Consider the following 144,179-nt stretch of genomic DNA (forward strand, 5'->3'; position numbering starts at 1 on the left):
GGTTTTCCCTACAGTAGCCCGTCAAAAAATGTAACTATATGGCTTCTTCTCTTTCTTGGATCTTCAATACAAAGTTCTCCATGATCTTCATGGAGATCTATCTAATATAATCTTCTTTTGCAGTGTGTTTGTCGACATCCGATGAATTGTGGATTTATGATCAGATTATCTATGAATCTTATTTGAGTTTCTTCTGATCTTTCTTATGCATGATTTCATATCCTTGTAATTCTCTTTGAGTTGTGGGTTTTGTTAGGCCAACTAGATCTATGATTCTTGCAATGGGAGAAGTGCTTGGTTTTGGGTTCATACCGTGCGGTGATCTCACCCAGTGATAGAAGGGGTAGCGAGGCACGCATCGTGTTGTTGCCATCAAGGGTAAAAAGATGGGGTTTACATCATTGGTTTGAGATTATCCCTCTACGTCATGCCATCTTGCTTAAGGCGTTACTCTGTTCGTCATGAACTCAATACACTACATGCATGCTGGATAACAGTCGATGTGTGGAGTAATAGTAGTAGAAGCAGAAAGTATCGGTCTACTTGTCTCGTACGTGATGCCTATATGTATGATCATTGCCTTAGATATCGTCATGACTTTGCGCAGTTCTATCAGTTGCTCGATAGTAATTTGTTCACCCACTGTGATATTTACTATTTTGAGAGAAGCCTCTAGTGAACACTATGGCCCCCGGGTCTACTCCACACCATATTTTCAGCCTTACACTTTTTACTTCGTTTCACTTTCCGCCTTTAGATCTCACTTTGCAAACAATCTTGAAGGGATTGACAACCCCTTTATAGCGTTGGGTGCAAGCTCGTTTGTGTTTGCGTAGGTACTCTGGACTTGACAAGACTCTTCTACTAGATTGATACCTTGGTTCTCAAACTGAGGGAAATACTTACTGCTCCTTTGTTGCATCACCCTTTCTTCTTCAAGGAAAAAACCAACGCAAGCAAGTCTCCATCAACATGTCAATTTCTGGCGTTGTTGTTTGAGAAGTAGCAAGAAGAATTTCTGGCGCCGTTGTTGGGGAGGAAGATCAAGTCAAGAATTCATCCAAGTGTCGCAAACTCATCTCTTGCATTTTCTTTGTTTGCCAGTTGCCTCTCATTTTCCTCTCCCCCACTTCACAATTTGCCTTTTTCGTTTGCCTTTTCTGTTTGCCTTTTCACTCGCCCTTTTTCTTGCGTGCTCTTTGCTCGCTTGCGTGCTTGCTTGCTTGCCGAAGTCACCATGAATGAAAACACCAAACTTTGTGACTCATCGAATACTAATAATAATGATTTTATTAGTACTCCGATTACTCCCTCTAGTAGTGCGGAGTCATACGAAATCAATGCCGCTTTGCTGAATCTTGTCATGAAAGAGCAATTCTCCGGCCTTCCTAGTGAAGATGCCGCATCCCATCTCAATACCTTCATTCAGCTTTGCGATATGCAAAAGAAGAAAGATGTGGATAATGATGTGATTAAATTTAAGCTTTTTTCCTTTCTCGTTGCGAGATCGCGGAAAAACTTGGTTTTCTTCTTTGCCCAAAAAAAGGATCGATTCTTGGGATAAGTGTAAAGATCCTTATATATCCAAGTATTTTCCGCCGTCTAAGTTCATCTCTCTTCGTAATGATATCATGAATTTCAAGGAACTTGATCATGAACATGTTGCACAATCTTGGGAGAGAATGAAACTGATGATTTGAAATTGTCCCGCTCATGGCTTGAGTCTTTGGATGATTATTCAAATCTTTTATGCTGGCTTGAATTTCGCTTCTAGAAATATCTTGGACTCCGTCTCAGGTGGAACGTTCATGGAAATCACATTAGGTGAAGACACAAAGCTCCTAGACAATATCATGACGAATTACTCTCAGTGGCACACTGAAAGGTCACCTACTAGTAAGAAGGTACATGTTATAGAAGAAATTAACTCGTTGAGTGCTAAGATGGATGAGTTAATGAATTTGGTTGCTAGTAGAAGTGCTCCTTTAGATCCTAATGATATGCCCTTGTCTTCTTGTAACATCCCAAATTTTGGAATGTTAAAATAATTATTAGAATGATTGTTTGTTTGATTGAGTGATTGAAAGTTGAGTGAAAATTTGAAACTTTTCAAAACTTTTGAATGAGAGGGAATAAAATGACTTTCCCCTTCTTTGGTGAATTCAAATTCAATCATTTAAAAGCAAAGAGAGAAGATGACATGACTTCTTCAACTATAAAGAATTTGAACGGAGATATTTGCATTTGAATTCTTTTACATTTCTATTTGTTTTCTTCGTGCAAGAAATGCCGGGAAATACATTCTGTCAAAGAGAAAAGAGAGGAGGAACATGACCCTCAAACACACGGGCATTTTGAAAGTTATTTGAACCCTAAAACTTAGAGGGTCATTTGAATTTTTTTTGCAAAAGAAAATAAATGTTTTAGGTAATTTTGTGAAAATATTTTTTTTCTAAAGTTTTTATTTTTGCCGTGGAAAAATGCCCATCATTTAGATTTTATTTTTGTGATAATTTTAGTATATAGAAACTCTATTTTCGGAATTGATTTGATTTCCTAAATCTTCCTTTTACCTTCCTGTTTTTAATTAAAAGGAAAATCTTCCTATATTAGGAAAATTGCCACAGGCCCAATAGGAAGGTTTGGGCCCGATTCCCTTTCTTCTTCCCCTGATCATCTCCTTCCTTCTCTGGCTCCAGGAACTTCCATCCATGGTAGGAAGCACCGGATCCGCCGCGATGTTCCTCCCCTTGCCTCTTGGTGCACATCCGAGGCCGCCTATAAATCCCCACCGTCCTCCTCTCTCCGTTTTTACCTTTCCCATCCCCATCTCCCCTGCCGCGTCGCCCCACCCAAACCTCGCCGGAGCCCCTGCCCAGGACGAGCCAGCAGCTCTCTACACGAGGTCTCCATCGCCCCCTCGCCATGAGCACGTCGCCCCTCCCAGGAGCCGAACCCCCCCCCTCTCCTCCACCACCCCACCTCGTCGCCCCCCCTGCTTCCCTCCCCACCCCCACGCCACCCAGCCGTCCAGCCAGGATCGCCCGAACAGGAGCCCTCCAGGGAGCCGCCAACGCCCCTGGTAACCGCCCGTCGCCTTGGAAAAAACGACCCAGCCAAGGCCCTCCGCCGGTTCCACCTCTCCCCGCCAGTTCTCCCTCGCCGGAGCACCTCCCACCTCGCCGCCCCATCTCCTGCCGTCACGGGAGTTCCCTGTAGCGCAGGTAAGCTCTCCCTCCTTTTTCTTTTTTTTTCTTTTCTTTCTTTCATCCTTAGATCAAAGGCCTACGGTGCAGATTAGAAGGGCATACCCCTTCGGTTCTTTGACAAGAACCGGTCTCTTATTTTTATTAACCGAAGCGTTTTCTTATACTTTGGCCATTCGCTGGTTAGCCTACGCAGCGCACACCCCCTAGCCAACCAGAGATCGCCACGTGGCCCGTTCATTAGTTAGCTTTTATTCTTTTTTCTGTTTAGTTCCAAAAACAGAAAAGTTCCAATTTTGTTTAGCCCATAACTTTTGATCCATAAGTCCAATGGAGTTGATTCTTTTTCCAGTAGATCACAAATTTTCTGTTGTTTTTAAAAACATATTATTTGTCTATGTTTGAAATTTTCAAATTTGAATTAGATCAGATTTAGTTTAAACCTTGTTTTGCTTATTCCAGGAGTTTAAAAATAGATTGTAATTTGATTCATTTTGCTACTGATCACTAGTGATATTATTTATCAGTGGTAAAAATTTCAGATTTGTTTGAGTATTTTAGCTTATGGTTTCTTGTGAAACAATTTCTGTTTCACCTCTTTTTTAGGATTATGGCTATTACTTTTCTATAATCATTTTTAAATTATTTTCTTTATTATTTCAGAAAGATTATTCTTTTGTCTATGTTAGTTAAACAGTAGTTTTGCAACAAGTTATTATCTTATTTTTATTTGTTTTCATGAAATCAATTCTAGTTCCTTAGTAACTTGCAATTGGTTTCTCCATTGTTTCAAATCCCGTTTGGAAATACTTTCAAATAGTTTTGTGAAAAATATTTTATTCTATCTTAGTTAAATTTGTATCTTAGTTCCTTGTAATTACTTTCAGTTAGACAAAAACTATTTAGTGTTTGACGTAGTAGAAGACTCCCTAGTCTTATTTGAAGTTTCCTTGGGATTCCTATTCGCTCTCTCTTTTGTTTTGATTGCTAGAATGATTGCTAGTATGAGTGCTTATGTGAATGATATGTTTGTTATATAGATTTCATCGGAGAGTGACGAGTAGCCTATCCAATTATTTCTCGAGAAATTCTTCTTCGTCAACATCACCAGGAAAGTCACTTTGATCATACTGTCACGTATGTTTTATGCATCGTAGTTCTACCAGCCTATGCCCAATTGCATGCTGCTTAGGTACTTGGAAATTTTAGTATAGATTGTAGTATCATGTGGTAGGCACACAACAACCCCGATACTTGGCCTCGGGACGACAAATTTCATATTGCGACGCTTGAGTAGACGGGACTTCGGTTGAGTGCATAACACGAGTGTTGCAAGGTTGATTAAATAACCAAGACCGGTTAAGACAAGATTTTCAAGACCTCGGACGAAATGCAACTCTGGGTGAAGGACGGTTGATCGGCTCCCTGGAGAACCCAGTGGATGACCCGGGATGCTGGAGAGGCCATGACATCCTGCGGAAAGCTTCACCCAGGCTCAAAGTGACGGACGGATATTTTCAAGACCCAAGGCTTACCTGCACAGCCACAAGTTATTATGGGCTCTGGCTTGGTTGGACAACGTGGCGACTCTGGACAGGCGGTGCTAGCAGGTGTAGACGAACGGTAGGAATGGATGGGCACCGACAGGGATTCAGAGGGACCCGTTGAAAGACCATGTTTTGATCATCCGGTCTTCAAACACCCTGAAGTGCGAGGACATACACGGAGGCGATCAAATCTTGTGGGGAACGTCTGCAAATCTCTGCAGAGTACTCAAACCTAATCGATTAGCCGTGTCCATGGTCATGGACAACTTGAGCCAAAGGAACTGAAGTTATCTGGATTTCTCAACACCATTATATATATTTGATGAGGGTAATTATTGACAACTCGGGTACGAGGATTGGTTGGCGGAACCATCTCGTTAACAACCAACAATGTAGTAATATTTTGCTTTTAGCCCTCTCTTGATGTAGGAGAAAACTTGCTTTTCGCTGAAAACTTATAGCCCCACCTGCCATATATGCATATAATATAGATGATTACTTTTCACCCCTCTCTTATGTGACTTGCCGCCATATTCAATATGCTGACCTACACGGCTGCAACGTCTTATGTTGCAGATATTTTTCTTCGACGAGTAAGTGTACGATTCAGGGTTACGGTCTACACTCAACTTGCCGTTGGTGTTTACTGGGACTCCACTCCCTTGACTGCTTCCGCTGAAATATTTAAGGTATATATCAGTTTTACGCTATTTACATGTGATTGCACTTTGATATATGCATTGATGTACTGTGTGTGCCAGCATACTGATCCAGGGATGGCACAGAAACACAGAGGCTTGACTCGTCTTGAGTCGGGTCGCTACACTTGTTTGATTGAGAGCAGCAACGCTAGCTTGGATGTTAATTTTGTTGGTAGGAATAAGTTTGGCAACAACAATGCTTTTAGAGGAAACTATGTTCCTAGGCCTTTTCCTAGTAACTCCTCTAATAACTTTGGCAACTCCTACAACAATATGCCTGGAAATTACAATAGATTACCCTCTGATCTAGAGAGTAATATCAAAGAGTTCATCAACTCTCAAAAGATTTTCAATGCATCCATAGAGGAAAAGCTACTCAAAATTGATGATTTGGCTAAGAGCGTTGATAGGATGTCTAGTGATGTTGATGCTTTGAAATTTAGATGTGCTCCTCCTAAGATCAATATGGATGAAACTTTGAAAGCTATGCGTGTTTCCATGATTGAGAGCCAAGAAAGAACCGCCCAAATTCGTGCTAGACCTGAATGGCTTAAAAAGGCATGTTCTCATGATAAGAATCACGAAGATCTTAAAGTGCTTTTTGCGACTCCAATTGAATCTTTGTTTTCTTGTGTCAAACCTAATGATTATGGGGCTGGATATGAATCCACTTTGGTTGAAAAGTGCCCCAATGATTCGGAGGCCATCTATCTTGATGCTAAAAGCATTGAAAGTGGAGTAGAAGAGGTTAATACTTTGAGTAGTAATGAAATTGCTACCATGGATTTCAAGGAATTCAATTATGATAGTTTCTCCTTGATTGAATGCATTTCCTTGATGCAATCCATGTTAAACTCTCCACACGCTTATAGCCAAAACAAGGCCTTTACCGATCATATCGTAGAAGCTATGATAAAGTCTCCTGAAGAGAAACTTGAATTGGAAGTCTCTATCCCTATAAAGCTTCATGATGAGTGGGAACCTACCATCAAAATCAAAATACAAAAACTATAAATGCAATGCTTTGTGTGATTTGGGTACTAGTGTTTCCGCGATTCCAAAGTCTTTATGTGATGTTCTGGGTTTTAATGAGTTGAAGAGTGTTCTCTTCATTTTCATCTTGCTGATTCTACTGTCAAGAAACCCATGGGAAGGATCAATGATGTTCTTATTATTGCAAATAGGAACTATGTACCCGTGGATTTCATTGTCCTTGACCTTGATTGCAATCCTACATGCCCTATTATTCTTGGTAGACCTTTCCTAAGGACTATCGGTGCTATCATCGATATGAAGGAAGGGAATATTAGATTTCAATTTCCTTTAAGGAAGGGCATGGAACACTTTCCTAGAAAGAAAATAAGATTTCCTTATGAATCCATGATGAGGGCCACTTATGGTTTGAGCACCAAAGACAACGATACGTGATTCTGTCACCTTTATGCCTAGCTAAGGGCATTAAACAATAGCGCTTGTTGGGAGGCAACCCAATGAATTTATCTTTTTATTTCTGTTTTGTTGCATCCACACCATCATAATTCTGTTGTGATTGTGTTTTTTGTGTTTGATCCAAGCAAAACTTTTATGACTAGTCTTGGTGATGGTTGTTTGATCCTGCTGGAAAAAGACAGAAACTTTTCGCTCACGAGATGATTTTTCATTTTTATTCAGAAATAGATTTTGAGTTGATTCTTTTTTCTTCTGATTTATATGAATTTTTCCCAGGCATTCGTAATTGTTCAGATTTTTTGAGGTACCATAAGTATACGAAGTATACAGATTGCTACAGACTGGTCTGTTTTTGACAGATTCTGTTTTTGTTGAGTTGGTTGATTGTTTTGATGAAACTATGGTTAGTATTGAGGGGGTACTTGCCATGGAAATGTGAGAATACAGTAGCCCAACACCAATATAGATAGAATTCAAGTTTGCTGCATTACCAAAAGAAGTGGTAGTTTGTTTTCTTGTGCTAATGTTATCACGAGTTTCTGTTTAAGTTTTGTGTTGTGAAGTTTTTAAATTTTGGGTGATGTTCTTATGTACAAAGAGATAAGGAGTGGAAAGCGCTAAAATTTGGGGATGCCCAAGGCACCCCAAGACATATTCAAGGACACCAAAAACCCTAAGCTTGGGGATGCCCCGGGAAGGCATCCCCTCTTTCGTCTTCAATCCATCGGTAAGATTACTTGGAGCTATATTTTTATTCACCACATGATATGTGTTTTGATTGGAGCGTCTTGTATCGTAGGAGTCTTTTCTTTTTGTTGTGTAACAATCATCCTTGCTGCACACCTTTTGAGAGAGAGAAACATGCACTCATCCTGATTTTGCTAGAATGCTCATAGTGCTTCACTTATATCTTTTGAGCTAGATACTTTTGCTCTATGTGCTTCACTTATATCTTTTAGAGCACGGCGATGCGCGACTTGGTAGTTGGCTTATGCTATGAAAGTAGTCCCAAAGGTGATAGGTACTCAAAGAGGATACAAAAACCTCCACCATCATGTGCATTGAGTAGAAAGAGAAGTCTTGATTCCTCTCAATTAGTTTTGAGACGTGGATTTGGTAATATTAAGAGCTATGTTAGTAGGGTGTTGTGAATCTAGAAATACTTGTGTGGAAATTAGTGATTCCCGTAGCATGCACGTATGGTGAACCGCTATGTTAGGAAATCGGAGCATAATTGATCTATTGATTGTCATGCTTTGTGTTGAGGTCGGGATCGCGCGATGGTTAACACCTACCAACCCTTCCCCTCGGAGTACGTGTTTAGCACTTTGTTTCGATTACTAATAAAAACTTTCGCAACAAGTATGTGAGTTCTTCATGACTAATGTGAGTCCATGGTATAGATGCACTTTCACCTGTCACCATTGCTAGCCTCTCTAGTGCCGCGCAATTCTCGCCGGTGCACAAACCCACCATATGCCATCCTCAAAACATCCACCATACCTACATACTATGGCATTTTCATAGCCATTCGGAGATATATTGCCATGCAACTCCCACCGTTCCGTATCTTGACATGTGCAGTCACTCTCATATTGCCATTGCATGATTGTAAGACAGCTAGCGAGATGTTTTCAACGCCATACGTCATCATCGTTCTAAGCTTTGAGCTATGAGTAAATAAAGAGGCCAAGAGCCCAAAAAATAGAAAAGAAAAAAGAGGCCAAAGAGCCCAAAAAAAGAGAAAAGAAAAAAAAGGCCAAGAGCCCAAACAAAAAAAGAGAGAAAAAGAGAGAAGGGACAATGCTACTATCTTTTTCCACACTTGTGCTTCATAATAGCACCATGTTCTTCATGATTGATAGCTTCTTGCTTTGTCACTACCATATGCTAGTGGGAATCTTCATTGTATAACTTGGCTTGTATATTCCAATGATGGGCTTCCAAAAATTGCCCTAGGTCTTCGTGAGCAAGCAAGTTGGATGCACCCCCACTAGTTCTCTTTTCGAGGTTTTACATACTTACAGCTCTAGTGCATCTCTTGTATGGCAATCCCTACTCATTCACATTGATATCTATTAATGGGCATCTCCATAGCCCTTTGATACACTGAGTCAATGTGATCATCTCCTCCTTTTTGTCTCACAACCACCACCACACTCTATTCCAGCGATAGTGCTATATCCATGGCTCACACTCATGTATTGCGTGATAGTTATAAAAAGTTTGAGAAAATAAGAGTGCAAAAAAAATTACTTGGCCAATACCGGGGTTGTGCACGATTTACATTAGTTGTGTGAGGATGATGGAGCATAGCCAGACTATATGATTTTGTAGGGATAACTTTCTTTGGCCTTGTTATTTTGAAAGTTCATGATTACTTTGCTAGTTTGCTTGAAGTATTATTGTTTTCATGTAAATAGCAAACTATTGTTTTGAATCTTACGAATCTGAACATTCATGTCATGTGAAAGAAGTTGCAAAGGACAACTATGCTAGGTAGCATTCGACATCAAAAATTAATTCTTTATCACTTCCCTACTTGAGGACGAGCAGGAGTTAAGCTTGGGGATGCTTGATACGTCTCCAACGTATCTATAATTTTTGATGGTTTCATGCTATTATCTTTTCAAACTTTGGATGTTTTGCATGCCTTTTATATATTTTTTGGGACTAACTTATTAACTCAGTGCCAAGTGCGAGTTCCTGTTTTTTCCATGTTTTTGACCCCTTTCAGAGGAGAATTTGAAACGGAGTCCTGATACGTCCATTTTGAATCATGCTTTCATGTTGATATTTATTGCTTTTGGGGCTGTTATATTACTTGTGGTACCATATTTATGCCTTTTCTCTCTTATTTTGCAAGGATTATTTGAAGAGGGAGAATTCAGGCGGTTGGAATTTTGGACTGGAAAAGGAGCAAATCCTAGTCCACTATTAAGCATTGGTATGGGCAATCCCCTTGGCTTCTGCCAAGCTTGGGGAGTTGCCCTGGTATCTTATCACCTTTATATCTTTTACTTTTACCTTTGTTTTAGTTCTTTCCTTTTCAGTTTTTATTTCTTCTTTTAGAGGAATAAGTCTTTAGTTTTCAGTTTGAGTCTTTTGCTTTTGTCTCTCCCCCGATGTATTTGAGCTTACGAGCTATATAATAAAGAGTCTCTTAGTCAAGGGCTTTGCATTGTACCATGATCAAAAGTATGAAAAGAACGATAGCATGAAAGATCATGAGACGATCTTATGGAAAGTGATAACTTCACTTATGACAAGTATGATGATTGAAACTTGTTGAGAATAAATTAACATAGACCTCAGTCATTGTTGCAATTAATAAGAAGTAATAAGGAAAGAGAGGTTCACATATAAATATATCATCTTAGACACTTTGTACAATTGTGAGCACTCACCAAACTATTACATGCCTAGGTGTAGATGTTGGACAAGGAAGACAACATAATGAATTGTGTTTGCTTGGTTCCAAACAATGTTATATGATTAGAGATCCCTTAGCATGTGACGATTGCTTCGACCTCATATTAGCCAAAACTCCCGCACCAAGTAGAGATACTACTTGTGCATCCATAAACCTCCAACCAGTTTTGCCATGAGAGTCCAGCATACCTACCTATGGATTGAATAAGATCCTTCAAGTAAGTTTTCATCGGTGCAAGCAATAAAAATTTCTCTCTAATATGTATGATCTATTTGTGTGTGGAAAATAAGCTTTGTACGAACCTGTAATGAGGAAGACATAAAAGTGACAGACTGCATAATAAAGTTCTTTATCATAGGAGGAAATATAAAGTGACGTTCCTCCGCACTACGAGGACACACATTCAAACCTCAAAAGCGCATGACAACCTCTGCTTCCCTCTGTGAAGGGCCTATCTTGTACCTTTACTTTTTACCCTTGTAAGAGTCATGGTGATCATCGCCAATTCCCCTTTTGCCTTTGTCTTGGCTACCGTCACATGCTTGGGAAAGATCTATATTCATATATCAACTTGGAGTTGAGTACTCATGCTTTATTATTGTTGACTTTACCCTTGAGGTAAACCGTTGGGAGGCAAAACTATAAGCCCCTATCTTCGTCTGTGTCCAGCTGAAGCTTTGACACCATGAGTACCACGTGAGTTATAACAATTGTGGAAAACAAAAGAGATGATTGAGTATGAGGGTTTGCCTTACAAGCTCTTATTTGACTCTTTCTGATGTTGTGATAAATTGCAATTGCTTCAATGACTATTGACTATTGTTGGTTACTTCTCGGTAAGGTTTTTGCTTCATGCTTTTCTTTGTGAAGGAATTGTTACTTTCCCATTAGAATCTTTATGATATATTCCTGTTCTATGTGTGATCATGATGCCCTCATATCCGTATTATGTTTTATCGACACCTTCGTCCCCAAACATGTGGACATGTTTATGGAACTTGGTTTTCGCTTGAGAACAAGCGAGGTCTAAGCTTGGGGGAGTTGATACGTCCATTTTGCATCATGATTTCATGTTGATATTTATTTATTTTTGGGCTGTCATATTACTTGTGGTACCATATTTATGCCTTTTCTCTCTTATTTTGCAAGGATTATTTGAAGAGGGAGAATTCAGGAAGCTGGAATTCTCGACTGGAAAAGGAGAAAATCCTAGTCCACTATTCTACACATCTCCAAATGTCTTGAAAATTTACGTGGATTTTTTCTGGAATATATTAAAAATACTAGGCGAAAGAACTACCGGAGGGGGGCCACCAGGGCCCCACAAGCCCCCACTCCGCCACCACCCCCTGGTGGCGGTGGCAAGCTTGTGGGCTTCCCGAAGGCCCACTAGCCCCCCTCTTTTGCTATATGATGCTTCCTGACCTGAAACAAATCATACAAGAGCTTTTTCGTGGTTTCGCCGCCGCCACGGGGTGGAACTTGAGCAGATCGAATCTAGAGCTCCAGCAGGACGATCCTGCCGGGGAAATCTCCCTCCCGGAGGGGGGGATCGTTGCCATCGTCATCACCAACACTCCTCTCGTCGGAGGGGAGGCATCTTCATCAACATCTTCATCAGCACCATCTCCTCTCCAATCCCTAGTTCATCTCTTGTAACCAATCTCTGTCTCGCAACTCCGATTGGTACTTGTAAGGTTGCTAGTAGTGTTGATTACTCTTTGTAGTTGATGCTTGTTGGATTATTTGCTGGAAGAGTTTATGTTCAGATACTTGATGCTATTCATTACACCTCTTGTCATGAGTATGATTATGTCTTGTGAGTAGTTACTTTTGTTCCTGAGGACATGGGATAAGTCCTGCTGATAATAGTCATGTGAATTTGATATTCGTTCGGTATTTTCATATGATGTATGTTGTTTTTCCTCTAGTGGTGTTATGTGAATGTCGACTACATAACACTTCACCATATTTGGGCCTAGAGGAAGGCATTGGGAAGTAGTAAGCAGATGATGGGTTGCTGGAGTGACAGAAGCTTAAACCCCAGTTTATGCGCTGCTTCGTGAGGGGCTGATTTGGATCCACTAGTTTAATGATATGGTTAGACTTTGTCTTAATTCTTATTTTGTAGTTGCGGATGCTTGCGAGAGAGGTTAATAAAAGTGTGATGCTTGTCCAAGTAAGGGCAGTACCCAAGCGCCGGTCCACCCACATACCAAACTATCAAAGTAACGAACGCGAATCATATGAACATGATGAAACTAGCATGACAGAAATTCCCGTGTGTCCTCGGGAGCGTTTTTCCTCCTACAAGACTTTGTTCAGGATTGTCCCTTGCTACAAAAGGGATTGGGCCACTTGTTGCACCGTTGCTACTACTTGTTACTTGTTACTCTTTGCTTGCTACATTTCACCTCGCTACACAATCACTTGTTACCGCTACTTTCTGTGCTTGCAGTTATTACCTTGCTGAAATCCATCTATCAGAGCCTTCTGCTCCTCGTTAGGTTCGACACTCTTAATTATCGAAAGGACTACGATTGATCGCCTATACTTGTGGGTCATCAAGTCCAAACGGAATAAAGTCCCTGAAAAGATTTTTTTTCCGTGACAGAAGAAGATCGGGAGACTTGAGAGCCAAGCCAGGGGGCCCCAGGGGACCCACAAGCCCCCTCACCATGGCCAGGGGGAGGCCGCGGCCACCAGGCTTATGGGCCCCCTGGACCTCCTTTGCCCTAGGTTTTGTGCCTATATATCCCCAAAAATTCCACAAAAAATCAAGAGATCATTGAAAGTACTTTTCCGCCGACGCAAGCTTCTGTCTCCGCAAGATCCCATCCAAGGCACGTTCTGGTGCCCTGCTGGAGGGGGGATTCGGATACGGAGGGCTTCTTCATCAACACCATGACCTCTCCGATGATGCGTGAGTAGTTCACCATAGACCTACGGGTCCATAGCTAGTAACTAGATGGCTTCTTCTCTCTCTTGGATCTTCAATAGAAAGTTCTCCATGATCTTCATGGAGATCTATCTGATATAATCTTCTTTTGCTGTGTGTTTGTCTAGATCCGACGAATTGTGGATTTATGATCAGATTATCTATGAATCTTATTTGAGTTTCTTCTGATCTCTCTTATGCATGATTTCATATCCTTGTAATTCTCTTCGAGTTGTGGGTTTTGTTTGGACAACTAGATCTATGATTCTTGCAATGGGAGAAGTGCTTGGTTTTGGGTTCATACCGTGTGGTGACCTCACCCAGTGACAGAAGGGGTAGCAAGGCACGCATCGTGTTGTTGCCATCAAGGGTAAAAAGATGGGGTTTTCATCATTGGTTTGAGATTATCCCTCTACATCATGTTATCTTGCTTAAGGCGTTACTCTGTTCATCATGAACTCAATACACTAGATGCATGCTTGATAGAGGTCGATGTGTGGAGTAATAGTAGTAGATGCAGAAAGTATCGGTCTACTTGTCTCGGATGTGATGCCTATATATATGATCATTGCCTTAGATATTGTCATGACTTTGCGCGGTTCTATCAATTGCTCGACAATAATTTGTTCACCCACCGTGATATTTTCTATTTTGAGAGAAGCCTCTAGTGAACACTATGGCCCCCGGGTCTACTCCATACCGTATTTTCAGCCTTACACTTTTTACTTCGTTTCACTTTCCGCCTTCAGAACTCACTTTGCAAACAATCTTGATGGGATTGACAACCCCTTTATAGAGTTGGGTGCAAACTCGTTTGTGTTTGCGCAGGTATTCTGGACTTGACGAGACTCTCCTACTGGATCGATACCTTGGTTCTCAAACTGAGGGAAATACTTACTACTCCTTTGCTGCATCACCCTTTCCTATTCAAGGGAAAAACCAACGCAAGCAAGTCTCCATCAACGTGTCAATTTCTGGCACTGTTGCTTGAGAAGTAGCACTACTGCGTGAGCCATTGATCTACAATATAAAATATTGCAAAGTGTACTTACACTATGTTCAAGACAATTAGAGTGCAGCTAATCATATTACTAATAAACTCCCACTCAAATAGACATCCCTCTAGTTATTTGAGTGTGTCATGATCCAAATTCACTAACTCAAGTCCGATCATCACTTGAGTTGAGCGTAGTTTCAGTGGCAAACATCTGTATGTTAATCATATCAACCTTACGATTCATGCTCGACCTTTCGGTCTCTTGTGTTCCGAGGCCATGTATGTACATGCTAGGCTCGTCAAGTTTAACCCGAGTGTTCTGCGTGCGCAACTGTTTTGCACCCGTTCTATGTGAATGTTGAGTCTATCACACCCGATCATCATGTGGTGTCTCGAAACAACGAACTGTCGCAACGGTGCACAGTCGGGGAGAACACAATTTTATCTTGAAATTTAGTGAGGGATCACCTTATAATGCTACTGTTATTCTAACCAAGATAAGGTGCATAAAAGGATTAACATCACATGGAATTCATAAGTGACATGATATGGCCATGATCTTGTGCTTCTTGATCTCCATCACCAAAGCACCGGCATGATCTTCATCGTCACCGGCACCACATAATGATCTCCATCATCGTGCCGCCATCGAGGTTGTCATGCTATCTATGCTATTACTACTAAAGCTACAACCTAGCAATATAGTAAACGCATCTGCAATCACAAACGTTAGTTTAAAGACAACCCTATGGCTCCTGCCGGTTGCCGTAGCATGGGCGTGCAAGTCGATATTTAACTATTACAACATGATCATCTCATACATCCAATATATCACTTCATGTCTTTGGTCATATCACATCACATTCATAACCTGCAAAAACATGTTAGGCATCCTCTAATTTGTTGTTGCTTGTTTTACGTGGCTGCTATGGGTATCTAGTATGATCGCATCTTACATACGCAAAACCACAATCGTGATGTGCAAATTTCTATTTAAACTCTCTCTAAGGACCGCCTCGGTCAAATCCACTTCAACTAAAGTTGAAGAAACAGACACCCGCCAGTAATCTTTATGCAACAAGTTGCATGTTAGTCGATGAAACCGGTCTCTCGTAAGCGTACGAGTAAGGTTGGTCCGAGCCTCTTCAATCCAACAATACCGCCGAATCGAGAAAAGACTAAGGAGGGCAAAAAATTGAACATCAACACCCACAAACACTTTTCTGTTCTACTCGAGATTACATCTACGCATGAACCTAGCTCATGATGCCATTGTTGGGGAACGTTGCATGGGAAACAAAAAACTTTCCTATGCACACGAAGACCTATCATGGTGATGTTCATCCATGAGAGGGATATCAGATCCGCATACCCTTGTGGATTGATAAGTGGGAAGCGGTAAGAAACACGGTTGATGTAGTGGAACAGCTTCGTGATTCAAATCACCGTCGTCCCACGATCCATCTTGATCTAGCACCGAACGGACGGCACCTCCGCGTTCAGCACACGTACAACTCGATGACGATCTCCACCTTCTTGACCCAAAAAGAGAGACGCGGAAGTAGATGAGTTCTCCGGCAGCATGACGGTGTGCCGGTGATGGTGATGATCTACTCCTGCAAGGCTCCGCCCGAGCTCCGCAGAAAACCGATCTAGAGGAAGAACTACGAAGTAGAGGTTTAGAGTTGCACGTGGCAAAGTTGTGTCTCAGAAAACCCTAAACCTCAAGTATATATAGGAGGAGCCAAGGGGTGGGGCTTGCCTCTAGGGTGCCGGCCGAAGGGAGGAGGGATCCTCCTCCAAGTCGGTTTGGAGGGAGGAGTCCATTCCTTTATCCGACCTCCTCTTTTTTTTCTCCTTTGCTTTTTTCCTCTTGGCCGAAATAGCCCTATTGGGCTGGCCTCACCAGCCCACCAAGGGCTGGTGCGCTACCCATGGGCTATTAGGTTCTCTCCCGGGTGGGTGGCCCCCTCCCGGTAAAAACCCAGAACCCATTCGTCACTACCGGTGCACTGCTGGCAATCCTGGAAATCTTTCGGGAGGCCAAATTAAACAACCCTATATATCAATCTTTGTTTCCGGACCATTCCGGAAACCCTCGTGAGATCCGTGATCTCATACGGGACTCTGAACAAACCTTCAGTCACCAACACCTATAACTCAACTATACCGAAACATCACCGAACCTTAAGTGTGCTGACCCTGCGGGTTCGAGAACTATGCAGACACGATCAGAGACACTCCCCTGGTCAATATCCAACAGCGGGACCTGGATGTCCATATTGGATCCTACATATTCTACGAAGATCTTATCAGTTGAACCTTTGTGTGAAGGATTCATGTAATCATATATACCATTCCCTTTGTCCTTCGGTATGTTACTTGCTCGAGATTTGATTGTTGATATCTCTATACTTATTTCAATCTCGTTACTGGCAAGTCTCTTTACTCGTTCCATAATACAAGATCTCGTGACTAACACGTTAGCCACATTGCTTTCAAGGCTTATATGTGATGTTGTATTACCGAGTGGGCCCCGAGATACCTCTCCATCACACGGAGTGACAAATCCCAGTCTTTATCTATGCTAACTCAACGAACACTTTTGGAGATACCTGTAGAGCACCTTTATAGTCGCCCAGCAACGTTGCGAAGTTTGATACACACAAGGTATTCCACCGGTGTCAGTGAGTTCCATGATCTCATGGTCATAGGAATGAATACTTGACACGCAGAAAACAATAGCAACAAAATGACACGATCACATGCTAGATTTATAGTTTGGGTCTTGTCCATCACATCATTCTCCCAATGATGTGATCCAGTCATCAAGTGACAACACTTGCATATGGTCAGAAAACCTTAACCATCCTTGATTATCTGGCCAGTCAACTAGAGGCTTATTGAGACATAGTATTGTCTATATATCCACACATGCATTTATGTTTTCATTCAATACAATTATAGCATGGATAATAAACGATTATCTTGAAATAGGAAATATAATAACAATTGTTTTATCATTGCCTCTATGGCATATTTCCAACATTGCGGGCATCTGATAAGGTCTCTTGGATATTGGGGTTGTCCCTGGCAATAACTCGATCAACAATTCAATCTCTCTATCCGGTGGCATGCCTGGTAATTCCTTCGGGAATACAGCTGGAAAGTCTTGTACGATGAACACTTCCTCCTGAACAACTCTCGTGAGAGAATTTACCCGTTTACTCTGTGGTGTTCGTTGGGAAATGTACTTAATCCGCTTTCACTCTGGGGTGGTGAGAAAAATAGACTTAAGGGCACAATCAAGGTTTCCTTCATACTTGGTAAAATAATCCATGCCTAGGATTACATCCAATCCCTTTGACTCTAATACGATGAGGTGAGTGGGAAAGTTATGGTTTCCAATGTTGAGGTTGAATGCATGGCATCCTATCCCGGCTGTCATCATGCCCCCTCGGGAACTGACCTTAATGGGCTGACTGAGGGTTCTATTCGTAAACTATACTTTTCCACAACTACCCTTGATATGAATGAATGTGTTGCACTAGAATCAAAAAGTACTAGTACTGGACGTGATTTTAGCAAAAACATACCAACCACCGTATCGAGGTGATCATAGACCTTTTCAACATCAATATGGTTCACCTGAGCTCGGGGAAAAGGATTGGGCTTCTTTGCTGCTGAGTTGCCATTTCCTTTTCCATTTCCCAGCTTGTTCTGGGGACATTCAGTGGCATAGTGTCCCGTCTTCTGGCACTTGAAGTAGGTGATATGGTTCAGATCCTTCTGAGCTAGAGCAGGATGGTGCTCAGTGCCATTACCTCCATTGCCATTCTTGAAGTTGCTGCCGTTGCGGTTGTTCACATTTCCGCCATGGTTGTGGCCTCCATGGTTATGCACTGGGTGGTTATGGTGGGTGTGTCCTCCAAACTTACCGGATCTTGTTCCGGTATTCCCTGAATAGGGAGAGTAACATGGCTTCTGCTGAGCTCCAGAGTTGAACTTTCCATGTCCATACTTCCTTTTGCAGTTCTAAATCTGTTGTTGTTTTCCCTCCAAGATGAGAGCCTTGTCTACCAGCTCCTGGTAGTTGTTGAAGTTGGCCATAGTCAGCTGATGCTCAACTCATTGTTAAGTCCTTCCATGAACTTCTCCTACTTGGCCGCATCATCGGACACATCTCCAGGTGCATATCGGCAAACATGCTGAATTCATCAACATACTTGGCCACACATCGATTTCCCTGACGTAAGTTGCAAAACTCACACTTCTTCAGACTCATTGCTCCAGCTGAGACATGAGCGGTACGAAAGGCCTGCTTGAACTGCTCCGAAGTCACACCAGCAATGGGGTATGCGGTGGTGTAGTTCTCCCACCATCTAGCTGCGGGTCCTTCAAGTTGATGTGCGGCAAAGCGCAACTTCTCAGCTTCAGTACATCCAACAGTGATTAGTTCCCTCCATCCTATGGAGCCAATCATCTGCCATAATGGGCTAAACGTTGTTAGAGTAAGTCGGAGGATTCAACCTCAGAAAAATGGTGAGATTGTCAGTCTGGGGTGGATGATGGTTGTTGTTGTTGGTCTGGTTCTGAATGATCAACTGCATTAGGGTATTCTGCTGTTGGATCAACTGAGTGGGTTCCGGCGGGAAGCTGGAGGAAGGATCATGTCTCGGAGGCATGTCGGGTTTTAGAGGGATGGGAATTAGCATAGGACTAGGGTCTAAAGAGAAAATGCACTACCCAGATGAAATGCAAGAAACAATTATCACGCCACACTTTATTCATTAATCATCTCAAAAGGTTCAAACATGGGGATACAAGTTGCGATAACCAAAACATTAGCTTAAATGTTTAACGATAAGATAAATTGGTGGACTTGTCTATGTGTCCTCCTCCGAAATGCATGGTGGTGGGTCCGTCGGTAGAGCTTGCTTTATAGTCCTCCTCGTTGCTGATTAATGGGGCTACGTCTCCTTCAGGGTGAAGATTTTCGCCCATCTCCAATTCTTCCTCCAGATATGCGATGCGAGCCTTCATCTACTCGATCCTCTCCAGGAAGTCCTTCATCTCTAGTTCGCGCTTGTAGTGGGCTTCTCGGGCTTCTTCTTCGAGGTCGAGTTCGCGGAGTGTCGGTTGCTTGATCTTCTTTGTGTCCTTGCTTATGTGGAGCTCCAGAGTCTTGATGTGGGTCTCCAATGTCTGGGCATAGGACAGGACAACGTCTTTAGTCTTGGTCTTGATGATTCCTCCATCTTCTCCTCTCCGGGAGACCGTGAATAAGTCCGGTGAAATGGGACAACCTCTATACACCTCCATGATACGTCCAAGTGCACAGTGAAGCGCCATGTCCCTTCCGAGAATCTAGCTGGGTGCGATGAACTTGAAGTCCACAGGCTCTGTGCGAGGCTCGAAGGTCCTTCTAGGGTTGTGCACCTCAATCGTGTAACGTGCATCTGCCGGGTAAGACATGGTAGGTTTCCCGGTGATGGTTGGCACAACAATCCTTAGGTCCTTGGCGATCTGCATCAGCTCCTTTCCGAAGGGCATTGTCGCGTCAGGCTGGCAAAACTCCGTGACCTTAACGGGGATGAAGGTGGCCATGTAGAAAATATTGGAAAATCGGAGAGAAGTCAGAATTGAGCAGAAGAGAAATATAGAAGGTTTAAAGACATAGGAAATTTGTTTTCTTCCTAAGGCTTTTCCAATCCTAGAGGTTACGTCGTATGGTCAGCGTGTGCTCTCATACCATATCTGTAGCGACCCGACCTAAAACGGCCAAGTCTCTGGTGTTTCTGTACCATCCCAAGATCATGCTGGTACACACACATTACATCAATGTATATATCGAGAGATTCAATCACGCAGCTTTATTAATGGATCTCATATCGAGTACTTTATTACAATAAAGGTTTCAATAAAGAGGCTCAAGGCCAACTCTTGAGATAAACTAAACGAAGACTAGCAGAAGCTTCAAAGGTAGTAGGGTCCATCTGACTCTAGGGCATAACACCGAGCGTAGATCGTGTCCTCACTCCTGGTCGGAAAAATACTCTGCAACATGACACGTTGCAGCCGTGTAGGTCAGCATATTGAATATGCCGGCAAGTCACAAAAGATAGAGGTGAAAATGAATCATCTATGCTATATGCATATATGGCAGGTGGGGCTATAAATTTTTAGCGGAAAGCAAATTTTTCTCCTACAACAAGAGAGGGGCTAAAAACAAAATTTACTACATTGTTGGTTTTTAATGAGATGGTTGCACCAACCATATCTCATACCCAAGTTATTAATAATACCCACATCATTAATATTATTTGTGTTGCAAATTCCAAATAGTTTCAGTTCCTTTGGCTCAAGTTGTCCATGACCGTGGACACGGCTAATCGATTAGGTTTGAGTACTCTGCAGAGTTCTAGGATGTTCCCCACAAGATTTGATCACCTCCGTTGGAGTCCTCGCACTGCATGGTGTTTGACAACCGGATGATCAAAACATGGTCTTCCAAAGGGTTCCTCTGAACCACTGTCGGAGCCCATCCAATCCTACCGTTCTTCTACATCTCCTAGCACTTCCCGTCCAGATTCACCATGATGTCTAACCAAGCCAGAGTCCATAATGACTTGTGGCTGTGCAGGTATGCCTCCGGTCTTGAAGCATCCATCCATCTCTTTGTGCCTGGGTGAAGCTTTCCACAAGATGTCATGGCACTTCCCCATGCATCCCGGGTCATGCACTGGTTACTCTAGGGTGCCCATGTAAACCATCCTTCACCCACAAGTGTGTTGCATCAAGAGGTCTTGACGAGTCTTGAAATCTTCTGGTCTTGATTATTAAATTCTCACAACACTCGTGATAAAGACTCAACCAAAACCCCGTCTACTTAAAGCATAACAAAACAAAATTATCATCCCGGGCCAAGTAACAAGGGTGATGGGTGCCTACCACATGATGCTACATCAAGAACCAAATTTCCAAGTACCTACTTTGCATATAAAGCCATAGGTAAAACATTATCAACGTGACTTGCCGGGTTGACGACTTTCGAACTCAAGCGCCTCTAGATAACAAGCTTCACACTCCGGATGATCTAAGGAGACAACAATTTCACACAATAAGAAACACAACAGCAAGTAAATAAAATAAAGCAATAATCTAAAAGTAGCTAGATCATACTAGAGCAAAAATAACCTACAAACACTAAAACAGAAATTGTTTTATTGAAAACCCTAAGATAAAATATCCTAATTTTTTTGGAATTAAACCGAGTGATAAATAAGATCACTAGTGATCAGTAGCAAAATGAATCAACTCAAAACCTATTTTTAAACTCCAGATAATCACAAATCAAGGTTTTAATCAAATCTGTTTAAAATCAAGATTGAAATATTCAAACCTGGTCAAATTTTATATCTACAGAAACTACATAATTATTTTGATCCAAATCAAAAAGAATCATCTAATGTGGAGTTATAGAATAAAAGTTAAAGCCAAAACGAATAAGCAACTTTCTGGTTTTTTTAAATAGGAGCAGAAAAATAAAATCTAATGTAGCGAACAAGGGTGCTACGTGGCGATTTCCTACTCGTTAGAAAGTGTGGCTGAGGAGGCTAACTAACGAATGGCTTCATACTAAAACAAAACGTTTCGGTTAAAAATTTACTAACAGAAAACCGTGGTTTTCTTTAACTAACCGAAAGGGTAACTAGAGATCTAATCTACGACGTTGATAGATGATCTAACGGATGAAACGAAATAGAGCATGGCTCACCGTGGCTGGGGTCTCCGGCGAGCTAGATGTGGCAGCCGAAGGTAGTTGCGTATGGGGTGCTGGCTCCAGTGGCCGGCCGAGGCGGTGGAGGGGTCTGATACGTCTCCAACGTATCTCTAATTTTTGATGGTTTCATGCTATTATCTTGTCAAGCTTTGGATGTTTTGTATGCCTTTTATATCTTTTTTGGGACTAACTTATTAACTCAATGCCAAGTGCCAGTTCCTGTTTTTTCCGTGTTTTTGAGCCTTTTCAGAGGAAGATTTGAAACGGAGTCCAAACGGAATAAAATCCTCGAAAATATTTTTTCCGAAACAGAAGAAGATCGGGAGACTTGAGAACCAAGGTAAGGGGTCCCGAGGGACCCCACAAGCCCCTTATCCCCGACCAGGGGGGGATGCCGGGCCTCACGGGCTTGTGGGCCCCCTGGACCTCCTCTGCCCTAGGTTTTGCACCTATATATTCCCTAAAATCCCGGAAAAAATAAGGAGATCATCGAAAGTACTTTTTCGCCACCGCAAGCTTCTGTCTCCGCAAGATCCCATCTGGGGCACATTCTGGTGCCCTGCCGGAGGGTGGATTCGGACACGGAGGGTTTCTTCATCAACACCATGACCTCTCCGATGATGCGTGAGTACTTCACCATAGACCTACGGGTCCATAGCTAGTAGCTAGATGGCTTCTTCTCTCTCTTGGATCTTCAATACAAAGTTCTCCATGATCTTCAAGGAGATCTATCCGATGTAATCTTCTTTTGCAGTGTGTTCGTCGAGATCCGATGAATTGTGGATTTATGATGAGATTATCTATGAATCTTATTTGAGTTTCTTCTGATCTCTCTTATGCATGATTTCATATCCTTGTAATTCTCTTCGAGTTGTGGGTTTTGTTTGGCCAACTAGATCCATGATTCTTGCAATCGGAGAAGTGCTTTGTTTTGGGTTCATACCGTGCGGTGACCTCACCCAGTGACAGAAGGGTAGCGAGGCATGCATCGTGTTGTTGCTATCAAGGGTAAAAAGATGGGGTTTTCATCATTGGTTTGAGATTATCCCTCTACATCATGTCATCTTGCTTAAGGCGTTGCTCTGTTCATCATGAACTCAATACACTGGATGCATGCTGGATAGCGGTTGATGTGTGGAGTAATAGTAGTAGATGCAGAAAGTATCGGTCTACTTGTCTCGGACGTGATTCCTATATGTATGATCAATGTCGTAGATATCGTCATGACTTTGCGAGCTTCTATCAATTGCTCGACAGTAATTTGTTCACCCACCGTAATATTTGCTATTTTGAGAGAAGCCTCTAGTGAACACTATGGCCCCGGGGTCTACTCTACACCATATTTTCAGCCTTACACTTTTTCTTCGTTGCACTTTCCGCCTTCAGATCTCACTTTGCAATCAATCTTGAAGGGATTGACAACCCTTTATAGCGTTGGGTGCAAGCTCGTTTGTGTTTGCGCAGGTACTCTGGAGTTGACGAGATTCTCCTACTGGATTGATACCTTGGTTCTTAAACTGAGGGAAATACTTACTGCTCCTGTGCTGCATCACCCTTTCCTTTTATAGGTAAAAACCAACGCAAGAAAGTCTCCGTAACGTGTCAATTTCTGGCGCTGTTGTTTGAGAAGTAGCAGAAGGATTTCTGGCGCCGTTGCCGGGGTAGAACTTTTGTTGCCGTAGCAGAAGAATTTCTGGCACCGTTGCCGGGGAGGATCAAGTCAAGAACTCATCCAAGTAAGTGTCGCAAAATCATCTCTTGCATTTACTTCGTTTTCTAGTTGCGTCTCGTTTTCCTCTCCCCCACTTCACAAATTTTCCTTTTTCGTTCGCCTTTTCATTTTCCCTTCTCTCTCGCTTGCTTTCTGTTCGTCTGTCTGGGATAGTCTACCTATCCTCATGGCTATATCCACCACTTCGAACGATACTCCCGAGAGCGAAGTTCTCAATTTCAAACAAATTGAGGAAGAAAACTTAAAGGACGCTTGGTACAGGATTTGCAATGCTCAGAGTAGATCTACTCATGAGAAATCCACTACCATCCTGCTTCGCGGTTTTTATGTGGGTGTTCCTCCTTGGAATAGGTGGAAATTTCTTGGGTAGCCATACCGTTGATTCCTACGGAGCTGCAATAAATTTGATAGGCTCACCCCCACTCATGGTTAATGGACCTACCTTAACTCTGGAACATGTGATGCGTAGGCTGGATGTCATTGAAAATAAAGTTGCTAGAATAGAACTTAATGAGAATTTGGATAAAAATATCCAAAATCAAATCACCCAGTACGGATCCAAGGTGGGAATGGTTTTGAAAAATTTAAAGCAAAAGGAACCCACAGTTAACGAAAAACTAGGTCTTGATTCCGCTAGGATTGGCAAACTAGAGGATGTTATAACCAACTTGGGTTCCGCTTTTGTGTAACATCCCAAATTTTGGAATGTTAAAAATAATTATTAGTTTGTTTGTTTGATTGATTGAGTGATTGAAACTTGAGTGGAGTTTGAAACTTTTCAAAAACTTTTGAATGAGAGGGAATAAAATGACTTTCCCCTTCTCCGGTGAATTCAAAAGCAATGAGAGAAGATGAGATGACCTCTTCAACTATAAAGAATTTGAACGGAGTTTTGCATTTGAATTCTTTCAAATATTTGCCCTTGCTTCTATATTTTTCTTCCCCGAGAAATACCCCGAAAATAATCCTTGCCAAGCAAGAAAGAGAGGAGCGCTATGACACTACAAACCAGGGGCTATTTGAAATTTTATTTGAACATATGAAACTCACAAGACTGTTTTGAAAAATGTTTTATATTACGGTTCAAAAACAATTTTGAAGTGGTTTTAAATTTATTTTTTTCTCCCAAAATAAAATGCATGTAAAATAGGGTAAAATGGTTCCCTTCAATATAAAAATGGAGAGAAATTAATTTGAATCCATTTTAGTATTTTCAAAATGTTTTCTTTGCCTTTTATTTAAAACAGTAGCACTGTTTGAATTTTCTGATTTTGTGAGATTTTTATTTGGCCTTGAAAATATGTTCATCTCGTAGGACATCTTTTTCTGCAAATTTTGATATATAATATGTCTATATAAAAGTATTATAGATTTTATTTTATTTAGTTTTCTTTCCGATTTCTGTATAATAAGAAATGAATCGCTTTTATTAGGAAAAACTGGCATGGGCCCATACCGAATCTGGCCCAAATCCTTTTTTTCAACCTCCAGATCATCTCCTTCCTTCGTGTACGTGCTCTTCGTGCCTTCCATGGAGTATTCGAATCCGGAGGCCGATCTCCTCATTCCTTCCTTTCGAGAGCACCCCGAGCCCCTATAAATATTCCCCTCCTCCCCCTCTCTCTGTTCCGCCCAAGAACCGCCCCCTCCCCTCGCTGTCGTTACCGCAGGAGCTCGCCGGAGTTCCGCCCCAGCCGAGCTCAACCGGAGCTCCTACTGCTCCTTACATCGCCCCCGAGCCCCTGCCGACGCCACCATTCGCCGCTGGAGCTCCCCCTCCTCCACCTGGACCCCTCCACCGCCTCGGCCAGCCACCGGAGCCACCTTCCCTTCTTCTTCTCCAACTCCGGCGACTAACTCCGGTGAGTTTCACGAAATCCCATATTGCAGTTTTTTCAGAAAATTGCAATCTTAGAAAATTCATAGCTATTAGTCTATATCTCCGAATTAGGTGATTCTTTTTGAGTTGGATCACAAATTTTATGTAGTTTCTGCAGATATATAATTTGTCTATGTTTGGTTTTATGAAATTTGAATTAGATCAGATTTGATTTAAAGCTTGTTTTTCTTATACCGGGAGTTTAAAAATAGGTTTTAAATTAATTATTTTTGCTACTGTTTCCTATTGATCATATATTTCAGTAGTTTAAGTTTCAATTTTTTTAAAATATTTTTACTTAGGGTTTTAAACAAAACAGATTCTGTTTTATCCTTTTTTTGTTTTCTTGCTATTTCTTTTGTATTAATTGTTCTTAATTTGTTTTTTTTTGTAATTGTGACAAGTTATATTTTGTTTTCTGATATATACCAGTAACGTTTCAACAACAAAAAATTTTTATTTTATTTATTCTTATTTCTTTGCATGGAATCAATTCTAGTTCTATACTAACTTGCGAATTGATTGCATTGCTAGTTTGATTTCCTATTTTGAAAATACTTATGAAATAATATTGATTTGTAAATTTTACTTCTGTTATATTAGTTATTTTATATTTTTTTTTCTGTTATTTGTTCTATTTTTGTGTTTTATTTTGTTGTTAAGTTTCATTAGACAAAAACTATTTAGTGTTCGATGTAGTAGAAGACTCCCTAGTCTTATTTGAAGTTTCCTTCAGATTCTTATTCTCTCTCTCCTTTGTTTTGATTGCTAGAATGATCGCTAGTATGAGTGCTTACGTGAATGATATGGTTGTTATATAGATTTCATCAGAGAGTGACGAGTAGTCTATCATGTTATTCCTCGAGAACGAAAATTCTTCTTCGTCAACATCACCAGGCATGTCATTTGATTATGTATCACCTATGTTTTATGCATCGTGGTTCTACCATCCTATGCCCAATTGCATGCTGAGTAGGTACTTGGAAATTATGGTTACATATTGTAGTATCATGTGGTAGGCACCCAACAACCCCGTTACTTGGCCCGGGACGACAAATTTCATATTGCTATGCTTGAGTAGACGGGATTCTAGTTGAGAGTTTATCACGAGTGATGCGAGAATAATTTAATAACCAAGACCGGTTAAGTCAAGACTTTTCAAGACCTCGTGATGCAATGCAACTCTGGGTGAAGGACGGTTGATCGTCTCCCTGGAGAAACCAGTGGATGACCCGGTATGCTAGAGACGTGCCATGACATCTTCCGGAAAGCTTCACCGAGGCTCAAAGAGACGGACGGATATTTTCAAGACCCAAGGCTTACCTGCACAGCCACAAGTCATTATGGGCTCTGGCTTGGTTGGACAACGCGGCGACTCTGGACAGGCGGTGCTAGCAGATGTAGAAGAACGGTAGCAATGGATGGGCACCGACAGGGATTCAGAGAGACCCGTTGAAAGACCATGTTTTGATCATCCGGTCTTCAAACACCCTGAAGTGCGAGGACATACTCGGAGGCGATCAAATCTTGTGGGGAACGTGTGCAAAACTCTGCAGAGTACTCAAACCTAATCGATTAGCCGTGTCCACGGTCATGGACAACTTGAGCCAAAGGAACTGAAGTTATCTGAAATTCTCAACACAAATAATAATATTGATGTGGGTAATATTGATAACTTGGGTATGAGAACTGGTTGGCGGAACCATCTCACTAACAACCAACAACATAGTAATATTTTGCTTTTAGCCCCTCTTGTTGTAGGAGAAAATTTGCTTTACGCTAAAACTTACAACACCACCTGCCATATATGCATATAGTATAGATGATATTTTACCCCCTCTCATATGTGACTTGCCGGCATATTCAATATGCTGACCTACACGGATGCAACGTCTTATGTTGCAGATATTTTTCTTCGACGAGTAAGAGTACGATTCAGGGTTATGGTCTACACTCAACTTGCCGTTGGCGTTTATTGGGATTCCACTCCCTTCACTGTTTCCGTTGAGATATTTAAGGTATATATCAGTTTTACGCTATTTACATGTGATTGCACTTTGATATATACATTGATGTACTGTTTGTGCCAGCATACTGATCCAGGGATGGCACAGATACACAGAGGCTTAACTCGTTTTGAGTCGGGTCGCTACAGAAATGGTATCAGAGCACATGTTGACTGTAGGACGTGACCCTAGAAACTGGAAATTTCTGAGGAAAGGATCTCTCAAAATTTCTATTTTTCAGGAACACCTTTTACTTCTCATCTCTTCCGATTTCATCAAACTTTCTCTCTCACCTCAAATAGTTAGACAATGCCCTTTCCCCTTTGACCACGTGAAGGATCAACCGACTCCACTTCAAAGTAAAGAGGATTTCACCATGCACTTGAAACTACACCAATTGAAGACTCTCAAGACCCGAAGAATTCGAAGACCCTGAAGCGTTCGAATATTTATATGAGCATTAGAAGTCCAAACCCCAATTATATACCCACGTTAATTACGATGATTTGTGAGCCGTCATTGGTGTGTGTTTTCCGACGGCGACAACTAAAACCTATTCTCCAAAATATTGTTTGTATTGTGTGTATCTCCCTCTCTCTTAGCCGTCTCATCCCCAAAACCTCAACCCTACCAGATGGAGTATGAAGCTGGACTTGTAGTCTCTGGACCAATGACCCAGCTGGAGGATGATATATGGATTCAAAACATGGAGAACCACTTCGGGAGCAACTTGATCTCAAGGAAGTATGAAGTGGAAAACGCTCTTCAGTACTTTACACAAAGTGCTGCAATCTGGTGGAAAATGCATCATGCCATACAAGGATTTAGTGGAGCAGAAAACTGGGACGAATTCAAGAAGGCTTTGTTAAGATCCCTTCTTATTCAAAGGTGCTATGATAATCCGAAGGAGAAGACTTGTGCATGCAAGATCTGTGGAGAAATAGAACACACCCAGGAAGAACACAAGGATGGCTGCACTCATTGTGAAGAAAATCACCCAGCTAAGGAGTGCCCAAGTAGTCAGGTGACTTGTTTCCTTTGTGAAGGAACCACCCACTACCCAGCTCAATGTCACATGTACCCCAAGGTGCAACAAGTTGTCCAGCAGCAGAAAGAAGCAATGAAGGAAACACTCAAGAAGAAGATTCTAGAAGAGCCGGTGATGAACGAAAATATTGAAGACCCTGATGGACAAGGTCTGACCAGATTTTTCTTCAATGCATGCTAATCATGTGGAGAAGAAGGACATTATTCACAGGATTGCACGAAGGGAAGCCAAGAGTATCTGGGAAAATTCCCGACGGAAAAAGTGGAGTTTGATCCACTTGAAATAGAAGAACTGGCCAAAATAAAGGAGTCCAGAAATAAAAAAAGGTACCCTCGGAAGGGCCAAATCTCTCCAGATATAGACCTGAGTCATGTCAGATGTTACAAGTGTATGGAATTTGGCCACCACAAATACATGTTCTCGGAAGGAATCCGGTAACCCAAGGAGCAAAAGCAAACACTAATACGCCTCGAGACTTGTCAGAAATCATTTGCTTTCGTTGCAAGGAAGCAGGACATTTCGCTAACGATTGTCCACAAAGGAAGAAAGCTAAAAAGGAGTAGTTAACTTTTGACCGCGGCAATTAGTGTTATCTGAAGAACTCTTGTTTTTCATGAGATCATGGAGTGAAACTTTTTGTAACAGAAGACCCTGAGATTGTAATAATATCATGAATAAATGGAATTTATTGTCTCATGATTGCCTATGTTGAAACTGTATGCGTTGTTTCTCTTCGAACAAAGATCTCTGAACAATTATGAGGATATGAGAAAATATGGTCTATGCAGGCATGAGTATAATTCATTTTAAGTATGGTAATAATCGGTAAACCCACAGGATCCACTGAGTAGGAATGTACCATAACTACCAAGGAGACATATACATTCCTGTGAGTACCTATTTACTGACACCTGCAGATGACAACTCTCTATGAGTCATTCCTCAAGGTCCCAGAAACGATCATGACCCTGACCAGTGATGATGATTACCCGAAAATCTTGAAGGACATGATGAAGCACATTCATGTTGAAGGAGATGCAGTTTACAAAGGTTACCCATTCATGGAGAATGGAGTGGAACTTTGGTATGTGGAAGTACATCTCCACCGTGTGAAAGGAGTTTGTCCAAAGACTATGGGGCAATACTTTCTCATTTCACGTGTACCACGAGCAACCTTCTTTGATGTTGTTCGTGAAGCTGCCATGGAAGCCATACGCCAAATTGGAGAAAAACTTGAAGCAAGACTTCGTCATACCCAGGAATACCTGAGTGAGGTACGTGCGAAGATGATGGAGAGGAAGCTCATGGCCACCATGATGAAGCAAAAGATGGATGATTTCAAGGAGCACATCGGAAAGTTCCAGTGGAACTAGAGTACCTCCAAGAGAGACAGATGAATAAAGTTGGCAGAAATACTTGACCATACCGAACAATGTGGATGGCAGCATTTGTAATAAATTACTTTTGAGTTAGAATTTTGAAGAAAGTAAGGATGTAATAAAAGATTGATTATGAAATGAATATGATTTACGGATGAAGCATTACCTTTTATGGTAAACACACCAATGGAAAGTATCCCACAGAATGGAGTGTGTACCAAAAATAAGTCCGAGGATTATTATTATATGATGGTTACCCCAAGAATATGATGGACTGAAACACTATGGAAATTTAAAGGCGGAGTAATTCCAAGTATGCCTGAAAACCCACAGACCCCGGGACTAATAAGGATCAAGTACTACCTTTTTGGAGAAGGAAACTTGTTTCAGCAAACGTTTTCTTAGGAGCATACGAAAACTTGAGAGTTGTGAAGAAACGATAGATGTTTGTTCAGCTTGCAGAATCATTGGATTTATCCGAACTTCGTTCGTGGACAAGGGAAACTCTACAACACTTGTGAGGATCCCCAAGTGTTAGAATACAAGATTCACTAAACCTTATACAAGGTAATGATTTCAGTGCGACATGGTTTGGCCACCATGACGACTTACTATTATCATTCTCTTGCTATTAGGAATGGTAAATCTGAGAGACTTACCCATAGTAAGAGACGATGTTCTTTTAAGCTTTTGTTTAAGCCTTATAATGGTATGATGAAAGCCCCATGTACATGGCATTTGTCGTCACGCGTAGGAAATTTTATGGTGAGGATGAAGACAAGACCCCTCTCTCTGCAGGATAACCACAAATGGTAGACCACCATGAGAATCATAGATAGGTTATTTAGTATTAATCACGAGTCTGTCAGTTAAGATGACCCAGTAACGGAAGAAGCTTGTATCAACAAAAGAACCCTCGATTTTGATGAGAACGTTCTGAGTATAATGGAAGAGCATCACCAGAGGAGTTAGTAAGAAGACTGTGAGGAGTCAGATGCCAAAACCCGAGAGGATTTCTAAAATTCTGAGGGACCAGTAGCTCTCATTTTAAGTGTGGTAGCATCCCACTTTGCAGGAGATTGGCTTTGTTAGAAGACCCCCAAACCCTAACCTTTCTTTCTAGCCTCTTCGAATCTCGAGGACGAGATTCACTTTAAGTGTGGTAGGTTTGTAACATCCCAAATTTGGGAATGTTAAAAATAATTATTAGATTGTTTTATTTGTTTGATTGAGTGATTGAAACTTGAGTGGAGTTTGAAACTTTTCAAAAACTTTTCAATGAGAGGGAATAAAATGACTTTCCCCTTCTACGGTAAATTCAAATTCATCCAATTAAAAGCAATGAGAGAATATGTCATGACCTCTTCAACTATAAAGAATTTGAACGGAGTTTTGCATTTGAATTCTTTCAAATATTTGCCCTTGCTTCTATATTTTTCTTCCCCGAGAAATACCCCGAAAATAATCCTTGCCAAGCAAGAAAGAGAGGAGCGATATGACACTCCAAACCAGGGGCTATTTGAAATTTTATTTGAACATATGAAACTCACAAGACTGTTTTGAAAAATGTTTTATATTAGGGTTCAAAAACAATATTGAAGTGGTTTTAAATTTATTTTTTTCGCCAAGAATAAAATGCATGTAAAATAGGGTAAAATGGTTCCCTTCAATATAAAAATGGAGAGAAATTAATTTGAATCCATTTTAGTACTTTCAAAATGTTTTCTTTGCCTTTTATATAAAATAGTAACAATGTTTGAATTTTCTGATTTTGTGAGATTTTCATTTGGCCTTGAAAATATGTTCATCTCGTAGGACATCTTTTTCTGCAAATTTTTATATATAATATGTCTATATAAAAGTATTATAGATTTTCTTTATTTAGTTTTCTTTTTGATTTTTGTATAATAGGAAATAAATCGCTTTTATTAGGAAAAACTGGCATGTGCCCATACCGAATCTGGCCCAAATCCTTTTCTTCAACCTCGAGATCATCTCCTTCCTTCCTGTACGTGCTCTTCCTGCCTTCCATAGAGGATTCGAATCCGGAGGCCGATCTCCTCGTTCCTTCCTTTCTCGGGCACTCCGATGAGATTCACGAAATCCCGTAATGCAGTTTTTTCATAAAATTGCAATCTTAGAAAATTCATATCTATTAGTCTATAACTCCGAATTAGGTGATTCTTTTTGCGTTGGATCAAAAATTTTATGTACTTTCTGTAGATATATAATTTGTCTATGTTTGGATTTATAAAATTTGAATTAATTCTTGTTTTGCTTATACCGGGAGTTTAAAAACAGATTTTAAATTAATTCCTTTTGCTACTCTTTCCTATTGATCATATCTTTTAGTAGTTTAAGTTTCACTTTTTTAAAAATATTTTTACATAGGGTTTTAAGCAAAACAGATTCTGTTTTAGCCTTTTTTTGTTTTCTTGCTATTTCTTTTGTATTAATTGTTCTTAATTTGTTTTTTTTTAATTATGACAAGTCATATTTTGTTTTCTGATATTTACGAGTTACTTTTCAACAACAACAAAATTTTATTTTGTTTATTCTTATTTGTTTCCGTGGAATCAATTCTAGTTCTATACTAACTTGCGAATTGATTGCATTGCTAGTTTGATTTCCTATTTTGAAAATACTTATAAAATAATATTATTTTGTAAATTTTACTTCTGTTATATTAGTTTTTTTATATTTTGTTTTCTGTTATTTTTTCTATTTTAGTGTTTTATTTTGTTGTTAAGTTTCATTACACAAAAACTATTTAGTGTTTGATGTAGTAGAAGACTCCCTAGTCTTATTTGATGTTTCCTTCGGATTCTTATTCGCTCTCTCCTTTGTTTTGATTGCTAGAATGATTGCTAGTATGAGTGCTTACATGAATAATATGGTTGTTATATAGATTTCATTGGAGAGTGACGAGTAGTCTATAAAGTTATTCCTCAAGAACGAAAATTCTTCTTCGTCAACATCACCAGGCAAGTCATTTGATCATGTATCACCTATGTTTTATGCATCGTAGTTCTACCATCCTATGCCCAATTGCATGCTGAGTAGGTACTTGGAAATTATGGTTACATATTGTAGTATCATGTGGTCAGCACCCAACAACCCCGTTACTTGGCCCGGGACGACAAATTTCATATTGCTATGCTTGAGTAGACGGGATTCTGGTTGAGAGTTTATCACGAGTGATGCGAGAATAATTTAATAACCAAGACCGGTTAAGTCAAGACTTTTCAAGACCTAGTGATGCAATGCAACTCTGGGTGAAGGACGGTTGATCAGCTCCCTGGAGAAACCAGTGGATGACCAGGGATGCTGGAGACGTGCCATGACATATTGTGGAAAGCTTCACCCAGGCTCAAAGAGATGGACAGATATTTTCAAGACCCAAGTCTTACCTACACAGCCACAAGTCATTATGGGCTCTGGCTTGGTTGGACAATGCGGCGACTCTGGGCAGGCGGTGCTAGCAGATGTAGAAGAACGGTAGGAATGGATGGGCACCGATAGGGATTCAGAGGGACCCGTTGAAAGACCATGTTTTGATCATCCGGTCTTCAAACACCATGAAGTGCGAGGACATACTCGGAGGCGATCAAATCTTGTGGGGAACGTGTGCAAAACTCTACAGAGTACTCAAACCTAATCGATTAGCCGTGTCCACGGTCATGGACAACTTGAGCCAAAGGAACTGAAGTTATCTGAAATTCTCAACACAAATAATAATATTGATGTGGGTAATATTGATAACTTGGGTATGAGAACTGGTTGGCGGAACTATCTCATTAACAACCAACAACATAGTAATATTTTGCTTTTAGCCCCTCTTGTTGTAGGAGAAAATTTGCTTTACGCTAAAACTTACAACACCACTTGCCATATATGCATATAGTATAGATGATATTTTACCCCCTCTCATATGTGACTTGCCGGCATATTCAATATGCTGACCTACACGGCTGCAATGTCTTATGTTGCAGATATTTTTCTTCGACGAGTAAGAGTATGATTCAGGGTTACGGTGTACACTCAACTTGCCATTGGTGTTTATTGGGACTCCACTCCCTTGACTGTTTCCGCTGAGATATTTAAGGTATATATCAGTTTTACGCTATTTACATGTGATTGCACTTTGATATATACATTGATGTACTTTGTGTGCGAGCATACTGATCTAGGGATGGCACAGATACACAGAGGCTTAACTCGTTTTGAGTCGGGTCGCTACATTTTGCCGCTGTGCAGAATACTCCAAACTTTGCCCACAGTAAGGCCACCAAGTCTATTTTTGTGCCTAAAAATAGTGGTGAATCATCTAGTAAGAAAGATGAAGACCTTAAGATGACGAGTGATCATGCTACTTATGGTTTGAGCACCAAAGACGACGATACGTGATTCTATCGCCTTATGCCTAGCTAAGGGCGTTAAACAATAGCGCTTGTTGGGAGGCAACCCAATGAATTTATCTTTTTCTTTCTGTTTTGTTGCATCTACACCATCATAATTCTGTTGTGATTGTGTTTTTTGTGTTTATTTTTGTGTTTGAGCCAAGCAAAACCTTAATGACTAGTCTTGGTGATGGTTGTTTGATCCTACTGGAAAAAGACATAAACTTTTCGCTGACGAGATGATTTTTCATTTTTATTCATAAAGAGCTTTTGAGTTTATTCTTTTTCTGCTGGTTGATATGACTTTTTCCCAGGCATTCTTAAATTTTCAGAATTTTTGAGGTACCAGAAGGATGCGAAGTATACAGATTGCTACAGACTTGTCTGTTTTGGACCGATTCTATTTTTGTTGAGTTGGTTGCTTGTTTTGATAAAACTATGGATAGTATCGGGGGTACTATCCATGGAAAAGTGAGAATATAGTAGCCCAAAACCAATTTGGATCGAATTCAAGTTTGCTACAGTACCAGAAGTGGTGTTAGTTTGTTTTCTTGTAATAATATTGTCACGAGTTTCTGTTTAAGTTTTGTGTTTTGAAGTTTTCAAGTTTTGGGTAATGTTCTCATGGACATAGAGATAAGGAGTGGAAAGAGCTCAAGCTTGGGGATGCCCAAGGCATCCCCAGCCAAATTCAAGGACACCGAAAAGCCTAAGCCCGGGGCATCCCCTCTTTCGTCTTCAATCCATCTGTAACATTACTTGGAGCTGTATTTTTATTCACCACATGATATGTGTTTTCCTTGGAGCGTCTTGTATCGTAGGAGTCTTTTCTTTTTGTTGTGTCACAATCATCCTTGCTGCACACCTTTAGAGAGAGACACGCGCTCATCGTGATTTTGCTAGAATTCTCATTGTGCTTCACTTATATATTTTGAGCTAGATAATTTTGCTCTATGTGCTTCACTTCGATCTTTTAGAGCACGGCGGTGCGTGACTTGGTAGTTGGCTTATGCTATGAAAGTAGTCCCAAAGGTGATAGGTACCCAAAGAGGATACAAAAACCTCCATCTTCATGTGCATTGAGTAGAAAGAGAAGTCTTGATTCCTCTCATTCAGTTTTGAGACGTGGATTTGGTAATATTAAGAGTTATGTTAGTAGGGTGTTGTGAATCTAGAAATACTTGTGTTGAAGTTAGTGATTCCCATAGCATGCACGTATGGTGAACCGCTATGTTAGGAATTCGGAGCATAATTGATCTATTGATTGTCATCCTTTGTGTTGAGGTCGGGATCACGTGATGGTTAACACCTACCAACCCTTCCCCTAGGAGTATGCGTTTAGCACTTTGTTTCGATTACTAATAAAAACATTCGCAACAAGTATGTGAGTTCTTCATGACTAATGTGAGTCCATGGTATAGATGCACTTTCACCTTCCACAATTGCTAGCCTCTCTAGTGCTGCGCAATTCTCGCCGCTACACAAACCCACCATATGCCTTCCTCAAAAGAGCCACCATACCTACCTACTATGGCATTTTCATAGCCATTCCGAGATATATTTCCATACAACTCCCACCGTTCCGTCTCATGACTTGTGACGTCACTCCCATATTGCCATTACATGACCGCAAGATAGCTAGCGAGATGTTCCAACGTCATACGCCAAGCTAGATCGTTGCACATCCCGGTACACTGCCGGAGGCATTTCCTATAGAGTCATCATCATTTTGAGCTTTGAAATGTGAGTAAATAGAAGTGTGATGATCATCATTATTAGAGCATTGTCCCGTGTGGAGAAAAAAGAGAGGCCAAAGAGCCCAAATAAAAAAAAGAGGCCAAGAGCCCAAACAAAAAAAAGAGAAGAGAAGAGAGAAAAAGAGAGAAGGGACAATGCTACTATCTTTTTCCACACTTGTGCTTCATAATAGCACCATGTTCTTCCTGATTGAGAGCTTCTTGCTTTGTCACTACCATATGCTAGTGGGAATCTTCATTATATAACTTGGCTTGTATATTCCAATGATGGGCTTCCTCAAATTTCCCAAGGTCTTCATGAGCAAGCAAGTTGGATGCACACCCACTAGTTCTCCTTTTGAGCTTTCACATACTTATTTCTCTAGTGCATCATTTGTACGGCAATCCCAACTCATTCACATGGATATCTATTAATGGGCATCTCCATATCCCTTTCATACGCCGAGTCAATGTGACCATCTCCTCCCTTTTTGTCTCACAACCACCACCACACTTTATTCCACCTATAGTGCTATATCCATGGCTCACGCTCATGTATTGCGTGATAGTTATAAAAGGTTTGAGAAAGTAAGAGTGCGAACATAATTACTTGGCCAATATCGGGGTTGTGCATGATTTATATTAGTTGTGTGAGGATGATGGAGCATGGCCATACTATATGATTTTGTAGGGATAACTTTCTTTGGCCTTGTTATTTTGAAAGTTCATGATTACCTTGCTAGTTTGCTTGAAGTATTATTGTTATCATGTCAATAGAAAACTATTGTCTTGAATCTTACGGATCTGAACATTCATGTCACATGAAAGAAGTTGCAAAGGAAAACTATGCTAGGTAGCATTCCACATCAAAAATTCAGTTTTTATCACTTCCCTACCTAGGGAGGAGCAAGAGTTAAGCTTGGGGATGCTTGATACGTCTCCAAGGTATCTATAATTTTTGATGGTTTCATGCTATTATCTTGTCAAACTTTGGATATTTTGTATGCCTTTTATATCTTTTTTGGGACTAACTTATTAACTCAGTGCCAAATGCCAGTTCTTGTTTTTTCTATGTTTTTGACCCTTTTCAGAGGAAGATTTGAAACAGAGTCCAAATGGAATAAAATCCCTGAAAAGATTGTTTTCGAAACATAAGAAGATCGGGAGACTTGAGAACCAAGGCAGGGGGTCCCTAGGGACCCCACAAGCCCCCTAGCCCTGGCCAGGGGGGAGGACGGGCCTCATGGGCTTGTGGGCCCCCTGGAACTCCTCTGCCCTAGGTTTTGCGCCTATATATTCCCAAAAATCTCAGAAAAAATCAGGAGATCATCGAAAGTACTTTTCCACCGCCGCAAGCTTCTGTCTCCGCAAGATCCCATCTAGGGCACGTTATGGTGCCCTGTCGGAGGGGGGGATTCGGACGCGGAGGGCTTCTTCATCAACACCATGACCTCTCCGATGATGCGTGAGTAGTTCACCATAGACCTACGGGTCCATAGCTAGTAGCTAGATGGCTTATTTTCTCTCTTGGATCTTCAATACAAAGTTCTCCATGATCTTCATGGAGATCTATCCGATATAATCTTCTTTTGCGGTGTGTTTGTCAAGATCAGATGAATTGTGGATTTATGATCAGATTATCTACGAATCTTATTTGAGTTTCTTCTGATCTCTCTTATGCATGATTTCATATCCTTGTAATTATCTTCAAGTTGTGGGTTTTGTTTGGCCAACTAGATCTATGATTCTTGCAATGGGAGAAGTGCTTGGTTTTGGGTTCATACCGTGTGGTGAATTCACACAGTGATAGAAGGGGTAGCGAGGCACGCATCGTGTTGTTGCCATCAAGGGTAAAAAGATGGGGTTTTCATCATTGGTTTGAGATTATCCCTTTACATCATGTCATCTTACTTAAGGCATTACTCTGTTCATGATGAACTCAATACACTAGATGCATGCTGGATAGCGATCGATGTGTGGAGTAATAGTAGTAGATGCAGAAAGTATCGGTCTACTTGTCTCGGACGTGACGCCTATATGTATGATCATTGCCTTAGATATCGTCATGACTTTGCACGGTTCTATCAATTGCTCGACAGTAATTTGTTCACCCACCGTAATATTTTCTATTTTGAGAGAAGCCTCTAGTGAACACTATGGCCCCCGGGTCTACTCCACACCATATTTTCAGCCGTACACTTTTTCTTCGTTGCACTTTCCACCTTCAGATCTCACTTTGCAATCATTCTTGAAGGGATTGACAACCCTTTTATAGCGTTGGGTGCAAGCTCGTTTGTGTTTGCGCAGGTACCCTGGACTTGACGAGGTTCTCCTACTGGATTGATACCTTGGTTCTCAAACTCAGGGAAATACTTACTGCTCCGATGCTGCATCACCCTTTCCTCTTCAAGGGAAAAACCAACGCAAGCAAGTCTCCGTCAACGTGTCAATTTCTTTCGCTGTTGTTTGAGAAGTAGCACGGTCCAAGCGGCGGCGGGGGAGCTCCGGCGGGTCTTGGTGGCATCGGCGGGGCTTGGGTGCAACGAGAGGGAGCAGCACCAGAAGGTTTCTGAGTTTCGGCTAGGGCAGACTTCGGCGAGGCGGCAGGGACGTTCTGGCGAGGGGTGGCGGCGGTTCTCACGGGGAACGGAGAGAGGGGGAGGAGGGGAGTTTATATAGGGGCTCGCGGCGTTGACAAATGGAAGGAATCCCCTCGGATCCGAGTGCTCCAACGATGGTAGGTACTAAAACGGCAGAAGGAAGGAGATGCTCATGAGGAAGAAGAAAGAAGATTCGGGCCAAATTTCCTACGGGCCCAATTCGGTTTCCAAAAAAAACGAAGTTTTCCTTTTATTTGAAAGTAGGAAAGAAAACCATCGAAAGGAAATAAATCCTACTCCCAGAATATTAGTATTATACACCAAAATGATCAAAAAAATATTTCCCGCAACATGGACATTTTCTTCTTCACAAAAGAAAAACGTTATAAAAAATTATTTTTTTTAAATACAATAAAAACCAAATTTTGTCTTCTAAAACTTTTGGCACTATTTTCTTCTAACTTTTTGGGGTGTCATGTTACCTCCTCTCCTACTTGCTAGGCAAGATATTTATCAGAAAAGTTTGTGAGTGAAAATCTTGTGCCAAAATATATTCGCATCAAATACCGAAAGATATTCAAATGCCACCATCATTCAAATAAAATGCATAGATGCTTAGCTACAATTGTAAAACATTCCAAATTAAAAATTTGGGATGTTACAATGTTTGACCTGGACCCAGTGCCGTTGACCTGCTAATGCGAGTGTGACGCAATGATGATAGAATAAGCTATTTCTGTATTTATTTAATTCAAGAAAATGTTATAAACTTTGAAAAATCATAGAAATTTCACCTTACCACCAATGAAAAGAAATTATATGTGTAAAATTATCAGAAAAATGCAAGGAATCTGTTTATGCCATGTTCGTGGATGTTTGCGAAAGTTAAAATCACCAACTAGGAGAAAAGATGATTAGGGCAAAATAGTGTGGAGTTGGAATTTGATGTCTAATTGGATTCCACTTCAATTAATAATACTAAATATTGTACTAGGTGAATTCAGTACCTTAACATGTCATACCATAGATCATGTTATTGCATTGTATTGAATGTGTTCTTTCTTGTTGGCTGGTGTTGTTCCCTCTCGGTAGACGATGGTTTCGATGTTGTGATCGTTGACACTAACGAAGAGAAGTGTTTTCTTCAGAACTTTCACAGAAGCAACCCCCTTGAGCATACTGATATAAACCATCCCTCTCACTCCTGTTTACTTTTATTTCATTAGGACAATCACAATTCAACTATTACATGTTCTCGGTAGTTAAACCTATTCCTCCGAATGACATGTCTTTGTCATAGTAAATAGTTGAAATCACTTAGCATGACTAGCAACTACTTGAGCATTGTTGTGCTTACTCATCCATTCTTGCTTACTATGCCTACCATGCTTAGATTCGTGTTGGGTCTGATCCATTTGGGTGATGAATCAGAATGGATGTGTCATGTCCTACTGTGTGGGAGTAAAGTGTGTGAATTCGATTTCATAAAGGTGGTGATGAGAGGCCATGTAGGAGTACATTGTGGGTTGTCTCATTGGGACCGTCCTTAAGAACTGAGTTGTGTGTATGTTATCCAAGACAAGATACTACCACACATTGGGCTCCGGGTACTCCAAACTTTGTCGGCTTATTAATCGCCTTGATCTTTGTCCAGGAGTTGTGGCTATTTTCTGGTGTTTGTGGGAAACGTGTTGGCGGTCGTGTTTAGCTCTACCCCATGGGGTAGGCTTCAGTGCGATAGATACACACTGGCATGGCGTACCAAGTGGCACCCAGATAGTGGGCTTGTGGAAACCTGCGCACATCGTTTGAGGGTGTAGAGAAAACTTCGACCGGACTTCCTTGCGGGTTCAGTCTCAAATAAGCGGTAAACCTAGACGAGGGTCTTGTGTGGTTAACGTCGTGGCCGACGCCCACGCCAGTGCTTCCTCTTGAAGGTTGTCAAGATGGATGACGTGCATATGGTGATAAGTGGTGAGAGCGTGTGTGAAGAAGTATACCCCTGCAGGGTTTAACGATCTGTTCGAATAGTCGCGTCCTTGGATATGGACTACTTGGAAACGTTATTTGGGACATAGACAATTTAAATGGATACTCTAAAATGTGCAAGATAAGTGTGAGTGCTATGGATGGCCATCTCATATGGTGATGGGTGTGGATCCATAGTGATGTATTGATTTGGTAAATATGTGGACTCGTGTGTGATATCCCACTTCAAAGAAAGTACTCGTAGTCGTAGTACAGGTTAGCCAAGAGTCAAAGTTGGCTTACTGCAATAAACTCCACAACCCCTTCATTCATACTGTTGCATACATATATAGTTCTGATGTAAGTCTTGCTGAGTACCTTTGTACTCACGGTTTCTTAATTTATGTTTTTGTAGAGGAGAAATTAGTCTCACTATTGGTTCTACATGATGTGTTCGATGTTGACTGGAGTAGCTTGGGAATCCCAGATAGAGGTGTAGCTCCTTTGGTAGGATAGTTGTAGATTTTTAGGCTCTTCCAACCATTTTTAGTAGATGTCTATATACAGGCTTGTAACTTCCGGTTGTTGCTTGTATGACTTCAGTGTTGGGTCATGTGACCCCTGTTTGTAATATCACACTATGTTGACTCTTATGAGTCTTTAATAAATGCTTGAGTCATAGAGTTGTGTTGTGATGCCTTTAGTAGCCTTCTTTACGGCGAAATGCCTCTTTGTGATTCCACCGAGCCTTGGTTGCTTTCTACTTATCCATCCACATTAATTGACCGGCATGTATCCTTATTTGTTGTCGTGTGTGTCCCCACAGGGAAATGTCATGCGGTGTAATGGAGTCCATGTAGCTTGCCACGACTCGTCTACACACGTTGTTGACCGACACCTGCATTGCTGGCTGATATGTCCATTTTGCATCATACTTTCATGTTGATATTTATTGCTTTATGGGCTGTTATATTACTTTGTGGTACCATATTTATGCCTTTTCTCTCTTATTTTGCAAGGTTTATTTGAAGAGGGAGAATTCAGGCAGCTGGAATTCTGGACTGGAAAAGGAGCAAATCTTAGTCCACTATTCTTCACAACTCCAAATGCCCTGAATATTTACGTGGAATTTTTTGGGATTATATAAAAAATACTTAGCGAAGGAAGTACCGGAGGGGAGCTACCAGGGCGCCACAAGCCCTGCCACCGCCACCCCCCTGGTGGCGGCTAGCAAGCTTGTGGGCTCCCTGACGGCAAACTAGCCCCCCTCTTTTGCTATATGAAGGGTTTCGTTCCAGAAAAAATGAATCGGGAGCTTTTTCGTGGTTTTGCCGCCGCCACGAGGCGGAACTTGAGCAGATCCAATCTAGAGCACCGGGAGGACGCTCCTGCCGGGGAAACTTCCCTCCCGGAGGGGGAAATCGTCGCCATCGTCATCACCAACACTCCTCTCGTCAGAGGGGAGGGATCTTCATCAACATCTTCATCAGCAGTATCTCCTCTCCAATCCCTAGTTCATCTCTTGTAACCAATCTCCATCTCACGACTCCGATTGGTACTTGTAAGGTTACTAGTAGTATTGATTACTCTTTGTACTTGATGCTAGTTGGACTACTTGTTGGAAGAGTTTATGTTCAGATCCTTGATGCTATTCATTACACCTCTGATCATGATTATGGTTATGCTTTGTGAGTAGTTACTTTAGTTCCTGAGGACATGGGATAAGTCATGCTGATAATAATCATGTGAATTTGATATTCGTTCGGTATTTTGATATGCTGGATGTTGTCTTTTCCTCTAGTGGTGTTATGTGAACGTCGACTACATAACACTTCACCATATTTGGGCCTAGAGGAAGGCATTAGGGAGTAGTAAGTAGATGATGGGTTGCTGGAGTGACAGAAGCTTAAACCCCAGTCTATGCGTTGATTCGTAAAGGGCTGATTTGGATCCACTAGTTTAATGTTGTGGTTAGACTTTGTCTTAATTATTCTTTTGTAGTTGAGGATGCTTGCGAGAGAGGTTAATCATAAGTGGGATGCTTGTCCAAGTAAGGGTAGTACCCAAGCGCCGGTCCACCCACATATCAAACTTTCAAAGTAACGAACGCGAATCATATGAACATGATGAAACTGGCATGACATAAATTCCCGTGTGTCCTCGGGAGCGTTTTTCCATGATGAAACTTTCAAAGTAAGACTTTGTTCAGGCTTGTCCCTTGATACAAAAGGGATTGGGCCACTTGCTGCACCATTGCTACTACTTGTTACTTGTTACTCTTTGCCTTCTACGTTTCACCTTGCTACACAATCACTCGTTACCGCTACTTTCAGTGCTTGCAGTTATTACCTTGCTGAAATCCGTTTATCAGAGCCTTCTGCTCCTCGTTGGGTTCTACACTCTTACTTATCGAAAGGACTATGATTCATCCCCTATACTTGTGGATCATCAAGACTCTTTTCTGGCGCCGTTGCCGGGGACTGAAGCACCTTTGGTAAGTGAAAATTGGTAAGGAAACATTTATATACTGTGCTGAAATTTATTGTCACTTGTCACTATGGAAACTCTTCCTTTGAGGAGTTTGTTCGGGGTATCTTCAACACGAACGGTAGCACGAGGAGTTGCTCCTCAACCTGAGGTATGTACTGAAAATATCTTTTATGAAATTCCTTCGGGTATGCTTGAGAAACTGTTGGCTAATCCTTTTACACGACATGGATCTTCACATCCAGAATTTCATCTAATCTATGTAGATGAAGTTTGTGGTTTATTTAAGCTAGCAGGTTTTCCCGAGGATGAGGTAAATAAGAAAGTCTTTCTTTTATCTTGAAGGATAAGGCGTTGACATGGTATAGGCTATGTGATGATGCTGGATCATGGGGCTACAATCGGTTGAAATTGGAAATTCATCAAAAGTTCTATCCTATGCATTTAGTACATCGTGATCGGAACTTTATTTATAACTTTTGGCCTCGTGATAGGGAAAGCATAGCTCAAGCTTGGGGAGGCTTAAATCAATGCTATATTCATGCCCCAATCATGAGCTCTCGAGAGAAATCATCACTCAAAACTTTTATGCTCGGCTTTCTCATGAAGATCGTACCATGCTTGACACTTCTTGTGCTGGTTCTTTTATGAAGAAGGATATTGATCACAAGTAGAATTTATTGGAGAGAATCAAACACAACTCTGAAGATTGGGAGCTAGAGGAAGGTAAGGAGTCAGGTATGAATTTCCAGTTTGATTGCATTAAATCTTTTGTTGAGGCAAACACTTCTAGAGATTGTAGCGCTAAGTATGGACTTGACTCTCAGATAGTAGCTTCTCTATGTGAATCTTTTGCTGCTCATGTTGATCTTCCCAAAGAGAAGTGGTTTAAATATCATCCTCCAGTAGAAAGCAACATAGCCAAAACCAATCTAGTTGAGGAGAAAATCATAGCTTTTAGTGATCCTGTTGTTCCTTGTGCTTACACTAAGAAACCACCATACCCTGCTAGAATAAAGGATTATTCTAAATCTCCAACTGTGATACGTAGGGGTTACATTAGACCACTTGCACCCCCTGAGGAGATTAGAGTTGAACCTAGTGTTGCTATTATCAAAGATCTCTTAGCCGAAGACATAGACGGGCATGTTATTAAATTTTGTGAGGACTCCGCTAGAATTACTAAACCTCATGCGACAGACAAGCACGGACCTGTAGTTGGCCTGCCCGTTGTTTCTGTAAGATAGGAGATCACTGCTACCATGGTTTATGTGATTGCACCTGCTGAGATAGAACCCATTGATGTCACTATCACGCTAGCTGATAGAGACACCATCTACCCTTTGGGAATTGTGAGAGACGTAGAAGTCCTGTGTGGTAAGACGAAGTATCCTACTGATTTCCTCGTCCTTGGTACAGCACAAGATAGCTTTTGTCCCATCATATTTGGTGGACCCTTTCTCAACACTGTCAATGCTCACATTGATTGCATTAAGCAGACTGTCAGAGTAAGTTTCGAGGGTGTGTCTCATGAATTTAACTTCTCCAAGTTTGGAAGAGAACCCCATGAAAGAGAGTAGTCTGGTAGAGATGAAATCATTGCTCTTGCCTCTATTGCCGTACCTCCTACGGATCCTTTAGAGCAATATGTGCTTGAGCATGAAAATGATATGCATATGGAGGAGAGAGATTAGATAGATAGATTTGTCTTAGAACAACATCCTATTCTCAAGAATAATCTGCCTATTGAACTGCTTTGGGATCCTCCCCCACCAAAGGGCGATCCTGTGTTCGAGCTTAAACAGTTGCCTGATACTCTCAAGTATGACTATCTTGATGAGAAGGAGATATATCATGTGATTATTAGTGCTCTCCTCTCAGAGCGCGAAGAGAAGAAGTTACTAGAAACTTTGAGGAAGCACCGCGCGACTATTGGATATACTCTTGATGATCTTAAGGATATTAGTCCTACTCTATGTAAGCACAAGATTAAAACCGATCCTGACTTTAAACCAGTTGCTGATCATAAAAGGAGATTAAATCCTAAGATGAAAGAGGTCGTTAGAAAAGAAATATTAAAGATTCTGGAAGCAGGAATCATTTATCCTGTTGCTCATAGTGATTGGGTAAGTCCAGTACATTGCATACCTAAGAAGGGAGGTATCACCGTCGTTCCTAAAGATAAGGATGAACTAATCCCACAAAGGATTATTACCGGCGATAGAATGGTGATAGACTTCCAGAAACTGAACAAGGCAACCATGAAAGATCATTATCCTTTGCCGTTCATCGACCAAATGCTAGAAAGGCTATCAAAACACACACACTTTTGCTTGCTAGACGGTTATTCAGGTTTCTTGCAAATACCTGTTGCACAATCTAATCAAGAGAAAACCACTTTCACCTGCCCTTTCGGTACCTTTGCCTATAGACGTATGCCTTTTGTCTTATGCAATGCACCTGCCACCTTCCAAAGATGTATGGTGGCTATATTCTCTGACTTTTGTGAAAAGATTGTCGAGGTTTTCATGGATGACTTCTCAATTTACGGGTCCTACTTTGATGATTGCCTCAGCAACCTTGATCGAGTCTTACAGAGAAGCGAAGAAACCAACCTCGTCTTGAATTGGGAAAAGTGCCACTTTATGGTTAATGAAGGTATCTTCTTAGGACACAAAATCTCTGAAAGAGGAATTGAAGTTGATAAAGCTAAGGTTGATGCAATTGAGAAAATGCCTTGCCCCACAGATATCAGAGGTATACGAAGTTTCCTAGGTCATGCTGGTTTCTATAGAAGGTTCATTAAATACTTCTCTAAGATCTCTAGGCCACTTACCAACCTCTTGCAGAAGGATGTTCCTTTTGTTTTTGATGAGGATTGTGAGGAAGCCTTTGAAATACTTAAGAAGGCTTTGATAACCGCACCTATTGTTCAACCACCTGACTGGAACTTGCCCTTTGAAATCATGTGTGTCGCTAGTGATTACGCTGTTGGCACTACGGGAGTCAGGTAATTTGCCGTCTTTGAAGATCTTTGCCGTCAGCTTTTTGTCGTGGATGACAGCAAAGACCATTTTTGCCGTCTATAATATAAAACTATTGACGACAAAGAATGACTGATGGCAAAGACATATTTTGCCGTCTATAGTAAAAATTGGTGATGGCAAAAAAATATTTTGCCGAGTGTAATAGAAACAGATGACGACAAAAATATTTTGCCGTCTGTGATAAAAACAGATGACGGCAAAGACAGATTTTGCCGTCTGTAATAGAAACAGATGACGGCAAAGTCAAATTTTGCCGTCTGTAATAGAAACAGATGACGGCAAAGGAAAATTTTGCCGTCTGTACTAAAAAATGACGACGGCAAAGAAGAAGCACACCACGCGGATTCCTCTCATGGATCGGTGGCATGGCATCATCCACACCGCACACACATTCCCACAACACCACCATATGGATCCCCACCCCACCAGCCCACCCACGCACATCCCCACCCCACCCCACGTCTCCATCAACCACCCCACCGGCCCACCCCACCTGACGTCTTCCCTCATGCACGAATGATGTGGATCTGGATCGATCTCTTGCCCCCCACCCCACCACGCTCCCTCCACCTCACGTCTCCGACGACCTGGACTCTCGCCACCGCCACCCCCGCGCCGACCACCCACCACCCGTACCTCCGACACCCACCGCCCCTCCCTCCGGTGCCCGACCACCCACCCCTACCTCCGACGCACCACCACCCATGCTCCCGATCAGGTCGCTGGTGGCGGCGCCCCCACCCCTCACGCCCACCACCCTGGGGGTGGCAAGCGAGGCCGACGGATGGTGCGGGAGGCCGGCGTTGACAGGCCCGTTGCTGGTGCGCGGGCTGGTGACTGGCGCACACAAGGAGACATGGCTGGGGGCGATGGCATGCGGGCCGCCTCGCGCCTCCCACCTCCAGCCTGCTCGTCACATCGCCCGCCTCGACGCGTCGCCGGCATCCGGCTCCTTTGGTCTCCTCTTCCTCACTATCTCCCTTCTCTCAATCTGCAGGACTCCTCCTTGGCTGCTCTCCTCTGCAAGCGGCGGACATGGGTTGACGGAGTGAGCAAGGTCCAATAGATCCGGGGCTCCGCGACCAGATCCAACGCCCGGATGAGGGTGGCGACCTCCGACACGGCGGTGGATAACTTGAGATCCACAGGCGTCCATGGTGGCCTCGTTGTGCTTCTATCGATGGAGAAAGGAAGGATAAGGGGCACAACTGCTGGTTGCTGCTGCTTTCGCGAGCACACGCACAAAGAGGCGCGTCACTCATATCCAACTCCTGTAGTGTACTGCAGTGTAAACTGCTCGTTTGTAATCCGTTCAACTTGTGAAATAGACTTGTTTTGTTTTGGATCTGGTGATGTATACGATGAAATCCATTCGTTCATTGTTGATTATTGAACAACTAGTTTGACGGATATTGTAGGGTTCATTGTCGCTTCGTTTCTGGTCGCCTTTGCATTTGGACTATTATATAATCGATATATATATATATAGGCTTGTAGGTGTTATTGGATTTGTTGTTTCGAAGCAAAAAATTTGACATATTTTGCCGTCATGTACAGGTTAGGCAGACGGCAAAAAATGCCATATTTTGCTGTCATGTACGGGTGAGGAAGACAGCAAAAGTGCTAACGTCGTCCGTTAGCTAGGCTGTTCCGTCTTCCGACCATTTTTTTGCCGTCTACCACACAAGCTGACGGCAACGTAATTTCACTAACGGCAAACATTTTCCCGTCTGCTCTACCAGGCGCTGACGGCAAAGATACGCTTTGCGGGCACATGGGCTGACGACATTGTTTGCCGTCATGGGCTGACGGCAAAAAATTTGCCGTCTGTAATTCTCTCTTTGCCGTCTGTAGTGTCCTGACGGCATAATGCCCGATTCCTGTAGTGTGGTGCTGTTCTTGGACAAAGAGTTGACAAGAAGTTGAATGTCATTCACTACGCTAGTAAAACTCTAGACACTGCCCAAAGAAACAATGCCACTACGGAGAAGGAATTTTTAGCACTCGTGTTTGCATGTGAAAAGTTCAGATCTTATATAGTTGACTCCAAAGTCACTATTCACTCTGATCATGCTGCTATTAAGTACGTTATGCAGAAGAAGGACGCTAAGCCTAGGCTGATCATATGGGTTTTCCTACTACAGGAATTTGATTTGCACATCGTTGACCGAAAGGGTGCTGATAACCCTGTAGCAGATAACTTGTCTAGGCTAGAGAATGTCCTTGATGACCAACTACCAATTGATGAGAGCTTTACTGATGAGCAACTAAATGTCATCCGCACTTCACTTAGTGCATCGTGGTATGCCGATTATGCAAACTATATCGTAGCCAAATACATACCACCCAGTTTCACCTATCAACAAAAGAGGAAATTCTTCATTGATTTGAGACACTACTTTTGGGATGATCCTCACCTTTATAAGGAAGGAGTAGATGGTGTTATTAGACGTTGTGTGCCTGAACATGAACATGGACAGATCCTGTAGAAGTGTAATTCCGAAGCCTACGGAGGACACAATGCAGGAGATTGAACTGCCCATCAGGTATTGCAATCAGGTTTCTATTGGCCCACTCTCTTCAAGGATGCTCGTAAGTTTGTCTTGTCTTGTGACGAATGCCAAAGGATAGGGAACATCAGTAAGCGTCAAGAGATGCCTATGAACTATTCACTTGTCATTGAACCATTTGATGTCTGGGGCTTTGATTATATGGGACCCTTCCTGAGTTCCAATGGGTACACTCACATCTTAGTTGCTGTGGATTACGTTACTAAGTGGGTAGAAGCTATCCCCACTAAAAATGTTGATCACCACACGTCTATTAAGATGCTTAAAGAAGTCATATTCCCAAGATTTGGATTCCCTATATACTTGATGACTAATGGCGGTTCACACTTCATTGATGGTGTTTTCTGCAAGATGCTAGCTAATTATGATGTCAACCATAGAGTTGCATCTCCTTATCATCCTCAGTCTAGTGGTCAAGTGGAGTTGAGTAATAGGGAGATCAAGTTGATCCTACAAAAGACCGTCAATAGATCTCGAAAGAACTGGTCTAGCAAACTTGACGATGCACTATGGGCTTATAGGACTGCTTATAAGAATCCCATGGGCATGTCACCGTATAAAATGGTTTACGGTAAGGCCTGTCATTTACCTCTTGAGCTGGAACACAAAGCTTATTGGGCAATCAAAGAGCTCAACTTTGATTTCAAACTTGTCGGTGAGAAGCAGTTGTTTGATATCAGCTCGTTAGATGAATGGAGAGCTCAGGCATATGAGAATGCCAGGTTGTTCAAGGAAATGGTTAAGAGATGGCACGACAAACGGATACAGAAACGAGATTTCAATGTAGGTGATTATGTCTTGCTATAGAATTCTCGTTTGAGATTCTTTGCAGGCAAGGTTCTCTCTAAATGGGAAGGTCCCTATGTTGTCGAGGAAGTATATCGTTTCGGTGCCATCAAAATCAATAACACGGAAGGAAATTTTCCTAGAGTGGTAAATGGGCAAAGAATCAAGCATTACATCTCTGGTACTCCCATAAATGTTGAGACCAATATCATCAATGTCATAACTCCCGAGGAGTACATAAGGGATGTATATCAGCCTGTTTTAGACCTTGAAAACGAAGATGTATCTGTTTCGGCAAGAAATTGGAATCCGGTAGTTTTCCAATAGGAAATTTCCTCAGTTTGGGAATTTTTGGAAAATTAGGAAAATAAAAAGCAGTCCAGAGAGCAAACGAGGAAGCCACAAGGTCCCACTCAGCCATGACCCCCCTGGTGGTGGTGGGCAAGCTTGTGGGCACCTCGTGTGCCTCCCGGACTCCGTTTTCTTGCGGAGGACTCCTTCTAGCCCAGAAAAAATCAATATATAGTCGCCCAAAGGTTTTGATCTCTGTATCGCGCAGTTTTCCTTTGTTTTCGTTTCGAGCTTGTTGTGTGCCGTAGATTTAGAGCAAAGATGTCTCAGGAATCTGTTGGGGAGAATGATCTTCACCAAGTTCATGAGGAAGTAGATGCTGATCTGAAAAGAGTAGAAGTTACGGAAGCCAGGGACGAAGCTAAGGAGAAAACCCAAGCTAAGGAGGAAGTTCAACCAATGTTCAATGTTGAAGACGTTGAAGGAATAGACTTTCTCCAACCCTTTCTGCACATGCTGTCTCCATCCTTGATTGAAGTCTTGAGGTTTTGCGAAACTACTCGTGCTCGCAATATTTCTATTTCTCGTGAAGTTGTTTTGCTGGAAAACCATGTCACAGATCACAGAGGTATAAATCAAATGTTGATAGCTCTCTTGGAATCAAAGGCGACAACAACACCACCATCACCGCCAAAGGAAGACAACTAAGCATTGGTATGGGCAATCCCCTTGGCTTCTACCAAGCTTGGGAGAGTTTCCCTGGTACCGTATCACCTTTATATCTTTTTCTTTTACCTTTGTTTTAGTTCTTTCCTTTTCAGTTTTTATTTCCTCTTTTAGAGGAATAAGTCTTTAGTTTTTAGTTTGAGTCTTTTGCTTTGGTCTCTCCCCCGATGTATTCGAGCTTACGAGCTATATAATAAAGAGTGTCTTAGTCAAGGTCTTTGCATTGTGCCATGATCAAAAGTATGAAAAGAACGATAGCATGAAAGATCATAAGACGATCTTATGGAAAGTGATAGCTTCACTTATGACACGTATGATGATTGAAACTTGTTGAGAATAAATTAACATAGACCTAAGTCATTGTTGCAATTAATAAGAAGTAATAAGGAAAGAGAGGTTCACATATAAATATATCATCTTAGACATTTTTTACAATTGTGAGCACTCACCAAACTATTACATGCCTAGGAGTAGATGTTGGACAAGGAAGACAACATAATGAATTGTGTTTGCTTGGTTCCAAACAATGTTATATGATTAGAGATCCCTTAGCATGTGACGATTGCTTCCACCTCATATTAGTCAAAACTCCCGCACCAAGTAGAGATACTACTTGTGCATCCATAAACCTCCAAACCAGTTTTGCCATGAGAGTCCACCATACCTACCTATGGATTGAACAAGATCCTTCAAGTAAGTTGTCATCGATGCAAGCAATAAAAATTTCTCGCTAATTTGTATGATCTATTGGTGTAGCGACCCGACTCAATACGAGTCAATCCTCTGGTGTTTTCGTACCATCCCAAGATCATGCTGGTACACACTCAGTACATCAATGTATATATCAAGAGTTCAATCACACAGCTTTATTAATCGATATCTCATATCGAGTACCTTATTACAATAGTGAATTACAATAAAGTGGCTGAAAGCCATCTCATGAGATATCTAACGAAGACTAGCGGAAGCATCAGGTAGACGAGTCCATCCGACTCCACGGCATGTCGTTGAGCGTAGATCATAGCCTCACTCCTGGTCGGAAAAGTTCTCTACAACATGATACGTTAAAGCCATGTAGGTCAGCATATGGAATATGCCGGCAAGTCATCAAAGAGAGGGGAAAAATAACAACCAACTATCTCTACATGCATATTTGGCAGGTGGGGCTATAAGTTTTAGCATAAACCCAATTTTCTCCTACAACAAGAGAGGGCTGAAAGCAAAAGTATTACTACATTGTTTGTTGTTAATGAGATGGTTCCGCCAACCAATTCTCGTACCCGAGTTGTTGATAATTCCCACATCATTGTTAAGTTGTGTCGAGAGTTCAGGGAAATTTCAATGCCTTCAGCTCAAGTTGTCCATGACCGTGGACACGGCTAATCGATTAGGTTTGGGCACTCTGTAGAGTTTTGCACACGTTCCCCACCAGATTTGATCGCCTCCGGGTATGTCCTCGCACTTCAGGGTGTTTGAAGACCGGATGATCAAAACATGGTCTTTCAACGGGTCCCTCTGAATCCCTGTCGGTGCCCATCCATTCCTACCGTTCTTCTACATCTGCTAGCACCGCTTGTCCAGAGTCGCCGCGTTGTGCAACCAAGCCAGATCCCATAATGACTTGTGGCTGCGCAGGTAAGCCTTGGTTCTTGAAGTCTACGTCCGTCCCTTCGAGCCTGGGTGAAGCTTTCCGCAAGATGTCATGGCACGTCTCCAGCATCCTGGGGTCGTCCACTGGTTTCTCCAGGGAGCCCGTCAAACCGTCCTTCACCCAGAGTTGCATTGCTTCACGAGGTCTTGAAAATCTTGACTTAACCGGTCTTGGTTATTTAATTATCCTCGCATCACTCGTGTTATGCACTCAACCAGAATCCCGTCTACTCAAGTATAGCAATATGAAATTTGTCGTCCCGGGCCAAGTATCGGGGTTGTTGTGTGCCTACCACATGATACTACAACCTATAACTATAATTTCCAAGTACCTACTCAGCATGCAATTGGGGAAAGAAAGGGGAAACTACCATGCATAGAAAACATAGGCGAATAGTATGATCAAAATGACTTCCTTGATGATAGTTGTCTTGATCGAGCGCTTCTAAGTAACAAGCTTCGCACTCCGGGTGATCTACCGATACAATCAAAAACACACCATAAGCACTACAATCATCAACAAGTAGAATAACATCACAAGCATAAACTCCTGGAATAAGCAAAACAATTTTAAACTAAATCTAATCTAATTCAAATTTGAGAATTTCAAACATAGACAAATTATATGTTTTGACAAACTACGGAAAAATTGTGAACTACTGGAACAAGTTTCAACTCCATTGGAACTGTGGATCAAACGTTATGATCAAAACAATTTTGAAACTTTCTCTGTTTTGGAATTAAACAGAAAAGAAGAAACTGATTCTAACGGGCAGGGGGTACACGTGGCGCACCCTGAGTGGCTGGGAGTGTGTCTGCTGCGAGACTAATAGGCAAATGAAAACGTTTCGGCTCAGTTTAACTGGATAGAAAACCGGGCGGTTTTTCTTAACTAAACCGAAAGGGTACCCTAATCTAATCTACACCGCACGCTTTAGATCCGATGGTAGGAGTAAAAGGGGGCGGCTCACAGTGGAGATGGCCGGCGAGGAGCTTGCTCCGGCGAGGCCGAGGCGAGGGAGGCGATGGCGAGGTGGCTTCCTTCGTCGGGGGCGGCAGTGGAGGGGCCCGGTCGACGGCGGCAGCTCTCCGTCGACCTTTGGCGGCGGCGGCCACTCGTGGGGAGGGCTCGGGCGAGCACGGGAGAGGCAGGGAGCTTCGGCTCCAGCTCCCTCCGGCGAGCTTGCGAGGGGGCGGCGTGGGGCGAGGGCAGGGGCGGCGAGGTGGGGAACGCGGCGAGGGGGGGCTCGGGGGTCGGCTCTTATAGGGGAGGGGAGGTGGCGCAGAGGGGAAGGAGATCGGGGCAAGTCCGGCGAAGGGGGGCTCGGCTGGCTGAGAGAAGGAAAGGGAGGGAGAGAAGAAAGGAAGGAGGAAGAAAAAGGGGGTGCGCGCGGGGGTGGGGCGCGCTGCGGGTGGGGTCGGCGCGGGTCGGGGCCGAGGGTCAGTCAGGGGGGGTAGGGGGCGGGTGGGTGTGGTCGCCCAATAGAAAAGGGCAGGGGGATCCCGGGCCAGGCGGGGCGGTGGGTCGATTATAAAGCGCCCGGGGCGCGTTTCCTTTTAAAAAAATCCCGTTTTAGATTTTTAATAAAACAAAAACTAAAAGGAATAAAAAGGAAACAAAATAAAATAATTAATATAGGGTATTATATACCAAATTGATCATAAAAGTATTTCCTAATTGTTTATCATTTTTCCAAAACCAAAATAAAAACTTCTAAAAAATGTTTTTCAGAAAAACTCCTTATGCTATATATTCTTTTGGAAAAAATATTTTCCCCATAAACATGGGTTTTCTTGGCTCAAATAATTTCAAAAACACCCCTGGCTTGGGAGGGTCATCTTCCTCCGCTCTTTCTTGCGTGCAAGAGATTTCTTTGGGGTATTTTCTCGGGGAGGAAATATAGAATGATAGAAGCAAATATTCGAAAGAAACCAAGTGCAAAACTTTATTGCAAACAAAATGCATAGATGGTTAGCTACATTTGTAGAACATTCCCAATTAGGAAAATTGGGATGTTACAATTGGTGTGTGGAAAATAAGCTTCGTACGAACCTGCGATGAGGAAGACATAAAAGCGACAGATTGCATAATAAAGTTCTTTATCACCGGAGGCAATATAAAGTGACGTTCCTCCGCACTAAGAGGACACGCATTCAAACCTCAAAAGCGCATGACAACCTCTGCTTCCCTCTGCGAAGGGCCTATCTTGTACCTTTACTTTTTACCCTTGTAAGAGTCATGGTGATCATCACCAATTCCCTTTTTGCCTTTGTCTTGGCTACCGTCGCATGCTTGGGAAAGATCTATATTCATATATCAACTTGGAGTTGAGTACTCATGTTTTATTATTGTTGAATTTACCCTTGAGGTAAACCGTTGGGAGGCAAAACTATAAGCCCCTATCTTCCTCTGTGTCCAGCTGAAGCTTTGAAACCATGAGTACCACGTGAGTTATAACAATTGTGGAAAACAAAAGAGATGATTGAGTATGTGGGTTTGCCTTACAAGCTCTTATTTGACTCTTTCTGATGTTGTGATAAATTGCAATTGCTTCAATGACTATGGACTATTGTTGGTTACTTCTTGGTAAGGTTTTTGCTTCATGCTTTACTTTGTGAAGGAATTGTTACTTTCCCGTAAGAATCCTTATGATATAATGCTTTCCTATGTGTGATCATGATACCCTCATGTCCATATTATGTTTTATCGACACCTTCGTCCCCAAACATGTGGACATGTTTATGGAACTTGGTTTTCGCTTGAGGACAAGCGAGGTCTAAGCTTGGGGGAGTTGATACGTCCATTTTGCATCATGCTTTCATGTTGATATTTATTGCTTTTTGGGCTGTTATATTACTTGTGGTACCATATTTATGCCTTTTCTCTCTTATTTTGCAAGGATTATTTGAAGAGGGAGAATTCAGGCACGTGGAATTCTGGACTGGAAAAGGAGCAAATCCTAGTCCACTATTCTACACATCTCCAAATGCCCTGAAAATTTACGTGGATTGTTTCTGGAATATATTAAAAATACTGGGCGAAAGAACTATCGGAGGGTGGCCACCAGGGCTTCACAAGCCCCCACTCCACCACCCCCCCCCCTCGTGGCGGTGGGCAAGCTTGTGGGCTGCCTGAAGGCCCACTAGCCCCCCTCTTTTGCTATACGATGCGTCCTGACCTGGAAAAAATCATAGGATGATCCTGCCGTGGAAATTTCCCTCCCGGAGGGGGAAATCGTCGCCATCGTGATCACCAACACTCCTCTCATCGGAGGGGAGGCATCTTAATCAACATCTTCATCAGCTCCATCTCCTCTCCAATCCCTACTTTATCTCTTGTAACCAATCTCCGTCTCGCAACTCCGATTGGTACTTGTAAGGTTGCTAGTAGTGTTGATTACTCTTTGTAGTTGATGCTTGTTGGATTATTTGGTGGAAGAGTTTATGTTCAGATCCTTGATGCTATTCATTACACCTCTGGTCATGATTATGATTATGTCTTCTGAGTAGTTACTTTTGTTACTAAGGACATGGGATAAGTCATGCTGATAATAGTCATGTGAATTGGATATTCGTTCGATATTTTGATATGACGTATGTTGTTTTTCCTCTAGTGGTGTTATGTGAACGTAGACTACATAACACTTCACCATATTTGGGCCTAGAGGAGGGCATTGGAAGTAGTAAGTAGATGATGGGTTGCTGGAGTGACAGAAGCTTAAACCCCAGTTTATGCGCTGCTTCGTGAGGGGCTGATTTGGATCCACTAGTTTAATGCTATGGTTAGACTTTGTCTTAATTCTTCTTTTGTAGTTGTGGATGCTTGCGAGAGAGGTTAATCATAAGTGGGATGCTTGTCCAAGTAAGGGCAGTACCCAACCGCCGGTCCACCCACATATCAAACTATCAAAGTAACGAACGCGAATCATATGAACATGATGAAACTAGCATGACAGAAATTCCCGTGTGTCCTCGAGAGCGTTTTTCCTCCTATAAGACTTTGTTCAGGCTTGTCCCTTGCTACAAAAGGGCATGAGGCACTTGCTCCACCGTTTCTACTAGTGGTTACTTGTTACTCTTTGCTTGCTACGTTTCACCTCGCTACACAATCACTCGTTACCTCTACTTTCAGTGCTTGCAGTTATTACCTTGCTGAAATCCGTTTATCAGAGCCTTCTGCTCCTCATTGGGTTCGACACTCTTACTTATCGAAAGGACTACGATTGATCCCCTATACTTGTGGGTCATCAGTCATCACTGGCTTACTTATGCATGTCCCTGTACGTTTGCAGCACTTGGGTCTATAACAAGTCATGTCGACCCAAGTTCTTTGACATATGGATGCTAGCGACACAATCATATACGTGAGCCAAAAGGCGCAAACAGTCTGACCAAGGTAAGGTGGCAGCCATTGTGTACCGCGTGTGAGGCCGCAAAGCTATATGATGTGTTACCTGCTACGTCTGTGTGGATTAGGATCGGGGTCCCGACACAACAAGTTTGACAACCCACTATCTTTGGTATGTTGTGCCAGGCGCGTGAATTTTGGCATTTTGGGCGGTAAAAGGATAAGAATGAAAAACGTTTAACTTCTTGGTTGGATTTGTCTTCGGTTGACAAGGATGACGCAAAGACAATCACCACGTGTCAATTAGAATGCATATGACTGGAATTGAACAATTTTAGGAGAGATAAGCATAGATGTGATGTAAGGGTCTGATCACATTTTCCTAGATAAAAACTAGAAGATATATCTATAGGCAAAATGTTGTAGAGTACACACCTCCATTGTGTCTCATATGAAATATTAAAATGACAAGTGTTCAAGTTCGAAGACAATGATAATGTTCAAAGATGAACTCAAATCTTTGAAGACATAGATGAAAATACAAAGATAAAAGTAATGCCTTCGTGAGGGGCTGGTGGCGTTGCCATCGTATTAAAATGTTTGACCACGACAGGACGCACAATTATTGTGGTGCTCTGAAGTCATATTCTTTGTTAATTTATTCACACTTAGAGTGTATATCTTCATTAGTTAAAGACAAATATTACTTCGTCTGTTGTGCATCAAAGTCATCAATAGTGCATATGGGTTAGGATGCGTGTCCATTCACTAGACATTGAAGGATTCTAAGATATTTAGCTCACACCGCAACTTGCAAAACTGCTTCTCATCCAAAGGCTTCATGATGATATCAGCCAACTGCTCTACTGACTTCATAGACTCGATGTCAATGTTTCCCTTCAGCACATGATCACAAAGAAAATGATGTTGTATCTGAATGTTCTTTGTCTTCAAATGTTGTACTAGGTTGTAGGCGATCTTGATAGCACTCCCATTGTCGCAGTACAGAAGTTCTTGAGAAGTGCGTGATGTTGTATCTGAATGTTCTTTCTTCTTGTTTATGTTGTAGTCCTTGAGAGTTTGATTCATCTAGAGAAGTTGAGTACAATAAGCTCCACCAACAACGTATTCGTCTTTAGAAGTGGAGAGTGAGACACGGTTCTGCTTGTTCGAAGAACAACATACCAGTGATCGACCAAGAAAGTGACAGGTGCGTGATGTAGACTTGCGATCAACTCTGTCACCAGCAAAATCCGAGTCTAAATAGACAATGAGATCAAACATAAATCCCTTTGGATACCATAATCCTAGCATTGGGGTGTGAGCCAAATATCGAAGTATCCGCTTCACCGCGAGGTGATGCGACTCCTTTGGTGCCGCTTGGAATCGGACTCACATGCAAACGCTAAGCATTATATCTGACGTAGATGCACATATGGAGTGATATACCTTCCAATAGAAATCTTTACCATTTTCATCAGTGTAGAGGTGGCGATTTGTTGGCACTGGCGTATTGCAGCTCTTACAATCTTGCATGCAAAACTTCTTGAGGTAGTCTGTGAGATACTTCTCCTATGATATAAAGATCCCATTCAGTTTGTTGTAGAATCTGAAACCATAGGAAGAACTTCATCTCTCCCTTCATAGACATCCGGTATTGTTCTTGCATCATGAAGCTAAACTCATCACTTTATCGATTGTAAGTACATCCAAAGATTATGTCATCAACATAGATTTGAATTACAAACAGTTCACCATCATTTGATTTATTGATAAGAGTAGGATCGAGTGATCGAGGTTTGAAGCCTTTTTCCTTGAGAAATTCCTTGAGTGTGTCATACCGGGCCCCTAGTGCTTATTTAAGGCCATACAACGCCTTGTTGCACCTGTAGACAATGTGAGGGTTTTTTGGATCTTCAAACCCATGTTCTTGAGAAACATATAATTCTTACTCAATCTTACCATTGAGGAATGCAATTTTGACATCCATTTTGTAAAAGCATATTTCATGATGGTTATTATAAGCAAGCAATATGCATATGGCTTCAAGTCTAGCAACAGTTGCAAATGTTTCATCGAAATCAATACCCTCAACCTATGTGTAGCCTTGAGGGACAAGCCGAGCCTTGTTCTGAAAACCGGGCGAGATTCATCTTGCTTGTCGTGGTAGATCCACTCTGTGTCGATGACGTTGTGCTTGCATGGATCGGGACGCTTGACTAGCTCCCATATGTTGTTGAGGTAGAATTGATGAAGCTCTTCTTGCATGGCTTGAATCCATTCCAATTCCATGAAAGCTTCATCTACTTTGCTGGGCTCTAAGATAGACAAAAAAGGAAAGTGCCCACCAAAGTTGGCCAATTGGTTAGCTCTTGAGAGAGTGAGTGGACATGGTACATTTATGATATCGTGCTTCTTCTCGATTTGAAATTCATTTGCAATTTGCAGATGAGAAGGTCGAAGACTTTGGTCCTGCTTGTGAGCACTGTCTTCGTCAGCAGCAGTGTCTTCAGGAGCAACATTGTCTTTGTTATGCATTGATAGAGGAATGATGACTTCCTCAATATCTGGTTCCTCATGCATGATCTCACCAGTTACCATCATCCTGATAGATTCATCAGAAGGAAGTTTATCTAGCACAAGTGCCAGGTGCTCTCTCTGCGAGCCATTAGTTTCATCGAACTACACATCTATAGTTTCAACAATTTTATTGTGAAAAATGTTGAAGACTGTGTAAGTGTGTGAATTCGTTCCATAACAAGCCATGAAACCCTCATGTGCTTCTGGTGCAAATTTTGACGCATAGTGTGGAACTCTAATCCAATATCTTGCACCGAAGACTTTGAAATAGCTTACATTGGGTTTCTTACCAGCAAGTAGCTCGTGTCAAGTTTTCTTAAGGAATTTATGAAGATATACCCTGTTAATGATGTGGCATGCAGTGTCAATAGCTTCAGGCCAGAACTTTCTTCGCTTCTTGTATTCGTCAATCATAGTGCGAGCCATCTCAGTAAGGGTCTTGTTGTTGTTTTCCATGATGCCATTCTGTTGTGGTCTATATGGAGCACAAAACTCATGAGTGATATTAAGGGAGTTAAGAAAGGTATCCAGACCCGTGTTCTTGAACTCAGTCATGTTATCACTCCTGATATACTTGACATTGACACTGTAGTTGGTCATGCATCTATTCGCAAAGCGCCTCAAGAGTTCTTGCACTTCACTCTTATAAAGTAAGATGTTCCCGAGGTGTATCTAGAGTAATCATCAACAATTACGAAGCCATATATATTCTAAGTGGTATAAAATGTGGTGTAGTGAGTTCCATGTGAAGAAGGTCGAAGGGACTGGATGTCATCATGATAGTTTTCTAGGGATGTTTGGCCTGAGTATCTTCCCGGCTTCGCACGCACCACACAGGTGATCCTTCTTGAACTTCACACCCTCAACCCCAATGATGTGATTCTTCTAGGCAAGTGTATGCAAGTTCCTCATACCAGCATGTCCTAGCCTTCGATGCCATAGCCAGCATTCTGAAGCCTTTGCTAGAAGACATGTGGCAACCTGTGCTCCTGTAGAGAAGTCTACCATGTATAGATCTCCTCTTGAAAAAATGTCAGAGGTCATTATAAAACGCATCGGATTTGCCAAAGAAGACAAGAATGTAAAGATCACAAAGCATCGAGACATAAATTAAGTTGTAACCAAGGGATTCGACAAGCATCACATTTTCCATCAGCCTATCCCTTGAGATAGCAACTCTACCTAGTCCTAGTACTTTGCTACTGCTTTTGTCAATAAAGATGATGTGATCTTTGGTTGGAGGTCGGAGAGTTTACTACATCAATCGACTTCGATCACCAGTCATGTGAGTGGTGCATCCACTATCCAAAATCCATTCAGCCCGACTGGATTTTCTTTCCTGCATTGAGAATGTCGAGACCCCAATCCTAAGTCATAAGAACCCAACATGTAACACATAACATCACTTTGCGGCCTCACGCACGGTAAACTCCACGGCTGCCACGTTACCTTGGTCGGGGCTGTTTGCATCTTTTAGCTCACGCATATGAATTTGTTGCTAGCATTCGAACGACAAAGAACTCGGGTCGACATGAATAGTTATAAACCCAAGTGGTACATCCGTATGGGGACATGCATACATAACCCAGCAAAGCAGGTGTCAGTCAACAGCGTGGGTAGACGAGTTGTAGCAAGCTAGAGGGACTCCATTACACAACGTGACATTTCCCTGAGGGGACAGACACAATACCAAAGAAGGATACATGCTGGTAAATCAATGTGTTCGGAGTAGTAGCAAGCTACCAAGGCTCGGTGGAGGCACAAGAGGCATTTCCCCATAAAGAGTACTACTAAAGGCACACAACTAGGTGTCAAATCCCACACATACCAATGCATTTCAAACATACACACAATATGCACGATATGTGTAGATACAACATGGCATCACAACATAACTCTACAACATGTCATTTATTAGAAGGCTCCGAAGAGCAATCATAGTATAATGTTACAAACAAAGGGTCTCCCACGACCCAACATTCAGAGCATACCAACATCAAGCGGAAGTTACATGTCTGGGTACAGACATCTACTAAAAGTGGCTGGAAGAGCCTGAAAAGCTACAACGACCCTACCATAGGAGCCAGACCTTTGTCTATAATTGCCAAGCTATTCTGGTCAACATAAGACTCATCAAGTAGGAACCTTTGGTGAGACTAAGGTCTCCTCTACAAAACATAATTAAGCAACCGTGAGTTCGAAGGTACTCAGCAAGACCTACATCAGAACTATCTACATAAGCATCATTGTCAATAAAGGGGGTTGTGGAGTTTAATTGCAGCAAGTCAGCTTTGACTCTTGGCTAACATGTACTATGTCTACAAGTACTTTCTTTGAGGTGGGATAGCGCACATGAGTCCACATATTCACCAATAAATACACCATTATAGATCCACTCTCGTCTCCCTATGAGAAGGCCATCCATAATGCTCACACTTATCTTGCATATTTTAGAGTATCCATTTGAAGTTGTCTATGTACCACATAATGTTTACAAGTAGTCCATATTCGAGGATGCGGCTATTCGTAACAAATTAATTCGCCCTGCAGGGGTATACTTCTTCAGACATGCTCTCACCACTTATCACCATGTGCACGTCATGCATCTCGACAACCTTCAAGCGGAAGCACTGGCGTGGGTATCGGCCACGACCGTTAACCACACAAGACCCTAGTCTAGGTTTATTGCCTAGTTAAGACTGAACCGGTAAGGAAGTCTGGCCGAAGTTTCCTCAATGGCCTCAAACAATGTGCGCGGGGTTCCACAACGCCACCATCCGGGTGCCACTTGGTACACCGTGGCACTGTGTATCTACCGCACTGAAGCCTACCCCGTCGGGCAGAGCTAAACACAGCCGCCAACACTTTTCCTACAAACACCAGAAACTAGTTGCAACTCCTGGATAGTGATCTAGGTGATTAGTAGGCTGAGAGCGTCCATTGGTTTCAGGCCCAATGCGTGGTAGTATCTAGTCTTAGATAACATACATAAAACTCAGTTCTTAAGGATGGTCCCAATCAGACAACCCACCATGTACTCCTACATGACCTCTCATCTCTACCTTTACCACATCGGATTCACCCACTTTACTCTCACACATTATGACATGAGCACAACCATTCCGATTTATCGTCCATATGGATCAGACCCGAGACGACTATAAGCATAGCAGGCATAGTAAGCAAGCATGGAAGAGAACGCCCATCAAGGATCAAGCAGTTGCTACTCATGCTAAGTGGTTTCACCTATTTACTGTGGCAAAAACAGGTCATGCAGAGGAATGGGTTCAACTACCAAAACATGTAGCAATTAAATCGTTGTTATCCTAACGCAGTAAAAGAGAGCAGGAGCGAGAGAGTGGGTTATATCAGTATGCTCTAGGGGGGGGTTTCTTGCCAGACAGTTCTGAGATAGTACTTCTCTTTATTAATGTCAACGATCATAATGTCAGAACCATTGTCTACCGAGGGGGAAACAACACCGGCAAATAGAAAAGAACAACATTTACTTGACGGGAATGCAACACTATGATGCATGATCATGACATGGGAATATGGTGTTGATTTAGCTGATGCATCTAGCAACAACATTAAATGAAGTTGGTATGAATCAAGGTTCAAATTTAAACTTTATATGTAATTATTTAAATGGCATACATTTGATTTGTCCAAAACAGAGGACATAAGTTATTCTAACATGCATGAAAATGGCAAAAACAGATTCCTTGCATTTTTGTGATAATTTTTCATATATAATTTATTTTCATTGTAGTTATAGATTATTTTCTATGATTTTTAGAAGTTTTAGGCATTTTCTCGAATTAAATAAATCCAACAATCAATTATTGCGTCACCTCTGCGTCAGAGTGACGTCAGCGGTCAACAACGCCATGTCAGGTCAAACCTGACGTGTGGGATCCACACGTTAGTGGCTCAGAAATAACTAAGTCGTTTAATTTTTAACTAGGGCTTTATTAGATCATGGGGTCCAAACGTCAGTGGCTCAAGGGATTATTTAATTAGTAATCGGGCTTAACCTAATTACCTGACATGAAGGACCCACCGGTCAATGGCCCATGCTCGTGAGGCTCGACCCCGGTGACCTCTGGCCACGGCGGAGTCCGCGCAGGAGGCCACAAAGACGGTGGAGCTGGCACCGGGGCGTAGCCCTTGTCCTCCTGCATCCAACATACCAAATGGGGGCTCGGGGGATGGCCGGAGTCGTTGGCTGCAACGACAGAGGCGGCGGCCGGAGCTCGGCCTTGGTGGTGCCACACGGCGCTAGAAGAGGGGAACAACAACAGAACTAGGGGGAAAGGAACCGGGGTCTCACCGAGAGTCTGCACAGAAGCTCAGTGGCTTAGGGTCATCGAGGATGCAGCGAATCGACGAAGAATAACTGGCAGCCGTTTCAACGAGGACGAGCTTGATAGCAGCAAGGGGGAAGAACAAAGAGAGGGGGAAGGGGGTCGAGGCGGTCCAGCGGAGCGGGGATAAGGGGGAGAGGCGCCTCCGGCGCAAAGCATGAGGTGGCGGCCCAAGCGCGAGCGCGTGCGTCACTTCGCCTCTCCCAGTAGGCAGAGGTTGAAGATGACCATGACGCCACTCGTGGGCTGGGCCGACATCTGGCTCGACTATAGGTAAGGTTCTTCCCTTTTTTCTATTTGTTTATATTTTCTATTTTTCTGTAACTGTTTTCGATTTGGTTTACTAACCAAATCATTCATAAAATTCTGGAACTTTTTGTGGGCACTAAAAAGAATTATTCTAAAGGCCCTCAGAAAGTTTCAAAATTATTGGAGCCGTCAAAATATTTGTAGCATTTTAAAAGCCCCAATTAAAATATAACATGTGTTAATTCAAAAACCCATATGACTAAGAAAAATGTGCATCACCTCTGATTGATGTTCCCAACATTTTCCAGGAATAATAAGCATTTTTGGAAGCCATTTTAGGTTATTTGAAAATTATATTAGGTTTAACCTATTTGAAATATATTGGTGCTAGGGTTTGATCATCCCCATTTCACTTTAATTTGAATTTAACATGATGCAAGATGATGATGCAAATGGTTGCAAGCAATTATTCTAGGGTTGTGACAACTCACCCCCACTAAACAAGAATCTTTTCCGAGATTCAGGGGTAGGGTAAGAGGAAAAGGGGGCACTAACTATCACAATCTTGACGATCGAGTTGCCCTTCTTGAAGATGTTGAATCATTGCATCATGTTGATCTTGGCATCTTTGTCTTTGAGGTCTTCATCTAAGTGCCACGACCAAAGAAAGAGAAAGCTCTACGGAAATCGATCTGCATGAAGATCGAACAACTCATGATCAACTCATAGAATGAGACGTAAGAACGTCCCATGAGCTGAGACATAAAACACATAATAGGAATTAGGAAATGAGGCATATGACATAGTTTCAATTGGTAGGCAACAATTCCATGCTTAAAATATATGGTGACGAGGTTTCAAGGTAGCGAGGATTAAGTTGCCCTTCATACCATAATGAGGCACCTTAGGAAGGTGACTCGTAGAGTTATTTCCTAAAGTGGAAAAAAGAATTACTTTTGATCCAAAGATCATTGAAACTCTTTATACGGGTAAGGCAATTCACAAATGATCGTTTGAAGGAGTTCGAAGAAATGGCATAATTAGTTTGGAAAAGGAACTAGAGTTGTAAAACAACTCGGTTATCGGAATGCACTTTCCAGTTGATATCGAGGATATAACCCAATGTCTGAGTGTGCTCTCAGGAACTTGGGCATTTCCATATTCATCAAGGTTCACGAACATCCATGCCAAGGATCCTAGCAACACATCATACTACCATGAGGAGTAGAGATGGAGGATGCATATGCAAATGAAGACATCACTAGCTCAGATTTCATCTTAGCGATGCCAAGGATACAAAATCTGGATAATCGACCGAGAGACATTTAGCACTCCGCTTCTAATGTTCTCTTTGATGTAATAGAGTAACTCACCTTCTTGGTATCTATAACATCGAGTATAGGTCGGACTTCGGGGCTCAAAGGGGTCCATGAGGAACTACTTCTGAACTAACTCATATGAATTCCTCATGGGGAGGTGACACTACAGGAATCGGCTTCTTTGCCGTCAGCCAAAGCAAACGGCAAAGGGGTGTTCCATGGTCTGCAAAGACCTTTGCCGTCAGCATCATGTCGGCAAAACTTCTATGACTACTGTCATCTGTAAAGGACCTTATTTGTCGTATGCCTCCAAACAACGGACAACAAAGGTCTTTGCGATTAGCCGGCACGCGACAAAGAGATTAGATGACATGTGATAGGGGTGACTCCGTTAGGTAGCTAACATAACCTTTGCCGTCTGCCGCGTGGGGGGTATTTGTCGTCTGCCATGGGGCGACCCTTTGCCATCTGCCATGGGGCGACCCTTTGCCGTCTGTTGGGTGATCGCAAAGGGCTTTGCCATGTGCTGGCAGATGGCAAAGAGCCTGTATTGCTCCTTTTTTATCTGTTTCCTTTTATTTCCCTGCATTTTCATAGCACACACACGCATACATACACACACACACACACATATATATATATATGTATATATATATATATATATATGTAGTTTCAAACATCTTCAGCACATATATTTCACATAATATACATTTCCAACATCATCATGAAATGTTTAACAAGCTAGAGAACATTAAGGCTAGCACAATACATAGTTTCACATAGTTCGTCCATATATACATACATAAATTTTACATTGTTTGTCAATACAAATGAAAAAAGTAAACACTAAGAGGCCATCAATGCCAGCTTCCATGAAATGAATCAAATCTGCAAAAATGGGAGTAATTAAGAAAGTTCGAAGAAGAAGAAGAAGAAGAAGAAGAAGAAGAAGAAAATACTAACATATACTCCCTCCGTCCCAAAATTCTTCTCTTAGGTTTGTTTAGAAATGGATGTATCAAAATACTAAAACATGACTAGATACATTCATATCTAGACAAAACTGTTGACACCAGATTTTGACACGGAAGAAAATCTTATTAAGATGGATCCAAATGAAGAAATACTCCACATGAAAAGTTTTGTCGTGTTGACATGAATATTTTTGAAGTTTGGGCCATCGTTGTCCATTCTGATCTTGAAGGCCGAAACTTTGTTTGAAGTGCTGAGATTTCATATACAGAGTACTGTTCGGCCTATTAATCAAACAAGACAGCCTCATATGGAAAAATGTTCAACAGGAATTGTGTTCGCCTCATCGAGCCAATCGATCTTCATATATATTTTGTTTCAATCCAAGTTCGTGTATGACCTGAAGGGACAAAACAAGATTAGGCTGAAGTTTTACTCGGGAATCCGAGTGAAAAGTTTACCATCCAAGTGGAGTTTTCCATCTGAGTGTAATTTTCCATCCGAGCAGAGTGCCATTCGAGTGCCATCTGATTGGAGTGCCATCCGACCATCCAAGTGGAGTGCCATTTGAGTGCCATCCGAGTGGAGTACCATCCGAGTGAAATTTGCCATTCGAGTGGAGTGCCATCCGAGTGAAATTTGCCATCCGAGTGGAATTTGTCATCCGAGTGGAGTTTGCCATCCAAGTGGAATTTTCCATCCGAGTGAAGTACCATCTGAGTGGAAAATTTTCCATCCGAGTGAAGAATCCTAAACATCTGATTGAAAAGGTTTGAAGTCGAGTGATGTTGCCCAATATTCAATCGGAATATGAAAGATGAGCGCGAAGAGTTGTATTGATGACTTTGTACGGAAAAGTGTTTAACATGAAAGTTGTGGGTATCATCAAGGTGGTTAACTTTTCTGTGGAATTCATCGTCATCCGAGATGGTATACATCATGTAGAAACGATACAAGATTCGGACATTACAGTCAGCCGAGTAGCCGAATCTGACTTGGAGTTAAAGATGTTCTCGTGGAGTACTCAATATGACCTTATTTATAAAAGTAATCAACAGAGGAGTTGTTCGTATCGTCGATACGATCAATTTTGATATATAAATCATTTCAATTGGAGGTCGTATGCAGATTATGTGGCCCGTGCAAAGAGCAAGAAAGGAGTGTGTGCCAAAATCGGATTAAATCCGAGTTGGACTAGAATTAGGACTCTAAGACGTGATTTGCTGTAATTTTCTTGTAAGGAAATCCTTGATGAATACTTTACTTGTATGGGAAGTCCAGCCGCCTCTTATATATGTTGGAGGTGATGGCCGACTGAAACAACACCCAATCAAACAAATAAATCTACTACTTTTTACCTTTACCTTTATCTCTCTCCCTTGTTCTTCTACTTTCTCATTATTTGTTCGTTCTTCGTTTGGAGGGAAGCGATCCACGAGGCCCTAGGGGCGATTAGGCTGACCTAGGGAAGCCCATAGCCGTCGCACTCCCTGACAGGGTCCCTCCCGAGTGTGCCCAACAAAATCCGGAACCAATAATGCACGGTAAGAGGCGATCCTCGGGGGTTTCGGGTCTGCAAAAGCACCCGCTGACTCACTTGCGTATCACGCTGTCGGTCGGGTCCCCTTCGACGTGAGCTGCAGTGCATCACCCTCGGCATCGAGGGTACACGGTGACGTGTTCGTGTGTCAACACAATTTTTGGCGACTCCGCTGGGGACGAAGCTTCGAACGGTCTCTAGCCTATTCTTAATACGAGGAGAGCGTCATCAAACGGCTGCAATCTACGAGGTAACATGTATCATCAATCCCCTTGCGTAGATGCAAGCAACCATCATGTTGGTGTTGCTATATCTTTCAATGGACATGTCATGTCGGCTAGCCCTAACGAGAAAAGGCCGACTAGTTATTCCGTTTGAGAAGCTTGGAATTTACATAGTCGTGACATGGAACTTTTGGATCTGAACTTTCGTGCATCGGCAAAACCTTTCAATATGCCCGTGAACAACACGATGGGTCGAGTGATCAATATAGGACACCTCGTGTGCGGGAGTGTGTCCCACAATTTTATCCATCGGCAACCGGCTCGCAATATGCGGGTTTATCCCCAAACATGCCATTGGATGGGAGAATCGGCCATGCTTCTCTTAGTTATTTGGCCGGTTATTGCTGACGTGCAACTATTCCTGACTTGATGCATCCACGACAACGGAGCCAGAAAAGAGCTGCTTCCAGTTGCTCAACAATTAGAAATTGTCTTGCAATAGCCCACCAACGCGTTGGATCGCGGAAGTTTTTGAGGGAAGAGTATTCAACCCAAATTTGTTGGTTCGCGCCACGGGAAGTGAAAGAATATTCTCAAGTATTAGCAGCTGAATGTGTCAGATTCAACCACACCTGAAAGATTAGTGTCTGCAACCAAAGTATCAGTAGCAAAGTAGTATGATAACAACGGTTCCAGAAACGATCTGTTGACGTCATACTATTCCTAACTGTTGTATCAATGGCGCCAGAAAAGTATGGTAGCAGGTAGCAGCAGTGTAACGAGTAACAACAGTAGCAAGGAACAGCAGTAGTGACAACAGTAGCAAGTAGCAACAGTAGCGAGTAACAGCAGTAGCAAGTAACAGTAGTAGCAACAATAGTGGCAGCAAGTAACAGTAGCACCAACAGTAGTAACAGAAGCAGAGCAAAACAAATAACAACAGCAGTGGGACAAACTCGTATGCAATGGATCGGTGATTCATTGGATGACATTCATCATGCAACAGTTATAACACGGAGAGATATGTGGCTAGCTCCCGCTCGTCAATGTGATGTAGCCATGCATTTCGTGTGTAGTCATATGTGCTTAGAGAAAAGAACTTGCATGACATCTATTGTCCATCCCTCCCGTGGCAGTGGGGTCCAAATGGATAGTATGGGATATTAAGGTTCTCCTTTTAATAAAGAACCGGACCAACGCATTAGCACTTGGTGAACACATGAACTCCTCAAACTATGGTCATTATCGGGAGTGGTTCCGGTTATTGTCACTCCGGGGTTGCCGGATCATAACACATAGTAGGTAACTACCACTTGCAAGATCAGATCTAAAACACACATATATTGGTGACAACATAATAATTTCAGATCTGAAATCATGGCACTCGGGCCCTAGTGACAAACATTAAGCATGGCAAAGTAGTAGCAACATCAATCTCACAACATAGTGGATACTAGGGATCAATCCCCGTAAAAACTAACTCGATTACGTGATAGATCTCATCCTACTCATCACCGCCCGGCGAGCCTACTAATAGATTACTCACGAACGATGAAGAGCTTCATGGAATTGGAGAGGGAAGAAGGTTAATGATGACGATGGCGACGATCTGGAGTCCGTTTTGGGCTCCGGAGAGGGGAAATCGTCGCCATCGTCATCATAAACCTTCTTCCCTCTCCAATTCCATGAAGCTCTTCATTGTTCATGAGTAACCTATTTGTAGGCTCGCTTGGCGGTCATGAGTAGGATGAGATCTATCGTGTAATCGAGTTAGTTTTGACGGGGATTGATCCCTATTATCCACTATGTTCTGAGATTGATGTTGCTACTACTTTGCCATGCTTAATGCTTGTCACTAGGGCCCGAGTGCCATGATTTCAGATCTGAAATGATTATGTTGTCACCAATATATGTGTGTTTTAGATCCGATCTTGCAAGTTGTAGTTACCTACTATGTGATTTGACCCGGCAACACCGGAGTGACAATAACCGGAACCACTACCGGTGATGACCATAGTTTGAGGAGTTCATGTGTTCACCAAGTGCTAATATGTTGGTCCGGTTCTTTATTAAAAGAAGAACCTTAATATCCCGTAGTATCCTTTTGGACCCCGCTGCCACGGGAGGGATGGACAATAGATGTCATGCAAGTTCTTTTCCCTAAGCACGTATGATGACACACGGAATGCATGCCTACATCACATTGACGAACGGGAGCTAGTCACATATCTCTCCGTGTTATAACTGTTGCATGATGAATGTCATCCAACAAATCACCGACCCATTGCCTACGAGTTTGTCCCACTGCTGCTGTTACTTGTTTTGCTCGGCTGCTGTTACTTGCTTTGCTCTGCTGTTGTTACCACTGTTGTTGCTGCTGTTACTTGTTTTGCTCTACTACTGCTAGTTGCTACTGCTGTCACTACTGCTGTTCCTTGCCACTTCTGCTACCTGCTACAATAGTTTTTCTTGCACCATTTCCGGGAAATAATATTTCCCGTCCACGAGCAACTTCTAGCGCCATTGATACGACAGTTAGGAATAGTCTGCCTTTTCACCAGATCGTTTTTGGCACCGGTACTATCATACTACTTTGCTGCTGATACTTTGCTTGCAGACACTAATCTTTCAGGTGTGGTTGAATCTGACACATTCAGCTGCTAATACTTGGGAATATTCTTTCACTTCCTGTCGCGTGAACCAACAAATTTGGGTTGAATACTCTACCCTCGAAAACTACCGCGATCCCACACGCTGGTGGGCTATTGCAAGACAATTTCTAGTTGTTGAGCAATTGGGACGAGCTCTTTTCTGGCTCCGTTGCTGTGGAGGCATAAAGTTAGGAATAGTTGCACGTCAGCAACATTTTTTTGGCGCTGTTGACGGGGAAGGGATTGCTATATTCTCTGAGTCACTTGGGATTTATATTTGCTGATCACTATGAAGAATCTGAATGATCCAAAAACCAAAGTCTTGCCCTCAACTACGAGGGGAGGTAAGGAACTGCCATCTAACTCTGCACTTGATTCACCTTCAGTTATGAGTAGGTTCGCGACAGCACCTCCTGCTAGAAATCTTGATATGTCGCCTATGCTTGATGATGCTTATGATGCTACTGCTAGAGATGTTATGCCTGATGATGCTAGAGATGCTATTTTGCCTGATGCTGCTTTGCGTGATGATGCTAGATATGCTATTTTGCCTGATGATACTATGCCTGATACTACTAGAGATGCTATGCTTGATACTGCTAGAGATGCTACTTTGCCTGATATGCCACTAGGGGTATTCCTTGATGCTCATATTGCTAGAGTTACTGCCAATGCTCATGATGCTTCTGAAACTGCCGATATTATTCAGATAGAACCTGCTTTTGCTCCTGCTAGATCTAGCTCTCCTAGATATGAATTGCCTGATATACCTGAGGGTTATGTTATGGAGGGAGAGATAGCTGAGGATTTTCTTGCGTGTAAGGATGCCTATGACGCGGAGAAATTACTTCTCAAGTGGAAGGAAAAATCTCTGAAAGCTAGGATGAAATATGAGCCGAAGTTTGCCACTTCACCTATCTTTATCACCGATAAGGATTATGAATTCTCTGTCAATCCTGAGATAATCTCTCTAGTCGAATCTGATCCTTTACTCGGTTATGAGGCTGAGACGATCGTAGCCCATATTACCAAACTACACGATATAGCCACCCTTTTCACTAGTGAGGAGAAGATCTGCTACTACTATATCCTTAAGTTGTTTCCTTTCTCTCTAAAGGATGACGCTAAAGCCTGGTTCACTTCTCTTGCTCCTGGATGTGTGAGTAGTCCCCAGGATATGGTCTATTACTTCTGTGAGAAATATTTCCCTGCCCATAAGAAGAAACTGCCTTGCAGGAAATATACAACATTGCTCAACTCAAAGAAGAGAGTCTCCCACAAGCTTGGGGAGGCTCGTCCAGCTACAGAGTGCTTTGCCTCATCACGTTCTTAAGAAGAACGAGATACTTGATATCTTCTATAACGGACTTACCGATGCATCTAGAGACCACCTAGATAGTTGTGTCGGTTGTGTTTTTAAGGAACGAACTATAGAATAAGCTGAGGTCCTTCTGAATAACATCTTGATCAATGATAATGATTGGACTATTCCCGAACCACCTCCTAAGCCAACTCCTAAGAAAAGAGGTATTCTATTCCTCAATCCCGAAGATATGCAAGAAGCCAAGAAATCTATGCAAGAGGAAGTCATTAGATCTGAAGATGTCAAAAATGTACCACCTATCTAAGAGATCCTTGGTCTCGATAACCCGATACAGGAAGTAGAAGTAAATTCTCTACGTAGGTTTGATGAGAGTGATATTCCTTTTGACAAACCTACTAGCTTATGCTTTGATGAATTTGACAACTTTGTTGCTAAACAACAGAGTTTCAATGATTATGGTAGCAGACATTTGGAAGAAAGTACTCGTATGCTTAGTCATTTAAGTGCTTGTGTAGACAGAAATGTCAATGATCTGAAGCTTCTGAGTAAACATGCCTCTATGATTACTACTCAGGTAGAACGAGTACTTAAAGCTCAGAATGACTTGCTCAATGAATTAATTGACAACTCTATCAGAGTCATTACTAGAGGAGGCAAAATGACTCAGGAACCTTTGTATCCTGAAGGCCAACCTAAGAGAATTGATCAAGATTCTCAAGGAATTAATGCTGATACACCCAGTCATCCTAAGGAGAAGAAGAAGGATGATAGAAACCTACATGTCAGTTCACCAAATACTATCACACCTGAAGAATCAAATGATATTTCTGCGTCTGATGCAGAACCACAATCTAGTGATGAACATGAACGTGGTGACAATATGGACAGCGATGTTCATAATGATGCTCAACCTAGCAATGATAAGGATGTGGAGATACAACCTATGGTTAATCCTGATAACCCACAACCTAAGAGATACGATAATAATGACTTCACTGCTAGGAAGCATGGTAAAGAAAGGGAGCCATGGGTTGAGAGACTTATGCCCTTTCCTCCTAAGCCATCCAAGAAAAAGGATGATGAGGATTTTGAGCGCTTTATTGAAATGATAAGACCCGTCTTTCTGCAGATGCGGTTATTTGATATGCTCAAAATGTCTCCATATGACAAGTACATGAAAGATATCGTGACCAATAAACGGAAGATACCAGATCTTGAGATCTCCACCATGCTTGCCAATTACACTTTCAAAGGTGGAACTCCTAAGAAACTTGATGATCCCGGAGTGCCCACTATACCTTGCTCCATTAAAGAAACTACGTAAGAACTGCCTTATGTGACCTTGGAGCCGGTGTTAGTGTTATGCTCTCTCTCTTTATCGTAGACTTGAAGTGCATAAGTTGACACCCACTGAAATTTCTCTGCAAATGGCCGACAAATCAATTGCTATCCCTATCGGCATTTGCGAGGATGTGCCTGTTGTGGTTGCTAACACCACCATCTTAACAGACTTTGTTATCTTGGATATTCCCGAGGATGATGCCATGGCTGTCATCCTCGGAAGACCCTTTTTAAACACTGCAGGGGCTATTATAGATTGCAACAAAGGCAATGTCACCTTCCATGTCAACGGTAAAGAGCATACAGTGCCCTTTCCGAAGAAACGGTATCAAGTACATTGCATCAATGCTATCGGAAAAACTTTATCGATTCTTATTGGGAGCTTTGAATGCCCTATTCCTCGTGTCAAGATGAAGTATGATTTCCTTGTGGGGGAGATACATATCCCCATGGAGGTGTCTTAGTGGCTATTCGAAAATTCTCCGTTCTCTTTTGCGATTCGAGAAAGTTTTGTCATGACGATTTGATCAACCCCATTAATGGATTTCTTTCGATGACCATGAAATGGATGAATCACAGAGTCACATACCTCTGTTTTAAGATTTCACCTTTTGTTGCTTGGAAGAAAAATGATAGACTTAGTTTAGTTTTCCCTGTTTCCTGTTTTAGCGTCCCACTGGAAAAATACCCCGAAAATAAAAGTTCTCCGATGGTCCTGCAAATCTAGTATGATTTTTTCACGAATATTTGAAAAATACTGGGACTGAGAGCTGGCCTGGGGGCCACACCAGTGAACCACAAGCCCTAGGGGCGTGGGCACCCCCTGGTCGCGCCACCGAGGCTTGTGGGGCCCACAGGCACCCCCTCCACTCATTCTTGCTCTCATCCGCTTCTCCTACCTCCAGAAAAAATCGTTTCGCAGCTCAAACCCGTGTTCTTCTCATTTGGCTGTGATTTTCGATCTCCTTGCTCAAAGCACCATTCTCCGAACCGTTTTGGGGAAATTACTCCTTGGTAAGTGAATCCTCCATTGGTCCAATTAGTTTTTGCTCTAGTGCTTTATCCTTCGCGTATTCTTGCTACCTTGGTGACCCTGTTCTTGAGCTTGAAATGTTGATTTTAGCTTGTCCCAAGTAGTTTTAGCGTGTGATACGGTCTCTAGGCACTAGTAGGAGTAGTTGCTACGAGTTGGGTTAACTTTATTCACTTTTCTTTCGAAGTCTCTAAAATTTTTAGAATTTTTTAGAGCTAGAAAAGTAAAAAGATGAGGAGGTTCTTGAGAGGCTCTTCAAGCCGTAACCCCAAGGAGGATGAGAAGAACCACCCCAAGTATGTGGTTCCTCGAGTCATAGAAGTTCGAGCGTGCGAGTGGCCAAGTGATGAATTTTTGCGCGCCGCTGGGCTTTATGAAGACTTTTATTACTTGGTGGAGAACGCAGGTCTTACCGCGTTCGTTGAAGATAAGTGCTCACAATACCTCCTCCTCACCAATATTTTTGTTCAAAGCTTCAACTTTTATCCGAGGAAGATTCCTCCCATGGTTGAGTTCAGGTTATATGACATCCCCCAGTGCATGACATGACAGGATTTTTGCAATGTATGCAAACTACCTTATGTTGGGGATATTCATGATCCTCGTCCACGGGACTTAGAGGATTTCATAGGTACTATTGCTGTTGGAGAGGAGAGAGGTGTGTCTCGCGCTAGAATTGCGAGCATACATTTTCCTATGCTTCGGTACTTCTCATTATTTGTGGGAAAATGTTTGATTGGCCGTGGGGAGGCTAGAACCCTTAGCTCTCCAGACCTTGCGGTTTTGCGCGAAGGCATTTATAGCACTAAGACTTATAGCCTAGGTGCTATAGTAGCTCAGCGGTTGAACACAAACTGTTCCAGAGGTGTCGTCTATGGAGGTATCTATGCTACTCGTCTTGCTAGACACTTTGAGATACCTATTAGACTTCGCGAGGAAGAAGAGATGCTTCTTCCCGAGAAATATCTGGATTATGACAGCATGGTTCGCAATGACTTTCTAGATAGAGATGCTAGTAGACGGGTGATTTATAACCTGGTATTTAGTTAGGGTACTCGAGAGACTATTACTTTGCCTGCTCCTTCTTTGTTCGATCTTCATGCAGGCAGGTACACTATTATGCCCTCGGACATCTACGCATATTGGGGCTTAGCCCAACCAGAGGTGCCCGTGCCCGAGCCTCCAGTCGAGTACCAGACGCTAGTTTATCAGTGGAGCCAGAGGAGCTCACACAGCAGTGGCATCCATAGTCCGCTCCGGAGTATCCCGGAGCTGGTTATTTCCTGCCTTGGGAGTAGACCAAGCAAGGCCAAAAGCCTAATCTTGGGGGAGTACGTGTTCTCACCGACTTTACATTCATGCTTATACTTTCACTTTATTAGCCGGTATTTACACTTTGCAACTGTATTATCCATGCTACTTTATTTTCGTTTTCTTGTTTTCTTGTTTTGTGTCCTTTTGAGAAAACCCAAAAAGATTTTCCTTTCTTCTTTTTCTTGTTGGGAGCTTTCCCGTGTAAATAGTTTTCTTTTTCTTTGGGTCAAGGTAGAAGATGTTAGTTACAATGTTTAGTGGCTCTTGCATGCATACCTGTTTAGCTTTCAAAGAGCCATATTACTTTGTCTTCTCCTTTGTGTTTGCCTGCAGATTCAACTTAGTCCAATGCACGAGCACTCTTATTATTGTTCACATCATTCGATCGTGCAATTGAAAGGCAATAATGATCATATATGATGAAGTGACTGAGACTGGAAAAGCTGGTATGAACTCTATCTATTTTGTTTTTGTAAATATGACTCGCTTCTCATCCCACATTTAGCTTTGTTGAGAGAGAACCATGTTTGCAATGACAACTTAGAGATCATAGTTTCTGATGCCATGCTTAATTAGCTAGGAGCTTATAATGGTTTGTCTTGAATGCCAACATAGATTTTGAGATGACTATGATGTAGTATGATAGGATGGTATTCTCCTTTGAATGATTCAAGTGGCTTGACTTGGCGCATGTTCATGCATGTAGTTGAAACAAAATCAACATAGCCTCTATGATGTTCGTGTTCATGGTGATTTATATCCTGTTCATGCTTCCACTCCATGTTAGTCAAACTCATTGCATCTTGATGACTGTTGTCGCTCTCTAGTTGGTCGCTTCCCTGTCTTTTGCTAGCCTTCACTTGTACTAAGCGGAATACTTCTTGTGCATCCACTTCCATAAACCCAAAAGTTTTTCCAGGAGAGTCCACCATACCTACCTATTTGCGGTATCTACCTGCCGTTCCAACTAAATTTTCATGTGCCATTCTCTAAACCTTCAAGAAATAATCTATTTTGCATGCCCGAACCGCTCATGTGGTGTCAGGGGGCTATTGGTATCTTCCACGTTAGGCGTCTTATCCTCGACATGTGTTTATTCACTGTCATTCATGAGAAAGGGGCCGGTAATTGGAATGCCCAGTTCCACGCTTAAATCGAAAACATAACTGTAAAACAAGACTCCCCCCGGGATTGATGTTAGTATGGACGGTACCCGAGGATTCGGCCAGCCGTGGAATGTTGTTGATTGGTGGTGGGGGAGTTAAAACTTTACTTTTCTGTTTGGGAACCTCCTATAGGATGAATAGCATGGAAGATATTGAGAACTCTTGGTCATTGCGTTGACAATGAAAGCATGGCACCCAAAATTATTATCTCTGTTATCAAAGCTTGAGCTCTGGCACCTCTGCAAATCAATGCTTCCCTCTGCGAAGGGCGTGTCTATTTATTTTCCTGTTGGGTCATCCTCTTCTTATTTAAGCACCAATTAGAGAGCACCTCTGTCATTTTTATGCTTTGCTTTTGATTGATATTGGGTATGACTATGACTAGATCTTCGTTGCTATGAATTACAATGTTTAGTCAGCCATTGATCTTTGAAAGTGTTCTGCATTTACGTTTTGCGATCTCAGAAAGAGCTAGTGAGATACCACCTATTCATATTTCTTCATGCTTGTTTTGATTGAATTGTTGGTATCTGAAACTCATTATTATTTGCTCGCTAGCTGATTATGCCATTGATATTAGTTTACCGTGAGACCTATGTGTCACTTGCTTATGTGGTTAACTTGTGAACTTGCTGAAATTCTGGTTATGAGTTAGACATAGTTGCAACAACACGATGAAACGGAGTTTGTCAAAGTTTTTCTTTCTCTTTCAGTTTGTCAACGGAGTTGCTTGAGGACAAGCAAGGTGTCGTGGGTATAAGTCTGACAGTAGATGTGTAGGGTACGAAAGGATGGGCAGAGCCTTAGCTACGGCGAGGTTGTATGAGTTCAGGCCCCTCTACGGTGGAGGTAAAATCCCTACGTCTGAGTGCTCTTGGGAGCTTGTTGTCGAGTGGAATATGGATTACAGTGAATTGCTAACCCCTGCACCAGTGGGGAAGGGCGGCTTATATAGAGTGCGCTGCCCTTCACAACGGTTCGGTGCACAGGGGTGGAGTAGTGGCGAATAAATGCCTACGTTATAGGTAACGTATGTCTTAAATGCTAATAAAGGTACATGGAAACGTATGACCGTTGCCCTCCAGGGGGGTTACGATGTACAGAGTGGAATCCAGTCGGTAAGTTTGATACGCTCCGAATGCTCATCTCCGACTGGATGATGGAGGAATCGTCACCGACTGGATGATGGGAAGTCCTTAATTCAGTCGAACTGACTAAGGGCCTTATCCCTTATGAAGGGTAGTCCTTGGGTAGGACCCACAGGGCAGGCCTATGACCCTACCCTAGGACTATAACCCCATCATTAGTCCTCGAATGGATTGGGGTTGGAACGACGAAGCGATGCTTGGAGTACGGATCCGACTGGTACGGATGCGAGTTTGCCGTTGTTTGCCTCGATCCATTTTATACTCTTGACCAGTGATCCGAGTGGATGTATTTGTGAAACGAACCGTACGGGACCGAGTGCTTCCGTGGTATCTTTTGACGTGACGAGTCAACTGACAGCGGCGGATATTCTGGGATCCTCAAATTTCGGTTGCCGCGCGCTCAGCGGGGATGTCGACATCGTAATCGAGTAGTATCTGCCGCCTCGATTTCCGCGCCTTCATCTCCTCCACTAATCTCGCAGCAACCGGTCGGGGGATAAGATTTTGGGGCCACCTGCTAGTGACCCAGTCGGAACCTTATTTAAACCTCTACAGCGAGGGTTTTTCGTTGCACTCACCTGATAGCTTGCACTTGCCCCGCTTCCCTCGTCACCTCCTGCGCATCTCAAGCTCCTTCCTTCTCCTTCTCCCCCGCGGATCTGCAGCCTCCACCCTGACAAAGGGGCAGACGATCAAGCTCGAGGCGCGGAAGAAGAAGGGGAAGGCGGCGGCTCCTGCTCAGCGGCGGCAGCGAGCACTGCCGGCGGGTTGGATCCAGGGGGATTTCCTCCCTTCCACGGTGACGGAGGAGGACATGCTGGAGCTGGTGGAGCACGGCATGATCAAGCACAAGACATGGAGGTTGTCGACGGAGGGCGAGACCGAGCCGGCGCCCCAGGAGGGGGAGCGCGTCTTGCTGCTCAGTCACGTGCACCGAGGCTTCTCTCTGCCTCCTCATCCCTTCTTCAGAGGTATTATGAACCACTTCGGGGCGCAGCTCCACCATTTTCCTCCCAACGCAACAGCTCATCTCTCTGCCTTCGTCGTGCTGTGCGAGTGTTTTATCGGCTGTCCTCCCCATTGGGGACTTTTCAAGCACATCTTCTGTGCTAGATATCAAACCATCAAAATACTTAGCCAGTCGGATGACAAAACTCACCTACTCCAGATCGACTTGGTTCTACTGCCAGGACGTTGCTTGCCCGAATGCCGCGACTGGACTGCCACCTTCTAGCCTAGACCGACCGGCTCCGCCTATGCAGCTTGTGCTCACGAAGATGGAGAAGATCCATATCCAGCCTCTGGTCAATGCATTGGTAGAGGTCGTCCGCAAGGGGGTCATTGGCATAGATTTGCTGGAGATTTTTCTGGGTCGGCGTATCCAGCCATTGCAAGCTCGACACCACGCCATGTGGCACTATACGGGGCCTGAGGACTCCACTCGGACTAACCCCGAGTGCATGACCGGGGATCTTGTGGCGTCATGGGTCCTCAACATCACAGGAGCCTGCGATAACCCCAGAGGAGCCCGACGAGTGAAGCCCTTCCGCACGGACAAACCTCCGCCGAATGAGGTGAGTATAACTTGTCGAGTGCACACAATTGTCTTAGATTTATCGCTTTTTCTTGTATCACTGTCTGACGTCTGATGTTGTCGACTGTATCTCGTGAGCACAACTGGTTTTCTCCTATCTCGAACGGGAATCCGGCTGAGGAAGAGAATGGTAGCCAGGAAGGTAGCATGGAGAGCGTCGAGTACGTCTCCGACAGTGGGGAGACGGAGGAGGAGTCCGGAGAAGAAGAGGGGGAAGATGAGGAATAGAGCTCCCGACCCCCACCACCAGAGCCTCGGACTAAACGCCGTCACGAACCTGTGGCTCCGTCAGCTCCCCCAGCGGCCTCGAGTGCCCAGCCAGCTCCTCGTGTGGTTCCGAGTGCCTTGCCAACTTCTCCCGTGGTTCCGAGTACTCCTAGCACAAAAAGGACCAGGGACTCTGCTGCTGAGCCTGCGGGCCAGACCTCTAACGTGGCCAAACCGAGTGGATCCAAGCCTCGGAAGGCTTTGCCGCGGACGAGGATCAGCGTTCCCGTCGCCTCAGGGTAAGTATATTGTTCTTCTCTATTCTTCCAGCATTTGATTGAACTCATGCTTATTGGTCGAGTGAATTTTACTCGACAGAGCTGCCACCTCCGCCACTTCTGTGCCACGCCAGGAAGACGATCCCATGGATATGGACAACGTTACCACTTCCCAGCAAGGTACGTCGTGGCGACTCCGAGATCTTACATTATTGTTTCACGAATTCTGTCTTTGGTCTGGCCCTTTTTCCTGTGGTCTCACGTCATTCGGTCGAGCTTCTTTCAGAGGTGATTCATGTGGAGGATGACGACCAGAAGAGGTCCGAGCAAGTTGCGGTGCCTGTCCTTGAGGCTGTTTCGTCTGTTACTACTCCCGCCATGGACGCGTCGCCAACCGAGACAATACCGTCGACTCAAACGGTGCTCGTCGCTGCTGAACTGACTGTAGCAGGACTTGGGATGCCCAAGGAGTCTCTTGTGGTGCCAGGTCCGTCGACTGTCCAGTACGACGCCCAGCGCCTCCTGGAAGATCAGTCTTCTGGTAATTCTTGCCTCGGGATGTATGCAATAAACGGCACAGTCCAATCGGGGATGATAGCAAGAATCTCCATGATCAACGCAGATGAACCCACTGGGTGTAGTCCCCGAGACCACTGTCGACTGCTTGCGTCGGCAGGGGTCTGAAGAACTTCGAGTTTTTATTGTTGTCCTTGTTGAATTTGTCTGATCGTTTCTTGGCACTGACTTGCAGAAGACTTGCGAGATGGGATCAGCGTACAACACTCTGAGGGCTGAAAAGATTCAGTTTGCTGCGGAACTGGATGCAACAATGCTTGCCTTGGCTGGTCTGAAGGGTGTTCTGGCTGAACGAGAGAAGTCCTTGGAGGAGTCCCGTGAGGCAAACAAAGCATTGGTGGCCGAAATGGAGAAAATGGGGAAACAAAGAACCGAGCTGATGGGACAGATGCAGGTGATGAACAGGCGGTGCATAGCACATGAGAAGTACGTCAGTGACTGGGCAAGGAAGATGATTGCGCTTCTCGGTGGTAAGTTCTGTTTTTCCGAGTGCTTCTTGACTGTGTATTTCATTCTGCGCTTACTTTTTTCTCGTCTTGTCTTTGCAGATTTTTGCATGGACGTTGAGGCTGAAGCAGCTGACGTTGAGCAGTCGGTTCTTCCGAACGTTCCACTCGGCGAGGACGCCAATCAAGACATGCTCCGAGCGCACATTCGCCTGGGCAAAGTGGGACCTTTCATCGGTCGACTGAGAGAGGTCGTCGGCCAATCGACAAGGAGCTGTGGCCCGAAGATGAATCTCGGCAAGAGATGGAAGGGTTGATGACTTGGATGGAGGAGGTCCCGAACCGAGTGCAGGCGTGGAAGAAGTCTGCGGCTCGCTGTGGTGCGGACGTGGCGCTGTCGCTGGTCCGAGTGCACTGCGATGAGGCTCGCGAAGAGAAGCTGAAGGCGTTGCAAGTCGCCAACACCAAAAAGCTTCGATTCGAAGATTTCATGAAGACCTTCCTTGAGAGCGCCACTCGCATCGCAGACGGGATCGACCTCGACGCTTTCGTGGAGCCTGCCAGTCCCAGTGCAAGTCCTGACGACGCTTGAGAAAACGTTTACCTCGGTATGCCGAGTGTTAGTTGTATGAAACTTTGGCCACTGCTGTTGGCTGTCACATTCGTGTTTCGGTGTGGATAAGCTTGATCTACACCGAACCAACTAGCTTTAGATGAACTTTGAATTTGAATCGAATCATTTGCTCTTCCTTTGCCAAAGAGTTGTTGACACGATTTAGGCTCGTGGTTTTTGTTTGGCGTTTCTTGGTGAAGCCAATGGCAAACATGCGGAGCAGGTAATTGTCAGTTGTCTTGACATCTGCATGACCCTCACTGAGGGTCTGCTGAGTCTCCGAGTGGATCTGTAGGATACACTCGAAGGCAATTGTGTACTTAGGCGATTCGTGATCGCGGCTAAGTCTTCGAGTGCGACTGTAAGGTCGTACTCGTTGCGAGTTGTTACTCATGTAATTGGCAGTTGTCTTGACATCTAGATGAGCCTCAATGAGGTTCTGCTACTCATGTAATTGTCAGTTGTCTTGACATCTACATGAGCCTCACTGAGGGTCTGCTGATTCTCCGAGTGGATCTGTAGGATACACTCGAAGGCAATTGTGTACTTAGGCGATTCGTGATCGCGGCTAAGTCTTCGAGCGCGACTGTAAGATCGTACTCGGAGAGATTTGTTACTCATGTAATTGTCAGTTGTCTAGACATCTACATGAGCCTCAATGAGGTTCTGTTAAGCCTCCGAGTGGATCTGTAAGATACACTCGAAGGAAGCTTGCTATTTAGGCGATTCTTAATCCCAGACAAGTCCCCGAGTGCGATGTTTAGCGCACACTCGGAGAAAGTTTGTACTTAGGCGATTCTTGATCGCAGCTAAGTCCCCGAGTGCGATGTTTAGTGCACACTCGGAGAAAGTTTGTACTTAGGCGGTTCTTGATCACAGCTAAGTCCCCGAGTGTGCCGTTTAGTGCACACTCAGAGAAAATTTGTACTTAGGTGATTCTTGATCGCAGCTAAGTCCCCGAGTGCGACGGTTAGTGCACACCTGGAGAAAGTTAGTACTTAGGCGATTCTGGATCGCAGCTAAGTCCCCGAGTGCGATGTTTAGTGCACACTCAGAGAAAGTTTGTACTTAGGCGATTCTTGATCACAGCTAAGTCCCCGAGTGCGACGTCTAGTGCACACTCGGAGAAAATTTGTACTTAGGCGATTCTTGATCGCAGCTAAGTCCGCGAGTGCGACGTTTAGTGTACACTCGGAGAAAGTTTGTACTTAGGCGATTCTTGATCGCAGCTAAGTCCCCGAGTGCGACGTTTAGTGCACACTCAGAGAAAGTTAGTACTTAGGCGATTCTGGATCGCAACTAAGTCCCCGAGTGCGCCGTTTAGTGCACACTCGGAGAAAGTTTGTACTTAGGGGATTCTGGATCGCAGCTAAGTCCCCGAGTGCGACGTTTAGTGCACACTCGGAGAAAGTTAGTACTTAGGCGACTCTGGATCGCAGCTAAGTTTTTTTTTTAGACCGGAGTCTGCGACCGCGGAAGAATTTTGAATCTGCAAAAACTCAATCTGCTTTGTATTACTTCAACGATACTTGTTCCTTACATTGCTTCAGTCGACGGTCACATGTAGATGTGCTTCAGGAGGTCTCCGTTCCATGCTCGCGGCTCGTCCGTTTCCCTGTCGAGGTTGTAGAGTCGATATGCTCCGTTGTTCAGTACCTTGGAGATGATGAAGGGTCCTTCACAGGCGGGAGCCAACTTGTGAGGTCTCTGTTGATCCAGTCAGAGCACCAAGTCGCCTGCTTGGAATGTACGACTCCTGACGTGTCGCGCGTGAAAACGCCGCAGATCTTGTTGATAAATGGTTGAGTGAGTCAGTGCCATCTCGCGCTCCTCCTCTAGAAGATCTACTCCGTCTTGCCTTGCTTGCTCTGCTTCAGCTTCGGAGAAGAGTTCAACTCGTGGAGCATTGTGAAGCAAGTCACTCGGAAGGACTGCCTTTGCTCCGTAAACGAGGAAGAACGGGGATCGCCCTGTAGATCTATTTGGGGTTGTGCGGAGACCCTAAAGCACCGAAGGCAGCTCGGTGACCCATGCGCCGGCGGCATGTCCCACTTCTCGCAGGAGTCGAGGCTTCAAACCTTGCAGAATAAGTCCATTCGCCCGCTCCGCTTGCCCGTTTGTTTGGGGACGCGCCACAGATGCAAAATCCACTCGGATATCTTGGCCTGTACAGAAACTTTTGAATCTGTCCGAGTCAAAGTTTGTTCCATTGTCAGTGATTATGCTGTGAGGTACCCCGAATGTGGAGATGATGTCCCTGACAAACTTGATGGCCGTAAGGGCATCGAGCTTCTTGATGGGCTTGGCTTCAATCCACTTTGTGAACTTGTCGACTGCCACCAACAGATGTATGAATCCCCCTTGGCCTGTCCTGAATGGACCGACTGTATCTAATCCCCATAATGCAAACGGCCAAACAAGAGGGATTGTCTTCAACGCAGATGTTGGGTTGTGGGATTTGTTAGACTAGAACTGACAACCTTCGCATCGGTCGACCATATCCTTCGCCATTTCATTCGCCTGCAGCCTGAAGAAACCAACTCTGAATGCTTTGGCGACAATTTCTCTTGAGGAGGCGTGATGAGCGCAGGTTCCCGAGTGAATTTCTTCCAGGATTAACTGTCCCTCCTCAGGGGAGATGCATCGTTGAAGGACGCCTGAAACGCTTTCTTTGTACAACTGGCCATCAATGACAGTGAACGACTTTGACCTGCGGACGATCTGTCTCGCTTGGACTTCGTCTTCTGGTAATTCTTGCCTCGGGATGTATGCAATAAACGGCACAGTCCAATCGGGGATGATAGCAAGAATCTCCATGATCAACGCAGATGAACCCACTGGGTGTAGTCCCCGAGACCGCTGTCGACTGCTTGCGTCGGCAGGGGTCTGAAGAACTTCGAGTTTTTATTGTTGTCCTTGTTGAATTTGTCTGATCGTTTCTTGGCACTGACTTGCAGAAGACTTGCGAGATGGGATCAGCGTACAACACTCTGAGGGCTGAAAAGATTCAGTTTGCTGCGGAACTGGATGCAACAATGCTTGCCTTGGCTGGTCTGAAGGGTGTTCTGGCTGAACGAGAGAAGTCCTTGGAGGAGTCCCGTGAGGCAAACAAAGCATTGGTGGCCGAAATGGAGAAAATGGGGAAACAAAGAACCGAGCTGATGGGACAGATGCAGGTGATGAACAGGCGGTGCATAGCACATGAGAAGTACGTCAGTGACTGGGCAAGGAAGATGATTGCGCTTCTCGGTGGTAAGTTCTGTTTTTCCGAGTGCTTCTTGACTGTGTATTTCATTCTGCGCTTACTTTTTGCTCGTCTTGTCTTTGCAGATTTTTGGATGGACGTTGAGGCTGAAGCAGCTGACGTTGAGCAGTCGGTTCTTCCGAACGTTCCACTCGGCGAGGACGCCAATCAAGACATGCTCCGAGCGCACATTCGCCTGGGCAAAGTGGGACCTTTCATCGGTCGACTGAGAGAGGTCGTCGGCCAATCGACAAGGAGCTGTGGCCCGAAGACGAATCTCGGCAAGAGATGGAAGGGTTGATGACTCGGATGGAGGAGGTCCCGAACCGAGTGCAGGCATGGAAGAAGTCTACGGCTCGCTGTGGTGCGGACGTGGCGCTGTCGCTGGTCCGAGTGCACTGCGATGAGGCTCGCGAATAGAAGCTGAAGGCGTTGCAAGTCGCCAACACCAAAAAGCTTCGATTCGAAGATTTCATGGAGACCTTCCTTGAGAGCGCCACTCGCATCGCAGACGGGATCGACCTCGACGCTTTCGTGGAGCCTGCCAGTCCCAGTGCAAGTCCTGACGACGCTTGAGAAAACTTTTACCTCGGTATGCCGAGTGTTAGTTGTATGAAACTTTGGCCACTGCTATTGGCTGTCACATTTGTGTTTCGGTGTGGATAAGCTTGATCTACACCGAACCAACTAGCTTTAGACGAACTTTGAATTTGAATCGAATCATTTGCTCTTCCTTCGCCAAAGAGTTGTTGACACGATTTAGGCTCGTGGTTTTTGTTTGGCGTTTCTTGGTGAAGCCAATGGCAAACATGCGGAGCAGGTAATTGTCAGTTGTCTTGACATCTGCATGAGCCTCCACTGAGGGTCTGTTGAGTCTCCGAGTGGATCTGTAGGATACACTAGAAGGCAATTGTGTACTTAGGCGATTCGTGATCGCGGCTAAGTCTTCGAGTGCGACTGTAAGGTCGTACTCGTTGCGAGTTGTTACTCATGTAATTGGCAGTTGTCTTGACATCTAGATGAGCCTCAATGAGGTTCTGCTACTCATGTAATTGTCAGTTGTCTTGACATCTACATGAGCCTCACTGAGGGTCTGCTGATTCTCCGAGTGGATCTGTAGGATACACTCGAAGGCAATTGTGTACTTAGGCGATTCGTGATCGCGGCTAAGTCTTCGAGCGCGACTGTAAGATCGTACTCGGAGAGATTTGTTACTCATGTAATTGTCAGTTGTCTAGACATCTACATGAGCCTCAATGAGGTTCTGTTAAGCCTCCGAGTGGATCTGTAAGATACACTCGAAGGAAGCTTGCTATTTAGGCGATTCTTAATCCCAGACAAGTCCCCGAGTGCGATGTTTAGCGCACACTCGGAGAAAGTTTGTACTTAGGCGATTCTTGATCGCAGCTAAGTCCCCGAGTGCGACGTTTAGTGCACACTCGGAGAAAGTTTGTACTTAGGCGGTTCTTGATCACAGCTAAGTCCCCGAGTGCGCCGTTTAGTGCACACTCAGAGAAAATTTGTACTTAGGTGATTCTTGATCGCAGCTAAGTCCCCGAGTGCGACGGTTAGTGCACACTTGGAGAAAGTTAGTACTTAGGCGATTCTGGATCGCAGCTAAGTCCCCGAGTGCGATGTTTAGTGCACACTCGGAGAAAGTTTGTACTTAGGCGATTCTTGATCACAGCTAAGTCCCCGAGTGCGACGTTTAGTGCACACTCGGAGAAAATTTGTACTTAGGCGATTCTTGATCGCAGCTAAGTCCGCGAGTGCGACGTTTAGTGTACACTCGGAGAAAGTTTGTACTTAGGCGATTCTTGATCGCAGCTAAGTCCCCGAGTGCGACATTTAGTGCACACTCAGAGAAAGTTAGTACTTAGGCGATTCTGGATCGCAACTAAGTCCCCGAGTGCGCCGTTTAGTGCACACTCGGTGAAAGTTTGTACTTAGGCGATTCTGGATCGCAGCTAAGTCCCCGAGTGCGACGTTTAGTGCACACTCGGAGAAAGTTAGTACTTAGGCGACTCTGGATCGCAGCTAAGTTTTTTTTTAGACCGGAGTCTGCGACTGCGAAAGAATTTTGAATCTGCAAAAACTCAATCTGCTTTGTATTACTTCAACGATACTTGTTCCTTACATTGCTTCAGTCGACGGTCACATGTAGATGTGCTTCAGGAGGTCTCCGTTCCATGCTCGCGGCTCGTCAATTTCCCTGTCGAGGTTGTAGAGTCGATATGCTCCGTTGATCAGCACCTTGGAGATGATGAAGGGTCCTTCCCAGGCGAGAGCCAACTTGTGAGGTCTCTGTTGATCCACTCGGAGCACCAAGTCGCCTGCTTGGAATGTACGACTCCTGACGTGTCGCGCGTGAAAACGCCGCAGATCTTGTTGATAAATGGTTGAGTGAGTCAGTGCCATCTCGCGCTCCTCCTCTAGAAGATCTACTCCGTCTTGCCTTGCTTGCTCTGCTTCAGCTTCGGAGAAGATTTCAACTCGTGGAGCATTGTGAAGCAAGTCACTCGGAAGGACTGCCTTTGCTCCGTAAACGAGGAAGAACGGGGATCGCCCTGTAGATCTATTTGGGGTTGTGCGGAGACCCTAAAGCACCGAAGGCAGCTCGGTGACCCATGCGCCGGCGGCATGTCCCACTTCTCGCAGGAGTCGAGGCTTCAAACCTTGCAGAATAAGTCCATTCGCCCGCTCCGCTTGCCCGTTTGTTTGGGGACGCGCCACAGATGCAAAATCCACTCGGATATCTTGGCCTGTACAGAAACTTTTGAATCTGTCCGAGTCAAAGTTTGTTCCATTGTCAGTGATTATGCTGTGAGGTACCCGGAATGTGGAGATGATGTCCCTGACAAACTTGATGGCCGTAAGGGCATCGAGCTTCTTGATGGGCTTGGCTTCAATCCACTTTGTGAACTTGTCGACTGCCACCAACAGATGTGTGAATCCCCCTTGGCCTGTCCTGAATGGACCGACTGTATCTAATCCCCATACTGCAAACGGCCAAACAAGAGGGATTGTCTTCAACGCAGATGTTGGGTTGTGGGATTTGTTAGACTAGAACTGACAGCCTTCGCATCGGTCGACCATATCCTTCGCCATTTCATTCGCCTGCAGCCAGAAGAAACCAACTCTGAATGCTTTGGCGACAATTTCTCTTGAGGAGGCATGATGAGCGCAGGTTCCCGAGTGAATTTCTTCCAGGATTAACTGTCCCTCCTCAGGGGAGATGCATCGTTGAAGGACGCCTGAAACGCTTTCTTTGTACAACTGGCCATCAATGACAGTGAACGACTTTGACCTGCGGACGATCTGTCTCGCTTGGACTTCGTCTTCTGGTAATTCTTGCCTCGGGATGTATGCAATAAACGGCACAGTCCAATCGGGGATGATAGCAAGAATCTCCATGATCAAATCAACCACAGCAGGGACTTCGACTTCAGTCAGATCTCTCGAGCTCTTTGGTTGTACTGGTTCCTCTATGAAAGGATCTTCTTTAACTGAGGGAAGGTGGAGATGCTCGAGGCAGACGTCACTCGGGACTGGTCTCCGAGTGGATCCAAGTTTCGCCAATTCATCAGCTGCTTGGTTTTTCAATCGCGGAACATGGCGGAGTTCCAGACCTTCAAACTTTTTCTCGAGCTTCCTCACTGCATTGAAGTATGTGGTCATGGTGGGGTTCCTGACATCCCACTCCTTCATCACTTGATTAACCACCAAATCCGAATCGCCATAGACCATCAGGCGACGGACGCCGAGTGCGATGGCCATGCGCAGTCCGTAAAGGAGAGCTTCATACTCTGCCTTGTTGTTGGAGGAATCAAAGTGTATCTGCAACACATACTTGAGTTTGTCACCCTTTGGCGATATGATCACAACGCTAGCGCCGGAGCCATTCAACATCTTGGACCCATCGAAGAACATTGTCCAATGAGCCGAGTAGATGTGGGTCGATTGCCGTTGTTCCACCCATTCTGCTATGAAGCCAGCCAGAGCTTGAGACTTTATAGATTTGTTGGCCTCGATATTGAAGTCGCAGTATAACATCTCCATTGCCCACTTCGCCACTCGACCCGATGCGTCCCGATTGTGGAGGATTTCCGACAACAGAGCATCAGAAACGACAGACACCAAGTGGTCTTGGAAATAATGAGCCACCTTCTTCGCAGTCATGTAAATCCCGTAGATAAGTTTTTGATAGTGGGGATGCCTCTGCTTGGAAGGAGTCAGGACTTCGGAGACATAATACACTGGCCGCTGAACCTTGTATGCTTTGCCTTCTTCTTCTCGTTCGACTGTGAGAACAGTGCTGACGACTTGATTTGTAGCCGCAATGTACAGAAGAAGGGGTTCTTGATTGAGCGGAGCAGTAAGAACCGGCTGGGTGGAAAGTAGGACTTTGAGGTCGTCGAATGCGATTTGGGCTTCGTCTGTCCACTCGAAAGTATCTGATTTCTTCATGAGTCTGTACAGAGGAAGTGCCTTCTCGCCGAGTCGACTGATAAACCTGCTCAAAGCCGCTAGGCAACCTGTGAGCCTTGGAATATTGTGTATTCTGACCGGCCGCTCCATTCGGACGATGGTCCCGATCTTTTCGGGGTTGACATCGATCCCTCGTTCGGAAACGAAGAAACCGAGTAACTTTCCGCTGGGAATACCGAATGAACACTTGGCTGGGTTGAGCTTGATATCGTACCTACGAAGGTTGGCGAATGTTTCTGCCAAGTCAGTCAGCAGGTCGGAACCTTTGCGTGACTTGACTACGATATCATCCATATACGCCTCCACGTTCCGACCGATCTGGTCGAGGAGGCATTTTCGGATTATGCGCATAAAGGTTGCTCCTGCATTCTTCAAACCAAATGGCTTAGTGATGTAGCAGAAGCACCCGAATGGGGTGATGAAGGCTGTTTTTAATTCATCGGGGCCATACAGATGGATCTGATGATAGCCCGAGTAGGCATCAAGGAACGACAAACGCTCGCAACCCGCAGTCGAATCAACAATTTGATCGATGCGGGGGAGCGGAAAATGGTCTTTCGGGCAGACCTTATTGAGATGCTTGAAGTCGATGCACATTCGGAGCGACTTGTCTTTCTTGGGCACCATGACAACATTGGCGAGCCACTCGGAGTGGTGTACCTCGCGAATGAAGTTGGCTGCCAAAAGTTTAGCCACCTCTTCTCCGGCCTTCCTCTTATGCGCGGCGGACCGACGCAGGCATTCTCGGACAGGCCGAGCGGCGGGATCCACATGCAGTCGGTGCTCAGCCAACTCCCCGGGTACACCTGGCTTGTCAGCGGGCTTTCATGCGAAGATGTCCCAGTTCTCACGGAGGAATTGGATGAGCTCGGCTTCCTATTTAGGATCGAGGGTGGTGGAGATATTTGTTGGGGCAGCGGTGTCATCCGTCGGGTGGATGCTGACCTTCTTCGTCTCTCCCGCCGACTGGAATGCGGACTCCGAAGCTGGCTTCTTCGAACGCATAAAGTCAGCGGGGTCAACTGTCTTCTTATACTCGTCAAGCTCGAGGACAGCCATCTGCTGATCGGCGATCCTCGATCCCTGCTGCAGACACTCCTCGGCCCGCTGCCAATTGCCTATGATAGTGATCACACCTTTTGGGGCTGGCATCTTCAGCTTCAGGTACACGTAACATGGTCGGGCCATGAAACGCGCATACGTCGAGCGGCCCAGAATTGCGTGGTACGCACTCTGGAAGTCCACCACCTTGAACGTCAACTTTTCCTTGCGGAACTTCTTGTCGGAGCCGAAGACGACATCCAACGCGATCTGGCCGAGTGACTTGGCCTTTCGTCCAGGAAAGACTCCATGGAACTGCATGCTGCTCTCGCTAAGTTTGGACATCGGAATGCCCATCCCCTTGAGAGTTTCAGCGTACATGATGTTTAAGCCACTGCCACCATCCATGAGGACTTTGCACAGTCGGACTCCTTCCACCACCGGGTCGACGACCAGAGCCTGCCTCCCTGGGGTGGGTACGTGCGCTGGATGATCCGACTGGTCAAAGGTGATCGCAGTCTGAGACCATTTGAGGAACGTAGGGTTGGTCGGCGTGGCCATGTTCACCTCCCTGTTCACCAGCTTCATTCGACTCTTTCTCTCGACGTCAGCAAAAATCATCACTGTTGCATGGACTGGGGGGAACGGATCCTCCTTGTCCTCCTCATCCTGTTCATTGCCCTTTTCACTCGGTTGCCCTTCACCGAACCCCTGGATCAGGAGGCGACATTGCCGAGTGGTATGCTTCAGATATATGGCGTTGCCCTCTTCATCCATCTTCGTGTGAATTGGACATGGCTGGTCCAGGATGGTGTTTCCGAACTTCTTCTTCTTGGGGGTGAACTGAGCCTTCCCCTTCCCCTTGAACTTGGCATTGGTAACAGCTGCGGCCTCTGCCTGCGGAGTGGACGGAGCTTTCTGCTTCTACTTCCGAGTGCTATTCCCATCTCCATCGGTGACTGCTTTGTGGTTGCCGCTACGAGTGCGGTCCTCTTCTTCGCCATTTGCATAGCATGCCGCTATCTCCATCATCTTACTCATGGAGATGTTGCCTGTTCGACCAAACTTCAGGTACAGATCTCTGTACCGCACGCCTGCCTTGAAGGCGCAGACTGCTTGGTGCTCTGTGACGTTCTCCACTGTGTGGTAGAGGGTCGTCCAACGCTGAATGAAATCGCGCAGGGGCTCATTCTGCTTCTGGACACAGTGCTGGAGCTCCGCGAGACCAGCAGGGCGTTTGCACGTCCCTTCGAAGGTCCTGATGAAGACTCGGGCCAGATCTGCCCAGCTGTAGATGCTTGAGGGAGCCAACTGGTTCAGCCACGCTCGTGCCGAGCCGTCGAGCATCAGAGGGAGGTGTTTCATGGCGATGTGGTCGTCCCCTCCTCCGATCTGGACTGCCACTCGGTAAACTTGCTGATCCCCGTCACCAATCGGAAGTTGGGAGGAATGTCGGCCGACCGGATGGCTCGACTGAAACACTCGGGATCACAGACGATGGTCCTGCTTCCACTCGGACGGTCCATATCGTGACCATCACGGTGGGCCCGGCCCCTGTCGACCCTCCTCTGGGCGATATGCCCTCTCGCGTCGGGCCTTGGATCATAAGTGTCACCGACTGAACACCGATCATCATGATGTCGGGGCCCGTAGGGCCCACCCCGGGGCGGGGTGCGTGAACGGCTGCCTCCCCTGTGTCGCTGATGAGAACCGGGGCTGTGAACTGACTGATGCGTGTTCGTGTGAATAGAACTATTGTGAATCCTGTTGTGCGACTGGGGGAACGCCGAATTTTGCTGCTGCGCCGTGTGCAGCAGGGCACGGATTTGCTTGATCCCTCTGCCAGCCTCTGAATCAGTCGGCTGGAGGGAATCGGCTATCTTGGCGGCGGCAGCCAGGTTGAGGACGGGTGTGCGGAACACCTCCGTGTTGCTCCGCCGAGTGTGCCGACTAGCAGACGGCGGGGCTGACGGCGAGCGCTGGATGTTTCGCCGACCTCATGCTCGTTCCGGCCGGTCTGGTGGGGACTTTCATGGGAGTTGGCCATGTGCACTTCAGCTGCAGGCCCGCGACCCAACTACTCGGAAGGAAACTCAGTCGGAACTGAGTCCGAGCACTGGGACGGCGGTGCCACTACAACCGATTCTAGGATCGCCACTTGTGAGGATGCGTGCTGGCGCGCCTGGGCGTGTTGCACCCAACGCTGGAGCCGCGGACGGCAGGACCGCTTGCTGCGGCACTCGACGACGGCATAGGTTGACACCGGAGCCGACTGCTGGAGAAGAAGGATACCGCGAGCGCCAGCACGGAAGTGCGTGGCCCCGCGACCGGGGAGCGCCTTGACGTCGAGAGGGGCATCCCGAAGCCAAGCCGAATCGTCGACGATGAAGGAGAGAGCGCCGAAGAGGATCTCGTGACCCATGCCCAAATCTCCACCGGATGACATGATGAAAAGATGTAGTCGCCAACTCGCTGGAAGTCGCTTAGACGCCTGCCCCACGGTGGGCGCCAACTGTCGTGGGTATAAGTCTGACAGTAGATGTGTAGGGTACGAAAGGATGGGCAGAGCCTTAGCTACGACGAGGTTGTATGAGTTCAGGCCCCTCTACGGTGGAGGTAAAAGCCCTATGTCTCAGTGCTCTTGGGAGCTTGTTGTCGAGTGGAATATGGATTACAGTGAATTGCTAACCCCTGCACTAGTGGGGAAGGGCGGCTTATATAGAGTGCGCTGCCCTTCACAACGGTTCGGTGCACAGGGGTGGAGTAGTGGTGAATAAATGCATACATTATAGGTAACGTATGTCTTAAATGCTAATAAAGGTACATGGAAATGTATGACTGTTGCCCTCCACGAGGGTTACGATGTACAGAGTGGAATCCAGTCGGTAAGTTTGATATGCTCCGAATGCTCATCTTCGACTAGATGATGGAGGAATCGTCACCGACTGGATGATGGGAAGTCCTTAATTTAGTCAGAACTGACTAAGGGCCTTATCCCTTATGAAGGGTAGTCCTTGGGTAGGACCCACAGGGCAGGCTATGACCCTACCCTAGGACTATAACCCCATCACAAGGTTTTATGCTTGGGGGAGTTGATACGTCTCCATCGTATCTAATTTTCCAAACTCTTTTGCCCTTGTTTTGGACTGTAATTTGCATGATTTGAGTGGAACTAACCTGGACTGACGCTGTTTTCAGCAGAATTGCCATGGTGTTGTTTTTGTGCAGAATTGAAAGTGCTTGGAACGTCCTGAAAATTTACGGAGAATATTTCTGGAAAATATGGAAAATAACTGTGCAAAGATCCACCGGAGGGGAAGGGCAAGTGGGCCACAAGCCTTGTTGCCGCGGCCCCCCTGGCTGCGTCAACCAAGCTTGTGGGGCCCACGTGGCTCTGCCGCCCCTAAACTCAGCTCTATAAATTCCCTTTCGTCCCGAAAAAAATCACGAGAGAAGATTTCATCGCGTTTGCGATACGGAGGCGCCACCACATCCTGTTCTTCATCTAGAGGGCAGATCTAGAGTCCGTTTGGGGATCCGGAGAGGGGAACTCGTCGCCATCGTCATCATCAACCTTCTTCCCTCTCCAATTCCATGAAGCTCTTCTTCGTTCGTGAGTAATCTATTCGTAGGCTCGCTGGGCGGTGATGAGTAGGATGAGATCTATCATGTAATCGAGTTATTTTTGACGGGGATTGATCCCTAGTATCCACTATGTTCTGAGATTGATGTTGCTACTACTTTGCCATGCTTAATGCTTGTCACTAGGGCCCGAGTGCCATGATTTGAGATCTGAAATTATTATGTTGTCACCAATATATGTGTGTTTTAGATCCGATCTTGCAAGTTGTAGTTACCTACTATGTCTTATGACCCGGCAACCCTGGAGTGACAATAACCGGAACCACTCCCGGTAATGACCATAGTTTGAGGAGTTCATGTGTTCACCAAGTGCTAATGCGTCGGTCCGGTTCTTTATTAAAAGGAGAACCTTAATATCCCGTAGTATCCTTTTGGATCCCGCTGCCACGGGAGGGATGGACAATAGATGTCATGCAAGTTATTTTCCCTAAGCACGTATGACAACACACGGAATGCATGCCTATATCACATTGACGAACGGGAGCTAGTCACATATCTCTCCGTGTTATAACTGTTGCATGATGAATGTCATCCAACAAATCACCGACCCATTTCCTACGAGTTTGTCCCACTGCTGTTGTTACTTGTTTTGCTTTGCTGCTGTTACTTGCTTTGCTCTGCTACTGTTACCACTGTTGCTGCTCCTCTTACTTGCTACTGTTGTTTCTCGCTACTGCTGCTACTTGCTACTGTTTTCACTACTATTGTTCCTTGCCACTGCTGCTACCTACTACAATACTTTTTCTCGCACCATTGCCAGGAAATAATATTTCCTGTCCATGGGCAACTTCTGGCGCCATTGGTACGACAGTTAGGAATAGTCTGCCTTGTCACCAGATCGTTTCTGGCACCGTTGCTATCATACTACTTTGCTGCTGATACTTTGCTTGTAGACACTAATCTTTCAGGTGTGGTTGAATCTGACACAGTCAGCTGCTAATACTTGAGTATATTCTTTCACTTCCCATCGCGCGAACCAACAAATTTGGGTTGAATACTCTACCCTCGAAAACTGCCGCGATCCCACGCACTAGTGGGCTATTGCAAGACAATTTCTAATTGTTGAGCAATTGGGACGAGCTCTTTTCTAGCTCCGCTGCCGTGGAGGCATCAAGTCAGGAATAGTTGCACGTCAGCAGTAACGTTCAAAGACCCATTCATTAACTATGGGCAGGTCAATACGGAAGTGCCTAAAATTATGAAAGAGCTACCAGTGTATAAAATAAGAGCACAACCAGGATGCCCACTCGGCTTATCACATTATCAAGTGTGGCAGCTAAAGCGGCTAAGTGTCGGAGAGTTAGAGAAGAGGAACGTGGCTTGGATCCCCAAGCGAAACTATCAAGCCAAGAAGGGTGCAGCAGCTTCTCTTGCAAAACCGGCAGGAGTAAAGGAGGACAAGCACAAAGCTGGTCCTTCAAGATGAGGACACACGACCTATATTTCCATATCGTCATGAGAATGCATCGTGTTTGGAAGCTGGCATCTGTTTGATGGCGTTGTTCACGGGTTATTTCATAGTTGAAAGCCGATTCTCAGTTCTATCAATACTTGATTCGAGTTAAGAGATCACGTAGGTTGCACCAAGGGATACATCCATCAAGAAGCTTGTGTTATCAAGACAAACAAATATCTGAAGAGGCCCTACCTAGATGACAGACAGTCTGAGCCAACTGGTCAATATAAAGTTAGGGCACCCTAAGCATGTAAATGGACGATGGAGTATTGACATCGTCCTGAGAACAAACGTGTGCAAGTTATTTTTCAGCACACAAGCTTTGCCAAAAACACGGGGGCATGTGTTGACAAAAGATTTTGGCACGGAAGAAAATCTTATTAAGATGGATTCAAATGAATAAATGCTCCACATGAAATTTTTTGTGGTGTTGACATGAATATTTTTGAAGTTTGGTCCATCACTGTCCGATCTGATCTTGAAGGTCGAAACTTTGTTCGAAGTGCTGAGATTTCATATTTAGAGTACTGTTCGGTCTATTAATCAAAGAAGACTACCTCATATGGAAAAATGTTCAACAGGAATCGTGTTCGCCTCATCGAGCCGATCGATTTTGATATATATTTTGTCTCAATTGGAGTACGTGTGTGACCTGAGGGGACAAAACAAGATCAGGCTAAAAATTTACTCAAGAATACGGGTGAAAAGTTTGCCATCCGAGTGGAGTTTGCCATCCGAGTGGAATTTGCCATCCGAGTGGAGTGCCATTCGAGTGCCATCCGACTGGATTGCCAGCCGACCATCCGAGTGGAGTGCCATTCGAGTGCCATCCGAGTGGATTGCCAGCCGACCATCCGAGTGGAGTGCCATCCGAGTGAAATTTTCCATCCGAGTGGAGTGCAATCTGAGTGGAATTTGCCATCCGAGTGGAGTGCAATCCGAGTGGAATTTGCCATCCGAGTGGAATTTGTCATCCGAGTGGAGTTTGCCATCCGAGTGGAATTTTCCATCCGAGTGAAGTACCATCCAAGTGGAATGTTTTCCATACGAGTGAAGAATCCTAAACATCCGATTGAAAAGGTTTGAAGCCGAGTTACGTTGGCCAATATTCAATCAGAATATGAAAGATGAGCGCAAAGAGTTGTCTAGATGACTTTGTACGGAGAAGTGTTTAACATGAAAGTTGTTGGTATCATCAAGGCAGTTAACTTTACTTTACGAGTCATCGTCATTCGAGATGGTATACTGCCTATAGAAACGATACAAGATTCGGACAGTAGAGTCAGCCGAGTAGCCGAATCCGACTAGGAGTTAAAGATTATCTCGTGGAGTATTCAATATGACCTTATTTGGAAAAGTAATCAACATAAGAGTTGTCATATCATCGAGACGGTCAATTTTCATATATAAAATGTTTCAATTGGAGGTCGGATGCAGATTCGATGGCCCGCGCAAAAAGCAAGACAGGAGTTTGTGCCAAATTCGGATTAAATCCGAGTTGGACTAGGATTAGGACTCTAGGACGTGATTTGCTTTAATTTTCTTGTAAGGAAAGCCTATATTAATCCTTTACTTGTACGGGAAGTCCAGCCGCCTCTTATATATGTTGGAGGTGATGGCCGATTGAAACAACACACAATCGAACAAATAAATCTACTACGTTTTACCTTTACCTTTATCTCTCTCCCTTGTTCTTCTTCTTTCTCGTTCTTCGTTTGAAGGGCAGAGATCCACGAGGCCCTAGGGGCGGTCAGGACGACGTAGGACAGCCCATAGCCGCCGCACTCCTTGACGGGGTCCCTCTAGGGGGTGTGGGGTTTCAGGTCTCCAAAAGCACCCGTTGATAGTCTTGCGTATCGCGCTGTCAGTCGGGTCTCCTTCGACATGAGCTGCAGTGCATCACCTTCGGCATCGAGGGTACACGGTGACGTGTTCGTGTGTCAACAGAACCTAAAACAAGGATTTGGGATGGAGGGAGTATGATGCATCAAATGTTTAAGAAATCGTAACCGGTAATTGCTCGGTCGGCTTGTGAGTAGCGATTCATCGGTGAATCGGCCTATTAACTGGATTAATCGGTCGACCATTAATCGGCAGATTAAATTGTTACTTGCCAACTTATATCTTGATATTTAATGTATTATTCCATAATTCCACGCACCTATCTATGTAGCATACCAAATTATTCTATTGTAGGCATATAAAAGATAGACAAGAGGTAAAATTCATAATCATTATACATCCAAATATATAAAGTCTCACAATTCAAAATTATCAATTAAATATTTAAAAGTATCAATATACTTGCTAACATACATCACACGATATACTCCAGATAACAACCAAAACCAACAGTTCCATCCACCCGTCTACAAAATTGTAATTCATAATCTACTAATATATGAATGTGATTCTCCACTAAGATAGGGGGAAAGATGGTAGTGCCTTGCCTACTAGTGACACCATTGAGGAAGATATTGGGGAGCATACCATAGGAGGGGATGGGGAGTGGCCCAGTGGGGTGGGGTCCAGCTAGGCGACCAGAATGGCCAAGCAACTAGATCTTGCAGGTGTAGTGTGGTGACTGGCACTAGTGAGGACACGATTAGCCACTAGCCAGGTTAGGAGGGGCTGAAAGGAGAATTAGGAAGTGGGAGGAGGGCCAAACCCTAGGTATTTAGTAGCAAGAGGGGGTGGCAGGGGTTACGTGACAAAATTTTGGGATTCGTTTGTCCATCAGTTAATGGGCCAGTAGTGATTAATCGGTCTCACAACTGATTAATCGGTATCACAACTAATTAATCATTCTAACTGGCCTATTAATCGACATGGCAAGTTAACACGATGAGTAGGTGTTATTCGATTCGGTCACCCTAAGAGTAGCGATTAACTCGCAAGTTAACTGGTTAATCGGACAAATTCTTGAACAATGGTAAATAATAAGGATACATAAAGCTGAAAGTTAACCTGTTATCAATCATATTACCATGGAGTACATACATGGATAACAATTTATGGTCATGACGACAACCATATTCTTTAAACTGATAAACAAAACCTTACTTGATGTTCCTTAAATAATCCTCATAAAGATTATGCTAAAACTCAAAACGAATATTTCTAATATTAATCACATGATGTCTATCTATTATCTATTATTTACTGAAAACAGAAGTCAAATAAGCTATCATGTTTGTCCACATAGATTGAATTACCATGATCATTAATATTAGGAAATAACAATTTAGACATATCGCGTCAAACAACGGGCTATGTATACGAAATGAAAATAGACGTGTACATATACATACGAAAGAGAGTGCAACAAAAATATTAAAAAACACTTATGTCTAACATAGTAAAATATGCGTACAATATGATGGTTAGAATTGCAAACTATAGCAAACATATATTAAAAACCAAAGATGAACAATATGCAAGTGCTACTATTTAAATTTCATTTCCCATCTGTTATGGAACTTTGTTTACGCCATGATGTGTATGTGCATGTTAAACGTGTTTAGCCAGGGAGATCGGATGATGGAACTTTGTTTACGCCGTTGACTCATGAAAATATGGAGGAAAGTAAGTAAAAACAAATACATTAGTAAGAAAATACTGATTTGTAAGTTTGTACTATTTTAAGACGTTGCATGATGGAAGTATGGAGAAACATATTTTTTATTAAAAATATAGGAATATATAAAAGTTTATTAGTGAATAAAAATTAAGTATTGAAAAAATAATACCGCATGCATCTCACGCATATCATGGCAGAACTTTATATCTAGCTCAATCACATTTCACACCGTGAATAATATGTTGCTAGTCGCTTTTGGATAATGTTCGGCAGAGACCTAACATTATGATATGGATAGATCCATATTTTTTTTCACACTCGCATTGCTATTCCTATATCTAAGAAGGATAAAATTATACATATTAAATTTAAAAGCAAATGTCTCACAAATGACAGCACACACAAATTCAAGATTTGGTCAACCCATGGCACATGTTTTTTTATTTTGAGAAATGAAAGCATTTTCTTCTATCACCTACATCATGTACTCATATATTATTATTATATAATATCTTTTAGCAAAACAGCATCGAGTAAATGGTGCAAATAAAGGAACAACGATATAGAATATATTCTTGAGAATTACCTTTCTCCGAAGATGGAGCAACATCTTCAACACTTCTTCTAGAGGTCTTTGAGTCCCCGACATCATCTTCCCTGGTTGTCCCCTTCACCAATTCTTCATTTGGTGCACTCTTGTGGACATAATCCAAAGAATCATTCACCTCTTGCACTTTGTATGCACATCCATATTTGTCAAACATGCTAGCACAAGAGGAGCAACTTCCACGTAGCTTGGAGCCCTAAGTGAAAACAAAGGTGTAAATTTTCAGTCTATAATTGTGACACAAGGGCATGAAACTTACTGCAATTTGAGGTACAAAAGCACATCTACTATTATTCTATCAACCATTTTGATGACATGAGATCTAACAATGTTCTGTTCTCTGGTGTTTATAACAACAGACTGGACAACACAAGGGGTATATAATTCTTCTTGAATAACACAACAAGTTTTCCTTCCAATAAATTTGCTTTAGTTTAATGTTCATCGGAATACACATAACATGAAAAAATACGACATGTCCTAACTCTCTACCAAAGGAAATAAGTAGTAAGGTTAATTTGACTAGCTGGACCCCTCAAACACAGCTAGGCTCGTTGCAAAGACATTCATACATCATAGGGTCATCATATCATGAAGGTTCAGACCTCATAGGGTCATCATAACAAAGACATCCAGACTTAGAAATTCATCATCATATCAGAGAGATTCAAGCTTCAAAGAAAAATTCATCATGTCAAAGACGGTAGGTGCACTTCATACAAAATAATGAACTAAAGCAGTGTTCAAGCAAACAAATCCAGAGGACCTCACGGTCGAGGTCGAGGTCATCCGGCTTGAATGCGGGGTCGTCCTTCTCGTCCATCGATGGTGGTTGCTGCTTCTGATAGAATCAAACAAACAAATAAGTTTCGGTAATGATAACATGCCAAATTGAAACACCATTCATCCATTCATTTAGTAGAAAAATAGCATCTAGTATTAAAAGACACATAAACACAAATTTGGGAATTCCATTAAACTGTAGTGAGTAAACAAGCTAAAATCCTCATAATAAATCTTCATTCAGTTGTTAAACTGAATTTCGAGGATGGAGAACAACACTTGCTGCATCCACATTGAACAAAATAAATAAATAAGGAAGGATTACAAACACAACAAGCAACCATTCGGTCTTACAGATGAGTTGTCAAATCCATTCTTCGAACGGGTTCATTCAGAGGACAAAAATCAGTAGTACAACACACTATGGTGAAATCAGTATGAGGGACAATTCATTCTCCGTGGAGGTCAAGCTCATAGCTAAAGAGAAAGAAGAACATAGAGCTCAGAGAGAGAGGACGACTCACCATGGCTGCACGAACCAACAGATGTTGCCTTCGGGTAGTGTGATGGACATATGGTGGAGATTCGGGAGCGAAGGTGAGGCGTCATCTGCATCTGGTATATAGGGGCATGGTGTGGCGGCGGCTTCTCAAGGGAGTGGGAGTTGCTGCAGCAGTTGGAGGGAGGGGGAGGCACTACAGCTGTAGGATGGAGTCTGGACCGGCAACGGCGAAGACCGGGCCGTCGGTGGATCTGAATCGGAGGACGGTGGCACGTGGGGAGGAAGCAGGGGCGGGTCGGGTGGCGGTGGGGCATGGTGGGCGGAAGCTCACTTACCGAGCTCGATGCGGGACGTGGTCCCAGGAGAGAACATAGCGCAGGCGTCAGGGCGGCGAGTGGGCCAGCAGCGGTGGGGCGGTGAGGGGGCGGCAAGGAGGTCAGTGATTGTAGACGGCTGGTGAGGCGAGGGTGCCGAAGGGAGGGGCACGGGCTAGGAGGGAGCGGTGTGGGGTGGTGGTGCGGGCGATGCGGGGTGGGGAGATTGGGAAGAGAGAGAGTGGGGAGTGGGGGAGAGAGGTGAGGAGCGGGGGAGAGATAGATACCACCGGTGGGGAGCTCCGTTATGTGCCCATCCCCTTTGTCGTCTTCTAGCAGATGGCAAAGAGGGGGAGGTAGATGGCAAAGAGGCTGTAGCAGATGGCAAAGAGGTAGCTGATGGCAATCATGCCATCCCCGGTGTAGTGGGGCCTTCTTGAGCTCTTTGTCGTCTGTCTTTTCCATTTTTCTCGTCCGCGAGCACACGACAAACAACACACTGATGGAAAATAGTATCTTTTCCATAAGTCATCTCTTTGCCGTTTGTTTTTTGGCAGCTGATATGTTCCAAACGTATCTATAATTGCTGCTTGTTCCATGATATTTTGGGTGACATTGTTATATGTTTTGCTACAATTTGAAATCTTTTTACACATATTTGGACTAACCTACTAACTCAGTGCACCCAGTGCCAGTTTCTGTATGCTGGTGTCCTTTTTGCACGGGCTTTACCTAATTTTCTAGAGCCCCAAAAATCCCAAGAAAAATATATAAAAATCAGCGCACTAGAAGCTTCACGGAGCACGAAAGGGGGCCAGAGGGGTGCCAGGGGCCGCCCAGGCGACATGTGGGTGCGGCCGACCCCTAGGCCGCGCCAAGAGGCCGCCTTCGTGGGGGCCATGCCCTTTGTTGCCCTCCTTTTGCCTATATTTACCCCCTGACGAGGAAACCCCTATACAGGATCCAGAATCGTGAATTTCTCCGTCGTTCGGCCACCGCAGCGCTTCCGAGATCGGGAGCGTCAGGAGACCTCTTCCCGGCACCCTGCAGGAGGGAGGATTGACCTCCGGGAGCTTCTCCACCGCCATGGACGCTTCCCGGATGTTCCGTGAGTAGTCCTCCTAGGACCATGAGTCCCTGACCAGTAGCTATGTGATGTCTTCTCTCCAATCTTGTGCTTCAATGGTTAGTCCTTATGAGCTGCCCTACATGATCAAGGCATCTATGTAATTCTCTTGCTATTGCTATGCTCGGTTTGTTGGGATCCGATGGATTATGAGATTATGTTCAGATTGTTATGTGTTATATATTTGATTATCCTTCTATATTATGTTCTATAGTGATTCATGCATGTTCTCCATTGCCATTTACTACTTTAGCCGAGTAGTAGATTGCAACTCCAAGAGGGAGCGTTATGCATGATTGTGGGTTCATGGCCCTCGATGTCTAGCTTGAGTGACAAAAACATGAGACTAGGGGATGTGTTGTTGCCACCAGGGAGAAAACAACGGTTCTTGTGACCATGGTTGCAAGGATTGTTTACCTTACGCATAGTTCGTTAATGCAGTTGTCCGTTGCTTTGAGTTTACACTCTGGGTGGGGCTGGAAGCTTAATACTAGTGAGATGTTCTGGATAGATATCTCAAGGTGGATGATTAGTAAGTAGATGCTGATGAATAAACAGTCTACTTGTCTTGGGTACTGCCCATTACTATTGAGCCTCTAACTTTCAAGTAGTATAATTAGCATTGCGGTGCATTCATAATTTTGTCTGTTGCCCAACAGTAATTTGTTTACCCAAGCATAGTTGTTTATCGTGTTTTGGGAGAGAGACATCACTAGGGAACATCATGTGACTCCGGTCCATATCACCATCATCGTTTACACCTCCACCATATATCGTTTTTATTTACTTTACTGTTGCAATCACTATTACTATTCTCACTTGTGTTTTGATCCTTTGCAAACTACAAGGTCGGAGAGATTGACAACCTCTCTGTACTTGTTGGGAGCAAAGTTATTTGTTGTGTGTGCACGTCCACGTCTTCTGCTAGCACCAGGGTGGGAGACACCTACTTGTTGAACCTAGGAGTCCTCGTGGTTCGATAAACCTTACAGTCTCCATGTAAGGGAAAACTTGCTGCTGACTACATCTCAACCTTCCACTAGGGGTAACCAACGAGGAGCGAGAAGTTTATGCATCATCTCGTCATCAAGCAAAGTTTTCTAGTGCCATTGTCGGGGACTCCTGTCTTCAAGATAGGGGAGTTGCACACTATCCTTTACCTTTCGTTTTTAGCTTCTTAGTTTGCTTTCTAGCTTTTTCTTTAGAGTCATATACCAAAAACCACAAAATAATTAGTTGCTTTGTTCTTGCTTGCTGCTGCAGCTATGGGTTCCACTGCTAACACCAAGTTCTGTGACTTCACTAGTCACAACAACAATGATTATACCTTCTCTTCTATTGCTCCAGTTACCACTAAGGGTCTTTATAAAAATAGACCTTGTGACTATACTAGTCATTATGGAGAATTATGCCCTTGGCATGGTTGCCCCGGGAAGCCACATGATCTTTGGTTTGAAGTTTCTCCTAAACATCCCCAAACTTTGGAAGACATCCAAATGCTTATAATATAGATCAAATCAAACATAGAGGATGACACTACAATTATACTTAATAACAATGATATTGATTTTGACAATTTTAGTCTTTTCGAAGTAATCGCCTGTTTGCAAAGAATGGCTAAAAACCCACACACTAGTACACTTAATATTTCCTTCACCGAGCAAATTACCAATGCTCTTATGAAATCTAGGGAGGAGAAGCTACTTCTATCCCTAGGAAACTAGAAGATGGTTGCTATCCTATGGTTAAGATTAAATTGAGTAATATCTCTTGCTTTGCTTTATGTGATGTTGGAGCTAGTGCTTCCGTTAAGCCCAAAAGAATGTATGATATGCTTGATTGGAAACCTTATGATCCATGTTCTTTTAGTGTTCGTCTTGTTGATTCTTCCCTAAAAAACCTTTAGGGAGAATTGATGATGTGCTTACTATTGTCAATGATAATTATGTGCTCGTTGATTTTCTTATTATTTACATTGAATGTGATCCTTCATCTCCAATTATTTTGGGACGTCCTTTTCTCTGCACCGTTGGTGCTATCATTGACATGAAATAAGGGACCATTAGATTCCAATTTCCCCTTAAAAAGGGAATGTAACACTTCCCTAGAAAGAAGATTAAGTCAATGATTAGCTCTTAAGAAGAAACTTCTTTTCCTTGAAAAAATCAATCAGTGGCTTGGTGTGCTAGGGAATACAAATGGAATGGAGGCGGCCAACCTATCAAACCATTGCATACTTCGCACGTGCATGACTGATTTGGGATGATTCCAGAGAAAGCAAAACAACTTTTCTCGAATTCATGATGACAACTTGCATCAAATGCACATGAATTAGGGAAGTCACTTCTTACACCTAACATATAGTTCATGTACAGAATACGAAGATATTGCCTACAAAAGTTTCCAACACTAGCTTGATGTTCAACAAATCATGGAGAGGATAAACAATGTTATCAATGGGTTGAATAACAGTTCCTCAAGGTTTCCATATATAAAGGAAATTCCACTACTATGTGAACAATGTGGTAGAATTTGTTAGACCAAAAGATGTAATGGTGTATGCTTCAGGAAATATCCATGAGTAAAACACCATTAAGAAGATCTTTTGTTATGACTTTGATTTGACGATATCCCACACTCAAATCAAAGGTTGGACAAGACGATAGTGCAACAATTGATCCCAAGGATCAACCAATGAAGATATCGTCTTCCTTTAAGACTCACACAACACAAAAGATATCCCTTTTAGACGAACTAAGTCAGGCAAAGCTTTTATCTTCCAACTCTCCAAGTTGTTGTTTAGCTTAACCAACTAGTTCGGGGTATCCAAGACAGATTCTTGGAGAAGGGGTGGTTTATAGGAAAACCAACTTGATCACGAGCTCAACATAATAGTCAGGGAACAACCCGGTAATACTTCCAAGAAGATATTCGAAAAATCATGTACCTCCGATATGTTATTAAGCTCAAGAGCAATCTTGCTTTTTAGGGCAAAATGATATGATCAATAGAGCGAGGGATTGACACAATCCTAACTCACTGATCGAAAAGTGCACCAGGAAAGATGGACTAGGTAGCACGATCGAACTTCGAATGGTGATTCAGTAACCAACATGCTAAGAATGAATTTATTGTCCATTAACTACAAAGTAACATGGTTGCTAGGAATGTTGATTTCAAACATTATGGTTCACTTGTCGATATTCCGGTTACAACCAACAGGGAACTGAGAAATGAATAATGCTGGCGAGAAGTATCACTACATCAAGAGTTCATAAGAGGAGCGAAATTCTCATGACAACCTTGACATGAAGAGGGCAATACTCCAAGGTAGAACAGAACAAAATATGGATTGGCATTTGATCTGCGGAACACAATTGCTTTGAGCTAATACAATAAATGGATGAGGTACTGGAGTTTGTTTCTCCCGGTCATTCTGAATTAGAATGGCTCGACAGACCACAAGAATAATAGGCATCGATGACACGAATACACAATTACTCTTGGCTATCCTTTGATAGATGAAGGTCAGAATACAATTGAAGAGGGAAAACTCAAGAGCACCTCATTTTTTCTGAGTTGTGGATGCATAGGTTGTACACGGCAAACAAGTTCAACATAATTCTTCTGGATAACCCATGCAGAGAGGTTGGATTGGAAAAATCACAATATGAAATGGAGAACTCATCAGAAGCACTCTTATTATGATCATTTGGTTCACGAAGAACTTGTGCCATGATGGTTCATGGTAGTGGAAGAATGATGTACCACAAACTTCAAAACTAGAAAAGGGTAACTAGTCATCCTAAAGGAACGAACAACTACAGAATGACTCATGGAATCAAAAACCTAGAAATAGAATACATAATGACTAAATAACATCACGGGATGTTTTTTATAATGACGGCCAGAATTATCACACTGGAAACACAAAACACAACTAGACTATTGGGTGGTTCTCTAAGATAACATAGTTTCCAAACACTTTAAAAATACATTGAGGTAATAGAATACTGATGACCCACAAGTATAGGGGATCAATCGTAGTCCTTTCGATAAGTAAGAGTGTCGAACCCAACGAGGAGCAGAAGGATCTGACAAGTGGTTTTCAGCAAGGTAAAATCTACATGCACTGAAATTGTCGGTAACAAGTGATTGTGTGGTGAGATGATTCGTAGCAAGCAACAAGTAACAAAAGTAGCAACGGTGCAGCAAAGTGGCCCAATCCCTTTTGTATCAAGGGACAAGCCTGGACAAAGACTTATAGGAGGAAAAATGCTCCCGAGGACACACGGGAATTTCTGTCATGCTTGTTTTCATCATGTTCATATGATTCGCGTTCGTTACTTTGATAGTTTGATATGTGGGTGGACCGGCGCTTGGGTACGGCCCTTACTTGGACAACCATCCCACTTATGATTAACCCCTCTCGCAAGCATCCGCAACTCTGAAAGAAGAATTAAGACAAAGTCTAACCATAGCATTAAACTAGTGGATCCAAATCAACCCCTTACGAAATAACGCATAAACTAGGGTTTAAGCTTCAGTCACTCTAGCAACCCATCATCTACTTACTATTTCCCAATGCCTTCCTCTAGGCCCAAATAATGGTGAATTGTTATGTAGTCGACGTCCACATAACACCACTAGAGGAAAAACAACATACAACACATCAAATTACCAAACGAATACCAAATTCACATGACTACTATTAGCATGACTTATCCCATGTCCTTAGGAACAAAAGTAACTACTCACAAAGCATAATCATATTCATGACCTGAGAGATAATGAGTAGCATCAATGATCTGAACATAAACTATTCCACCAAATAATCCAACTAGCATCAACTACAAAGAATAATCAACACTACTAGCAACCTTACAAGTACCAATCGGAGTCGCGAGACGGAGATTGGTTACAAGTGATGAACTAGGGTTTGGAGATGAGATGGTGTAGATGAAGATGTTCATGGTGACGAGTCCCCCCCGATGAGAGGAGTGTTGGTGATGACGATGACGATGGTTTCCCCCTCTGGGAGGGAAGTTTCCCCGGCAGGATCGTCCTGCCGGAGCTATAGACTGGTTCTGCTCAAGTTCCGTCTCGTGGCGGCGGCGAATCCATGAAAAAGATCCTCCCTGATTTTTTTCTGGACGAAACCCTTCATATAGCAGAAGAGGGGGGCCAGTGTGCCAGCAGGCTGCCCACAAGCCCCCTTGGCGCGGCCAGGGGGTGGCCGCGCCAAGTAGGCTTGTGACCACCTGCTCGCGCCCCTCTGGAGCTTCTACGGCCCTGTATTTTTTATATGTCCGGAAAACAATCCTTGTTGATTTTTACGGCGTCTGGAGTTGCGCAGAATAGGTATATCAACTTTGCTCCTTTTTCAGGCCAGAATTCCAGCTGTCGGCATTCTCCCTCTTCATGTAAACCTTGCAAAATAAGAGAGAAAAGGCATAAGTATTGCACCGTGAACTGAAATAACAGCCCAGGAAGCGATAAATATCAACATGAAAACATGATGCAAAATGGACGTATCAACTCCCCCAAGCTTAGACCTCGCTTGTCCTTGATTCCGTGACAGCAGACCTTCCCCTGCAACGGCACCAAAAGAATGATGCTAGCACGCTCCGGCAATCGAAACTAGAAGAATGTTATTGACGGCCTACCAGCGCATGGGATTGTAGCAGTTTTCGAGGGTAGAGTATTCGACCCAAATTTGTTGATCGGCAGGCAGGAGGTGAGAGGATACTCTCAAGTATTAGCAGCTGAATGTGTGAGATTCAACCACACCTGAAAGATTAGTATCTACAGGCAAAGTAGTAACAACAAAGTAGTATGATAACAATGGTGTCAGAAACGATCTGTTGACGACAGACTATTCCTAACGATTGTATCAATGGCGCCAAGTTGCCCGTTGACGGAAATTGTTTGTTCCCGTCAATGACCAGCGAATCAAGATTGTAGCAGGTAGCAACAGTGTAATGAGTAATAGAAGTGGCAAGGAACAACAGTAGTGACAACAGTAGCAACTAGCAACAGTTGCAAGCGATAGTAGTAGCAACAGTAGCAACAGAGCAAGACAAGTAACAGCAGCTGAGCAAGACAAGTAACAGCAGCAGTAGGACAAACTTGTAGGCAATGGTTCGGTGATTTGTTTGGATGATATTCATCATGCAACAGTTGTAACACGGAGAGATATGTGGCTAGCTCCAGTTCGTCAATGTGATGTAGGCATGCATTCTGTCTGTCGTCATACATGCTTAGGGAAAAGAACTTGCATGACATCTATTGTCCATCCCTCCCATGGCAGCGGGGTCCAAAAGGAAACTACGGGATATTAAGGTTCTCCTTTTAATAAAGAACCGGACCAATGCATTAGCACTTGGTGAACACATGAACTCCTAAAACTATGGTCATCACCGGGAGTGGTTCTGGTTATTTTCACTCCGGGGTTGCCGGCTCATAACACATAGTAGGTAACTACAACTTGCAAGGTCGGATCTAAAACACACATATATTGGTGACAACAAAATAATTTCATATCTGAAATCATGACACTCGGGCCCTAGTGACAAGCATTAAGCATGGCAAAGTAGTAGCAACATCAATCTCAGAACATAGTGGATACTCGGGATCAATCCCCATCAAAACTAACTCGATTACATGATAGATCTCATCCTACTCATCACCGCCCAGCGAGCCTTCAAATAGATTACTCACGAACGATGAAGAGCTTCATGGAATTGGAGAGGGAAGAAGGTTGATGATGACGATGGCGACGATTTCCCCTCTCCAGAGCCCAAAACGGACTCCAGATCTGCCCTCCAGATGAAGAACAGGTTGTGGTGGCGCCTCCGTATCGCAAACGCGAAAAAATCTTCTCTCTTGATTTTTTCTGGGACGAAAGTGAACTTATAGAGCTGAGATTGGGGGCGGCAGAGCCACGTGGGCCCCACAAGTTTGCCATCCGCCACCAGGGGGTGGCGGTGGTAGGGCTTGTGGCCCACTGGCCCACCCCCTGAGGTGGATCTTTGCGTAGGTATTTTTCATATTTTCCAAAAATATTCGCCATAAATTTTCAGGACGTTCTAAGAATTTGATTTCTGCACAAAAATAACACCAAGGCAATTCTGCTGAAAACAACGCCAGTCCAGGTTAGTTCCATTCAAATCATGCAAATTAGAGTCCAAAACAAGGGCAAAAGAGTTTGGAAAAGTAGATACGATGGAGACGTATCAACTCCCCCAAGCTTAAACCTTGCTTGTCCTCAAGAAACTCAGTTGAGAAACTGAGAGAGAAAGAAAAACTTTGACAAACTCTGTTTGATCTTGTTGTTGCAACTATGCCTAACTCATAACCAGAATTTCAGCAAGATCACAAGTGAACCACATAAGCAAGTGACACAAAGGTCTCACGGTAAACTAATATCAATGGCATAATCAGCTAATGAGCAAATAACAATGAGTTTCAAATACCAACACTTCAATCAAAACAAGGATGAAGCAATATGAGTAGGTGGTATCTCGCTAGCTCTTTATGAGACCGCAAAACATAAATACAGAGCACTTTCAAAGATCAAGGGCTGACTAAACATTGTAATTCATAGCAACGAAGATCCAGTCATAGTCATACTCAATATCAATCAAAAGCAAAGCATAAAAATGACAGAGGTGCTCTCTATTTGGTGCTTATAAAAGAGGAGGATGACTCGATAGGAAAATAAATAGACAGGCCCTTCGCAGAGGGAAGCATTGATTTGCAGAGGTGCCAGAGCTCAAGCTTTGAAAACAGAGATAATAATTTTGGGTGGCATGCTTTCATTGTCAACGCAATGACCAAGAGATCTCAATATCTTCCATGCATCTCATGCTATATGCGGTTCCCAAACAGAAAAGTAAAGTTTTAACTCCCCCACCACCAATCAATGACACTCCATGGCTAGTCGAATCCTCGGGTACCATCCATACTAACACCAATCCGGGGGGAGCCTTGTTTTACAGTTATGTTTTCGATTTAAGCGTGGAACTGGGCATTCCAATTACCGGCCCCTTTCTCCTGAATGATAGTGAATAAACACATGTCGAGGATAACACTCCTAGCATGGAAGATACCAATAGCCCCTGTCACCACATGAGCGGTTCGGGCATGCGAAACAAATTATTTCTTGAAGGTTTAGAGAGTGGCACATGAAAATTTACTTGGAACAGCAGGTAGATACCGCAAATAGGTAAGTATGGTGGACTCTCATGGAAAAACTTTTGGGTTTATGGAAGTGTATGCACAAGCAGTATTCCGCTTAGTACAAGTGAAGGATAGCAAAGGACTGGGAAGCGACCAGATAGAGAGCGACAACAGTCATCAAGATGCAATGAGTTTGACTAACATTGAATGCAAGCATGAACAGGATATAAGTCACCATGAACACTAAAATCATAGAGGCTATGTTGATTTTGTTTCAACTACATTCATGAACATGCGCCAAGTCAAAGCCACTTGAATCATTCAAACGAGAATACCATCCTATCATACTACATCATAGTCATCTCAAAATCTATGTTAGCATTCAAGACAAACCATTATAAACTCTCAGCTAAATAAGCATGGCATCAGAAACTATGATCTCTAAGTTGTTATTGCAAACATGGTTCTCACAACAAAGCTGAATCTAGGTCGACAAGCTAGTCATATTTACAAAAAAAAATAGATAGAGTTCATACCAGCTTTTCAGTCTCAGTCACTTCATCATATATCATCATTATTGCCTTTCATTTGCACGATCGAACGATGGGAACAATAATAAGAGTGCTCATGCATTGGACTAAGCTGAATCTGCAGGCAAACACAAAGGAGAAGACAAAGTAATATGGCTCTTAGAAAGCTAAACAGGTATGCATGCAAGAACCACTAAACATTGTAACCAATATCTTCTACCTTGACCAAAAGAAAAAGGAAATTATTTACACGGGAAAGCTCCCAACAAGCAAAAGAAGAAAGAAAAATCTTTTTGGGTTTTCTCAAAAGGACACAAAACAAGAAAACGAAAATAAACTAGCTTGGATAATACAGTGGCAAAGTGTAAACACTGGCTAACAAAGTGAAAGCATAAGCATGAATGTAAAGTCGGTGAGAACACGTACTCGCCCAAGCATAGGGTTTTGGCCTAGCTTTATCTACTCCCAATGTGGGAAATAACCAGCTCCGGGATACTCCGGAGCAGACTGTGGATGCCACTGCAGTGTGAGCTCCTCTGGCTCCCACTGATAAACTGGCGTCTGGTACTCGACTGGCGGCTCGGGCATTGGCACCTGTGGATGGGCCAAGCCCCAATATGCATAGATGTCCAAGGGCATAATAGTGTACCTGCCTGCATGAAGATCGAACAAAGAAGGAGCAGGCAAAGAGTCTCTCAAGTACCCTGACTAAATACCAGGTTATAAATCATCCGTCTAATCGCATCTCTATCTAGAAAATCATGGCAAACCATGCTGTCATAATCCAGATATTTCTCAAGGAGAAGCATCTTTCCTTCCTCTCCTAGTCTAATAGGTATATCAAAGTGTCTGGGAAAACGGGTAGCATAGATACCTCCATAGACGAGACCCTTGGAATGGTTGGTGTTCAACCGCTGGGCTACTATAGCACCTAGGCTATAAGTCTTATCGTTATAAAGGCCTTCGCGCAAAACCGCAAGGTCTGGAGAAATAAGTGATCCAGCCTCCCCACGGCCAATCAAACATTTTCCAACAAATAGTGAGAAGTACCGAAGCACAGGAAAATGTATGCTAGCAATTCTAGCGCGAGATACTCCTCTCTCCTGTCCAACAGCAATAGTACCAATGAAATCCTCCAAGTCCCGTGGACGAGGGTCATGGATATCCCCAACATAAGGTAATTTGCATACATTGCAAAAATCCTGCGTTATCCACCAAGCAATAAAAGTCTTCATCAAGCCCAGCGGCGCACAGAATTATCACTTGGCCATTCGAAGGCTCGACCTTCTGTGACTCGAGGGACTACGTACTTGGGGTGGTTCTTCTCATCCTCCTTGGGGTTATGGCTTGAGGAGCCTCTCAAGAACCTCCTCATCTTTTCCTTTTTCTAGCTCTGAAAAATTCTGAAATTTTTAGAGACTTCCAAAGAAAAGTGAATAAAGATTAACCCAACTTGTAGCAACTATTCCTACTAGTGCCTAGAGACCGTATCACGCGCTAAAACGACTTGGTACCAGCTAAATCAACATTTCTAGCTCAAGAACAGGGTCACCAAGGTAGCAAGAATACGCGAAGGATAAAGCACTAGAGCGAAAACTAATTGTACCAATGGAGGAGTCACTTACCAAGGAGTAATCTCCCAAAAACGGTTCGGAGAATGGTGCTTTGGGAAAGGATATCGAAAATCACAGCCAAATAAGCAAGAACACGGGTTTGAGCTGCGAAACAATTTTTTCTGGAGGTGGAAGAAGAGGCTGGGAGCTGGAACGAGTGGAGGGGGTCCCTATGGGCCCCACAAGCTTGCTAGCCGCCACCAGTGGGGGTGGCGGTGGCAGGGCTTGTGGCCCACTGGTCTGGCCCCCAGGCCAGCTCTCAGGCCGAGTAATTTTCAAATATTCCACAAAAAATCATACTAAATTTTCAGGACCATCGGAGAACTTTTATTTTCAAGGTATTTTCCTCTCGGACGCTAAAACAGAAAACAGGAAAAACTAAACTAAATCTATCATTTTTCTTCTAAGCAATAAAAAATGAAAGCTCAAAACAGAGGTATGTGACTCTTTGATTCATCCATTTCATGGTCATCGAAAGAAATCCGTCAATGGGGTTGATCAAGTCCTCATGACAAAACCTTCTCGAATCGCAAGAGAGAACGGAGAATTTTCGAATAGCCACTAAGTCACCTCAATGGGGATATGTATCTCCCCAACAAGCAAATCATACTTCATATTGACACGAGGAATAGGGCATTCAAAGCTCCCAATAAGAATCGATGAAGTCTTTTCGATAGCATTGATGCAATGTACTTGATATCGTTTCTTCGGAAAGTGCACTGTGTGCTCCTTACCGTTGACATGGAAAGTGACATTGCCTTTGTTGCAATCTATAACAGGCCCTGTCGTGTTTAAAAAGGGTCTTCCGAGGATGACATCCATGGCATCGTCCTCGTGAATATCCAAGATAACAAAGTCTGTTAAGATAGTGGTGTTAGCAACCACAACACGCATATCCTCGAAAATGTCGATAGGGAAAGCAGTTGATTTGTCGGCCATTTGCAGAGAAATTTCAGTGGGTGTCAACTTATCCAATTCAAGTCTACAATAAAGAGAGAGCGGCATAACACTAACACCGGCTCCAAGGTCACATAAGGCAGTTCTTACGTAGTTTCCTTTAATGGAGCAAGGTATAGTAGGCACTCCGGGATCACCAAGTTTCTTAGGAGTTCCACCTTTGAAAGTGTAATTGGCAAGCATGGTGGAGATCTCAAGATCCGGTATCTTCCGTTTATTAGTCACGATATCTTTCATGTACTTGGCATACGGAGACATCTTGAGTATATTGATACGTCTCAAACGTATCTATAATTTTTGACGGTTTCATGATGTTATCTTGTCATCCTTGGATGTTTTATGTACCTTTTATATCTTTTTTTGGGACTAACTTATTAATTCAGTGCCAAGTGCCAGTTCCTATTATTTCTGTGTTTTTGGCTCTTTTCAGACCTTATTTTGGAACGGAGTCCAAACGGAATAAAATCCCCGAATTAAACTTTTCCCAAACGGAAGAAGATCAGGGGGCTTGTGGGCCAAGCTAGGAGGGCTACACGGAGCCCAGAAGGCCCCCCATCCGCCACCAGGGGGCGGCGGGTGGCCGGCTTGTGGCCTCCCTGGCACCCCCTGACCTAGCTCCTTCGCCTATATATTCCCTAAAATACAGAAAAAATCAAGGGATCCTCGAAAATACTTTTCCGCCGCCGCAAGCTTCCGTTTCCGCAAGATCTCATCTGGAGACCCTTCCCGGTGCCTTGCCGGAGGGGGACTTTGGAGTTGGAGGGCTTCTACATCAACATCATCGCCCCTCCAATGACTCATGAGTAGTTCACTTCAGACCTACGGGTCCGTAGTTAGTAGCTAGATGGCTTCTTCTCTCTCTCGGATCTTCAATACAAAGTTCTGCATGATCTTCAGGGAGATCTATCCGATGTAATCCTTTTTGGCGGTGTGTTTGTCGAGATCCAATGAATTGTGGATTTGCGATCATATTATCTATGATATATATTTGAGTCTTTGCTGGTTTCTTATATCCATGATTTGATATCCTTGTAAGTCTCTCCGAGTCTTGGGTTTTCTTTGGCCAACTAGATCTATGATTCTTGCAATGGGAGAAGTGCTTGGTTTTGGGTTCTTACCCTGTGGTGACCTTTCCCAGTGACAGTAGGGGCAGCAAGGCACACATCGTGTAGTTGCCATCAAGGGTAACAAGGTGGGCTTTGTCGTAGATATGAGATTGTCCATCTACATCATGTCATCTTGTTTAAGGCGTTACTCTGTTCTTTTGGACTTAATACACTAGATGCATGCTGGATAGCGGCCGATGTGTGGAGTAATAGTAGTACATGCAGAAAGTATCGGTCTACTTGTTTTGGACGTGATGCCTATAGATATAATCATTGCCATAGATGACGTCACGACTTTGCGCGGTTCTATCAATTGCTCGACAATAATTTGTTCACCCACCGTCTACTTGCTTTCATGAGAGAAGCCACTAGTAAACACTACGGCCCCCAGGTCTATTCACACCTATCGTTTCCACTTTTGCTTTTACTTTGCTTTATTACTTTGTTGCTTTCAGTTCTCACTTGGCGAACAATCTATAAGGGATTGACAACCCCTTCATAGCATTGGGAGCAAGCTTTTTGTGTTTGTGCAGGTACTTGAGATACTCCTTCACTGGATCGATACCTTGGTTCTCAAACTGGGAGAAATACTTACCACCGCTGCGCTACATCACCCTTTCCGCTTCGAGGGAACACCAACGCAAGGCTCCAAGGCCACGGGGGAAATCCTTTGCATATTTGCCTAGGAAGTCCCTTAAGGCGTAGCCGTAGCAGAAGGATTCCTGGTGCCGTTGTTGAGGAGAATTAAGACAAGAATAGTCTCCCGCCAGCACGTGTTTCTGGAGCCATTGGAAGGTCTTTTGTTGCGGTAGCAGAAGTATTTCTGGCGCCATTTCTGGGGAAGGAGAGATCTATCCAAGTAGATCTCACAAACTCATCTCTTGCATTTACTTTTTTGCCAGTTGCCTCTCGTTTTCCTCTCCCCCACTTCACATTTGCCATTTTCATTTGCCTTTATCCTTTGCCGTTTTCATTTGTCGTTCTACTTTGCCGTTTTCTTTTGCCCATTGCACTCTCTTCCTGGTTGTTTGTGTGTGAGATAGTCCATCAATGGCTAGACTCACCACTCCAAACGATACCCCTGAGAATGAAGTTCTCAATTTCAGGCAGAATGAGGAAGAAAATTTAAAGGACGCTTGGTACAGGATTTGCAATGCTCAAAGTAGATCTACTCGTAAGCAATCCACTACCGTCCTCCTTCGCAATTTCTATGTTGGAATTTCTCCTTGGAATAGGTACGTCCTTGATACCATTGTAGGCGGGAATTTTTTTGGGAGCCATATTGTTGACTCCTATGGAGCTATCATGAATTTGGTAGGCTCACCCCCGCTCATGGTTAATGGAACTACCTTGACCTTGGAACACGTGATGCAAAGGCTTGACGCTATTGAAAACAAAATTGCCACACTTGAACTTATTGAGGGTTTGGATAGAAAGATCCACAATCAAATTACACAGTACGGATCCAAAGTGGGAAATTTTTTGAAAAATTTAAGGGAGAAGGAACTTGTAGTTAATGATTCTTCTAGAATTGGCAAACTAGAAGATGTCATAACCAACTTGGGTTCCCCTTTTTCCGCTGTGCAGAATACTCCAAATCTCACTCTCAAAAAGGCCGCCAAGTCTGTTTTTTCCTAAAGCTAGTGGTGAGTCATCCAATAAAGATGGAGATCTTAAGATGATAAATGATCACACTACTTATGGTTTGAGCACCAAAGATGACTATACGTGATTCCATCACCTTTCGCCTAGCTAAGGGCGCTAAACAAAAGTGCTTGTTGGGAGGCAACCCAACGAATCTATCTTTTTTCTTTCTGTTTTGTGTTTTCCACACTTTCATAATTCTGTTATGATTGTGTTTTTTGTGTTTCTTTTTTGCGTTTGTGCCAAGAAAAACCGTTATGATTGGTCTTGGGGATGATCGTTTGGTCATGCTGGAAAAGACAGAAACTTTCTGCTCACGAAAAGAATCGTCATTTTTTTCTGTAAGAGATTTTGAGTTGATTCTTTTTGCTACTGATTGCTACGCAAATTCTTGAGACTGTGGTAACTTTTAAGAATTTTTGAAGTAAGAGAAGTATACGAAATATACAGATTGCTATAGACTGGTATGCTGTTAACACATTCTGTTATTGTTGTGTTGGTTGCTTATTTTGATGAAACTATGGATAGTATCGGGGGTATTAGCCATGGAAGATTGAAAATACAGTAACCCAACATCATCATAAGTAAAATTTATGTTTTCTACAGTACCTAAGGAAGAGGTGGTTTGCTTTCTCATACTAATGTTATCACGAGTTTCTGTTTAAGTTTCGTGTTGTGAAGTTTTCACGTTTTGGGTGAAGTTCTTATGGACAAAGAGATAAATAGTGGCAAGAGCTCAAGGTTGGGGATGCCCAAGGCACCCCAAGAGATTCAAGGATGTCGTAAAAGCCTAAGCTTCGGGATGCCCCGGGAAGGCATCCCCTCTCTCGTCTTCAAATCCATCGGTAACGCTACTTGGGGCTATATTTTTATTCACCACATGTTATGTGTTTTTTCTTGGAGCATCTTGTATCGTAGGAGTCTTTTATTTTTTTTGTGTCACAATCATCCTTGCTGCACACCTAGAGAGAGAGACATGCACTCACCATGATTTTGTCGAGCTTCACTTATATCTTTTGGTAGACAATTCGGCTCACATGTGCTTCACTTATATCTTTTAGAGCACATCGGTGCGTGGCTTGGTAGTTGATCTATGCTTTGAAAGTAGTCCCAAAAGGGGTAGTTATCCAAAGGGATACGAAAACTTCCACCTTCATGTGCATTGAATAGTTAGAGAAGTTTGATTCATCTCAATTAGTTTTGAGTTGTGGTTGTGGTAATATTGAAATTATGCTAGTAAGGTGTTGTGGATCTAGAAATACTTGTGTTGAAGTTAGTGATTCCCGTAGCATGCACGTATGGTGAACAGCTATGTGATGAAGTCTGAGCATGATTAGTCTATTGATTGTCATCCTTTGCGTGGTGGTCAGGATCGCGCGATGGTTTATACCTACCAACCCTTCCCCTAGGATTATGCGTTGAATGCTTTGTTTCGATTACTAATAAAACTTTTGCAACAAGTATATGTATTCTTCATGACTAATGTTGAGTCCATGGTTTAGATGCACTTTCACCTTCCACCATCACTATCTTCTTAGTGTCGTGCAACTTTCGCCGGTGCACAAAACCCACCATTAGCCTCCCTCAAAACAGCCACCACACCTACCTACTATGGCTTATTCAAAGATTGGTGTCTTTACATCTCTGTAAGACTCGATCAAGGTTGCTGAGGCAATCATCAAAAGAAGACCCGTAAACGGAAAAGTCATCCATGAAAACCTCGACAATCTTTTCACAAAAGTCAGAGAATATAGCCATCATACATCTTTGAAAGGTGGCAGGTGCATTACACATGCCAAAAGGCATACATCTATAAGCAAAGGTACCGAAAGGGCAGGTGAAAGTGGTTTTCTCCTGATCAGATTGTGCAACTGGTATTTGGGAGAAACCAGAATAACCGTCTAGAAAGCAGAAGTGTGTGTGTTTAGACAGCCTTTCTAGCATTTGGTCGATAAAAGGCAGAGGGTAATGATCTTTCCTAGTGGCTTTATTCAGTTTCCTAAAATCGATCACCATCCTATAGCCAGTAATAATCCTCTGTGGGATCAATTCATCCTTATCATTAGGGACAACGGGAATGCCTCCCTTCTTAGGGACGCAATGCACCGGACTCACCCAATCACTATGAGCAACAGGATAGATAATACCCGCTTCCAGGAGCTTTAGTATTTCTTTTCTTACTACTTCTTTCATCTTAGGATTCAATCTCCTTTGATGATCAGCAACTGGTTTGAAATCAGGATCAGTTTTAATCTTGTGTTGGCATAGAGTGGGACTAATGCCCTTAAGATCATCAAGAGTATATGCAATAGCAGCACGGTGCTTCCTCAGAGTTTTTAGTAACTTCTTTTCTTCATGCTCTGAGAGGCTAGCACTAATAATAAAAGGATATATCTCTTTTTCATCGAGATAAGCATACTTAAGAGTATCTGGCAACTGTTTAAGCTCGAGAACAGGATCACCCTTTGGTGGGGGTGGATCCCCAAGAAGTTCAACAGGCAGATTCTTCTTAAGCATGGGATATTGTTCTAAGACAACTATATCTATCTCATCCCTTTCATCCATATGCATATCATTTTCATGCTCAAGCAAGTATTGCTCTATGGGATCTGTAGGAGGCACGACAATAGACGCTAAGGCAATAGTTTCATCCTTACTAGGCAACTCCTTTTCATGAGGTTGTCTACCAAACTTGGAGAAATTGAACTCATGTGACACACCTTCAAAGCCAACAGTGATAGTTTGCTTCTCACAGTCAATATGAGCATTGACGGTATTGAGGAAGGGTCTGCCAAATATGATGGTACAAAAACTATCTTGTGTAGTAGAAAGAACGAGGAAATCGGTAGGATACTTCATTTTACCACACAAGACTTCAACATCCCTAACAATTCCCACAGGGCAGATAGTATCTCTATTGGCAAGCTGAATAGTGACATCAATAGGCTCTATCTCAACAGGTGCAATCTCATCTTTAATTTCATCATATAAGGATTGAGGTATTGCACTAACACTAGCACCCACGTCACATCAACCATGATAGCAATGATCTCCTATCTTAACCGAAACAACATGCGTACAAACAACAGGCCTATGTTTGTCTCTAGCGTGAGGTTTAGCAATTCTAGCAGCATCTTCACAGAAGTGAATATCATGTCCCTCAACATCGTCGGATAGAAGATCTTTGATAATAGCAATGCTAGGTTCAACTCTAATTTTCTCAGGGGGTGCAGGTGTTCTAATGTAGCCTCTACGTATCACAGTTGAAGCTTTAGAATGATCCTTTATCCTAACAGGGAAAGGTGGTTTCTCAATGTAAGCATTGGGAACAATAGTACCATTATAGGCAATGACTCTCTCTTCAACTGGATTTGGTTTAACTACATTGACTTCTAAAGGAGGAGGATATTTAAACCACTTCTCTTTGGGGACATAAATATGAGCAACAAATGATTCACACAATGAAGCTACTATCTCAGAGTCAAGTCCATACTAAGCGCTAAAGTCACAAAAAGTATTTGTCTCAACAAAGGATTTAACGCAATCAAACGTGAAATTCATACCTGACTCCTTACAGTCTTCAAGCTCCCAATCCTCAGAGTTGCGTTTAATTCTTTCCAATAAATTCCATTTGAAGTCAATATCTCTCTTCATAAAAGAACCGGTACAAGATGTGTCAAGCATGGCGCGATCATCATGAGAAAGCCGAGCATAGAAGTTCTGAATGATAATTTCTCTCGAGAGCTCATGATTGGGGCATGAATATAACATTGACTTAACCCACCCCCAAGATTGAGCGATGCTTTCTCTGTCACGAGGCCAAAAATTATAAATATAATTCCGATCACGATGTAGTGAACGCATAGGATAAAACTTTTGATGAAATTCCAATTTCAACCGATTCTAGTCCCATGATCCAGTATCGTCACCTAGCCTATACCATGTCAACGCCTTATCCTTCAAAGATAAAGGAAAGACATTCTTCTTGACCTCATCCTCGGGCAAACCTACAAGCTTAAATAAACCACAAACTTCATCTACATAGATTAGATGCAAGTCTGGATGTGATGTTCCATCTCATGTAAAAGGATTAGCTAGCAGTTTCTCAAGCATACCCGAAGGAAATTCAAAGCAAATATTTTCAGTAGGTGCAGCAGGTTGAGCAGCAACTCTTTGTGCTTCCGTTCGAGGTGAAGATACCCCGAACAAGCCCCTCAAAGGATTAGTATCCATACTGACAAGTGTCAACAAATTTCAGCACACTATATGAATGTTTCCTTACCAAGTTCCACTTACCAAAGGCACTTCACTCCCCGGCAACGGCGCCAGAAAAGAGTCTTGATGACCCACAAGTATAGGGGATCAATCATTGTCCTTTTGATAAGTAAGAGTATCGAACCCAACGAGGAGCAGAAGGATCTGACAAGTTGTTTTCAGCAAGGTAAAATCTGCAGGCACTGAAATTGTCGGTAACAAGTGATTGTTTGGTGAGATGATTCATAGCAAGCCACAAGTAACAAAAGTAGAAACGGTGCAGCAAAGTGGCCCAATCCCTTTTGTAGCAAGGGACAAGCATGGACAAAGTCTTATAGGAGGAAAAACGCTCCCGAGGACACACGGGAATTTCTGTCAAGCTAGTTTTCATCATGTTCATATGATTCGCGTTCGTTACTTTGATAGTTTGATATGTGGGTGGACCGGCGCCTGGGTACTTCCCTTACTTGGACAAGCATCCCACTTATGATTAACCCACCTAGCAAGAATCCGCAACTACGAAAGAAGAATTAAGACAAAGTCTAACCATAGCATTAAACTAGTCGATCCAAATCAGCCCCTTAAGAAGTAACGCATAAACTAGGGTTTAAGCTTCCGTCACTCTAGCAACCCATCATCTACTTACTACTTCCCAATGCCTTCCTCTAGGCCAAATAATGGTGAAGTTTTATGTAGTCGATGTTCACAAAACACCACTAGAGGAAAAACAACATACAACACATCAAATTATGGAACTAATACCAAATTCACATGACTACTATTAGCATGACTTATCCCATGTCCTCAGGAACAAAAGTAACTACTCACAAAGCATAACCATATTCATGATCTGAACATAAACTCTTCCACGAAATAATCCAACTAGCATCAACTACAAAGAGTAATCAACACTACTAGCAACCTTACAAGTAACAATCGGAGTCGCGAGATGGAGATTGGTTACAAGTGATGAACTAGGGTTTGGAGATGAGATGGTGCTGATGAAGATCTTGATGGTGACGAGTCCCCTCCGATGAGAGGAGTGTTGGTGATGTCGATGGCGACGATTTCCCCCTCCGGTAGGGAAGTTTCCCCGGCAGGATCGTCCTGCCGAAGCTCTAGATTGGTTCTGCTCAAGTTCCGCCTCGTGGCGGCGGCGTATCCACGAAAAAGCTCCTCCCTGATTTTTTTCTGGACAAAACCCTTCATATAGCAGAAGAGGGGGGCCAGTGGGCCAGCAGGCTGCCCACAAGCCCCCTTGGCGCGGCCAGGGGGGTGGCCGTGCCAAGCAGGCTTGTGGTCACCTGCTGGTGCCCCTCTGGCCCTTCTTCGGTCCAGTATTTTTTATAAATCTGGAAAAAAATCCTCGTTGATTTTTACGGCGTTTGGAGTTGCGCAGAATAGGTATCTCAACTTTGCTCCTTTTTCAGGCCAGAATTCCAGCTGCCGACATTCTCCCTCTTCATGTAAACCTTGGAAATTAAGAGAGAAAAGGCATAAGTATTGTACCGTGAAGTGAAATGACAGCACAAGAAGCGATAAATATCAACATGAAAACATGATGCAAAATGGACGTATCAAGTACCTCTACACAATAATTGGTGTGCGTTATCTGGCCAGAAATACATCGGGAATAGGAGGAAGGAATTTGCAATTGCATCACATTTAAAACACTTGGGTAACTAGGACATCATAATGGTTGTACACACATGAAATATGAGGCAACCTGCATGAAAACAAACAACATAACAATGAATTCCTATGGAGACATCGATCCAGGAATACCACAACTTCCCTATAAGTCTTCACTATAGTAACTCGTCATCCTGATAGATAGATGAGAAAGCCTAATTCTTAAACCTTGTAGAATAAAGAATAGGGTGACTTAGAATAAGAATGACCCACGGAAAGGAGTAAAAGAGGCTCACGTTCCCTTCCACGATCAATTCCCTTATATAACTAAAGCAGTTCTAGACTCAACATCGACCAGTTTGGCTAGGTTATCGTACACGCAGTCAAGCTCTGATACCAAAGCTGTCAGGACCCCGATCCTAAGTCATAAGAACCAAGCATGTAACACATCACATCACCTTGTGGCCTCACGCACGGTAAACTACACGGCTGCAACCTTACCTTGGCTAGGTCCATTTGCATCTTTTGGCTCACGTATATGAATGTATCGCTATCATTCGAACGACAATAAACCCGGGTCGACATGACTAGTTATAAACCCAAGTGGTACATCCGTACGAGGACATGCATACATAACCCAGCAAAGTAGGTGTCGGTCAACAGTGTGTGTAGACGAGTCGTAGCAAGCTACAGGGACTCCATTACACCACGTGACATATCCCCGAGGGGCCAGACACAACAGTAAAGAAGGATACATGGCGGTCAATCAATGTGTCCGAAACAGTAGCAAACTACCAAGGATCGGTGGAGGCACAAGAGGCGATTCCCCGTAAAGAGTACTACCAAAGGCACACAACTAGGTGTCGAATCCCACACATACCAGTGCATTTAAAACATACACACAATATGCACGATATGTGTAGATACAACATGGCATCACAACATAACTCTACAACATGTCATTTATTTAGAAGGCTCCAAAGAGCCATCATAGTATAATGTTACAAACAGAGGGGTCACATGACCCGACATTCAGAGCATACAAACATCAAGCGGAAGTTACATGTCTGGGTACAGACATCTATTAAAAGTGATTGGAAGAGCCTGAAAATCTACAACAACCCTACCATAGGAGCCAGACCTGTGTATGGGATTCCCAAGCTATTCTGGTCAACGTCAAACTAATCGAGTAGGAACCTTTAGTGAGACAAAGGTCTCCTCTGCAAAACATAATTAAGCAACCGTGAGTACAAAGGTACTCAGCAAGACTTACATCAGAACTATCTACATAAGCATCATTGTCAACAAAGGGGGTTGTGGAGTTTAATTGCAGCAAGCTAGCTTTGACTCTTGGTGAACCTGTAGTATGACTACAACTACTTTCGTTGAGGTGGGATAGCGCACACGAGTCCACATATTCACCAATCAATACACCACTATAGATCCACTCTCATCTCCCTACGAGAAGGCCATCCATAGCACTCACACTTATCTTGCATGTTTAGAGTACCCATTTCAAGTTGTCTATGTACCACATAATGTTTCCAAGTAGTCCATATCCGAGGACACAACTATTCAAACAAATTAATTCACCCTGCATGTGTATAATTCTTCACACATGCTCTCACCATTATCACCATGTGCAGGTCATGCATCTCGGCAACCTTCAAGCGGCAGAACTGTTGTGGGTGTCGGCCACGATCGTTAACCACACAAGACCCTAGTACAGGTTTATTGCCTATTTGAGACTGAACCCGCAAGGAAGTTTAGCCAGAGGTTCCTCAACGGCGTCAAACGATGTGCGCAGGGTTCCACAAGCCCACCATCCGGGTTCGACTTGGTACACTGTACCACTGTGTATCTACTGCACTGAAGCCTACCCCGTCGGGAAGAGCTAAACACGGTCGCCAACACTTTTCCTACAAACACCAGAAACTAGTTGCACCTCCTGGACATAGATCTAGGCAATTAATAAGCCGAGAGGATCCATTGGTTTCACACCCAATGTGTGGTAGTATCTAGTCTTGGATAACATACATAGAACTCAGTTCTTAAGGACGGTCCCAACGAGACAACCCACCATGTACTCCTACATGGCCTCTCATCGCTACCTTTACCAAATTGGATTCACACACTTTACTCTCACACAGTAGGACATGAACACAACCATTCCGATTCATCGTCTAGATGGATCAGACCTGACACGACTCTAAGTCTAGCGGGCATAGTACGCAAGCATGGATGAGAAAGCACAACAAGGCTCAAGCAGTAGCTACTCATGCTAAGTGGTTTCAACTATTTACTATGGCAAAAACATGTCATGCAGAGGAATGGGTTCAACTACCGAAACATCTGGCCATTGAATCATTGTTGTCCTAATGCAGTAAAAGAGAGCAGGAGCGAAAGACTGAGTTATATCAGTATGCTCAAGGGGGGGGGGGTTTCTTGCCTGATAGTTCCGAAGATAGTACTTCTCTTTATTAATGTCAACAATCATAACGTCACAACCATCGTCTACAGAGGGGGAAACAGCACCCGCAAACAGAAAAGAACAACATTTACTTCACTGGAATGCAACACTATGATGCATGATCATGACATGCCAATATGTTGTTGATTTAGCTAATGCATCTAGCAACACCATTAAATGAAGTTGGTATGAACCAAGGTTCAAATTTAAACTTCATATGTAATTATTTAAATGGCATGTATTTAATTTGTCCGAAACAGAGGACATAAGATACTCTAACATGCATGAAAAAACCACAAACAGATTCCTTGCATTTTTCTGATAATTTTTCATATATAATTTATTTTCATTGGAGTTACAGATTATTTTCTATGATTTTTAGAAGTTTTAGGCATTTTGTAGAATTAAATAAATCCAGAAATCAAATATTGCGTCAGCTCTGCGTCAAAGTGATGTCAGCGGCCAACAATGCTAGGTCAGGTCAAACCTGACGTTTGGGATCGACACGTAAGTGGCTCAGCTATAACTAAAAGGTTTAACTTTTAACTAGGGATTGTTAAGACCACGAGGTCCACACGTGAGTGGCTCACGGGTTTAGTTAATTGGTAATTAGGCTTAACCTAATTACCTGACATGCAGGACCCGTCGGTCAGTGGCCCAGGCCGGCGAGGCTCGATGCCGGTGACCTCTCGCCATGGCGGAGTCTGCGCGGGATGCCACACAGACGTCGTATATGGCACCAGGCATTAGCCCTCGTCCTCCCGCATCCAACAGACAAACTGGGGGCTCGGGGGACGACCGGAGTCGCCGGCTGCGATGACGGAGGTGGCGGCTGGAGCTCGGGCTTGGTGGCACACGACGCTAGAAGAGGGGAACGGTGATAGAACTAGGGGAAAGAACCAGGGGTCTCACCGGGAGGGTGCAGAGAATCTCAGTGGCTCGGAGTCGTCGAGGATGCACATAATTGACGAAGATGAACCGGCGGCCGTGGCGACGATGATGAGCTCGATAGCATCAGTGGGGAAGAGTAGAGAGAGGGGGAATGGACAGAGGGGGTTGAGGCGATCCAGTGGCGCGTGGGATAAGGGGAGAGGCACCTCCAGCGTGAAGCAGGAGGTGGCGGCCCGAGCGCGCGCTCATGCGTCACTTCGCCTCTGCGAGTAGGCAGAGGTTGAAGATGACCACTATGCCACTCGTGGGTTGGGCTGACTTTTGGCTGGACTGCAGGTAAGGTTCTGCCATTTTTTTCTATTTGTTTATATTTTCTATTGTTTTTAATTGTTTTGGATTTTGTTTACTAACCAAATCATTTGTAAAAATTACGGAACTTTTTGTGGGCACTAAAATTCTAAAGGCCCTCAGCAAGTTTCAAAATTATTGGAGCCATCAAAATATTTATAGCATTTTAAAATCCCCAATTGAAATATAACATGTGTTAACTCAAAAACCCATATGACTAAGAAAAATGTGCATCACCTTTGGTTGATGTTCCCGACATTTTCCTGGAATAATAGGCATTTTTGGAAGCCATTTTAGGCTAATTTCAAATTATATGAGATTGAACCTATTTGAATTATATTGGTGCTAGGGTTTTATCATCCCCATTTCACATTAATTTGAATTTAACATGATGCAAGATGGTGATGCAAATGGTTGCAAGCAATTATTCTAGGGTTGTGAGCCTATGACAGAGAATCAGTCTTATTCACCAAGGCATGCAACATTATCATGCATTGTTGAAGGTATTGTTGTGTAGGTAATAGTAACAATGAACGATATAAATGGTAACACCATCTTTATTAGTTCTCTTTTGTCCAGACAAAAATGTTTTCGGGTCTCCAGAGATAGTATTCGAGATAGGCTTCATGTCTTCTAGAGACCTAATGATGCATGAAGATATTAGTTCTTCTAAACTACCGACGTCCCGAGGGGTGGCTTAGAAGAAATAAGATGTAGAGCAGCCTTAGAGAATTTAAGCAAAGTTGCCCTAATAGCACATTTGACAAGTGTGTTTGAATACTCATATGAATATGCACACAAATTCTTAGTTGGATGAACATAACGGCTTATGCCATAGTACTCATATTCATGAGCCTTTTGAGTCCTTCCCTTCGAAACATAGTTGTTAGTGCTATCATATGAAGACCTTTGTCTTCTGAAGACATTGGTCTGTCGAATGTCTTCTCCTTTAGAGATGTCGTCGAGACATTCACAGGAAGCTCCTCAAGAATACATTTGGGAACCCAAATTCTCTTCATGGGTGAACCATTCCTGTAGTTAGTGCCAACGAACTTAGCAAATACTTCACCATTTTGACATTTCAACAATTTATAGTTGGAATCAAAGGATTCAACGATGATGATAGGATTAGCATAGTTAAAGCCACATAATGTGGATGGATCAACTGAGGAGCCCTTTGCAGCACCCATGTGGTTTTGGGGCACTACTCAGGCTTCGAGTAAGATCCATCAAAATTGATGTTTCTTTCGAGATCAACCCCCTCTTTCCTAGGGTTCTTGTTTAGGATAGTCTTCTTGAGGACATAACACAAGATATGATGTCCCTTTAGACTTTTGTACATACCAGTCTCAAGCAACGTCTTCAACATGTCATTATCATCAATGATAGTAGTGGTCTCCTGAGATGAGGTGTTAGATACCACAGATACAATTGAAGATAATGCATTTTCAAAAGCATTCGAACATTCAGCATTGGAATTATTAGCCTCATGAGAAAGGCATTTTAAGCATGGAGCATAAAAGTCATCCTGAGCAATACTAATTTGTTCAGCAAGGAGTGAGTCGTTTTCCTCTAAAGATCCCCATAAGCCTCTTTCAACTTCTCAAGATCAAGTTTTCTTTGAAGATATTCAAGAGAAAGCTTCACATGATTAGTTGAGAGAGTGTCATGAAGATTTTGGAGATCCTGAAATGTTGAACAAAGACTATGCATCTCTTTTGCCATATATTCGTTTAGACTCATCTCGCTGCACAACAGGTCATCACTTTTCTCTTAGGTTATTTGCATTTTCTCCATAGCATTCTGTTGCTTAGTGGCAATTTTGACAAGATCATAATCGCTGGGTTTTGATTTGCAACCAGATTCACCATCGTTATCACATTCATCTTCGCTTGAAGATGTTGAGGCGTAATAAGATACCTTAGAACTTCGAGCCATCAGGCAGATTGTAGAATCTTCGTGAATGAGGTTTTCCTTCATTACGTTGATGTGCTTCCTGAAGCTAGTGATGAACGAATCTCGATGAGTCAAGGCTCCTTCAAAGTTATCACATATCCTGTCCCAAATAACCTTCGTAGAGTCTATACTACAAACAGACATGAACCATGTCTTGGAGAGGTGCGAGCGTATAACATTCTTGGCGCGCGCATCCAGATGAGTGTATCGACGAATTTCTTCGTCAGTAGCATGGTTGTAGAGCTCTGAGATGACCCTATTAGTGATAGTCCATAAATCATCCTTCGATGCTTGAAGAAGTTTGCACATTAACATATTCCATAGTGGATAGTTGATGCCATCGAATATATGCCACGCAACGGAGACCTTGATTATCCCTGCAATCAACATTACTAAAACTCCAGGTGCTTAAATCGAAACACAAAACAAGGGAGTACCTTACTCTCATACCAATTGAAAGTGATAGTTATTGACTAGGGGGGTGAATAGGCGATTTTTCTGAAAAGCTTTGAAACAGTAAATGTATTCGAAGTTAAGCGGATGCGATATAGCATTAGGTAGGGATAAGTATCAAGGATCTATGCAAAGAATGCAATGTTACGAAGACATCCAGACAGATAGAGAATAGTCATCATGCAAACTAAGATGTACCAATGATAAACATAGATAATATGAAGATAAATGGCAGTGAGGAATCTCTTCGAGGTGAGGAGATCTAGCAATGGCTTCACAGTACAGAATGTAAAGCGAGTCAAAGATAGAACCATCAGCTTCATGAAGATACATGATTTGTTGGACCAGTTCCAATTGTTGTTTACATCTTGTTGGGGAGGGTTAGATCTTGTCTACACCTTGATCCCCTTGAGCCGAAGTATCTCACAATACGCCCAATCACTCAGGTTAGTCTTAAAGGGATACTTCCAAATCCCATACCAACTTGGTCACCCGTCAATCCACAATGACTCTTGGATTGATCTATAACATGGTCACCCGACAATCTACAATGATTCTTGGATGCACTAGACCACGATGATGAATGCATGGAAGGGAAAGAGGATTGGTCAAGCTTCAAGCAACAAGAATCTACATTTTATATTTGTGAGAAATCACATTTGAGTCCATAAGGAAAGCCAATACTATTAAAAGAGGATGGGCCAACTAAGATGATCTGGTTGCTCAAGTGCTTAGAGATAGCCACCAAAAGTACTCATCCATTCTCCCACAAACTTTCTCTATCCAAAGCGTGAATATCAAAATCGGTGCCAGCAAGATTTCCAGCTTGGCCATACCGATTTCCACCAAAAACAGAACCTATGCCAAACCCTAGAATCTCGGTACCACCAACATTCCTTTCGGTGCCACCAAAAATCAGTGACCAACTCTCTTGTAGGTCGTTCTCAAGAATCGAAATATCCCTGTTTCGAAATCGGTCTCGCCGAGATTTGAAAACTGTCCTAGATGACCCATATCGGTACCAGCGAGATTCCTATATCGGTCTAACCGAGAATACAGATGTTGCCACATTTTTTGCAAGTCGGTGCCACAAAGTTTCACTTTGATTTCACCGAGTTAGGCAATAATGTTATAATGGTTGGATTTTTGGAGATGCCTACAGATACCCCTCCACCACCTCTCATTAATAGAGGAAGCACTCAGAACACACATACACTTTCCATATACATATTTATGAGAGAGAGCCACCTACTCATGTGTTGAGATCAAGATATTCCAATCCATGCATTTGAAACTTGATTTGTAGCCTGCCCAAGTTACTTTCCAACGAATCAACCTCTTCTACACATGCCAAATCTGTGAGAGAGTGATTGAGTGTTGAGGAGACTATCTTTTGAAGAACTAGAGCAGGGAGTTCATCGTAGTACGGCATCTATTACCTTTTCGAGGGTGGTGCCTCCTAGATTTATTAGGTGTCGCTTGGGAGCCTCCTACTTCGTGTTGTGGAGTTGAACCAAGAAGGTTTTAACAACAAGGAGATCGCCTACTTCGTCAAGATCTACCCGAGTAAGGCTAGTCCTTCCTGGATGGAAGCCATGGTGGAATAAACTAGGTTGCTTCTTTGTGGACCCTTCATGGGTGGAGCCCTCTAATACGTCTCCAACGTATCTAGGGTTTCGAACTATTATATTATCTGTTTTGGATGTTTTATATTCATTTATATGTTGTTTTATATTATTTGTGGGACTAATCGATTAATCCAGAGCCTAGTGCCAGTTTCTGTTTTTTCCATGTTTTTGAATATTGCAGATAAGGAATATTAAATGGAGTCCAAATGGAATAAAATCTCCGGAAAGATTTTTCTTGGACTAGAGGACATGCAACAGGCTTGGAGTAGGGGGCAAGGAAGTTACCGGAAGGCCAGAAGCGTGCAGGACGCGCCCGGGGGTGGTCGCGCCCCCTGGCTTGTGGGTCCCCTGTAGGTCTCCTAACCCTAATTCTTGGCCTATAAATTCCCAAACATTCCCTTATCGCCAAAGAGAGCCATGAAAATACTTTTAAGCCGTCGGGAGCCTCTGTTCCATAGAGATCCAATCTGGGAGCCTTTTCCGGTAATCTACCGGAGAGGGAATTTATCACGGAGGGCATCTACATCAACTCCATTGCCCCTCAAATGATGTGCGAGTAGTTCACCACACACCTACGGGTCCACAGCTAGTAGCCAGATGCCTTCTTCTCTCTCTTTGATCTTTAATACCATGTTCTTCATGATCTTCATGAAGATCTATACGATGTAATACTCTTTTGGAGTGTGTTTGTCGAGATCCGATGAATTACGAGTTTATGTTCAGATTATCCATGAATATTATTTGAGCCTCTTTTGAATTATTATATGCATGATTTCATATCTTTGCAAGTACCTTCAGATTATTTGTTTGGTTTGGCCAACTAGATTGGTAATTCTTGCAATGCGAGAAGTGCTTAGTTTTTGGTTCAATCTTTCGGTGTCCTCGTCCAGTGACATAGTAGGGGTAGCGAGGCACATATTGTATTGTTGCCATCAAGGATAAAAAAGATGGGGTTTTCATCATATTTCTTGAGTATATCCCTCTACATCATGTCATCTTACTTAATGCATTACTCTGTTCTTCATGAACTTAATACTCTAGATGCATGCCGGAGTCGGTCGATGTGTGGAGTAATAGTAGTAGATGCAGAATCGTTTCGGTCTACTTGATACGGACGTGATGGCTATATGCATAATCATTTCCTTGAATATCTTCATAATTATTCGCTTTTCTATCAATTTCTCGACAATAATTTATTCGTCCACCGTATTATTTTCCTTTATGAGAGAAGCCTCTAGTGAAACCTATGGCCCCCCAAGTCTATGTTCCATAATATATTTTCTGATCTATAAACCAAAAATACCAATAATACCTTGCTTCAATTTATTAACTTTTGTTTTACTTTTAGATCTATCACTATTTTATACCTATCTCTATCACATCTTATCCTTGCAAATAAATCTGGAGGGATTGACAACCCCTCTATAGCGTTGGGTGCAAGTGTTTCATTATTTGTGTAGGTACTACTATTGGAGCCTTGCTAGTCCCTCCTACTGGTTTGATACCTTGGTTCTCAACAAAATGAGGGTAATACTTATATACTTCACTGCAATACCCTTTCCTCTTCAAGGCAAAACCAACGCAAGCTCAACAGGTAGCAAGAAGGATTTCAGGCACCGTTGCCGGGGAAGATACATAGCAAGATCACTCTTACCAAGTACCCATCGCAAAATCATCTCTTTCATTTACTTTATTTGCCATTTTCCTCTTGTTTTCCTCTCCCCCGCTTCTAAAATGATTTTCAGAAAATACCAAAAAGATTTGGCATTTTATTCGCCCTTTTTCCGTTCTTCTTTTTGTTTCCTTGCTTGTGTGCTAGATCTATTCATTCCCATCATGTATGAATCTGGTGTGGTTGCTAGTGCAAATCTTGAGGAGAAATTTGGATCTTGCTGTCTAGACTATGAAATTGAACCTCTTCCTAATTACATAGCTAAAACTTTTCAAGTGGTAGACGGAAATATTATTGGGAAAAGCGTTATTCAAGAGTTCTTTGATCGTACGGGAGTAATGCCTATGAATAGTATATTTATTCTTCTTAGCACAAATTGTTATGAATATGCTATTATTATGCTTATCGAAAAACAAGAGAGAAAATTCGTGCACACTCATCCCGCTTTGCAAAAGGTGTTTTATGAACTCCCTAAAATCAAGTATCCTAAGGCTAAAAAGATCGATACTATCATCCTTATGTAGGAATTTGATTTCATCATACAAGAAGCTAGGGAAATTTTTGCCTTCTATAAAAAGGATATTGAACACCTTCCGATCAAAGAGATCCTACATTATAAAGAGAACTTGCGTAGTTTTGAGGCTAGGGGTTATCAATCTTATCGTGATAATCTTATAAGAAGAATCCCCTATCTCGAGATTACTCAAACTATTTACCTTCAAACCTATGATGAATTTGATCGGATTGCTCGGGGTACTTATACGGGATTCAATGATGATTTGTTAGAAGAAAAAAAAATCAGGGAACCTATTAGAAATAAGATACAAATTTTATGTAATGATATCTATGGTGATGATCCTGATTATGCGTGTATGAATGCCAAAGTTACTAATCAAAGTCACTCTTGTGACCTGGCTTCCCCTTTTAGAAAGAAAATAAAACAAAAAATGATTTTCCAACAAGGGTTTTGGAATATATGGTTAATAAAATGCATACCAAAGATGATAATACCTAGATCTATTGCATTATGCCTAGCTAGGGGCGTTAAACAATAGCGCTTGTTGGGAGGCAACCCAATTTAATTTGTTTTGCTTTTGTGTTTGTTTCTGTTTTTGAGTGTTGCACATATTATTACCTATGTAATATTTGTGTTTTCTTGTTTCAATTAGTGTTTGAGCCAAGTAAAACCTTTGGGATAGTCTATGGTGTTTGCAAGTTGTTTTTGCTGGAAAACACAAACTTTTGCTCTCATTCCAAGAATTTAATAAATTCACTAGAACGTGATATTGATCTTAATTTCCTACAAAATATTGGCTTACAAATTTCCCAGATTTTCCTAATTTTTGAGAATTTTTGGAGTTAGATAAGTTTTCTAAGTTAACAGATTGCTACAGATTGTTCTGTTTTTGACAGATTTTGTTTTGTTTGTGTTGATTGCTTATTTTGATGAATCTATGGGGGCGTATGAACCATGGAAAAGTTGGAATACAGTAAATATTACATCAATATATATAAATAATGAGTTCACAACAATACCTAAACTGGTGATTTATTTTTCTTATACTAACAGATCTCATGAGTTTTGTGTTGTGAAGTTTTCAAGTTTTGTGTAAAGATTTGATGGATTATGGAATAAAGAGTGACAAAAGCCTAACCTTGGGCATTCCCGAGGAACCAAAATTCATATTCAAGGATACAAAGACCCTGAGCTTGGGGATGCCCCGAAAGGTATCCCCTCTTTCGTCTTCAATCCATCTGTAAATTTACTTGAGGCTATATTTTTATTCACCACATGATATGTGTTTTGCTTGGAGTGTCTTGTATGATATGAGTTTTTACTTTTTAGTTTTACACAATCATCCTTGTTGCACACATCTTTTGAGAGAGAGACACACACAATTAATAATTAATTTATTAGAATACTCTTTATGCTTCATTTATATCTTTTGAGCTAGGCAATGTTGCTCTAGTACTTCACTTATATCTTTTAGAGGACGACGGTGTTGTGGAATTATTAAAATCTCGTACCACACTCATATTATTTTAAGAGTTCTTTAAACAGCATGGTAAGTGGTTTAGGTTATGAATTTATTCCTAATATAATAAGCATCCAAGAGGGATATAATAAAAACTTTCATATTAAGTGCATTGAATATGATGAGAAGTTTGATTCCTTGCATATAGTTTTGAAATGTGAAGATGGTAATATGAGATTCATGCTAGTAAGTAATTGTGAATTAGAAGAAATATTTGTGTTGAAGCTTGTGATTCCCGTAGCATGCACGTATGGTGAACCGTTATGTGATGAAGTTGGAGCATGACTTGTTTAATGATTGTCAACCTTTATGTGGAGGTTGGGATCGCGCGATGGTTAACTCCTACCAACCCTTCCCACAGGTGCATGCGTCTAATACTTTGCTTCAATAACTAGTAGGATTTTGCAATAAGTATGTGAGTTCTTTATGACTAATGTTGAGTTCATGGATTATACGCACTCTCACCCATCCACCTTTGCCACCCTCTCTAGTACCGCGCAACTTTCGCTGGTACATTAAGCCCAACTTCCTCAAAATAACCATCATATATTTTCCTCAAATCTGCCTCCATACCTACCTATTATGCCATTTTCATAGCCATTCCGAGATATATTTCCATGCAACACCACCGTCCCGTTTTTTATGACACGCACCATCACTTCCATATTGCTTATAGAGTCATATTCTGTTCTAGCTATCGAGTTGTAATATTTGAGTTGTAAGTAAATAAAAGTGTGATGATTTGCATTACTAGATCATTGTCCCGTGTGAGAAAAGGATGATGGAAGCTATGATTTCCTCACAAGTTGGGATGAGTATCCAGACTTTACAAAAAAATAAAATAGGCCAAAGAAGCCCACCAAAAAAAGAAGAAAAAAAGAAAAAAATGAGAGAAAGAGAGAACGGACAATGCTACTATGTGTTTCCACATTTGTACTTCAAAGTAGCACCATGTTCTTCTTAGAGAGTCTCCTACTTTGTCACTTTCATATAACTAGTTGAATTACATCTTTTGCACGACCACATAGTTTTCTTTTTGAGCTTTCATACACTTATATGTCTAGTGCATTTGTTGCATGGAAATCCCTACTCACTCACATTAATATCTATTGATGGGCATCTCCATAGCCCGTTGAATGCCTAGTTGATGTGAGACTATCTTCTCCTCTTTCTTTTGCATCCTCCACCACATCTATTTCACCTTATAGTGCTATATCCATGGCTCACGGTCATGTATTGCGTGAGAATTGAAAAGGTTTGAGAACATAAAAAGTGTGAAACAATTGCTTGATTTTCATCGGGGTTGTGCATGATTTAGATACTTTTTGTGGTCAAGATGGAGCATAGCCAGACCATATGATTTTGTAGGGATAATTTCTAAGACCATGCTATTTTGAAAGAAGCAATTACCTTATTAGTATGCTTGAAGTATTATTGTTTTTATCTCAATATAGACTTTTGTTTTGAGTCTTATGGATCTGAATATTCATGCCACAATAGAAAATATTACATGGATAAATATGTTAGATAGTATTCCACATCCAAAATTCTGTTTTTATCATTTACCTACTCGAGGACGAGCATGAATTAAGCTTGGGGATGCTGATACATCACCAATGTATCTATAATTTTAGATTGTTCCATGCTATTATATTATATGTTTTGGATGTTTTATATGGATTTTATGATATTTATATTATTTTTGGGACAAACCTATTAATCCAAAGCCTAGTGCCGGTTTCTGTTTTTTCCAAGCTTTTGAGTATTGCAGATAAGGAATATTAAACGGAGTTCAAATGGAATAAAATCTCCAGAAAGATTTTTCTTGGACTAGAAGACACACAACAGGCTTGGAGTAGGGGGCAAGGAAGTTGCCGGGAGGTCACAAGCCTGCAGGGCACACCCTGGGGGTTTGCCGTGCCCCCTGTCTTGTGGCCCCCCTACAGGTTTCCTAACCCTAATTCATGGCCTATAAATTCCCAAGTATTCCCATATCACCAAAAAGAGCCACGAAAATACTTTTACGCTGCTGGGAGCCTCTATTCCCGAGAGATCCAATCTGGGAGCTTTTTCCAGTTATCTGTCGGAGAGGGTATTGATCATGGAGGGCATCTACATCAACTCCATTGCCCCTCCGAGGATGTGAGAGTAGTTCACCGCAGACCTACGGGTCCATAGCTAGAAGCTAGATGGCTTCTTCTCTCTCTTTCATCTTCAATACCATGTTCTTCATGAAAATCTATCGATGTAATACTCTTTTGCGGTGTGTTTATCGACATTCGATGAATTGTGAGTTTATGTTCAGATTATCTATGAATATTATTTGAGTCTCTACTGAATTCTTATATGCATGATTTCATATCTTTGCAAGTCTCCTTGAATTATTTGTTTGGTTTGGCCAACTAGATTGGTAATTCTTGTAATGGGAGAATTCTTAGTTTTGGGTTCAATCTTGTGGTGTCCTCACCCAGTGACATAGTAGGGGTAGCGAGGCACGTATTGTATTGTTGCCATCAAGTATAAAAAGATGGGGTTTCATTATATTGCTTGAGTGTATCCCTCTACATCATGTCATCTTACTTAATGTGTTACTCTGTTCTTCGTGAAATTAATACTCTAGATGCCGGCAGGAGTTGGTCGATGTGTGGAGTAATAGTAGTAGATGCATAATCGTTTTGGTCTACTTGATACGGACGTGATGCCTATATGCATAATCATTGCCTTGGATATCTTCATAATTATTCGCTTTTCTATCAATTTCTCGACAGTAATTTGTTCACCCACCGTATTATTTTCCTTTATGAGAGAAGCCTCTAGTGAAACCTATGGCCCCGAAGTCTATTTTCCATAACATATTTTTTGATCTATAAACCAAAAAAAATACCTTGGTGCAATTTATTTATTTTGTTTTACTTTCAGATCTACCACTATTTTATACCTGTCTCTATCACATCTCATCCTTGCAAATAACTCTTAAGGGATTGACAACCCCTTTATTGCGTTGGGTGCAAGTGGTTGATTATTTGTGTGGGTACTACCATTGTAGCCTTGCTAGTTCCTCCTACTGGATTGATACCTTGGTTCTCAACAAACTGAGGGAAATACTTATCTACTTCGTTCAATCACCCTCTCCTATTAGAGGGAAAACCAACGCAAGCTCAAGAGTTAGCACCCTCCATGGACTCGTGCATCCATTACCCTCCGTCGGTTGAAGTGTCTACCAACGTGGACATATGATAGCACCACCTATCTGAACCATGCGAAAAATCGCTATTTCATCCTTTGCGTTTGATATTCCTCCCTACCCTTTATTTACATATGCATGTCTTTACTTTCTGCTGCTATGCTCTTAGACTTGCATGTGTATGGTGTGGTTGACTTGCTACAATTGGATAAACCTGCCCACAACTAATATTGGGAAAATGCTATTTTTTTATTTGGTCGTTGATACGTCCATTTTGCATCATGCTTTTATGTTGATATTTATTTCTTTTTGGGCTGTTACTACACTTCACGGTACAATACTTAAGCCTTTTCTCTTTTATTTTACAAGGTTTACATGAAGAGGGAGAATGTCGGCAGCTGGAATTCTGGTCTGAAAAAGGAGAAAGTTTGAGATACCTATTTTGTGCAACTCCAAAATCCATGAAAATCAACAAGGAATTATTTTGGATTTTATAAAAAATACTGGGCAGAAGAAGTACCAGAGGGGAGCCACCAGGAGGCCACAAGCCTGCTAGGCGCGGCCTACCCCCCTGGCCGCGCCTAGGGGGCTTGTGGGCTCCCTGTTGGCCCTCTGGCTCCCATCTTTTGCTATAAGGAGGGTTTCGTTCCAGAAAAAAATCAGGAGGAGGCTTTCGGGAGGAATCGCCGCCGCCACGGGGCGGAACTTGAGCAGAACCCATCTAGAGTTCCGGCAGGGCCGTCCTGCCGGGGAAACTTCCCTCCCGGAGGGGGAAATCATCGCCATCATCATCACCAACACTCCTCTCATCGAAGGGGACTCGTCACCATCAACATCTTCATCAGCACCATCTCATCTCCAAACCCTAGTTCATCTCTTGTAACCAATCTCCATCTCGCGACTCTGGTTGGTACTTGTAAGGTTGCTGGTAGTGTTAATTACTCTTTGTAGTTGATGCTAGTTGGATTACACGATGGAAGATTATATGTTCAGATCCTTGATGCTATTCAATACATCTCTGCTCATGAACATTATTATGCTTTGTGAGTAGTCACTTTTGTTCCTGAGGACATGGGATAAGTCTTGCTATAAGTAGTCATGTGAATTTGGTATTCGTTCGATATTTTGATGCGTTGTATGTTGTCTTTCCTCTAGTGGTTTTATGTGAACGTCGACTACTTGACACTTCACCATTATTTGGGCCTAGAGGGAGGCATTCGGAAGTAATAAGTAGATGATGGGTTGCTAGAGTGACAAAATTTTAAACCCTAGTTTATGCGTTGCTTTGTAAGGTGCTGATTTGGATCCACTAGTTTAATGCTATGGTTAGACTTTGTCTTAATACTTCTTTCGTAGTTGCGGATGCTTGCGAGAGGGGTTAATCATAAGTGGGATGTTTTTCTAAGTAAGGTCAGCACCCAAGCACCGGTCCACCCACATATCAAACTATTAAAGTAGCGAACGCGAATCATATGAACATGATGAAAACTAGCTTGACAGAAATTCCCATGTGTCCTCGGGAGCACTTTACCTCCTATAAGAGTTTGTCCAGGCTTGTCCCTTGCTACAAAAGGGATTGGGCCACTTTGTTGCACCTTTGTTACTATTGTTACATGGTACTTTCCACGAATCATCTTGTCCCACAACTATCTGTTACCGATAATTTCAGTGCTTGCCGAGAATACCTTGCTGAAAACCACTTGTCAGATCCTTCTGCTCCTCGTTGGGTTCGACACTCTTACTTATCGAAAGGACTACGATAGATCCCCTACACTTGTGGGTCATCAAGATCTTTTCTGGCGCCGTTGCCGGGGAGTGAAGCGCCTTTGGTAAGTGGAATTTGGTAAGGAAACATTTATATATTGTGCTGAAATTTATTGTCACTTGTTACTATGGAAACTAATCCTTTGAGGAGCTTGTTTGGGGTATCTTCACCTCGAACGGAAGCACAAGGAGTTTCTCCTCAACCTGCGGCACCTACTGAAAATATTTTCTATGAATTTCCTTCGGGTATGCTTGAGAAACTGCTGGCTAATCCTTTTACACGAGATGGAACATCACATCCCAACTTGCATCTAATCTATGTAGATGAAGTTTGTGGTTTATTTAAGCTTGCAGGTTTGTCCGAGGATGAGGTCAAGAAGAAGGTCTTTTCCTTATCTTTGAGGGATAAAGCATTGACATGGTATAGGCTCTGCGATGATACTGGATCATGGAACTGCAACCGATTGAAATTGGAATTTCATCAAAAGTTTTATGCTATGCATTTGGTACATCGTGATCGGAATTATATCTATAATTTGTGGCCTCGTGATAGAGAAAGTATTGCTCAAGATTAGGGGAGGCTTAATTCAATGTTATATTCATGCCCCAACCATGAGCTCTCTTGAGAAATTATTATTCAGAACTTCTATGCTCGGCTTTCTCATGATAATCGCACCATGCTTGAAACTTCTTGTACAAGTTCTTTTATGAAGTGAGATATTGACTTAAAATGGAATTTATTGGAAAGAATTAATTGCAACTCTGAAGATTGGGAGTTCGAATAAGGTAAGGAGTCAGGTATGAATCTCAAGTTTGATTGCGTTAAGTCCTTTGTCGAAACAAATACTTTTTGTGATTTTAGCGCTAAATATGGACTTGACTGTTAGATAGTAGCTTCATTTTGTGATTCATTTGGTGTTCATATCAATCTCCCTAAATAGAGTTGGTTTAAATATCATCCTCCCTTACAAGTCAATGTAGTTAAACCCAATCCAGTTGAAGAGGAAGTCATCGCTTATAATGATCCTATTGTTCCTAGTGCTTACATTGAGAAACCACCTTTCCCTATTAGGATAAAGGATTATTCTAAAGCTTCAACTGTGATACGTAGGGGCTACATTAGAACACCTACACCCCTGAGCAAATTAGAGTTGAACCTAGCATTGCTATTATCAAAGATCTTCTGTCCCAAAATGTTGAGGGCCATGATATTCACTTTTATGAAGATGCTGCTAGAATTGCTAAATCTCGTGCTAGAGACAAACATAGGCATGTTGTTGGCACGCATGTTGTTTCTGTTAAGATAGGAGATCATTGTTATCATGGTTTATGTGACGTGGGTGCTAGTGTTAGTGCAATACCTCAATGTCTATGTGATGAAATTAAAGATGATATTGCACCTATCGAGATGGAACCTATTGATGTCACTATTCAGCTTGCCAATAGAGATACTACCCTTTGGGAATTGTTAGGGATGTTGAAGTCTTGTGAGGTAAAACTAAGTATCCTGCTGATTTTCTCGTTCTTGCTACCACACAAGATAGCTTTTGCCCCCATCATATTTGGCAGACCTATCCTCAATGCTGTCAATGCTCATATTGACTGTGAGAAGCAAACTGTCACTGTTGGCTTTGACGGTGTGTCACATGAGTTCAATTTCTCCAAGTTTGGTAGACAACATCATGAAAAAGAATTGTCTAGTAAGGATGAAATTATTGCTCTAGCTTCTATCGATGTGCCTCCTACTGATCCTTTAGAGAAATACTTGCTTGAGCATGAAAATGATATGCATATGGAGGAAAGGAATGAGATAGATAGAGTTATCTTTGAACAACATCCTATCCTTAAGAATGATTTTCCTGTTGAACTACTTGGAGATCCACCCCCACCAAAGGGTGATCGTGTGTTTGAGCTTAAGCAGTTACCTGATACTCTTAAGTATGCTTATCTTGATGAAAAAGAGATATATCCTGTTATAATTAGTGCTAGCCTTTCAGAGCATGAAGAAAATAAGTTATTAAAAACTCTTAGGAAGCATCGTCCTCCTATTGGATATACTCTTGACGATCTAAAGGGCATTAGTCCCACTCTATGCGAGCACAAGATTAAAACTGATCCTGATTCCAAACCAGTTGCTGATCATCAACGGAGATTAAATCCTAAGATGAAAGAGGTAGTAAGAAAAGAAATACTAAAGCTCCTGGAAGTAGGTATTATCTATCGTGTTGCTCATTGTGATTGGGTAAGTCCGGTAGATTGCGTCCCTAAGAAGGGAGGTATTACCGTTGTCCCTAACGATAAAGATGAATTGATCCCACACAGGATTATTACTGGCTATAGGATGGTTATTGATTTTAGGAAATTGAACAAAGCCACTAGGAAAGATCATTACCCTTTGCCTTTTATCGACCAAATGCTAGAAAGACTGTCTAAACACACACACTTCTGCTTTCTGGATGGTTATTCTCATTTCTCCCAAATTCCTGTTGCACAATCTGATCAGGAGAAAACCACTTTTACCTGCCCTTTCGGTACCTTTGCTTACAGACATATGCCTTTTGGCTTATGTAATGCACCTACCACCTTTCAAAGATGTATGATGGCTATATGCTCTGACTTTTCTAAGAAGATTGTTGAGGTTTTCATGGATGACTTCTCCGTTTACGGGTCTTCTTTTGATGATTGCCTCAGCAACCTTGATCGAGTTTTGCAGAGATGTAAAGATACCAACCTTGTCTTGAATTGGGAGAAGTGACACTTTATGGTTAATGAAGGCATCGTCTTAGGACATAAATTTATGAAAGAGATATTGAAGTTGATAAGGCTAAGGTTGATGCGATCGAGAAAATGCCATGCCCCACAGATATCAAAGGTATAAGAAGTTTCCTTGGTCATGCTGGTTTCTATAGAAGGTTCATTAAAGACTTTTCTAAGATTTCTAGGCCTCTTACCAATCTCTTGCAAAAGTATTTTCCTTTTAATTTTTAGATGATTGTGAGGAAGCCTTCGAAATACGTAAGAAGGCCTTGATAACTGCACCTATTGTTCAACCACCTGATTGGAACTTACCTTTTGAAATTATGTGTGATGCTAGTGATTATGCTGTTGGCGTTGTTCTAGGACAAAGAGTTGATAAGAAGTTGAATGTTATTCACTATGCTAGTAAAACTCTAGACAGTGCCGAAAGAAAGTATGCTACTACTGAAAACGAATTTTTAGCAGCGTGTTTGCATGTGAAAAGTTCAGATCTTTCATAGTTGATTCCAAAGTCACTATTCACACTGATCACGCTGCTATTAAGTAGCTCATGGAAAAGAAAGATGCTAAACCTAGACTTATCAGATGGGTTCTCTTGCTACAAGAATTTGATTTGCATGTTGTTGATAGGAAGGGTGCTGAGAACGCCATAGCAGATAACTTGTCTAGGTTGGAGAATGTTCTTGATGACCCACAACCTATTGATGATAACTTTCGTGATGAGCAATTGAATGTCTTCAATGCTTCACGTAGTACACCGTGGTATGCTGATTATGCAAATTATATTGTTGCCAAATATATACCACCTAGTTTCAATTACCAGCAAAAGAAGAAATTCTTCTTTGATTCGATACATTACTTTTGGGATGATCCTCACCTTTATAAAGAAGGAGTAGATGGTGTTATTAGACATTGTGTACCTGAGCATGAACATGGACAGATCCTACAGAAGTGTCACTCAGAGGCTTACGGAGGACACCATGCGGGAGATAGAACTGCACACAAGGTATTGCAATCAGGTTTCTATTGGCCCTCTCTCTTCAAGGATGCCGTAAGTTTGTCTTGTCTTGCGATGAATGTCAAACAATAGGTAATATCAGTAAACGTCAGGAGATGCCTATGAATTATTCACTTGTCATTGAACCATTTGATGTTTGGGGTTTTTATTATATGGGACCTTTTCCAAAATCCAACGGGTATACTCATATCCTAGTTGTTGTTGACTATGTTACTAAGTGGGTAGAAGCTATTCCAACTAGTAGTGGTGATCACAACACCTCTATCAGGATGCATAAAGAAGTTATTTTCCCTAGATTTGGAGTCCCTAGATATCTAATGACTAATGGTGGTTCACAATTCATTTCATGGTGCTTTTCGTAAAATGCTTGCTAAGTATGCTGTCAACCATAGAGTTGCATATCCCTATCATCCTCAGTCCAGTGGTCAAGTAGAGCTAAGTAATAGAGAGATTAAACTAATTATGCCAAAGACTGCTAATAGGTCTAGAAAGAATTGGTCTAAGAAGCTTGATGATGCACTGTGGGCTTATAGAACTGCTTATAAGAATCCCATGGGCATGTCTCCGTACAAAATGGTTTGCGGTAAAGCATGTCATTTACCTCTTGAGCTAGAGCATAAGGCTTATTGGGCAATCAAAGAGCTCAACTTTGATTTCAAACTCGCTGGTGAGAAGAGGTTAGTTGATATTAGCTCACTTGATGAGTGGAGAGCTCAGGCATATGAAAATGCCAAGTTGTTTAAAGAAAAGGTTAAGAGGTGGCATGATAAAAGGATACAAAAACGTGAGTTCAATGTAGGTGATTATGTCTAGCTCTACAATTCTCGTTTAAAATTTTTTGCAGGCAAGCTTCTCTCTAAATGGGAAGGTCCTTACATTGTTGAGGAAGTATATCGTTCCAGTGCCATCAAGATCAACAACACGGAAGGTAATTTTCCAAGAATGGTAAATGGGAAAAGAATCAAGCATTATATCTCAGGTACTCCCATAAATGTCGAAAGCAATATTATTAATACCATAACTCCGGAGGAGTCATAAGGGATATTTATCAGCCTGTTTCAGACTCCAAAAACGAAGAGGTATGTGATTCGGTAAGTAAACCGACTCCAAAACTTTTCGAGTAGGAATTTTTCTCCGTTTTGGAATTTTTAGAAAAATAGAAAAATTTAAATTAGTCCGGAAAGTGCATGAGGAGGCGACAAGCCTGCCAGGCCCGGGCCACCCCCTGGTCACGCCTGGGGGGCTTGTGACCACCTCGTGTGCCTCCCGGACTCCGTTTTCTTGCGGAGTACTCCTGGTCGGAAAATTCATTATATATTCTCCCGAAAGGTCTGACCCTCGTATCACGCACATTTTCTGTGTCTTCATTTGAGCCAGTTTCTGCCGCAGATTTAGGGCAAGGAAAGGTTGCTTGAAGAAACTAAGGGCAAAACTAAGAAGGAGAATCTGACATTGGACGAAGGGCAATATGTGCTCAACAAGGAAGAAGCTGACGAAGAGGATTTTCTTCAACCCTATCTCCACCTTTTACCTCCATCCTTGATCGAACTCTTGAGGTTATATGAAATAACTCGTGTTCGTAATACTTATCTCACCCGTGAAGTTGTTTTGCTGGAGAAACATATCACAGAACTCCAAGGTATGAATCAAAGA

The sequence above is a fragment of the Hordeum vulgare genome, chromosome 5H, assembly GCF_904849725.1.
Source record: "Hordeum vulgare subsp. vulgare chromosome 5H, MorexV3_pseudomolecules_assembly, whole genome shotgun sequence".
Taxonomy (NCBI): Eukaryota; Viridiplantae; Streptophyta; class Magnoliopsida; order Poales; family Poaceae; genus Hordeum; species Hordeum vulgare.